Source organism: Lichenostomus cassidix, chromosome 3 (assembly GCF_008360975.1).
Source record: "Lichenostomus cassidix isolate B80296 chromosome 3, HeHo_3.0, whole genome shotgun sequence".
In the NCBI taxonomy this organism is placed as follows: Eukaryota; Metazoa; Chordata; class Aves; order Passeriformes; family Meliphagidae; genus Lichenostomus; species Lichenostomus cassidix.
Genome location: NC_139483.1, coordinates 59,781,912 through 59,926,090, shown reverse-complemented (window position 1 = coordinate 59,926,090; position 144,179 = coordinate 59,781,912). Strand labels below are relative to the sequence as shown.

At 41.5% G+C, this 144,179-nt stretch overlaps 2 protein-coding genes across 7 annotated transcripts; both read left to right on the top strand.

The window, feature by feature from the left end:
• The first annotated feature begins 45,471 nt into the window (after window positions 1-45,471).
• RSPO3 (R-spondin 3) lies at window positions 45,472-107,160 on the top strand. Its single transcript, XM_085056019.1, has 5 exons — window positions 45,472-46,190; window positions 79,534-79,725; window positions 81,221-81,367; window positions 83,689-83,886; window positions 106,116-107,160. The coding sequence occupies exons 1-5, from the start codon at window positions 46,094-46,096 to the stop codon at window positions 106,307-106,309; spliced, it is 828 nt and encodes a 275-aa protein (XP_084912145.1). The 5' UTR covers window positions 45,472-46,093; the 3' UTR covers window positions 106,310-107,160.
• A 21,782-nt stretch (window positions 107,161-128,942) lies between these two features.
• RNF146 (ring finger protein 146) lies at window positions 128,943-140,168 on the top strand. 6 transcript variants are annotated; one of them, XM_085056009.1, is made up of 3 exons: window positions 128,943-129,115; window positions 138,392-138,530; window positions 138,618-140,168. In XM_085056009.1, the coding sequence occupies exons 2-3, from the start codon at window positions 138,393-138,395 to the stop codon at window positions 139,449-139,451; spliced, it is 972 nt and encodes a 323-aa protein (XP_084912135.1). In that variant the 5' UTR covers window positions 128,943-129,115; window position 138,392; the 3' UTR covers window positions 139,452-140,168. The 6 variants fall into 6 exon arrangements, with proteins under 6 accessions (XP_084912135.1, XP_084912134.1, XP_084912136.1 ...); XM_085056010.1 differs by adding an exon at window positions 134,627-134,783 and having other exon boundaries at window positions 128,960-129,115; window positions 138,392-140,168; XM_085056011.1 differs by lacking the exon at window positions 128,943-129,115 and adding exons at window positions 129,160-129,323; window positions 134,627-134,783 and having other exon boundaries at window positions 138,392-140,168.
• The last annotated feature ends 4,011 nt before the right edge of the window (window positions 140,169-144,179 follow it).

The window sequence follows — 144,179 nt, the reverse complement described above, 5'->3', positions numbered from 1 at the left end:
AAGATCCCAGGTGAGGCCAAAGGAGGAAATTACTTCAAAACTTCCAAATGCCAAACATGTTGGGGTGGGGGGAGGAGAAAAGAGAGAAGAAAACCCAGAGGTGAGGGACACCCTATTCACAGCCTGAAAGGTATGGATGGATGCCTAATAGTAACTCTTACTTATCCACACATTTGACGCCTGGAGCACAGCTAATCCTCTCTCTCCTCAACTTCTCTCCCTTAGGTAAAAACATTTGAAAGTATTAATTTATCTGGATGTTTGTGACTCTATTTTGGCTCAGCTCTTCATCTGTGCTATGCTGAGTGAGCTCCAGCAAAGTCAGTGACTTTATGCCAGCTGGGAAACTGGTCTCATTGGAGAGAGAAAGTGCTTTGCCTATTACAGAGGACAAAACTCACAGAGTTTTCTTCTTCTGTCTAGGCATCCTTATCTGAGGGAAACAGATTTAGCAGCAGTGATGGTAGGAAACATCACTACACAGGCTGGCCCTTGCTTTTCAATTCACTGCACAACTTGTCTGCCACAATGTCTGAGTTGAAGGGACAAGGTGAAGAAACAAGGCATATGTCTCACTAGTGCAAGGATCTATCTGTTAGAGTGGTGGACTTTGTCTGCTTGCTTTATATTAGTCCTGTGGTGCAAATGGCTCCATTTTTCCAGGGTAAAAATGTCTTGGAAAAACAGCAGAAAGGGGATTCTACTGTGGTTTTGTGGACTGTTTGCTCCCTTCTTTCTACAATTGTTCTTACACATTTCTAAGGGAATAGAAACCTGGCATGTGCTCTCTGGCAGTTTGACATCCCTGGAGCCAAGGCAGGCAGGTCTGAGTACTAGGAACAGTACTCGGAAACATAGTTTCTTCATTCAGACTCTTCAAGAGATGCCTATACCTTCAAGGCATCATCCCATCCTACACAAAGGAAATTTGCATCAGTGAGAAATGGTGGGGAAGAAACTCTGCAGAGCTACAGCCTTGGTAGCCAGTAAGTATATTTATATATACAAATATAGTTAAAACTTTCAAGTTTTTCAATTGAAATGCAGTCATGTTTATATATCATATTTTATTTCTGCAATTACAGGCTGATGTTACTGATGGATATTTATAATGCTTTTATATGGCAATAAAACCATCTCCTAAACATAGTCAGCTGTTTTCAAGTCCTGTGGTTTATCCTGTCCATAGATACTCTTCTACACCTTTTCTGGTGTCTTGCAAACTATCTAATGGACATGTGCCAGCCATTATGCAAGATATTCAATTGCTGTGTGGTGACAGGTTAGAGTATTCAGACCAGTTATTTAGGTTGCTAATGATGATAATGATCCAAATCAATCTCCAGTGCCTTTTAGTAGGAGATGAGTGACAAAACACTTTTGAAAATCCTGTGATAAATGTCTTAATGTGTTTGATTCAGTTGCTCATACACAGATACTTAGTGCCACTCAAGAGACCTTACAGTATCTGCAAGAGGATATCTGCTACAGAGGGCTGGCAGATCAGAACAGGACCTTCAAGAGAATTGGACATCTGTGGACCACAGCATGAATGTCTTTATAAGGGCAGGAGAAAGGGGAGATGCCCTCATATGTTTAGGAGAATTGAGCCCTGGATGTCTGACAATGCATATACATCTGACCTCTCCTGATTGTAGCAAGTTTAAATCCAAAATTATCAGACCAACAACAATTTCTGATAAATAGGACCTGCAATATGCAGGAAGAAGTTCACTTACTTTGTGGAAAAGAAGCATTGCTGCCACATAGCCAGCCAGTAAAATTCAAAGATCTAATCACTTCAGTGGGAAGATATTAGTGTGCCACTTAAGAAAAGGGCATGGCAAGATTCCTCTTCCTGGGATGTTTGCAACTACATAGAATCGAAGAATGGAATATCACTTAGACTTGCTGTGAGAACAGACAATGAGAAACTCAAATTCCTCTGATGTGGTACTTGTCTCAATTTTGAAAATGCAGTTCAAGCTTTGAAAAACAACCTATTATTACAATGAAGTTTCAGACCTCAGTGACTTTTAGGACCTTGTAAGGTAAACCTGGACCTAAAGAAGGTATTTCTCCCTAAGTTTGTGTCTGTTCCTATCTCCAGGCACTGACATAAGATATTGAAGTTCCTGTTTACAGTGAGGACAATGGAGTCCCATGGAACTGGTGTGTCACTTTGCAAACTGGAATAGAAATGTGGAAGTGATTCCTGAGCAGAATGCGCAGGACAGTCCTTCTCCTTTGCTCCTGCAACTGCTCCTCACTTACAGAGCTGAGACTTAAAACCTTGCCTTTCTTTCAGCATCCCATGCTAGTGTCATGGTTAGTCAAGGAATGATTGTGCTCTGTTAAGCTTTTGGTGGCTTTTCTGCTGATACCTTGGGAGGCCTGGGTTGCAGCAATCTTGTCCAGCTTCATTTTCAGCCCAGTCCATCCTTGTCAGGACAGAAAATGGGAAACTTCAGAGCTGGAAAGAGGAAAAGGAGAGGGAAATCACTTTCAAGTGCATTCATGCAGCATCCTATCTTTGACTTTTTTTCCCAGAGCTATGACAAACTGAGTATATGTTTTAAATAAATCTAGTGATTACAAAAAACCTCATCCCCCCACCTTTTTTTTTTTTTTTTGTGAGACACCACATTTCAATCAGAAATTGTCCAACTCTAACTTACTGCCAGAGTATAAATTACATTTTCTATTTCCTCTTTCTCCTCTTAATTTCTACCAAGTGCCAATACTGTCTTAGGAGGAAAAATGTTATTCTACTAATGTGATATGTCAGTTCCCTTAAGCCCTTGGTAGATTTTATTTGGGGCTTTTATTCCATTCTGATTTGAGTTGCTCACAAAAACCAGGTCCCTTCAAAAAGATGTTTAACTTAAAAATATTTATGAATGGGAAGCTTACTTCAAACACACCTCTTTGTTCTTACACTATCATTTCTGAGCAGAAACCTTCATCTATATTTCTACTGTTTTCAGACTTCATCTTGTTAAAGGGAGTATTTGGTATGCAGCACAACATTCAGCCAACACTTCATTACATTTTGGGATCCAATTACTCATGCAAGGTTTTAGTTTTGTTTTTTTGTAACTTGGTGTAAGTTTCCTTTTCCTGATGAGGTTTTATTTTAATTCCCTTCAGTCTGCAATGTCCTACAAGTATTTAGTGATATTTTTAAAATTGTGGTGGAGATATGGAATAATTATTTCTTTTTAACAAATCTGGAAAAGAACCAAATCCAGATGAAATGCATCTCCAAGATTTTCGAGTGAAAGCAACATTAAAGGATATCTAATTAGACCTACAGTAATAACATCACCATCCTTGTTACGGGACATATATATATAAAAGCTTGTGATCTGCTGAGTTAGGAAGTTAGCAAGCTGGAGGGTCTACCACAATTTCTGAGTACCCAATCAACTACACCACATATTACACACACCATGGAAATTATAACCTACTCTATAGCTTTTGTGTAATCAATTTGGAATGACCAGATTTTGTCTCAAAACAAGACTTCCAGGATGCAAAAACCACAGATCTGAACAAAACCACAACTCCCTATATGCAAACTATCACATTTTTATATAGTACGGTGAATCTAAAGAATTTAAAACAAGATGCAGAAAATCTGAAATGCCAGCAAACTAGTTGTGCTGTTTGCCTATGACCACAGAAACTGACTCTGAATGTCTTATACAGCCTGTAACTTTTTAAAGAACATTTAATGAGTACATAGGAGTTGCCATCTATGAATCCAGGCGTATAGCCTCACCAAATCCTAATATAGCATCTCTTCTGCTTGTAGTTGCTTGGCTCCTGAATTCCAACACAATCTTTAAATTATAAACTTCCTTACTCTTTGAAACATTGATCTGTGCTTGTGAAGCTGAAGTAACATCTGTTCTTAAGAATTTCAATTATTTTGCTCAGCACTGATGTAAATTGTTGGGGTTTGGGTATGGGACTTGTTTTCAGTTTCCCCCCTCTACTGCATCCATTTATCATTTTGTGCAAGTTTTGGTATTTTTATTAATCTTGGCAAAAGCCAGAAAATTGAATAATTTTAATAAGAAAGTCTAGACATTTTGGAATGGCCCATGGCTGCCAAGCTGGCATTATGGACCAGTTCTGTTCAAGCAGAGGGACAAGGCAACATCTTATCTTGTAAACACCCCATCTATTTTGCCACTTTTCTGTTGCTTTATCCCATTTGTCATGAATATGGTGAAGTTAGTGAAGTAAAAAGGAACACTTGAGGATAAATTTTTCCCAGGCATTGCAAAAGCTGCTTTCAAAATATATTCTGGACTGATTCTTTTTCTTTTTGATACTCATGTCATTCCAGTGAGGGAGTAAGTGACAAAAAGGTCTGATGGGCTTGTGATAACAAATTGACAGGGCAGTGAGCTGATAAATTGTTCTAGCTAAAATAGAAGTATGTCTGCCCATATCCTTGGTTCTTCAGGCATAAATAGGTATTTTATCATTTTCCCCTGGAGCACACATTAAGCATAGATGCAATGATGCCTGCCTGTGGTGATTCTATACTGTAAGAATAGGGACAATGCTTGCTTTAGAAGAAGTCTATTTCTTTAGAGCAACTGGCCCCTACATTTTTGAGGCCAGACTTTCAATATTAAAAATTCAACCATTTCACATCACCCTAACAGTACTCTGATTTTCAGGCCAGTATGTGCTGTCATAAATATTCCAAGTTTCTTAAGATCATAAAACTCTAGTCATTTGACACAGCATGTATCAGTCCCTGAGCCACCCATCTTTGCTTCCCTTTACAGCCATTTAGGAGGAAAAAAAATTGTTTACCGTGACATTTTTTTTAATGACACTCTTTAAAATTGCCCGAATCCCTTCTTCAAGGAGGGATAGGAGTATATAGAAACTAGCTGGAAGTTGTCTTCATTTTATTGTTCAATTCTTACCCACAGAGGCAGCTGGGGTGAGGGTGCTGGAGGGGAAATACTTTTAAGACAGAGGTAGCTGAAGCTCTGATCTGAATGGAGAGGCTGCACAACTGTGTGGCCATAGCTGCTTGGTGTGATACTGAAACACATATTGCCCAGGCTGATGGCTCAGAGAGCTAAAGCTCTCTCATCTCACCTCTATGGTAAATCCATGCTTGCAAGCTATGGCTGCTTTGGATCAGAGAAATAAAAGATAGGGAGCTGTAAGTGTCTAGTTAGAGCAATAGCTGAGTAACCTGAATCAGCTTGCAATACAGACATGTCTGTTTTGAGACACAATAGCACAGTATGTGTAGACCTTTTCTAAGCTCCAGGAAAATGTTCTGTTTTCTGTTGAACTCAGTGAAATAGACCTGGATTCCCTGCAACCCTCCTGTTATCACTAAAGTATTTAAACACCTTACTTCTTATCTATATCCTGCTGTGAATCAAAATGACTGAGTGAATCTTCTGAAACTTTAATCCATTCGTCTGGAGTTACTGAAAAATATTTGCAGATAGAGTCAATAAGGAAACAGATTTATTGCTGTATAGGAAAACAAGATGATGGGAAGGGGACAAGATTTCCTTTAGTGTTTGATCCATACTGGGCCAAACAATGCTTAAGCCTAAATCTTCTCTTTCTCTATCCTGCAGCTTTTTTATAGAAATCAACACATTTCCTGAGCACTAACAGGAGTTTCTGATGGTTCACTGTTCTCAGACAAAAACAATTGCCCAAGGTTGGGAGCCCAATGATCCTGTCCTTGGGGCAGAGCTGTCAAGAACTAAGAGAGTTCACAGAACACTTCTTTGTTTTACTGAAAGTGTCTCAAATTCATTGCATTTTCAAGAAAACAAATGCACACATTACACAGAGAGGTTCTGGCATCAGGAAAATGTTGACTGGATGCATTCGTGGTAAAGACCAAAAACACAAATATAAACAAGACCCTGACAAAGAAAAGTATTTAAACTTTTTGAAGTATGTGTTCACAGTAAAACATCTACCTAATCACATGGTCAAAGTGCATCCAAAATATAAAGCTAATCTCTAATTTTTCTAGAAGTGAAAATTAACGATGTGGTTCTGGTTTTCTGATGAGTCCTGTTGTATCAATCACACAGCTCAATACAATACATAACCTCTGACAGATGAAAACAGCTGCATTTAACATGCAGGTTCCACCCACAGAAATTACCAAGTCCATAATACAGGTTTTGCAGTATATATATATATATATGTACAAACTCCTCTACACATATACTGTCTAAATGTGTTTTCTTTACTTTCTAAGCTCTTGCAAGGCATAAGAAGACAGCACAGACAAAAAGCCCACCACAGCACATGCCCCTGTGAAACAGAATGTGACATGTTTAAAAACTGCAGTGTAGCTTCACACAGCTTAAGCAGATGTATTATTTAGTGGTGAATTTCCTGTGTGTGCTGGTGGGGACCTAAGGAGGTCCTAAAGTTCCTCTTGTACCAGAGCCCCAAGTGGTGTTTGACAGAGCAGCAGCTATGCCACTGACCAGCTCATTTGCTCCCATCATATCTGTACCCAGCACAGTCACATCATCTCCATGCCCAGACAATTCCTTTTACCATGCATGAAGAGCACTCTAGGATAATTTTCAGTCTACAAAGGGAAGTGCTTTAAGGAGATAGTCCACATGTAACCCATAAATTTTGAAGTTTTTCTATCATGGGTAACATCAATTCATTGTGGGTGGGGAGGGAGGGGGGAGTCTGAATTGTAGCAGCACCAGCTCAGTTACACCTTATGTAAACTACCCTTCTATGGAAATATATGTGGAAAGATGTGAAGGCAACACATGCCACCTTCCCCATGCCTGGAAACAGTTGTGCTTTCACTCATCCCCACTAACTTTAGACATCTGCCCATGGCAGTGAACTCCTCTCTCTCCACTGACAGAAAAAGAAATTTATTTAGCAAGTCTCTGCCCATAATTTAAGCAGCATTGGCAACAACCTGAAATGGGTGGGATGATTCTAACTTTCTGTGATGACCTGGCATGGTTCATCTCCACTTAAATGTCTAGATGCAGCTTCAGTAATGAGACATTTTAATCATTGAAGCTGCTCTTGCCCAGCCCAAGATTACACACTGTTATGCACCCTTTTGTTCAGCATGGTCAGTGCTGAGAATGAGCCTAGCAGGTAGCCTTGCATGGCACTTCATGATCATATACCTTGGACATGTATCCTAGCTTTCACACTGACACAGTAGCTAATTATAAAAACAAATTGTAAGCCTATCTGTTTGTCCTTGCCTGTTGCCAAGTAATGTTCAGTTTGATGTGGGACAATAGTATCAAAATGCCTGAACCAAGGTTGATATATAATAAGGGAATGATGTTAAGAGAAAACAATTGCAATACTTCACTTTCCTCATAAGGAAATGAATCAGAAAACTAGACACAGTTCTATCATTTTACATGTTTTTTTTATTTTAGCCATAGTTTGTATGTCAGAGGATAAATTCCACTTTGTATTTTAAAGTTATGACTATTGTTTCAGCTCCTTCAATATTTATAACAAATGAAGACATATGTAGTTCTTTTTATTGACTTACAGAAACTCAAAAAATTATTGAGGGCTACACATCCAACCCTGAAAGATCAGGTTAAATTTTTTTGTTTATAAAAATCACAAAGAAGAACTTAATATGGTTATAAACTAACCAAGTGAAGTTTGGGTCCATGACTCCAGAGCTGTCTGCTTACTTTGTGACTTTGATCCAGCCAATGTCTACAGCTATGCATAATTTTACATATTCTGACCTTCATGCAGTCAGTGAAAAAGATGCAGCTAATGCATAACCAATTGCAGATTCACATCCTAATCATTATCATAATACAACAGAAATCATCCTTTTCACCTTCGTACATATTTTCAAGTTGTGAAAACCTGACTAAAATTAACAGACTTCCTAAGGCACTGGGAAGCAAACAAAAATGAAGTTTTGTTTAGAATACATATTTTTTTTTCTCCTTAGGGTTTCTGAGTAAAGCTGAATCCACCAATGCCAAAATTTCTGACACTTTCTCCTATTTTTGCTGTATATTCTTACATGTGCTATGTTCAGGTTTATATCCTATATCCACAAGTTTTTTAATTGAGCCACTTACCATATGGGAGACTTAAGCTGGCATATATATCTATTTATGCTGCTCCAGTACTGACAAGTTCCTAATGTGCAATATTTTGCTTCTTAAATTCTACTTGGTTACCAAAACCCAGGCAAAGATTGGAATAAGTTGCTCATGGGTAAATTTCCTAAATTCCCATTCAGTTGACAACATCATATTCTTTTGGAAGTCCTAAGAATTGAGAATCCTTTTTTATTTCCCTTGCTCAGGAGACAAAGAGAATCTCTGTGGCTGACACTCAAGGCACAGTGAAACACAGAGGGAGAAAAAGAAGTGTCACAGTCCATGTACCATAAATGTTAGACAATACAAGCAGATCTGGTTTGGTGAGAGTGGTACCAATGTCAAGGTGCTGAGTGTCTATTCACTTCTAACAGAGATGTACCATGGCTTCAAAACATACAAACAAACAAACAAACAAAAAGCAGGAAAGCAGTTATTTTCTTCATTCTCTCCAATTCATAATTGCTCCAGCTCTGTGGCTTGGTCTTTCCATCCAACCTTCTGGAGGCATTTTTGTTCCTCATGACACATCAGCAATTTCTGTGGATGTCTCTGCCTGTAAAGAGAGGTAGTATTGGCTTTTGATTTATCAGCTAAGTCCCTGATGAGAATGAAAATACTTTTCCTGTGTTGGTGGAGAAGGAGTGTTTGCAATGGCTTGACTTGTCCTGAAACCTCTCTGTGTTTATTAACTTGCCAGAATAATTTGTTTTGGGATGTCAGCCATTAATCTCAACCTGTGTTGAATTTTTTATAGGCAACCTCTAGAAATCAGTTTTCTGTTAGAACTGCTCTAGTTTTATAGCAAAATACTTAACTTTCACATAAAAAAATTTGAAGCAAAATAATTGATATATTTTAATATTTTGCTAACATTATGTGTTATTGGACTTTGTTTAATCACATATTTAATTTAAATGAAAATCTGGCTCCTCACTGTGACCAGATGAAAAAAACCCTTCCCCTCCACCATGTTGTGTCCAAAGACACAATAGCAGGTTCAGGGGACAGTACAGTCTTATTTCTGGATAGCAGATGCTCTGTAGTGTAATCATTATTCATTGGCTGCAGGGATTTTCAGGCAGGATGCCAAACAGCCCATGTGCCTCTGCTTATTGCCACATTTCTTAAAGGTAGGTTTTTAATCAGGAAAGAGAGAGATCATGGGTGATTTGCTATGCAGTTATTGACAAGCAGTGTTTTAAATTAAGTGCTATGCCATTTTTTCACATGAAGGAAATTTTGGAAAATGTGATTTGCCTCTCCAACAAGCCCATATTAAACTATAAAGCTCCATAGAAAACAACTGTTCATAAGAAGAGGAAAACTGGGAAATTATTGACACTGGGCTGTAGTTTAGTCCCTTAGATAAATGTATACAGAATGCACATACCCACTATAGAGAGCAAGTGGTATGTTCATCAATGCGTTCCTTCTCCAAGGCAAAGTTCTCTTACCAGGCACTTTTCATCTCTACCTAGACTTGTATTTTCTTCTATATTTTGTACAATATGAGCCTCCCATATGGCACTGGATAAAACAGAGACCTACAGATGAGTTTAATTCCAGGATTTGATGGGCAAGACAAACATATGGTTTGCATCTTCTAGACCTTATCTAAGATTTTACAGATTTCCAGATCACCAGATCCTTAGGTCTTGATCTGTAGATATAGGATGTAACCCTATAGGGATAAAAGTATAGGTTTTTGTCTTAGAGAAACTAGAATATGGTGAAAAGATTAATGCATTTCTTCAGTGCAGTCTCAAAAGGTGCAATTTTCACATTTGAATGCCTAAAACAAATAAATTGCTAGCTTTTAGCTCACTTCAGTTTTGTAAGACTTGATTTCAGCACCTCCAGATGAAAATGTCATCTGGGAATATAGATGTCTTAATAGGTATCTAGCTGGTGTTAATCTCATTTCACGTGTGTGTCAGCAGTGTAGATGTGTACATCTGAGCTGGTCATCCAACTCTGCTTTCAGACAGTTAGAGGAAGAGGCTCCTGGAAGATGCTTTTCATGTCTTCCTGAAGTAGAATTTTAAAGTAGATCTATTAACCACACCCAAGAAAGCATCTTTTTTTTTTTATTATTTTTTTTTTTTTTTTTTATTTTTTTTTTTTTTTTATTTACTGTGTTTGGCAGTAAAGCAAAACTAGGGATTTAGCCCTAGTGTAGACATCCATATTGTGGATACCACACACACCTTGCATACTTACCCACAGAGGAATGAAACACAACCAAGTTTAAAAACTGGAAGCAAGGGGAATATGATATGAGGACAGAGTAGAATCAGTAATACAATAGTGCAGCTGTTACACAAGGCCTCCTTCATGTTCTTCAGCATCACAAATAGCAAGCAAGCAAGAAAAACTCATTTTTCTGATGTGCTGCAGTTGTCCAGCTTTGCCTGCATCAGCTGCCTGGCAGTAAGACTGAGCTTGCCTGCAGACTAAATCAGATTCAGCCAATTTCTGAATTTGGGAGGAATGATACCAGAGGGTACCAGCATCCCAGCTGCACTCTAATGCAGCCATGGAGCCCTGGAGGAGCTGCTGCCACCTCCTGTGCTTGCACCCACCCCTGAGGGTGCATCCTTTTCACCATCCATCCTCCATCTATCTTATGCCTCCCCACCTTAGGAAGCTTTTGTGATATATCACCAGGGGTTGAGAAGACTGAGTTGAGATGTATGACTGGAAATAATGAAGTAGAAATGAGAACAAACAGAATAAATATACAGAAAAAAAAGTTTCCTAAATCTTCCTAACAGTGAACTCTCAACAGGCATAAAATGAAAGGAGCTCATTGTTTACAGGCACTTTCTTCAGTGTGGTCTAGCCTGACCTGCAAAGGCATCACAGCAGACAGCCACAATGCACTCATGGATTGCCAGACCTGGTCGTGATCCAAAGGTGTGAGGGCAACTGACATTTCTGAAAATATCTCTGCAGGTAATCTGCTACTTTAATAACTTTATATATATGGCACTTTGCTCCACCTTTAACCTTAACAGAGCATCTGCACAGCTGTCTTCACCAATCTCCTGTGTTTCTCCACGAAGTTGCCAAGATATGAGTAAAAACATCCTCACTTTCATGCTTACTCCCTCTCTAACTTATCCACCCATTTTAGGAAACCTGACTGGCGGTAGATATTGGTTTCAATTATGTAGACCAAATCTGCTAAGCTTTCAAACAGTATTTTATGAGGAGGGAGGCATCATCCTCCCCCCAGCTGGAGAACATTTTGGTTTTCCTTTTACTTATGCACCCTGATTGTTAAGGTTAGGGTATTCTTTAACAGAGAGGATTTTAGACCATGTGAAAACTTAATTGTGTAAAGCCTAAAAAGGATGGAGAAGGTCCATCGTAGGGTATGATGCTGAAGTGGCACAGGACACATTAAAGTCATAGTGACCAAACCTGGGCTACTGGAGGCTGCTGTGCATTGTCAGGGATTTTCTTGTGCACATTATCACTGGAAAGTATCCTAAAGGTGGAGGGGAAGGACAGAAGCTCTTCTCACCCATCTGGGACCATGAGAGTGTATTGGTGCTGGCAAGGGAGGGGAGAAGGGGAATGGATTCATCAGTCAAGAACATCAAGAGTTCCAAGCTGCTTGCCCTAGTCTTCAGTTCCCTGGATAAACCAGGGGTCTGAGATGGCTGGATGGCTGGAAGGAAGGAAGGAAGGAAGGAAGGAAGGAAGGAAGGAAGGAAGGAAGGACCCAGAAAAAAAGTCTGTAAAACATTCTCAGACACCAAATAAGTCTTTGAGGATAAAGTAAATGGAAAAAAAAAACAAAACACATGGGTTTGGGTCTGGTCTGAATGATTAAGCAGCTTTTTCCATCTCTAATTTCTATGACTTCATACTTGTGCATTGAAGTAGTGCACTAAAACTGATGATGAAATTTCCACTGATTTCCAGGAGCTAGGCTTTTATGTATAGTGTCTAAGGAGAACTTTCTACTAATTTTAAAAGTCCTAAGTGCTATTTGAGGAACTTCCAGCTGCCATAAAAGCTATTGTTGTCATCCTAGTACTGCAAGTATATTTCCATTTCAAAAGAGATCTGTATAAATATAAATATTTCCATAAGTCCTCATTTCTGCTTCTCATTGTCTTTAACAACAGATATTTGCACTGAACAGCCTGAGACTTAAAAACTAGTTATCTTACAGATGGGTAACTATACCTTAATGAGATCAAAGATTGGATCTTCAAGTCTATTTGGTCTGTATGGTCCCTATCAGGGTTTTTATGTTGATATTTCCTTCTAGTCACAGCTGACAGCCTGAAGTGAAGCTCCCAAGCTCCACTGTTCTGCTCCACTGGTCTACAGCTGCAATGGGAATAAGGGAGATCTGCAGGGAATTTGGAGAAGCCAGTTTGTTCTATACAGATGTGTCCATTCCAACTACTATGAAATGTGGAAAGCAGGAGAATACTTTAAATGTTCCATCTCCATGCTAAACTCGCTTCTCAGCAAAACTGTGGCATAGGTGTCCTTTGGGGTCTCATTTCTTTCCCTACCTGAAAAAAAGGTGATTCTACTTGTTCTTGCAATTCTTTTTTTTTTTTTTTTGGGGGGAGGGAGGGAGCAGGGGGCAGAAGGTGGCGGGGTGGAACTAATTAGGGGAATGCAACATTTAGCTGGCAACAGTTTTAAGTTTTCAGTTTAGTAATTAAAAATTAATGAACAGGATAAGAAGGAACCCATGTGATTGTGCCTCTGCAGTTTAGAGCCTTTCCCTTGATGATGGAGAATGAGAACCTTCTCAGGGGCAGGAGAATATTCAGTGATGCTCACACCTTGAATGCCATCCCACATGGCACATTCTCTGGAGAGGATGAGGACTGTTAACACTTCCAGTTGTCATGAGAGGGAATGGCTGAAGACACTGGTTTGCACAGACCTGGTTCATATAGGCATTTTCTCACCTTTGGGTGAAGAAGGCAAAGCAATGTCCAGCCTATGAATCCCAGAATCTCTTAGAACATAAGTTACTTGGGCTTTATGGATTTTCTTAGGATACATACATTTCTCATAGTGTCTCCCTTTTCACAGCTGCAGCAGGCACTGGAGTATTTCCAGTCCATCCTCTGGATGGAATGTTTAAGCTTCCACTTCTGGAAGGACCTAGATGTTACATGGACCATCATCAGTCTCAACAGGAAGGAAAGACCTATGTTTCCTCACCTGTGTCCAGATTTCCACTTTCACCCATGCTGCCTGTGTAGTCTTGGGCATAGTCAAACTCAGCTCCCAAGAAGTACCAAATATCTAAAGCAAATCAAAAATGTTAGTTGTGCTGAGTCATCCTAGTTTGCAATTAAAGAGAACCAAAATATATGTGCATCAAGGGTGACAGGTTGTCACAGCACAACACAGCACAGCACAGCACAGCACAGCACAGGACAGCACAGCACAGCACAGCACAGCACAGCACAGCATGATTGTGTTTGCTGCTGGCTTCATCCAGAAAACATCATTTGGCTGGACTCCTTTCCACATCACCTGTATGGCAGTGTCACTTACTGTCCTTTCATCACTATCTGATGTGGGTAATATCTGCACAGTTTCATTCCTACAAAACACTAGTTGCTTTTGCCATTGATTTTTGTGCAAGACACTTTTCCGTGTTCTTTCATTTTTAATTCGCTCTCTTCTTTGCCTGCCTTGAAAGTTCCCATGTGGTTATAATTGCTTTTAGTGAATCTGTGCTCCTTAAGAGAAGCATAAAAGTCAGCATGCTGGCACAGCCCACAGTAGACAGACTGTAAAGTTGTGTTCAAGTCTATTGAGGTTTCTTTCTGTAATAACAGAATTGGAATACAAGATCTGAAAAGAGCAGAGCTAACTTCAGAAAATCCTAGTTCTGTAATGCAAATGTCAATTTATTGTGCCACTTTTGTCATCTTACATGAGAAATAGTGAGAAGACAAATCAGGTTTGATCACAAACCTGCACACAGCAATATGAACCACAGATTATATGAGTATAATTAATAATCTTTCTATCAGAATGTTGGCAGTTATTTCCCTTTAGTTTTCTACTTTATATAAATTATCATTATTGCTTGGGTTTTTTCAGACATTGAGGCCTCCTAAAAAACCTTTAGACAATGATTGAATATACGAACCTTAAAGCAAAGCATAAACCTTTTGATGTGAGGCAGAAGAAACACTATTGTGCAGAAAAGAGTCCTTTATGGTAACCAACCCTCACCTATATTTCCCAAGATAAACAACTGTAAGACTATGGGGTTTTGATGCTTTAAATTTATTCCTGGATCCCTCTTCCTTAGGTATTTATCATGAGATATAGGAACTGATCAAAACCATACATACACACCAACCTTCCATATGTTATAAAATAATTAAACTCAAATGCATTAGATTATCACCATACAAATAATCAATATGTCATTCATTGTTTTGAATGGATTTATATCAATTTGGGTGTACTGCAAGTCTGGCCAAACAAGAAAAAGTTCCCTTCTCTGGGAAAATTCCTTGGCATCAGTTCTTCCCATATTCTAAGAATAAGAAATTATTTGTGTGCATTTAAAAGAGCAAAGAAAAAAATTCATGGAAGCAAATAGCTCTTTCCCACAAATGCTTACAGACTAAATATCCTGAGAGAGAGTTTTTGAGATACTAATAGTAAAATTGCATGTGACAGAAGAAATATTTTTTACCAGAAAACTCAGAAAGAAAGAATCAAAATTATCTCTGGAAGTAACAGGAAGCAGAACTGCCAGGGAAGCTTTTTGCCATATAACAGACTGATCTCTAGCAAGAAAGGAGAGCTAAAGAATTATAGTTTATGCAAATAAGTAGAAACAAACAAATTAAATTACATTAACACAAAATATAAATAAATCCCCTGTTTATATTTGGATGCTGGAAAAAAGTACTGACACTTAGATGAAAAAGTAAGAATTTTTCCACTGCTCTGAATACCTCACTACCTTATAAAATTGCCTAGAAAACCTTTGAAACAAAAAAGTGAACCCTGCCTGTGCTGAATGGACTCATATTTGTTGGAGAGAACTAGGGTCACACTGCTAAAGAGAATTACATTTTCTATGGCTGGGGTAGTAGCCAAACAGCAGAGAATACACTGGAAATGTATAGTGTACTTGTCAGCTAGACTGTGGTTTTCTGAATACTTCCAAACTATAGACATGGAAAAAAGCTTCCAGGAAATAAAATCTCACTATACTTCCCAAAAACCCCAGACAAAATATGGAGAGATATTTATGAAAGGCTTAGATTTCCCTCTTATGTGTATTAGTGTTTGGACTTCATACCTATGAGAAGCCCCAAAGAATGTATATTTTACAAGCTAATGTGCCATCTTTGTTGCAATGAATTATGATACAGATAAATTTTGCCAATCTCTGTACAGGAAAGTATGCTGTGGTGGAATCAAGATTGTCTGGGAGAACACTTGGCTTCCTTTCCTGTGAGATTGTCCCTTCCTTGCAATCCAATTTTTCACTGCAAACTTGTCATATTCTGCAGCAAAGGAACCAGGAATCCCAGTGGATAAAAACTATGTTCTCATCACATGATTGTGTTTCAATCTCAGCATATGTATGACAGCCTGCTTAACTCCGTGATCCAGTCTAACAAAAAGAGGAGGAAAGGAAAGAGCTGAAAATGAAACATGAAATGAAATGATGATGAAATAATGAAATGAAATGAAATGAAATGAAATGAAATGAAATGAAATAATGAAATTAAAGAGAAAAGGTAAATTGGGACATTAGATAGAACTCCCAGCATCTTCCCTAAAAAGAAATTTATGGAAGAAAGACCCTGAGATTATCTCCACTGGTTGGAACATGGTGCTAATAATGACAAGGTTTGTGGGTTCAATCCCCACACTTAGGAGTTGATGTTTTTTTGTGGGCCCTTCCAATTTGGAATATTTTGTGATTCTGTGAAAGCAGCCACATGTCTGTGGAAATTTTGGGGTTTTCTTTCCTTGTTAAGTAATTTTATTTATTTTTTTTAATTGGGATATCAGAGTAACTTGATTTATAGTGTGGACCCAGAAGCAGCTTTCCCTGGACCACCTGAGAGAATCATGAGCTTCAGAGCAGGATGAGAAGGTGCAGTGAGGTAATGAGTGAGGGAAAAGCAAGCAAAGAATGCATGCCTTTGCCATCAAAGTTTCTGCTCATGTAATTGTCCTGAGAAAATATGGTATTTTAGCTACACATTTTCTGGAAAAGCGGGATTTTGTATTTTGTTTTCAGTTTCATTCTACTGGGGATTTCCAGTGCTACAAGTAAATCCATACACAACCTTCAATAAAACTTGGGATAACCTATTCTAAATTAATCCACTCTTGCTCTAATGAATGAAGCTGATTAAAAATGAATACTTATCATTTATAATACATATAGAATTCATGCTACTAGCTTTAATTTAGAATTGCAACAAACTTATTTTTCAATTTTCTATGAATTTCAATGTTATAAAATGTCATGATGCTTATTCTGTCAGCATGTCAAAATGCTGCATGAGAAGTACAAAAATCTTTGAAACGTTTGCTAAAACTTAGGGTTTAGTACGTGACAAATCTCAGTGGCATCTTTAATTTGTGCAAACCTAACAAATCAGTTGTGCCACACACAACAAATTGATATTTCATCAGCTTCAGTGAGACTTCCTGAGCTACTTCCCTGATTATAGGAAAGATAGGTACTAAGTTCTGCTCTCAAATATATTAACACAAATCTGGAATTATTCCAGTTTAAGTCAATTAAATTACTTTAGCTTCCTAAAGACGTTGCAGATGTTGTAGTGTAATTGATATCATCACACAATTTCCACTCAAGGGGAACATATTAATACTGTCCACAATATGCAAGCCTCTCCTAAAGAAATTAATTCATACAAATCTGTACACAAGTGGGAAAGGTTTTTGAGGCTTGCATGTAATCATTTTGCTCTCTGCATTGTGAAGTTTTCCTGCATTGTATCATGGTCATGCTTTGCATACTGAGAGATATTAGTAATGGCTGTTAAAGTATCCTGTCATTAAAAAAAAAAATTACAAAACTGACATGACATTTGACAGGATTATTGTTTGCAACAAGAGAATTACAAAATGCAAGAAGCTGAAAGGATGATCTCTTTCACTATTTCTTCATATTAACTTCATTGGATATTAATCTTTCTATCCTGTTTCCAACACAGGGAATTATGTGGGAGAGACTGTCAAATGTGTTTTCTGTCTGCTCTTAATTGGCTTCTGTTAATGCCCATGAATTTAGACATTCACTTTAATAGCAGATTTTGTTCAACATTAGGCATGTTTGGAAATTGCTTCTGCAAGTTACTAGTGACTGGGAAAAAATGTTTTCCTCAGGCTGAGCCCTTCTTTGGTTAAGTATTGCCTCAAAATAGATCCCACAGTGGGACAAATGCGTTTGTTGCTTAGATATGGTCTGCCAGATTTTCATGTGGAATATTTCAAGCCGAGAAGGGAGGATGACCTGTACCGTGCAAGTTCTTCATGGGCGTTTAACACCCACAGTTTGAAACCCTATCTCTGTTTATTTTCTCAAATGAAAACCGAGAGCATGTCTCTGGGTCCTAGGTTTGGACCAGACCTCCCTGCCAGTGAGGCCTGGCAGGAATGACTGAATAAGCAACCGTTTTGGGTCATGCTAAAGTAACCCCAGTTTACTGGCTGGAAAGAGCAGCCAGAACTTGCAGTTGCTCCTGGGCTGGCTGACAACTGAAGCCTGTTGTTGCTAGCCCTTCCCCTGACCTTCAGCTCGACTTTTGGCTACTGACTTTGTTTTGGTCCCTGAACCCAGATCCTCATACTAAACACTGCTTTGGACTGTGTGTGTCCTATTGCTTAAACAAAGGTCATGTGATGATAGGTTTTTCAAGTGTGGAGAGTAAATCTTAAGAGTCTCATGTCTTCACAAAGTGTATTAGGATGGGCCACCCCTAGTGAATTTAATGCAGGTGTTCCCCTGGTATCTGGGTTAGCTGAGTGTGGATTTGAACAGCTACTGCAGAAAGCTGTCTTCTCATTACTGCAACCAGATGTGCACAGCTCTCCCATGAGGTGCTAGGACTCATAAGGACACATCCTGTGGCTCACAGTGCAGTATAAAGTGGCACTACTCTGAATTGTTTTCATTACATCTTGGGAAAGACCCTGTTCCTTTCCAGATGCCTATGCTGAAGTGCTCACAGCTCACCAATTTAGCAACATTTCCTTCCTATTTGTTATGTTCCATATTTCTGTCTAGGATTTTTTTCCTAACAGATGGTAAGACACAGACTCCACAGACCTGTTCTAGCTGTTGACATTAATCCAGCTTTCATTTTGGAGCCTCAGAGCACATTTTGAGACATGAGGTGTACAGTAGGGCAACTGGCATCTGAAGAAAGCTGCTTGGCTTTTTTAAGGAGATCACACAGATTACAAGTGGATACAGCAGGTTTTAATAACTACAGCATTTCCTTGTGCTGAATGTCAATATTGGAACAGAGTGCCAGGACTTCATTGCCATGCTTTCAGGGGAAGCCTTTAAGCAGTTGCATGAGGGGCATACTCCAACCCAGATAAGGATGCACAAATCAGAAAAATCCCATCAAGCCCAAAATGGATGGTTGTTTTTAAACATCTGCCTATAAACTGACCTTCAGATGGCCAAAGCTTTGGGGGTTGTAACAGTTTAATGCTGTGAACTGCAAGGACTGTAATGACAGGTAAGTTATTGGTGTGGTATTGGTACAGTTGAACACTTCTAAAATTCCTGAAATCCTCAAACAATTCAAATTTCAGGACTTCCATGTGGTTTGTTGAGCTGGATGTTGTAGGAGAAAAGAGACAGTAGACTAATAACCTCTTACTAGCCAATAGTGCTGACATGCTTTGAGGCTGAGGTGGCACTGGAAGACCTGAACTTAGCTCAGAGTAAGCCTTTGGTAGGAGCATATCTGCCTATTTGTGGACCTCTTTTAAGCTTTGGTGACAGAGTACAATGAAGACTGAGGAAATATGTGTGTTACAAAAAAAATAAAATGCTAGGAGCTCATTCTCCAACACAGTGCCTTGAAATTTCTGCTACAAAGGAAATCTCCTGGCACCACTGTGCCAGCAGGCACTGAAATTCGGGCTAATAGGAAAAGAGTGTTAAGTGAGGTTGCAGGAACTCTGTTCATTGCAAGCTGCTGCGAGATCTGTGCACTTCGCCAGTGCTTGGGGCTTAACGTGATGTCAGGTCAGCCAGCAGACTGAAGTTACGCACTGGGCTTCCAACCCAAATTTCCTCTGAAATCTCAAGTTTAAAAAAACCCAAAAACATTTGGATCAATGTACCTATACTAGTGCATCCTGCAATTTCACTTGCAAGAATTGCTGGATTTCTATCACTAATGCCTGCATTGTGCTCCATCTGATACTGCAAACCACTTTTTATGTATTTGATGATGTGATTTCTCTACTGAGAGGATGCCCTGTGTCCCACTTGCTAAGGACCAAAAGTGAAATAAAGAAAATTGAGGTCTCACCCTCAGCTGAAGCTTTATGCAAAAAATCTCACTTTAGCTTTGGGAATATTTTACACTTAAATAAGTGATTTGTCGGTACTAGGAAAAATCTGGAGCTGTTAACAGTCTCACAGTAAGAGTAAGGACAGTAGTCTCTGGATTGTTGTGTGGATGGCTTTTCTGTGTTGGCCCCTCCAGTCTGATCTGCCTTCTTATCCATGCATGGGTCAAAGAATCCCAGTTTGAGGTTGTCTTAACTCAAACCTGTTTAATGCCCTTTGTCCTAAATCTGCTAGTTGCCATTCCAGCTCTACTTTTCTTTCTGTCTCTAGCTGAGTTTCAGTAGCTCCCATTTTTCAGAATGGAGATGGACTTTCTTCCTATGGAAATGGTGAGTAATTTGTCCAGCTCATCAGAGTATAGACAGGTTCTTAGTGAACTAGCAGATCAAAATACTGGTTGGGCTTATGGACACCAAGTGTATCAGGTGCAACAGATTTGCAGGGACATTCTGGGGCAATTCCAAGTGCAAGACAGTGCAGACAGATTATTAAGAACAGTTCTGAGGAAGTCTTGGATGAAGTTCAAATCACTGAAATGACTAATGCATTTCAGATTTGGCCAAGAAGCAACAGTAAGCCTTTGTTTCCAACAGAAGGGCACCAACCATTAAACAGTGAGTTCTGTCTGACAAATCACTTTTTACCAACTTCACTGTTGCAGGGACTTAATCACTGGTTACTTTTACTATCAAGGTAAATGGTTTGTGAGGTTTGGGCACAGATAAGATGATTTGTTTCTTATGTCCAAAATATGTTTGCTGCAGGCTGGGTTTGCTGCTAAGTAGACAAACCACATCTGAAGCACTAATGCTCTCATAAACTGACTTCTGCTTTCTGATAATTTCTTTTAAACACAGCTTCTATTCAGCATCAAAAAATATTAGCACTTTTCAGAGAAACCAGATCCTTCAGCTTTGACACATGATTTAGCACCCTAATCATTACACAACACATGGTTTCAAAGTGTCTGTTGCAATTTTAAACGTGTGATGCCACTTGAACTACACTGTCATTTTCACAAATTGCATTGGGAAGTTTATTGTACATATTTTCATCCAGGTTTCCTGACACTTTGAGTATAGTTTTCTTGAATAGCAGGGACCATTGAAACACTACATGAAACAGCATAATGCAGTGTGGACTAAGCAGGTGCAACTTTCCTGGCCTGTACACAAGGTGTTGTGAAGCCACAAGTGTTTTGAGTTAGATCTGTCTTACCCCATTTTTGACATTTGGAGATAATCTGAAAACAAGCATAACACAAATGCCACGACTTGCTGGGGAGCAAGAAGTTGCTTCCTGCCATTTTAATTTCCTCCTTTGGTATTCCTGAGACATTTATGGGAAGCAAATTCCTCACAGAGACAGATTGAGCACTTCTGAGGTAGCTTTTGCTTGTGTCAGTATGGAGTTTTCTGTGGGCAAAGGAGTGGGTGAGGGAGTTTATTTTGCCATGGGACACCCTCTTTGATCCAGCTCACCACAGGCCCACAGAAGTGCTAGTAACAGCACTAGGGAGGGCTCTGGGAGAGAAAGATTGAGCCCACAGCACAGGATGAGACCACCACTTTCAGCAGCAGATTAGATTCATACCACATTCAAATGATCTTGGAGGTATGACATGAGTAATTCTCATGGCTGACAGCCACTAGAAAAGCCAAATCAGCACAGCCTATGCTTATTGCTGAATCAACTCCTTTCTTACAGCTTCAGAAACACAAAGCTGTGCTGCCTGCCAGCAATGCGAAAAAGTAAATGTGGATCAGAAACTTCAGCCTGTGAAAGGATGAAGGAACTGAAGCTCTCTGGTCTCCCCTGTGTATCACGGGAAGAGGAGGCAGGATATCAGGGCTGGTGGGAACAGAGCCATCTTGTTGATGGGCAAGTGCTGACAAGGATTTCTCCTTGACAGCATGTTTCTGCACTGGCTATCTTGATTGTTTCTCCCTCCCAACGGCAAGTTTTATGGATCCACAGCACTGTGCAACTTCAAGCAGCCTTGAATCCCTGCTTCTGCCAGGGTGGCACTGCCTCATGGGCCATACCTGCCCCTTGACAATGGCCTGACGAGAGCTATCCAAAAGCCACCTGCATACTTCACAACTGTGAACTGGGGTTTTCCAGCAAAATCTGTTTCATGAAGCCACTTGTTCATGTCAGCTTTGCTCACTTTGGCCAGACAAAGGAAATGATGGGACTTCCAGAAAGAAAGCCTTTTTCTGGGAGTGCACTATTCCCACCAACTTCAGTGACAAAGTCTGTGCTAAATAAAAGGTAGAATTTAGTCCTACCTATGCTAATTTGGACAGGTACTATTTCCAAGGCTATTCCAAAGTAAATAGGTCAGGGGTACCTGCCAAAATATCAACCTCTTTCACCTTGTTACTGCTCCCTGGTGTGCCCTTGTTTCAGGAGGAGTAGGTTAATAAGAAAAGAGTACACTGCACTACCTTAACCAGCTGAAGTGAGGATATGGTGCCCTGGGGGCTAGCTCCAGTCATCCAAGTTTTCCTGCAGACATTAACACTAATTGGCCATGAAAATGAAAGACTTACCTATTCGGAAATGCAGCCTGGTAAGATAAGCAAACCACCATGGGCTGCTTCAAACCCACTGTTGCAGATCTGGAGAATATTAGCAAATCTCACCTTGTGGGTGAAAGGATGTAATGGTATCACTGTTAGTGGTATTTTACTAGACCAAGAGTACTGTATTGCAAAGGCTTGGCTGGAAGACATATGCTTGCTTTTTTTGGAGACTAAAAAGATCTGGTTTAAAATCACACAAGAATTGAAAGCTGCACAATGTGTTAAATATGAAATTCTCAAATATAGAACAAAGAGCTGTAAGTTCACAAGTATGCATATAACACGAAGGTCTAATCTCAGATGATTTTACCCTTTTTCAAGCAAGACATGTAGACCATGGATCTATGACTGTGAAACTTTGAAAAAAATTGGGGTTTGAGTCACAACAGTAAATTCTACCTATCAAGATAAGCTCTGGTACTTTTGAAACATGATTGCCTGACCCTTGGAAATAATTTTTGTTGCTCTAGAACTTGTTTTCTACTCATGCTATTTTATCCTCCTCTGCTCTTTGTCAATATCACTATCACCAGTATGCATCCAGGTAGATCTGGCATTTTGTTTCTCAATGGGAGGGCTCTTTCATTGCAGGCAGATGATATAAGACAATTCATGATAATACAAGGTGTTATGGGGTTCATAAGATAGCAGCCAAATCAATGAAATCATCTGGTTAAAGCAGAAAGCGAAACATATGTGAAATAAATTTTAAGCCAACAGAAAGAAAATCCAGTGCTGTCATCACCCCAGTGCTCTATCACCTGCACAGAAACAGTGCACCTTGCTCTGGATATTCTTGCCACCCACCTCATAAAATCATGTGTATGCTGACCAGTGCTATCATAAAGCAGAATTTAAACATGCTACAGCAGCATGATATGCAGAGAAAACAATCAAAGGCTTTGGAAGTTTTTTGACTGGGTTTCCGAGCCATCAAAAAGCCTTTGTTCACGAGGGAAGTGTTCTTTGATATAATTAGCTTTATATCTCTGGAGTTTACTTCCCACCTACATAACTATTTCTCTGCTGTTGTGCACTGTTACTGTTCCATGAGGAATCCAAAATCTGGGTAGTGGGTTTTAACTGTGGGAGAACTGCCATGTAATACAGAAGCAGCTATTTTTACTATGCTTTGGTGTCATTTTTCTTTTCCCAAGGGGTGTCACAGGATGACTGCGAGGCTGGAATTTTCCCAGATAATGTAAAAGCCCTGGCAGAATGAGGCAGAGGATCAGCACAGTGAGAAGCACTGAGACACTGACCACAGTGTCTGCCTGGAATTGGAGCCAGTTCCTGCTCCTCCACTCCCTTCCAAGCTCCTCCTGTGCTTGGCTATGGGTCCACAATAGTAACAGCAGATCTGAGCCCTCACAGGTCATCTAGATATGAACATTTTATCTGGATAAAATGTGTGCAACCCTTCTTCTAACACATGAATGCATTATTTAAAGTTTGTTAATGTCATGCTTTCAAGGTAGCAACCACAGGATGGACAATGCCAGAGCCACTTAAACCTGACTGATGGGAAGATAAGCCACCCAATCAACTCAACAAATTGATACTAGCAAAATGAGGTTTTTCACTAGTAAGGTTAATCAGTATTTTGCATTATGTTTTACTGGTTTTTCTTGATCTGGTAGGAAGAGCCTCTAAGATGGAGCTGATGTATTGGTGAATGCCATCCTTAAGAAAATTACTGCAGTGCTCAAGTCATTAATAAACCCTCTGGACCCCAGTATGCCAGGAGTGCAGAGCAGAGACCTTCATTTTGTCCCTGCAGGGAATCAGAATTAGTTTGTCAAGGTTTATTAGCCTGGATGACATTGAAAAGTAAATGAGTGGTCTTGGAAGCAGCATAGTGACTTACACATCACAAAGCCTGACCTCATAAATACTGCTAGATTGAAAGTAGTGATGCCTGGGTCTGCTCTGGGGTTTCTGCACCCATGTCATGGCTAATTAAGAGTCTAGATAAACCATGTATAGATAAAGGCTGATGAGGTAAGAAGTACCCACTGCAATTATCTGCTGTCTCTACCCTCTTATTCATCAATTTCTTGATAATTCCTCTCCCTTTCCATTTTCATGCATTTGTAGTACAGGATTGTGGAGCATACAGTACAAAGTCTTTGGCATACTGGAGAAAGAGAGGGAAAAGCCAGCCAGGTGGCCCATGCTTCCTGTCCAGGCATGTCTTTGTTTAAAAAAAAGGAGAGAATTATTTTGGTACATGACATGTTGGATTTGCCTACATTTTCCTGGAAGAGGAGATCAAGCCTACAGGCCAGATGCTGCCTGCAGCCTCTAATATTCCTGCTCTATAAGACAGAGCAGTGTGGAAAGGCAAAACTTACTAAGATTTCACAGTTGAAACAAACACCTTTGCATCCCACAGTAAAGATTGTTTAAAGATTGTTGCACTGATTTCATATTGGCAGCAATGAAAGCTGTCTCCTCTACAACTCTGCCCTGGAAATGGCAACTGCAATCCAGCCAGACTTTATATCCTTACATTTCCTCAGAGCACACTCTCGGTGCCACATGGCACCATGCAATGCCATGGAAAGACGTGAGTGACTACACCAGAAATGAGACAGGCAGCAGAGTGCAGCACTGCACTGAGCCACTTCTCCCAGACTCATTTGCTTGGGTCCTGTGCCATACCAATGTGGTGATGCTTTTTCTGTTCCTGGAGAAAATTCATTCAACGCCAGCCCAGATATCTGGCACCGAATCTCAGATCTGTGTTAACTGTGTTATTTATGAATGGTAATTATCAGTCCATATTTCTAATTCCCTTTACTGCTTATATATTGGCTGAAAATTAGGGAGTGTTAACCATAGGTGCCAACAGAAGGGCTGAGGTTGGGCTCACATCTCTGAACCTGGAGTTTGATGCACACAGTGAAGTTTCTTGTCTATTAATTTCTCTAATATTTCTTCCTCACCTCTTCTTCCTTCTTCCAGCACATGCAGGCCAGATATTCTCATACAGAGTGCCACCTGCAAGACACACCAATGTCATTTGTTCATGGAGTTTGGAAGGCTGGCTGTTTCATCTGCTTCTAGACACAGCACCAACCAGTAGTACAATCAGTGAAGACTGGTACCAGCCTGGTGTATCTTAGCAGCTCATATTACTTATCTCCAGGGTTTTCACAGCACACACTCATTTTACCAAGGCAGTTTCTTTTCTCCGCAACCACTGAAAATGTATCTGTGCCCAATGATGCTCAGTGCCATCATACCACTTAACATGCCTCTTAGTGGGGTTTGGCAGCAGTAAAGGCCTCAAAGCTGAAGGAATATACTTAGAATATCGCCTGTGTGAGAGCCTCACTGGTTTACTGCCTCTCTGAGGAAATCAGCGACCACACAACAAGTCCAGATGAAGGAGCAGTCCTGAGGAGGACTGTCACCAAAGCTTTCTTCCCCATGACTCATGTGCCTTTGAACCTGAGAAAAATCAACCTTGTGAAAACCTCTGAGAAATTCGGAAGTGGTGACAGTGTTTTGCTGCATTGAATGCCAGTGCAGCAAACTCATCTCTGTAAAATGTTCCAACTTTGCAATATTTCAGCTACATGCTACTAGAAAGCATTGAATATTAAGCCATACATCACCAGAGACAGGCTTCTCATTCCTCTGCTGCAAAGGCAAAAGTAGGTAACTTGCATGTGATTTATAGGCAAAACTCATCTAGTTGGAGTGCAACACATACCCTGTGCCAGCAGCAGTAAATCCAAGCCCTCTGTGCTCTCAAGGAAATGTTTCATGCAGTAGCCTGAAAAACATGTGCAATGTCTTTGAAAATCCTGTGGCTGAGGGTTGGTAGCAAATTTCTCATCACATCTTGTACGGCTACCTGCCTGTGCTGAGAGACTACTACAATAGCAGCAACTGCAAAAATTCCCTGGAATCAGGCTATATGTCAGACTACCCAAATCACTTCTGCATATAGTCAGAAGGTTAAAAAGCTTATCTCTGTATATAAACTCTGCTTTCACAGAGTGGGGGGGGGAGGGGGGAAATGAGAGGTGGTTATATCTAGCATTGAAAATGACACTTCAATTATAGGAATGAAATATTAAAAGTATCATTCCAGAGCTTTGGAAGTAAAATGAGTCCAATGAGCAGACAAGTGGCTGAAGCAGGCAGTGAAATGTACTCAGGAAAAGGATGAATTCAACTGCCTGTCATCAATTTAAGTTTTATCCACTTTTTTTTATGGAAATTGGTTTAAAAACTGTTCAGTTCTGAACAGGAAAAGGAGTTCATCCCTTGCCATCTAAATAACCCCCACAAAGGGCAGAGGGAAACATGGGAGGTGAATGACTTTCCCAAAGTCAATCTGTGGAATGGTATAAGAGCTAAGGGGAAAGCAGATCCCCATGGTGCAGTGCTGAGCATCCTGACCTCCACCACCTCCAGCAGTCAGGCTGCAGCAGGGAAGGTCATTCTCGGGATGAGCAGGCAGTAGGGCAGCTGCCTCCCATCCTCCACAAACAAAAGGTCTGTCCCTGCTGGGTTCAGAGGCTGCTGCCTTTGCTTCTGGTCCAGCAGTGAGAATTTATTTCTCCCTCTGCACAGAACAGACTCTTCCAGGTACAGTCTCCTGGGAAGATAAAATAGACGTCACTCTATAAAGTAATGGCATTTGCCCCCAGCCAGGGCAGTGTAACCACATCTGCAGAGGGGAAAAATTAAATCTCTCTCAGAAATCTGGGAGATGGCAGGTGTTAGCCTCTTTAATAGGAGTAATAAAAATAATGACTCCTGTTAATATTAGGTATCTGATTTCCAGTGTTGAACAGGAAAAGTGCAATACCTGCCATTTTAAATTACTCTGTCATGTTTTCATTCCTTCCTCACCCCTGGGATTTCAAAAATCTTGATGAAATATGTGTTCACTCTTCAAATATTTCCTGAGGCCAGTGAGGTCCATATGTTCTTAGGAGCAAGTTTTTCAGTCTGTGGGTCGTTCCTCATGACATTTAAATTTTCTGATTTGTATAAATCGGCAGCACAAAGCTAGAAGATGCTGGGTTTTCCCCCCACAAATATTATGCCATATGTAAAATGCAGTTTAAAGGCAGCAAAAAGAAATACATTTTTTTATAAAGACTAGGCACTTCAGTGTTCACATTGTGATTGCAGCCATGGCTCCTAAATTGAAGTGTCATTGTCAAGGTAAGAATGATATTTTATTTAAACTGCTGCTGAACATATGGTGTTATTTATCCCTCAGACATCCACAGAAGAAAGAATTTTCTAAGTCTAATTTAAGCTGTTAGCGAGTAGCCAGCAAAAAGATGAGATCTCACTGTTTTTACTAGCTAACAGTGCTGTTTTAGATTAAAGTAGTTAAGGGATGTATTTTTTTGAAAGAAAAAAATTCAGCATGGATTTGTACAGAAACCATGACTAATGAAAGTGTAGATTTGTATCCTTCCTCTGCTGTTAGATCTTGCCCATGACATCATCTCTGGTTGTCCTCAGCTACCCATTGTACATCATATCCCATGACCTTTCCCTCTATCAGTATTTTTTGATGAAAGTATTATTTGAAGAGGTTGAGGCAGGTTATGTGTGACAAGGAATGAACATGTCTCCATTCATCTCTGCATGTGCTGAGAATCATTTGCTCTTGTGCTTACATGGAAGACAAAATTGAGCTGAAGTCTAATTCCAGGTTAACTTTACTCCTAAGTAGTGGCAAATGGTATAGGAGGTTTTGATTCAGAGCACTCCAGGGATTATTTGAGTTTTTACAAAAAACAGGAACTGGAGAGTACTTTAGAAAAGAGGCTTATTTTTTAAACAATTTTAATATATTGCAGCTCTGTCCTCTCTTCCCTTTTCTCGGCTTCCCAGTACCAAGTTAGGACGAACAGGAGAAGTTGAAAGCCACTGTGCAGCTAGAAAGCTGTGACATGATTGCCATAACTGAAACTTGGTGGGATGAATCCCATGACCGGAGTGCGGCTTTTGATAGCTGCAGGTTGTTCAAGAAGGACAGGAGAGGAAGGAGTTGCTCTCTGCATCCAGAAATGGATAGAGTGTGAAAACCTGCCTTGGAAGAACAGCAGGCTGAAAGCTTATGGGTAAGAAACAGAGACTGAGGCAGCAAAGGAAACCTTGTGTTTACTACAGGGCAAGAGTGCAAGAGCTCTCCATCGCCATGCTCAAGAAGCTGAGCAAGAATAGGAAGAGAGTGGCACAGCTGAGTAGAGACCTGCTGGCCAAAATAAAGGGAAAGGAACAAATGCACAGGCAAGGGAAGCAGGAAGACACACTCTGGGATAAGTGTAGGGATGCTGTTTGGTTGTGTAGGGATGGAGTCAGGAAGGCCTAAGTGCAGCTGGGGCTGAACTTGGAATGGGACGAAAGGAATTACAAGTAGGGCTGCTACAGATACATTAACCAGAAAAGGAAGGACAAAGAAAGCATGCCCCCAAGATGGACAAGACTGACAAACTGGTAAAAATTGTCGAGAAGAAGGTTGAGGTACACAACAACTTTTTCACTCCAATGTCCAGTTGCCAGTGGTGTCCTCAGGGACTCATAATGGGACCAGTACTGTTTAGTATCTTCGTAAATGTCATAGACAATGGGATTGAGTGTACCCTCATCAAGCTGAGTGATGTGATTGACATATCTGAAGGACAGATTGCCATCTAGAGGGACCTGGAGAAGCTCAAGGGTGGCCCCATGGGGAAACCTATTGAGTTTTAACTAAGCCAGGCTCCAGGTGCTGCACCTGGGTTGGAGAAATCCCAAACAGAAACACAGACTGGGCATAGGATTAATTGAGAGCAACCCTGCTAAGAAGGACTTGGGACTACTGGTGAATGAAAAGCTGGACATGACCTGGCAATGTGAGCATGCAGCCCAAAATGTACAAGAGTATTCTGGGCTGCATCCAAAGCAGCATGGCCAGCAGGTCAATGGAGGTGATTCAGCCTCTCTGCTCTGGTGAGAGCAGCCATCGTCCTGCCTATGCACATCCCCATCATGGGCTCAGGGAAGCACCAGGCTTTCAGCAGGACACTGCCATCTCCATCCTGGGAGGGTTCAGCCAAAATGACCAGCAGGACAGGGTAGCTCAACTTTTCTAAAGTACGTTTTGCCAAGTGAGACTGTTCATAAAAACAGGCGTAGTGTTTCCGCCTGTTGTTTAAAAGAAAACTCACATGTTACTGCCACTTATCTCAGCTAGTCTTTGCAAAGTGCTGAAGTTTCATAGTCAAAGACATTAAGCATGTGTTTATACCTTATTCAACACCATTGTTAAGGATTTTCAACAGGATACTAGCAAAGTCAATAAATCTGGAAGGCAGCCGTTTGACAAGTGCTACGACTGGCAGTAAGGACATCCAGGAATCACACGAACAGCGGCTGTGATGTTTTCAAAGCAGTGTATGATAACACCAGACTGCATCAGTAGGTAGTGTTATTACTCCAAAACCATGTGGACCAGCATACTGTCTCTTTCTCACAGCAGCCAGAGAAAAGGTATTTTTTTCTCAAATTACGCTGTTGAATGGACTTTCATTTTCAATATTCTCCAGTCCACTGTTCAGCAGCTCCATCAAAAGTGGTTTTGCTCAGATACCATAACCAAGAAAAGAGGGACCTTACATCCCATCAGCTATGAGAATTAATTCAGACCTCATCATCCTACTGCTGTTTTCCATTTTTTTCCCCTATTTTTCCTCTGCCCTTGCAAATCTTCTTCAAAGCCTTTTAAAAGTGCCTTTTTATTTATTTAGAAATAATTTGTTCAAAATTTTAATGCACAGTATATGCTCTTTGAGTTGTTTGTCCCCAAATTCTGTGTGTATAGAGCAAGTTTGAAACTCAGATATGTGCTTGTGCACGAAGCAGATGTACACCTGCAGACTTAGACAGGGAGTTTCCCAACTGGTATTTCACACAGTGTAGCATGTGTGAAATGGTCACATTTCAGGAGAATCTGCAGTTTTATTTATGCCAAGTCCACTGTCTTTTAAAAGGTTTGATTATTTTAAATACTAGCATGTGATTATATTATCTTTATCTCTTATAGGCCAATGGAAACCCCAAATATCTTCACAAATGAGACATTGATGTCAATCTGGGATAGGCTAGACCTGTCTCTGACAAACCACCTTGGCTCTAGAGGTGAACAATGGTTTAATTCTGTCATGAGATGGCAGTTCCTCTATTTGTTTCCCTTGCTTTGAGGAGTAGGGATGAATCTGAGGCTTTGTTCTGACAGCAAAGGGCCGATAGTGTTAAAGCCATTTGCAAAAAGACTCTTGACTTCCAGCCTAGAAAACCAGAGCTATTCTCATCCTAAACTTCTCCCCAGCAGATTCTGCCAATCATGACAAACTATGTGAAATTTGTGGTGAATTTGTGATGTGTGGTAAAGTCCACTAGGGACTAATTTGACACCATCAGATGCAATTTTCCTTTATTACCCTAAGGCAAGATTTAAACTAGTTTCCAGGGGTGAGAGGTTATTCCATTAATCCAGGGCGCTTGCCCCAGCAGGCTGCCACCTAGACAGTCTGAGGCATCATTAAGTGGATGTCTTCCTCCGGTTTTCTTGGTCTGTTCTGGGGTTTTCATTTTAGGGTGGCATTTTTATTCTTCGTCATTAGATGGACACCTCCTTTCATAGTCAGACCCATCTCTACCAAAGCATTTTAGCTGCCTGTTTTTGCAGGAGAAAATGAAGATTTAGGCTCAGTCACTTCAACAAATACAGTTTAACCCTGTGTTGTCTGGAGTGGAGGACAAGGAGAGCCATGAATCCTCAATGAAGCTCAGATAATACAGGAAGGCAGAGATGAGTGGAGGTATGTGGAGCACAGAGGCACCTCAGGCCCTGTAGGGCAGTGCCAGACAACCCGAATCAGAGCCACTGCTGCACACACCTACCCCACAGGCACCCCATATGCACCTGGGCGTCTGGGAGGAGGTGAAAGCTTTTGCACAGGGGCTTCAGCTAAGCATCTGCCTTCATGTAACCTTGTGCCTGCAGCACTACATCATCTGGCATCCTGGCTCAGCACAGGGCTCTCTGAACAGACTCCCTGCAGGACCAGCCCAGGTCCAGCAGAGCTTCCTAGCTTGGGGGTCATCCTCAAGCAAAGCAGCTACCTGGCTTCTGGACTCCAGCAGGCTCTGGAAGTAGTACAGCCTATTTTCATGAGATTATCCCTGAGTTACAAGCCTTTGTCTTAATGTTTCACCAAAATCCACCACAAAAAGTTAATGCCACAAGTAAAAATGGCATTTGCAAAAGAGCTCAGACTGTTAAGCTTTTTTTTTGTTGTTTTGTTCTGTTTCTTTAGGGTTTTTCCTTCAGCTTGAAGAAAGTTGAGTTTAGTTTAGTTCTGTATCTTTGTGACTCTCCCTTTCACACAGGCACTGGCTGCCAGGAAACATATTGCTTGGGTGAGATTTTGCAAAGGACAGAAGGAGAGATCTTCAGTGGTTTTGGTAATGAGCCAGGAAGGCAAGGACAAAAAACCTGAGAACTTTAATCCTGGGTAGGAGACAGGATCTTCTTAAGGTTCTGTGTATAAGTGGTTTAGTTGAACCAGAGAACTTTTGGTGCAGCAGGGACATAACAACCCTGAATCTGCAAATATTGCAGTGTTTGTCTTTGGCAATAATTTGGAAAAGGCACTGCAGAGGCAGGAACAAGAATCCCCAGGAGGGCAGATGTAACATAATCTGCCCCAGTACAACATTCTCTGTGGTTTTAATAGCTGGCATAAATCCCAACTAGTGAGGTAGTTCCACCTAAAATGCCTTTTTAATTGTCAAGAAGAGCTGTTAAGTGAATTAAAATGAGCTACCTTTAAGAAATGAAATAATATTTATATAGGGCTTGGATGGGTTTGACTTCACCTCTTTATACTGGGTGAAGGCAAAGTGCTGGGAACTGATGATTGCTGAAAAATAATCTGGATGAACAGTGCTTATTAATTTAAAGTTAATTAGCTATCCCTAAAGGGTTTTATATATGGTTTTATATATATGTGGAAATTCTTGTCTTGAGGCAGACAACTCTGCAGGCTGGATCACCTGAGAGTACAAATCTGGGCCACGGTATTTCTGATGACAGCATTGCATTTCTATCATTATTTAGCATCTCATGGAGCTAATGCTACTCACTGTCCTTCAAAAACTGTTCAATAGCCCCCATTTTTTGCCACACACCCTCTGCCTTTTCAGCCCTCTAAGGCACTGTGGGAAGCAGACCCCATTGCCATGTAACAGTGTTTGCAACACACTCCTCCACAGGAGGGAGAAGACAGGCATCTGCTTTCAAGACCAGCAATTGCTTTGAGGGAAAAAAAAAGCAAAACAACCAGGAAAAGCCATTTAAACTGAATTACTGGCACTATTATTTTCACCTCTCCACAACCTAGCCATGACTTCCAGAGCATCCTGAGTTAAGAGTTCATAATTCCAGCAGAACTTAATCAGAGTATTTACAGAAGAATTGTGTTGCAATACCTAATAGGCTTGGTTGTAGGCAAATCTCTTTTGCTGTATCTGTGCTGATTTTACTCCAAAGAACACTCCCACTGCTGCAGTTCCACCAATAGGTAGGAATAATTGTAACACTGCTATGACTGATCACTGTTTATTCAAAAGCCATTTCTTGTATTTATGGCCCAGGGCAGATTACAGTGTTTGCGTGTTGGTGGCTGCTGCTGCCTTGTCCACACCAGATCTCCCACCATCAGTATCACAACAAAAGTTCTCATGGGGAGCAACTCATAAGGAAAATGAGATTTTCATCAGGTCCTCTCTGTCTCCACTTTCTTCATGGACATGATAAAAAATGTGATGTTTCTTGAGGTTACTGTGAAGACTAATGAGTAAACACTTATAAGGGGCTTTGAAGATGAAAAGTGTGAAATATTCCATTTATTTATAAAAGCATAGATGAGGCCAAAGAAGCAGCCAGTCATCTAATTTGAATAAAATGTCCTTTTATGATGTTCTAGTGATGCTGCTTTTTGAATTTGATGGGCAGCAGTCAATCTCTGCACATAAACAATGACACCAGAATCTGCACTTCCTCTTCATGAACTTTGGAAAACCTGATCCACCTCATTTAATAACAAAAAGAAATATAAGGGAGAGAGAGAAAAAGAAAAAGAATGAGGCAGAGAAAGGAAATATGTTCTCGAGCCAATGTGAGGTGTAGGGCAATGTTTCATATTAACCCTGGTTTCCTCTTCATACAGCTGATTTCTTTGAAAAACACAGCCATAGTTCATCCCCTGGTCCTGTGGCCTACTTTTTTCCTAAGGGATGCTCAATATTATGGTTAGAAATAACTAAAGGAAAAATATTGCTGAGGAATTTAACCAGATTTTTCAATCTGGCAGCTTTATAAGAAAGGAGGATGCACTGAAGCTAAAGTTTCTCATTAAAATCATGGTGGGTTCATGGATGCTATCAGGAAGGTTTGGAGTATTTCCAGCCAGAGCCAGACATAAACCAATGAATGGCATTGAATTGTATTTTATTGGATAGAGTTAGGTGGGGTAAGGCACCTTCTGAGGATATGGAGAGCTGGAAATCAAACTCTTGTTCCTCCTCTCTCCAAACACAGGTATCAAAGTGGCTCTCCCCTGATGTAACCAGTGATTTTTAATAAATTATTTCCTTTTTCCAAAATGAGTCAGGACTTTTCCAGCAGGAAGACTGCCACAGAGGAAGGGACATCATTCAGCCTGCAGTGACAGGGCTGCTCGGCTGCTCAGCAGAGAACTTCTCAGTGAGAGCGACCTGGCAATGTGCTACCCTGGATCTGGTAAGCTGGAAAGAGCAGGACAGTAAGCTGCAGATGATGGGCTGGAAAAGCCTGTGCCCATGTGATGAACACCCTTAGGCAAGATGTCCCTTTCAATTTCTTGCTGCAGGTTCCACAGCCAATGTAACAGCAAAGAGGGACATGAGAATGGTTTTCCCACAGGACAAACGAGCTCCCTCATCACCCTGGGAGGCACGGGCACGAGGTGGGGGGAGTGGTGCTTTCCAGGGATTTATGCAAAACTCCTCCAGCCTGGGTGAAACAGAGCCAACAGGAATGATTTTGGAAATCAAAAATATAAAGGAGCCTGGGTTTATTTTCTCATATTCTATCAGTTGCCTGACCTTTTTTCTACGCATTCCTTTGTCTGTACACAACAGTGCAGAAGGGAAGTTATTTCACCTAATTTCAGGCATTTTCATATTTTAGGACACTCTTCAGGTCAGCTCTTTAGACATGTATCACAAGACAAATAAATCAGTTATAAAATACCTGTATCTTTCCACTGACTACAAAAGCACTTGAGAAAACAAGTTCATATGCAGATATGTGGTCAGATCAATTCTAACCCCACTACTATACCTCCCACCTCCTTCTCATTTCCCCCATGAAAAAATACAGATCCCGTCACAGCACAGAGCTCACCACAAGCAGGGCTCTGCTTGCAGATTTACACCAGGTTGTGTTCATTGATGAGTGAAACCAGGTTGAAATTCAACTGCTAGCTCTAGCCTCCCACTCATTATCTCTGCAGGGTGTTTAGATCTCAGGGAATTTGTGGAGTTTCTGGGTTTCCAGATACCAGATAGTCTTTTTTCTGTGAGGCAGTGGGCGTAATTCCTTCAATGATTGTGGAGGAATCTCTAGAGGGGAACCTCATGAGCATTGCTCACTCTCTCCTCTAAGAGAAGAAATTTAATTCATGGTTTTCTGACAAATGCTTGTTTTCTGCTGTTGTCAGAAAGCCAGGAGACATTTAGCAGCTGTAACAGTGGAAGCTAAATAAAAGCAGAAAATTTCCTGTCTGCTGCTACACTGGATAAATATGCAAAGTGAGGTTAAAGAGAGGTAGCTCTGCTCCAGGAGACGCTGCCACCCAAAATTACTTTTGAAGGGGCACAGTCGTCCTTCCCCTCCCCCTTTGATTTCGGTTTAATTCCATAAAACACAGTCCAGTGGTCACTGTAAACTAAGGATAGTTGCATATTCAAACTACATATCAATGTTCAAAGTGGACTTGTTTTCTAAACAGAATATGGCCATATCCTTCCTCCAAGATACTAGTGTGCAATTGATGGAATATCTGGTTCAGAGTCATGTTCTTAATGTGGAGTTACCATGTTAGAGACTTGGTGTCACCAGACACTGAAATCATACTAAGTACTGTAAAAAATTGACTTTAATACAATCAATGCCTCAATTTCTTTGGAATATTAAACCCTTCCACCTTGTTGTCTACTTTTGTCTCCTAGGGCTCTGCTTCCGTCAAAGATAAAACTAATTGCAGGTTTCAAGGGCTATTTATTGCTGTGACAGTGACACATCACTCTCAGTAGTGCCTCTTAAATACCATTAGCACCTACCTGATCTGAAAATGTACAAACATTCAACCAAAATTGCTGTATTAATAAACAAGCCTAAAACAAATAAACAGGAAACAAACAGAACTTTTTAAAAGAAGGCAATGCAATTGCAATACTTTAAAGATAAATAAACTTTTAGATTTGACTCCCTCTAGAGTATATTTAAGGAAAAGCTTGAATCAGGAGATTCCTTTTTTGTTGCAGAAACTCATGGTAAACCCACCGAACTTCTCTCCAAGTACAAGAATCCCTCTTGTGCTGCTCTGTGCCCAGCAGCCTCTCTTCGGCAGAGCTCTCTGCCAGTCACAGCCAAGCCCCTGCAGGGCTCAGACCAGAGCACCTCAGTGCCTCCCTGACACCAGAAAACACAGGTATGTCCTCTTTTTCAATAAGAGGTAGTAGAGCTGTAGTAGTGCATGCCTACGTTTTCCAACAAGGAGACCAAAGCATTCCTGTCTTCAACAGCTGAAGGCAGTAAGAGGGTTTTCTTTTGGTCCGTAGTGATGAGTCAGAACAGAGTAGAACAGAGAGCCCAGTCTCTGGGGACCTACTGTAGAGCAGGACCTTCATTCTGTTTGGCCCCTGGGGATTCAAACAAACTCAACACTGTGTTTCAACATCTGCAGATCCCAAATGTCTTTTTTTTTTTCTAAAATGAGAATCAGTTACCCATTTCCAAGTGAGCAGTGCCAATATAGTCACTGAGGTCATTACAAGCCTTTCAGTGAAACTCCCTCAGTCCCGTTGTGCAGGACACAAGAAACACCAATGTATTCTCTCTCTGTATTTGTTAATGCTCCCACTACCACTCTGGGGAACTGCACAGGTTTTTTTAGAGGTAGTAGTCAGATATTGAACTGAAGAAAAGGTAGCACAGAATAACTGAATTTTCATGAAAGAGTGCAGTGGAAACAAGACACAGAGTCTCTCAAAGCATTTATATCTATGTTTATAATGAAAAACAAGCAGAGCATCAAATACATTCCATAAGTTTCATATGTAATAATGAAGAGGGAATACAGGACAGGCACAATTTTCCTTCTCTCTTTGCCAGAAAGTAAGAGGAAAAAATACCTGGGTAAGAAAAAAAAGAAGTGTAAATTTACTGAGCTGCCTGGATCTGAAAATAGAGAGACTGGATTTCTTACTAACTAGGTCCATCACTTTCTAGCATGTGATGGATTCTCAGTTGCTAGGTTTTCAAAAGCCACACAAGAAAGGGAAGAAGAAAGCCAACTTTACCATCTCTTTAGCTGCATAAATGTATAGATAAATTCAGTCTGACTACAACACATGTTCTGCACAACAGTTCCTCCAGGAATAAATTTGGATCACTATGCCATAGACTCCAAAGGGTCAACATGACATATTGCATCACATCCCCCTACACAAAAAAGAATTCACTAAGAAACATCACTTCCAAAAGTGCTCCTTTATTCCACTTTGACATTATAGTTTCTTATGAAATATCTCAGTGGATGACTTTGGTGCTTTGCCACATTTCTCTCGATCTATTTATAAATGTTTGGTTGGAAGGAAAGTAAACACTACAGGACAAACCTTTTTAAACCTTTGCTATTTTCATATAATACTTGAACTGGAATTGGTTTAGCTTAAAATAAATAATAATCCTGGAGTGCTCTGCAGAATGACACAAAATCTCCCAAGTTTGTTAAAATAAAAATAAAAAAGAAAAGAAAACAGAAAACAAGAAAGCATAAACCAAGTGGTTTATATCTCATCTGAGAACATAGAAATTATGTCTTTTATGAGGGGAAAAAACCCAGCCTGCCAGGTAGGCTTCATCCTGCTCAGTATGTCGCTTGTAACAGCCTTCAGGGCAATTACTGCTCTTTGATTATGAATCGAACTGACTAACATGCCACCAGAATAGCGGCAGCACCGATGAGTGTGTGATTCCCCGGCGCCCCAATAATGGATTAAACAAATGTTTCACACCTGAAGACTCTGGCTGCATTTGGAAAAGCACAACTGGTTTCTCACAGGCAGAAAAGTGCTGGCTGACAGAGCATGCTGCTGCTGCCTGCTGCTCCCTTCCCACCTCACACACCAAGGGACTTGCTGCTTGTTTATTTAAATGACACTGTTGTTTGAAATGATGGGGTCTTCTTATCCTCTTGAGTCATGCATTCTCTGTCTGCGATCCTCTGTTTAAGCACTTTTAGCACCTCATTAATTACTAACTGCAACAAAGTCATGCTGTTTTGCAACTCTATTGCCTTTGTTAAGAAATCTCAATCCTGTGTTAGAATGTGAAAGGGGACTGTTATCGACCATATGCCCTGCTTGACTCCATATTACAAAATTAGCTTTCTAGTTCCTGAAAGACAAATACATGTGCTCCTTATATCCATACCCCATGGTTAAACAGCCTGGCTTCCGCTGAATACTCTGCTAGTAACAACTGTAGAAGCTACTGTTGCAGATTTAAAAAAAAACTCTCTTAACTCCACAAAGTTATTTATAAATATTTTTTCCAGGAATATACAATTTCTTAACAATGTCCTTAAAAAGTCTTAATAATGTCCTTATATGTCCTAATCATGTTTTAATAAGTCGTGCTGCAAAGGGCTACCCTAGATGCATTTCTATGTGTCTCTGGATACTAAAACCCTCTCAAACAGCTAACTGTTAAAGATCAGTAGCTAACAGATTAGGCAGTTGGAGATTTTATTTCACTTGCAGATGGAAGGTTGGTAGGACAACATCATGCAAGGATAATGCAAGCCTTCCTTGCGATGCTCTGAATGCTATCCGTGTTTGTAAACTCTGCAAAGAACATAACAGCAGATTGGTACCAGCGGTTTGATCCTAAAGGGATTTTGATAGCTGTGCAGAAAGCTGTGATTTAAGAATCATCTTCGGCAGCAGCTTCGGCTGGAAGCACCTAATTAAATTCACAATGTCCTTCCTTGTTTGGGGTGAATGCTCCTCAGAGTACAGCTCCTGCAGAGACCCAGAGCCAGCCCAGGCAGGACTCTTGCGTGAGCAGACTGAGGGCCAAACAGAGCTAAATTCACAGAGGATCTAGACCCAGCCACCAGTGGAACCAGGCCCCTCTCAGCAAGCAGTGTGTAAAAGCTTGTTTACGAAACAGGGACAGAGAAATAGAAATGGTAACAATAGCAACTTTTCTTAGTGGTTAGGTTATATGCGGCCAGAAAATACCAGTTTGTGCTCATAAATTTCTATGTAATGTGAAATGCGCAAGCATTCTTTCAAAAAAGAGACAGAAAATAAATTTTCCCCTCATGTGCTTTAAAATCAATTCCTTCTTATCATCTGACACCAAGAATGTTTATGGTGGCACAGATGCAGCAAAGCAGCCTGGAAGCAACCTCAGCCTAAGAATCACAGAAGTGGGAGCTCAGGGTGTGGGGTGCAATTGCACCCTGAATCACACTTCCATGGAAGGTACACATGTGTGGGTCCACATCCTGTCCAAGTTGCACTGCCATTTGGAGCTCTAGAATAAGACACAACCAACTACATTGTTGAAAGAAAGGATCTTAATTTCTCCCCTGATGGAGGAGGCTGGCTGACTTAGGCATGGATGGATATTTAGCTGGGCAGAAAATCCCTGCTGGGCTGAGTATTTCCTTATTGTTAGCCCCTGCTTGCTCTCAATTCAGGATGAATGTTAGTTCTGGTAGCAGTTTGGAAGGTACACTTATTGCCACAGTTTATTTGAAGAGTTGAGACATCTAAATATTGAATGTTGGATGTCACTTGCAGAGTCATATGCCTTCAAGGTTGGATCTGCTACTCCTGAATTGAAGATGCTTCCATATTTCATGAAATCTTGGCTTTCAAGTTGTAGCTGTCTGTTGCTTGATTTGTAATTTGTTCAATGTAGTAGATGTAGATATTAGCTTAGCAGAAGCTCCACATCACTAAATGCTTGTTGTTCAACCACCAGTCATCAGCCTCATGAGAAAGGAGAACTAAGTTCAGAAGTGAAACACAGTGTGATTCTTTCCATTCATGAACAGTGGTCACAAATATGCTGGAAGGTACACAGAAAGGGTAAGGCTCTGCCTAGGGAATGTCTGTCTCTTCAGAAGAGTACAAGGGCTTTTTTCAGCTCCAATGAACTGAATGCAAAATATGAACTGATGCAACATATCCAATTGCTTCAAGCTCTCCAGGCATAGTGACTGACATCAGCTTGTGCTTAAAAGTCTTTCTCAAGAGTACCGTGTCACCAGCACACCAGAGTCAAACAGAGAATAGTATTCTTCAGGACCACCATTTTGCAGTTTTCCAGAAATTTGCTTTACCTTGAAATAAGCACCAAGAGCATTTGAGTACAGAAGTGTTCCAGACTGCTCAGCACTATCTGCCTGATACTGAAATGTCTCACAGAATAAGGATCACATTGACCAATGCTTAGTGAAGGACAGGGCAGGGTAACCCATGGTTGCATGCTCTGTGCCTCATGTTGTGACAGTGGCTGCCCAGTCCCTCAGCTACACCTCCTACTAATGCTGTAATACCTCGTGTGGCTTCAGGCCACTGGAGCTGAACTGCTTCAGTATATCCAGGCAATGGGATGGCATTGTTGAGGAGAGCTGGAACATCAGCACATGAGCTCCATCTACACTGCGCACCATCATCCTTCTTCATGCACACCTGCTCCTCTGCATGCCCAGTAGACAACCTGCCCATCTCCCACGCCATGTGTAATGTGAGCACACATGCAAAGAAATGTGTTTGTTCCCTCGTCCCTGCCTTTCCAAGGAACCCTACAGCTGTAATTTCACCTTTGGTAGTGAGATTGCTTCACTGACCTATTTGATAGAGTCCCTGCCCTTGCTGTTTTACATGTTAGGTTTTTCATTTCCTCATGGTGTTCCAGATCAGGAAACTGAATACGCTGAAAAAAACTCTTTTTGTGTTTCATTTTTCAGCTTGATATTTCCCAAACCCTTGGAGCAACAGAGCCCAGGAAGTGGGAATGAGCAAGTCACTTGAGCAAGTGTAGAATCTACTTAGATGGACATTAACACCAAAGAAATTCACAGGAAACACTGCCAAAGTGAGAAAACAGCTCCTCCCAAATACTGAAATCATAGAGAAATCAATGCCTAGACAAATGGATGTGTCAGACGTCTGTGAACCTTTGTTGCTGGTTACTCACATCCTCCAGCTTTACCCAGTTACAGTTCCACCCTATGGGCTGTCACCACAGGAGAAGCATACTTGGGCAAACTGATGTGTGAATTTAAGCCAGTATAGTTATCCTGGTATTGCCTTCTGGGTGGTTCAAGTTAGCCTACACCAAAAGCTTTTTATTCTTTTTTCAGTTTAGCATACATTAGAAAAACATTTATGTTAATTACTTCTGTTCTAGAATGAGTATTTACACCCAAAATACACAGATACTTCCATGGCAATGCTGAGATTTTTTCTTGTAGACACAGTTGCTCTAGGCACAGATTCTGCAAACACAGAACAAAAACTTGGTCTGCATCCCAAAAGTTTTACAATCGGATCACAAGTCCAAGAGACGACCAACTGATAGATGAATACAAGGAAACAATGACTTAGCACGGTTTGATCATCCTTGTATTAACTGCTAAAACTTCCTCTGTGCCAAAAACTTCTCATTTTGAGGCCTTCCTGTTGGGCTTACTTAACTGAACTGCATCTAGAAGGTCTGGCCTGCAAAATATGTTTGTATGTTTTTCCCACAAATACGTCTTTTTTTTCCCCTGTCATACAATTAAACAACAATTCAGCCCTCCTCCAGTGTGATCCAGAAGATCAGATCCAAACCTCTCTTGGACTGATAAAAGGTCAAGCTGACAGCAGCAGGCTTTGGATCTGACCCAAACTGAGGGGTAGTCCAGATCGACATGCTAATTTAGGACCTGATCCTGTAAACTTTGATTACAGTGGGATTTTATTACAATGACAGAATTGCACAAGTCGGAGATGGGAAAAATCAATTAGGTCATCTAGTCTATTTGTTGCCAGTGTAGGATTGTTCTCTGCTGCACATGTTGTTAATGCTCTGCCATTAGATATTTTTAATATCTGAAACATAAAGACATTATTAAGGATATTGGGACTGGATCTTTAGGAATCAGTTTATTTTTTAAGAAGTATACTTAGGTTCAGCTTGTGGTGAGTAAAGCATTTTTCATCACTCGCTTTTTTCAGTATACTTAGGCTATTCAAATATAATCTTCTGTTTGTGATATTAACAGCTTTAGAGAATGCTCATGATGTTACAGGAGATTAACCTCCTAAATTGAACACAGCTAAAGAACAAATGGGTTGTGTTAGGAAACACAGAGAAATGTAACAACTGTCAGATTGGGAAATATGGAAAAGAATAGTAACACAGACACACAAATACTTACGGATATATATACAAGGGGGTGTGTGTGTGCATGTGTGTGTGTGTGTGCATGTGGGTGTGTGTGTGTGTGTGTTCTGGGTAATTTCTTATATATTGGTGTCTTCCTGTGTGCCTTGCCAGCTGTGCTTGCCCTTAGTTTGCAGAGGAAAAGAGAAGCTGGAACAAAGACTGTCATGACTTGGGGTGCTGTGTAGTGCCAAGAATATTGTGGGTGTTTAAGAAATAGTAGATGTGTTGGTTTGTGCAACATTTCGGACGCCTGCTCCACTCCTCCAGCCCTTCTCCCTTCTCAGACATTGCTGACCCAAATCTGTGGGCAAGCTACCAGGGGTGACTCCTTGGTGGTGAAGTCTGACCTATGCCATCTACACCCTAATCAGTACCTGAAAAATAAGAATATGTATTGGACTCAGTATGCTTCGTTTTCAAGTTATACATCAGAAGTAATCCAAGGTCTTTATTCCTTTACTGTGTTTCCCAAGTTGAAAAGACAAATTAGTGACTCTTTGTTCACTTACACAAACTATTTCCAGTCTAGAGAAGAATGACAAAGGGTGAGCATTCAGCTGTCCTGTTCACATGGCTAGTTTTTACAACTAGAGTGCCATTTTAAGCAAGCACAATATCAGCTATTAATTGAATATTAATATTTTATTTGGGATACAATCTGAGGATCCTGATGCCACCTTCTTTTCTAATACAATGCATTAGCTATTTGGGAAACTGAAATCAACATTTTTTAGCTGTGGCAGTTTGCACAGAGAAACTGCTGGGCAGGAATTGCAATGGTAAAAACACCACACACTATTACTCTTTGACTAAAATATTACTCTCCTTAAAAAAAAAAAAAAACAAAAAAAAAAACAAAAAACCAGCAAAACAATACCTAGCTGATTTTACAGACTTCTGTTGCTGGCTCCATTGCAGTTCAGTAAAACAGACATACCTGACTTTCCAGCAACACACACACAGTCAGCCATTCTCTCCCTCCCCACCCTCTTTAATAAACCCCAAAACAGAGAGGCGCATAAAACCACCCCGGGAACTGTTTCCGATTCATCTGTTTCGCTTGCAAGGAAAAGCTACATCCAATTCCCTCCACAGTGTGTGCTGCTGCTGGCTCCTCATATCTCCCAGCCTGGTGAGGGGAGGATTTTTCGTGCTGGATCCCCCAAAACTGATCGTCCACAGACGGCAGGCCCAGGCACAGCTGTGCAGCCCTGCGCAGCCCAGCCTGGTCGCTGGCTCTGCCTCCCCAGGGCTGATGTCAGCCTGAACTTTGCCACTGATATCTCATCCATCGGGATGGGCGACATAAACGGAGAATTGCACGCCAGAGTTTTGCTCTGGAACAAGCTCCTTCCACACATTTCAACAATATAAATCTTCCCCTTTTATCGCAGAACAGCAGTGACTGTTTATGGGTTCAGTTTGTTAGTGTTGTTGGGTGGTTTTTCCCCCCTAATGGGACTGGTTTGTAGCGGCAACCAGGCTCCTGGCATCCTCTCGCCTGCCACTTTCTGGATCCCATCTTGAGTCAAGGCACAGCTTTTGTTTTTTCCTCGGTCTATGTTTCTGCCCCTCTTCCACAGCAAATAAACCACCTCTCCCCCCCTCTGCTGGTCACTCATGCATACCCTGCCCTACTGCCTGGCCCTCGGTTGGCGCACACTCCACAAGTTGGTTTTGCTGAGGCTCTTGGGTGACCCATGCAGACCCCGGGACTGTCTCCCAACACATTTGTCCCACGCATCTCTGCTGTAGCAGGAACACAGGGAATGAGAGAGGTTGTAGAGACAGTGAGCAGAGTTTCTCAGTCGTGCTTTGTCAGGGCAAGGAGAGGGAGTGCACTCCCATTTGTTTAATGTTTTCCTTATGTTTCTCACGGAGCGTTTATTTTTTGACATGCTTTCTCTGCCCACTGGTGCTAATGCTGCTCGAGTGAGTTGGCTGGCTAGCTGCAGGTTGGCTCACATACACGTCCCATCCTTTCTCCTCAGCCTTGTTTATTTATGCCACTCGCCTGGCTTGCTCAGATATTTATACACACACACTAGCACACAAGAAGTCTCAATCTCCAACAAAACAAAACATCGAGACAAATGCACTTTCTACATGTCAGGGTAGCCCCTAGTTTTGTCTGCCGAATGATTTTTATTTTATGCCTCTCTGGCAATCCCACCCCATCCGGCTCAAGTATCCTGGATTAGAAAGACTTTCCCCAGAGTCCTTTTCAAAGGGAGCCTCCCACAGACCTTTAAATCCCCCACATTTTATGGTACAGATATTTAACAGCTCTGAGAGGGACAGCAGGGGGGAGAGAGTGGGGAAAACAGTTACAAATAAGAGTGGCCGCTCCTCACACATTGAGGTTCTTGATGCGATCAGCGCCGGTTTACACAACTCACTCTCATCCCAGTGATAGGCACTGAGATAAGAAGGCAAGCAAGAAAGGGCTCAGTGAAGTCACCGGTTTTCCCTTGAATCAACCTTACCACCCCCTTTACAGCCTTCCCCTTCACCCCAAAAGGAAACCCTCGCCGCAGAAAAGAAACGCGATACCCTTCTGTCAAACAGGCGGCCTCGCTTCGCCGAGGTGCAGCCGAGCTGAGCCCTTGCTGCCGCGCTCTGCTGAGGGTCCCGGCGGCACGGGCGGAGAGGCTGCCGGGCTCACCCCGGGCTCACGGCTCCGCTCGACCCCAGCCCGGGGCCAGCCCCGTGTCTCGCCTGCCGCCAGCCGGCCGTGGGGATGAGGACGGCCCCCGGCCCTGGCAGCACACGCGGGTTTGCTCTGTCCCGTCCCGCCGGAGAAGCCACCCCTGAAAACCCCTGTCCGGTGGGCGAAAGCCACAAAGGAGAAAATTCCGAGAGGCGGGAGACCTCTCACCGCCCCATTCCCATTTCCCCGTCTCCACTGCGAGCCGGGATGTAAGGGGCAAATTCGGGAAAGAGAGGGCGCCGCGCCGTGTCCCCCTCCGCAGGGAAGGGGCTGAGCACCCCGCCCCGTCCCCCCGGCGAGTTGGGGCGCCCCTCCCCACGGAGGGGCCGGGGCGCGGGGGGCAGCGGCATCTCCGCGGTGACCCCGGGCAGGCCGGCGGCGGCGGAGGGGAGGCCGGCGAAGACCTTCTGGCGGGGGCTGCCAGCGAGGCTGCAGAGCCCGGCCGCCCGCCGGCCCCGCCGCCGGAGGATGCTCGGGCGCCGATGCCCCGAGGGGCTCGGCCGGGCGCGGGGAGCCTCCCCCCGCCGTGCCGGGGCGCTGGGGCTCGCCTCCTCCCGGCCCGCCCCGCCCCGGGGCCTCTCCCCCGGGGCTCCGCTCGGCAGCAGCTCCCGCATGAAGCCCGGGGGCTCCCGGTCGGCGGGCGGGAGAGCCGGGGGGGCCCGGCCCACCTGCGCCCGGCGGCTGGCGGTGCCCGCGGCGCAGAGCGCGGCTGCTCCGGAGCGGCGGCGGCGGGGCTGGGTCCTCCCTCTGCCCCCCCGCCGCTCCCGCCCTCGCACACTCCTCTCCCACCGCCATCCATCCATCCGTCCTGTCGGCACCTCGCCCGCCCGGCGCACACACGGGCGCGCATAGCCGCACGCACCCCGGCACCCTCACAACATGCTGCCGGCCACCGGCCCGGCATGGACCCCGGCGGCGGCTGCTCGGCTCCTCTCCGCTGCTGACTGCCCTCTGAGGTTTGCGGCAGGTAGCGGGGCAGACTGCTGGAAAGTGCAATAGGAAAAGCGAAGGGGAAGGCAAAAAAAAAAAAAAAAAAAAAGGAAGAAAAAAAAAGGAAAAAAAAAAAAAGGCAAAAGCCATCAAGCCGGCCAAGCCCAGCTTTGGATCTCAGTGCAGGTATTTCTGCTGCTGTGTTCATCCCTTGCCGCCTACCACCCCGGTTTATTATTTCTTTTTTTAAGGAAAGAAAAAAAGGACGAAAAGGAGAAGTCGAACTCTCAAAGGGTTACTATGCAATTGCGACTGATTTCTTGGTTTTTTATCACTTTGAACTTTATGGAATACATTGGCAGCCAGCACGCCTCCAGGGTACGGCGACAGGGAAGAAGTAAGTGCGAAGAGATTTATACTTTGATAACTTCTGCTTCCTCTCGTTGTGCTGTTCACCTGTCCGGGGGGTTCTGTGCCCCCGGTGCCCGGGAGAGTGCGCTGGGAACTAAATCCCGCGTCAGCGGCGCGGCCGAGCGGATTTGCAGGCAGTTTCATTCAATTGGAGGCATGAAGGCGATTTTTGACCTCTTTCTGCTTTTGTTTGTCACCTAGCCGGGATGAGCAGAGCGGGATCTGGGAAGACCCGCGTCTAGTGCTTTACATTTTAATGTCGGTAAAAGGGAACGCGCTTTCTTAGGTCTTTCCTCTTTCTGAAGGGAAAGGGCGATGACACGACAGGTAACTTTTTGCCTGTATGCCCTAAGCGCCTTTCTCCATCCCGGTCAAGAAGACCCCTTCCCAAGAAGGGGCAGCACAGATTATCGCTATAGGTTGAGCCTGGCGCCCGGCGATGCGGAGGGGGGCTGGGATGTCTCGACTCTTCCCGTCCCGTTGGCTTTCAGCCTCCACTCGCCACTAGTCACCCATCGCCACTGTCCTGGGACTGTGGCCCCTGAATTTTTTAATTTTTAAAATTTTTATCCCATGGGATAAGGCGAGTTCTTCCCTTCTGATTTAACTGACCCCCGTCCATCTCTGCCTGGGCCCGGGGCAGAGGCAAGAGGCAGACGGGGGCCGGGGGGCGAGGGGCAGTACCCAGGGCGCTAGCAGAAGCTCCCTGGGAGCTGTCGCCCGGAGGAAGAGAGGAGATCCCTCCGTCACCGGGGAGGAAAGAACAGGGAGGCAGCAGCAAGTCTCCCCCTTGGGAAGTCGCTGTCCAGGTCGCGGGGCGCTGCTACGGCCAGGCGGGCTGTGACTGCGGCGTGGGGGTGCGGGGTGGGCTCGAGTCCGCGGTGACACTCCCGGCAGTGCCGCCGGTCGGAGCTCTGCCGTGACCCTGCCGCAAGGAGCCGTCGATGAGGCGGGATGCGGCAGCAGGGGCCGCCGGGACGGGATGTGCCCCCGACTCGGCCTCGCCACCCCGCCTGCATCGGACCCGCCGCTCTTTCTGGGGAGGAGGCATTTTCTGCGCACCTACCGCCGAGGGGCTGCTCATGCTTGTCCGCTCTCCCTGACAGCTGCAGACACCGAGGAAATGTCATAAAACACAGCAGCCTGCATTTAATCAGCACGAAGTAACTGAGTTACTTCCTCAGGGAGGGGAGGTACTATTATTTTAATTTTCTCTTGCTCAGCCTTCGCTCCCTTGCCCTGCTTGGCACGGCTGGCCCTTGAAAGCCTCCTTTGTATGGTTTGCCTCCTGCAAACAAGGTTTGATTCACCTAAAGTGCCCTTAAAGCGGAGCTGAGGACGAGAGAGACCGGGGCTCCAGCCCTCCGATCCCCACGGCCTCGCAGCGAGGGAGCACTAAGGGCTAAGTAAAACATGTCAGGGCATCCGATTTATTATCCTTGGCAAGGGAGGGCTCCGCAGCTCCATCACTTCCCACCCACTCCTTTAACCCCTGGCAACCGCGGGCCCGCAAGCTGCGGCTGCCCCCCACCCCTAGCCGTCGGGGAACCCCGACAGGCGCGGCAGAGGTTCAGCCCCGGGTTGGGGGCACGGCAGGGCTCGGGGGGCAGGAACCCCGCGGGGTGAGGGTCGCGGAGCGGGGCTCCCTGCGCCCGGACTTGCTCCGGCACCTGGTGCGCGGCGCGCAGGGCCAGCGCCGGGCCGGCGGCGACCTCTGCTGTCCCGTGCCGCGGCGGGCAGCCCGCTCCTGCAGGTGCTCGGCTCCTGTCGCACGGCACGGCTCGGCTCGGCTCGGCACGGGCCGGGAGCTGCCCCGCTCTCGGCGGGAGAAGGCAGTTCTGCCTCCTGCCCCTCACCGGCCGCTCTCGGTGCTGCCGTAGGGCAGCCGCCGCTTCCGTGCATCGGGGCAGACGCGGCGTAGTCTCCAGGCGAGCGCCGTCCCACCTCGCTCGTCCTCAGACAACCTGTGTAGCAGGGTAACTGTCGGGAAATAGGGGCGGCAGTGTTGGCCGCGAGTATTTAGCTGGTTGGTACACCGTGGAGAAGGTACGGAGCACTTGCTCCAAGTTCTGTTGTTAAAATGCAAGAGTTAAGATAAATTCACAGCAGAACAAGTGGCTGAAAGATCACAGCTAAAGGGTCAGAATGGAAATCTGGCTTGTTTTGACACTGAAGGCAAAAAAAAGCCTTTCAGAACACCACAGCTGGACATGCTATACTTGGTCTACTGGCCGAGGTCTTCAAATCCAGCTGGTTGTAAAACATGATTTGGTATAAATAGTAGTTACTTGGCTTGAAGAAAAAAATTAGAGAATGAGTGCTTGTGAAAGTTATTATAAGAGTGGTTACAATCACTTGCAGTAATCACTTTGGCTTTGAAAACCTATGAATCGCTGTTAGTGAATAGTGCAAATTGAAATAAATTACAGCAGGCAGATAAAGAAGACACCTGTCAAATTCATATTCTGTGTGGAAGACTTTCCCTGTATTTCTGTTTCTTTTCCTCAGATAGTCTCCTTTAATCATAAATCATAAGCACATTTTTAGGGAAGTGTTTTTAAATTTCTCTTTAACCTGCGTATTTTTAAATGTATATTTAAATTTCTCTTTAACCTGCGTATTTTTAAACAACTTCCCATCAAGCAGTCAGTGAGCCCATGTTATTTCATTTTTTTACCAACAAGAGTTCTCTATGCCATGTAATATATTGTAGACTTATATATTTTAACATAAAGAAACTATAAAATCTGATTTGACTAATTCAGAATACTCCATGCCAGACTCTCAGCTGGTATAAATTGACATTCCTTTGTTAAATTAGCCCATCAGAAGGATCTGGTCCTGAAGCATTACTTATTTTGTACCTATTTCCAAAGTAATCTTTACTATGAGAAGTTTGCAATCCTTTTGTTCTCCAAACTCCTGCTGAAGTTTCTAGTTGATGAACCCTAAATTTCCGTCCCATGATCAGTAGTAAAGATATAGTTGTCCGTGGAGAGATAACACTCCTCTGAAGTCAACAACAGAGTGCAGACAGAAGATCGGGTCCAGAATTAGACGTAGAACATGATCAATAAAAGTTTAAAAGCAAACATACCATTAGCAGAGAAATTTGTGGTTTTATTCTGATAAGAGCAATTAAGATTAACAAAGTTGCTTGTTTGAGTCTCACAAGACAGAGTAATATGTGGCTGAGTAGAGACTAGCATGCCAAGAAATTAGAATTTCTGTGTATCAGACAGTGATTGCAGTTTGCTTAGAAAGAAAGAGGATTAAGTCAATAGTTCCAAAATATTTTGGCTCTGCAGGCCACTGCCAACCCCCAAAACTTAGTACTCACAGTTACGTACCTCTCTCACTGACCTAAAGGACAGAAATGAAGTATTATTTGCTATGGGTCTGTGAGTGACCAGCAGATCATTTGCCATGACCCTGTGGACTAGCAGTGAGCCATGGACTAAATTTAGAAATCTAGAATAAGCAAAGTGATAGAAAATTCTGTATTTCTACCACACTCCTACATTTGAGAGTAAAACAATCTGTGTGACTTTGTGGAAGTGCAGTTTGGATGTAGAACTTCCATGGTTATTGATGGCCCATTAAATTGCCTCCTGCCTTCCACTGTAACAGCATGTTCAGGATACCCAGGCTTGCTTGCTTGCTTGCTTGCTTCCTTCCTACCTTCCTTCCTTCCCTCTTCTGTCCATTCCTCTCCTCTGTTGATGCAGAACTGCAGGTCTTCCAGCATCTGCTTCTGGTCACAGTTATGAGCAGAGGGCACCACTCTGCACCTCTGGCTTGGTTTGCATTCAACTACTTACAAACTCAAAATTAAGGAGTGTGTAACAGCCCATTTGCAAACACAGATATATAAATTAAAACAAACCAGGAAAATACTGGCAAAACACAAACTGGTAAAATTATATCTTCAGTCTTTTTATACTCTTGTGGAGGGTGTAATTTACATGGAGGTAAAATGTCAGCAAGAAAGGGTAATTATATTAATAGTTAAAATAGCACTTCATTTTAGAAGCAATTCTTTTAATAGTTTACTACCTACATATATAATTGATACCTACATGTATGTTTAGGGTTGGCACGTCACAGATGGCAGTGCTACAGAGACCATATGTAACATAGATGTTGTTACCAATTTTTAAAAAAAGAAACAATTAGGATCTCAGTTCAACAGTTTGAAGCAGAAGTTAGCCAAGCAAGCAGCCGTCAAGAAGCCCCTCTTGGGCAGGATTGAATTACTCAGTGTTAGTTTTCTTTCAAAGTGTTTGTATGCTGCTGATAATTTTTTCCTGTGATGTCTTCATATTAGCATTGTCAGGGTAAATACTTTGCTGGTGACAAGTGCATCTTTTTTTTTTTTTTTTTTTTGTAATGAAACTATATTTCTCATGTTTTAGATGAGAACCTGTTTGTTTAAAAATAGATGGTAAAATTCCTAGTGCAGTCATTAGAAACAGAAGTAGAGAGAGAGTTATTCCATTGTGTTGTCTTAAACTGTGAACATATCTCATTGTAGCAATATCTTAAAAAATTAAATATCAGAAAATCACTACCCATCGCTGAAAGCTTTAGAAACATGATAGAGAGAGATTGCTTTTGTTTGTTTTTTCTTAACAACTCCATGTATAGGTAAATTTGTGCCTGATCACACCACTGTATGTGGAATGATATGTGTTATTATCCCAGGAGACTAAAGGACATTACAGAGCAGTTCCCATTTCATACCTAACATCTGAAAGGCTGATAATTTCAAATTTTGTTTCAGCCACCTGCTGAAGACATTTCTTATACTACATAAAATTCGTGTTAGACTTTAAATACACATATTGTCACAACTTCTCAAAGACACTGATGTAGGATGGTATACCTGAAAACACATGAACCCATTTCTCTTTGCAGACAGAATAAAATATTGCTATCATTAATGAGATGATTTCAGAGCTTGAGCCTGCCTCCTTTGCTTTCAGTTGAGAAAGTCCTATGGACTTTGCTGGAGCTGGTGTGAGCTTTTTTTTGCAGGACCTCAGGATATGTTTTGAGTTTGGAAGAAATCCTATACTAAATTATTTGCAAAATTGCATGATTCAAATATGTACAGCCCCTAAAGAGGATAAAACGATGCCTTTTACCTTTCAAAAGTATGATACATAGCCTGCCTGGGAGGCAGTCACTTTCTTAATCATATGAAAAGTACAACTATTTTACTACTTCCACCTATTGAGCCAACTGAAGCCAATCAAGTTAACCGAGACTAATTTCTTCTTTTGAGCTTTGCCCTTGGTGTTCAAACCTTTGCCAATCCCCATTCTACTGTTTCTTCTTGCTATAAATTTTTCACTGAAGACGATGGAAATTATACCTGATAAAATCTGAGCTAGGACTCAAAAATCAGACTTACTCATTTTCTCTGGCTTAGCACGCTCCTTTTCCTTTCTGGTTTTAAAAGCAAGTGTGCTGGCTTGACCACTGCACTTTATCGCTAACATGAACAAGCTCTCCGTCATTTCGTATTCCATCATTTATTAGACAGTGACTACTAGCAACACTCCTCCATTAAAACTATGGAGGTTCTTAAGAACTATTTTTCCCTTACAGTGAATTGTCCCTTTTGCTTGAAATTAAATTAAAAGTTGCGAAAGCTTGGTGGAGGAGATATAAAAGCTAATAAAAAAATAATATTTTTGTCTCACTTCTAATTTTGGAGTCTGAACTCCTCAAAATCACTTTGCCAGTTTTTTTACCAAAATAATTCTGAACAAAACAATCTTATCAGATGACAAAAGGCAGCTGAAACTATGTAGGTTTTTATACAAAAGTCTGTCTGTCTACTATTACCACAAACAATGCCTCAGAAAAAAGTACTCAGAGAACATTTATTCATGCAAAATGTGCTATGGCTCTCAAAAAAAAAAAAAAAAGACAAGAGCTACCATTTTTTTATAAATAATTGAATAACTGAGTTTCTGGCGATGGCAGAATGATTACAATTAGATGCTTTGTCATAATAAAATCCAACAGATTTTATTAATGAGTACTTTAACCTTATTTTTGTTGCTAGTACAGAGCAGTGCGATGAGCAATGCTACTTAAGGAGGAATGATTGTACTACGGTCATATGACAGCTGACAAATAAACTTTCTTGTGTGTTTCAATTTCTAGATTATGAGCTATAGACCTTGCATTTTAAAATATTAGTGTTATTTGCTCCTGTGATCAAAAATAGGAGCCACTGAAGCAAAGGACCCACAAAACATATCTTGCTCCAGTGCTTCTAGGCAAGAACTCAGCTATGGGGACCAGAACTGAGCTGGGAGAGCCTTTGGCTGTGGCAGTGGCACTGAGCTCCTGCCAGCTCCAAGCATCATCCCAGCCTTGCACTGATATTTTGGCTACACGCAACAGAATAACTAGGGAGAGGAACATAAAGGAATGCTTATAGTAATACTTTTAAATGAAAGTAAAACCCCAAACCACAGGTTTAAACCCAGTTCTGGAAGTGCTGTTTATTATAAACTTTATCCTTTCAAGCTTCTTAATGTGTGTCACTTTTACATCCTGACAGGTTTTGTGTTTAAAATTGCAAGGTCTTAGATGGGATTTCGGACATTTGATATTTTCTGCAGGGTAAAGAAGATTTTGGGGCACTGTAAAATGAAACAGGAGGTCATTGATAGATTTTGGGACAGTAATGATGTGTGATTCCTGTGGCTTCCTGTAAAGTGCAAGGGCAAACACAGAAAGGCTCATATCCAAGAATAGGACATGAGGTGCCTAAGGTGTGTCTGGGACAGGATTTAAATATGAGTCCCTCACCTTCAATGATGCTTAATTTCCACCTCACCCTTGACACATGGACATTTCTCAGATGCTTTGTCATTTCTTACAGAATGTTTCAGCTTACTGGCATTGAGCATCTTTCTGAGCTCAAGTCCCTTCATGCAGAGACTTTGAGATTTTCTCTTAAAGAGACCCTGTGTAAAAAAAAATGCAATAAATAAATAATGACAAATAATAGATACACAAATGCAAATTTCCTCCACAGGGAGCACGCAATATTGCAGATGATTGCTTGCTGATATTGGAATATAATCGCATGCATTCCTGATCTATAGCCAGCCCTCATGCCCTTGCCCCTCCTGTGCAAACTAAAATTGGTGCAAGCAAACAACCTGAGATTACACGCAAATCCAGATGAAAAAATATCTTTTTATTAGACCAGATCAACACAGATAGGCTCGTGTCATGCTATATGGAAGAATTAATTTAGGCTAGAGTTTCAGTTCCTGGCCAAATATTTTAGCAGCTACATTTTTGGATACATCGAGGGGCAGCAAAAGTGTGTTTCAAAAGAAAAGAGCGAATTCTTTCTTTTGTTAAGAAACATAGGGCTTTGCAGTGCTGTGTAGTAGTGCCAGGGCACCTAAATGCCCTGGACATCCAGGATTTGATAGTTTCTGACCTCATATTTTCAGACTAGGTTGAGACCCCCTTGTTCAGCGTGCTGGATTTTGTTTCTTTTGTAATACCCAGCTCTTCCCACCTACTAAAAGGCAACTGAAATATCTTGCTCAGAGCTGCCAGCTGTACTTTGATAGAGGTGTCAATGGAGGACATCACGACACAGAGCAGGGATGTTCAGAACAGCATAAATCCTTTACCAAACACCAACTCATCCACCCCACTTCTCCCCAGATAACTCCCTGGGTATATAGCTTCACTGGTGATAGTGTTTTCATGGGAAGTTACAGCAGAGGTAGGGCTTGAGATATTTTAACTCAGCTTCCCTGCAGAATGAGGCTCTGTTTCAAGGGGAAGGAAGACAAGGTTCTCACGTAAACAAGAAATGTAGGAGCAACCAGCTGGTGGAACAAGATTTCTGTTGCACTTCTTGAAAAACTTTTACAAACATCCACATGAACCAGAGCTACTAAAACCGACACTTTAATATGTTTACAAAGTTTATGTATGTTATCAGCACATGCAATACTCCCATCAGGATTTATTACAGGTTTCTTTAGCAACAACATTTTTTATCATAACAGCTCAACTGGTCAGAAAGAGGAAAACAGCCAGTTTCTCCAGAGTGAGCCTCCCACACACACTTACCCAGCATTATTGCGTTGCTTATTCATGAAGATTACACAAACCAGTGTCGGCAAGTGTTTCATAACCTTGTTTCCTTTTCCTAGAATGTTCATAATTAATTTCACTTTTTTCTATGCCACTGAATAATGAGTTGCTGGTGTTATTTTACTTGATGTTACTGCTGAGTGAAGAACTAGCCCTTCAAAATAGAAAAGTGGGAGCAAAGGCTGTTTATTCAACATGGGAGTCAGAAGATGTTAAGTGCATGTATTTCGCAAACACAGAGGGATGGATGAAGATTCCAGAAAGTTTTACACAGACCTAAAAATAATCAGCTGAGACCTCCTTGTGCTGGGCACACTGGCTGCAGATGTCTAATAGACAAGATCCTGAAGGCAGGGAAGCCAAATAAATGACACGATTTTGTGCTCTGCAAAAAAAAACCCAACAGTTTCTGTTTTGCAGTCCAAAATGAAATCACACATTTGTCTCCTGTGTTTATGTTTTATGAAGAGTTGGGCAATTGACAAGTTTCAGAGTTGAGGGCGTATTAAAAGGGAAAGTAGAATTCTGTATGAGAGTGTAGAATTTATAACTTGTGCTATGTCCTAGACAAGTATTTTTAAGACCAAGGGCCCGACTTTGGGAATGAAACTATTTAAATGTGCTTTTTAAGCTACCAACTGGGGGAAGTTTCAGAGGTGTAAAAATCTGTCAATAGGATTCAATTTCAAATGAATGTCAGCAAAAGGACATCCTTGTGTCTGATCAGGTCATATATTATTTCAGAATAATAGATCAAAGTAAATTTGAGGAACAGTTAAACATAAAAACAAGTGCCCCTGGACAAATTGTGGACAAAATTACTGCTTTTTTTTTCTCCATTGGCATAATTTATTTCTGCTAAAAACCTACAAAACCAATATGATTTGAAAGTGCTTATTCTCTTCTATGACTGGATACCATGTTCTTTCGTCTGAGTAATTAACCAAAATACTAATCCTGCTTTAAAGCCCCAGCTTCTTTCAAAAATATGTCTTAGAACAAGTAAGCTGTCATATTACTAACTCCAAGTTTAGTATATCTGAGCAAATAATCTGACAAGCAGTGACAAATACTATGGTTTCTAGATGTCAAACTAGGCTCAATCACTCTATGAACATGAAAATTATGGAGGAGGATTCAAAGATGCTTTCATTTATAAGATATTTATGTATTGTACCTGGATACTGTGATAAACACGAGTCTTCCCAAGCTTTATGGAAGTTAGAAGCACTGGGAGGGGAGCGATCAGAGTGGAGGGATCTTACTACTCTTTGCCAGGATCTGGCTGGCCACAAAGGAAACTGTGAACAGTGTGCTTTCAAGATGAAGACAGGCTGCTATTCACCTCTCTCTGAAATCACATCATTTCCAGCTACCCAGTGAGCAGAGAAGTTCATTTCTCCCTCAGGATAAATCACACCTGAGTCCAGATAAAATAGATTATTCAAAAGTGTAGCCTTCTCTCACATTTCTGTGCTTCCTTGATTATGTGAGAGAGGAGGATTCTAATCATAACCATTCCAACCATTCTACCACTGAAAGACCACCAAGCATTACGAAAGTCAATCCATAATCCTTTCTGAAGCCTTGCATAATTTCTTGAAAAGTAAGTTATTCATCTATGGAACTTGCTGGTTGAGTCTTCTAGTCTGGTTTCATGACTGGCTGTGGTTACTTCTGGGAACACAAAAAAAGGGACTGTTTTTCATCTGGAAGTATGCAGAGACCTTGGACACATCTTGTTCAAAATAGATCAGTCACAGAATTTGCAGTACTGCATATAAGAGAGTTTATTCAGAAGTAGAATCTTCCATCTCATATTCCTTGACTCCTACCTAAACCTTCTCTGGCTTATGTAGTTAATTCCCTGGAACTCCCTGATGCTACAGCTGTTGTCCTAGAATTTGAAAAAGTCATATTTGTTAAATGCCATCTCTCCCCTCTTCCCTACACATTAATATTTGTCTGTATATACATGCTCATATACATACACAGAAGTTCACATCATCACAAGCAAGAATTAAAGTATTTTCGCTTTGAAATTTTCTTAAAATATAGGTGAAATTCATGCTGATAACCTCAGCTACAAGTTTTTGACTCCACATGAGGTCCCTTGATTTGTCTGAAAACTCCATCTCTTCTCCCACTGCTCTTATCGTCTGTTTGGTCATGGAGAACAAAATAATTAGTTTTATGTGGACTAAACCAAATGCTAAATTAAAGAATAACAAAAAAATTGCCTGGGAAGCTGGTAGGAGATCCTCTTTTCTTTCTCATGACCTCTGCATTTTTAAAACTATACCAGAAAGTTATATGGACCCTTCCATTTTTCGTTATGAAACCTTTCTTGCTTTTTGTATGACTTGCATCGCTAGTATGGAAATTTATTTAGCCATTTGGAAGGAAAGCGATGCTCCATAAATTGTGTTCTGGGCAGGGAAAATTGGTGGTACTAGTGAAAAAGAGTCTTTCCTTGTCCCTATGACAGTCCAGCACCACTGCTGATGATGTTCCTGGGGTTTGCCCATGTGTATGGGTGCATTTCTGTAACTGCACCTGTGCATGTGTAAGGAAAAACAATATTCCTGTCTTTTATCAGCAAACAGAAATGTCACGATCATAAGGCACATGACATACTAACCCAAGGTTTTCCATTAGAGCCTCTGCCTTGTTTAAATGGGAGCTGGTTTAGGCAGAATAAACGTCATAAAGGTGAAGGGGCTGATTCTGCTTCTAGTTACAGCTCATGTCAGGAACCAAATATCTCACAGAGCCCTGCCAGAATAAAATTTGTATGTGTTCAGAATCCAGCCTAAATGTTTATATAGGCTACCAAAAACCACAGTAGGTGGGAGATTTTTGTTGCCAGTCGCCAAGGAAAGGAGCAGAAATGCAGTCTGCAATTCTCTTTGTGAAGTGCTGGTACAGGACATGAGGGTATTCCACTGTCTTTTGTCAGAGAACAGCTGCAATTTGCCACTTAAAAGTGTAGGAGGGATACTTTTACTGCTTTCCCCATGCTGTACTTATTCACCTTGTCCAGCACTGTGTATTACTGAACATTTTCCTTCTCTGCCTTCTCTGCCTTCTCTGCCTTCTCTGCCTTCTCTGCCTTCTCTGCCTTCTCTGCCTTCCCTCTCCTCCTACAGGTATTGAACTTGAGCACTATTACTCAAAGTAGTGCCTGTAATTCACAGAATGAGAACAGGCACCAGACCAGGCTAGCTAAGTAAATGAGCACAGAAATAGACCCAAAATGTTGCATTTTCTGAAGCAGCAAGTGGTAAAGGAAGTAGTGAGTCTAGATCAGCTCCATTAACTTGACAGATTTAATACATGCCATTTCCATGTCCTCCTCACTATCCATACAACACCTGAATCCAACCCAAGCCTAGTGGAAATAAGAACTAGCAGGTGAATGCATTGAACCAGAACAGACACACCAGAATTCACATGTGATAATGTGCCCAACATATAGGATATATGATAATGTACCTTTTATCAAATTATTTTTTAAATATTTTTTCTCATATTCTTAGCAATTTCTGTTCTTAGTGTCACCACAAAGAAATAAGTCTTCAGTGTTCCTTCACCCTCATGCCCCTGTTTGTACCTACAAGCAAGTTTCTTCATCAGCATACTTTTCCCTTTTGATGCCAAGCCACAAATTATTGCAACTTATGGTGCTAAGACCAGGGTTTTGGGGACAAAAGGAGGAAAGAGAAAGAACGCCCTTGAGCTGTGGTGTGAGGACTTGATGATAGCAGTGGGTTTCTTGGGGGGAGAAAAGAAGCAGTGAACAACTTCTTTGATTTACAAAGACAGATTGTAAAAACAAGCCATGAATCTCTTCATATACAGAAAAATGTGAATCCTTGGAGTCTGTGTCAGACATAAGGAAAGATGGGAAGGTTTTCTTAGTGTAATAGTGTATGCAGCCCTGAGGTCTATCAAATACAAGAATATGAAGTGTGGAGTTTGTAAAGTGATGAACTATTCCGAATGCGCCAGCTGACATCAAACATGTCTATGGCTGTTTGACCAAGCACAAATACCAAATCATTCACCCAGTTGTCTACTGCTCCTCCCTTCAGGGACCAGCAGAAAAAACATAGTGTTTGCAAAAACATAGTGTTTGCAAAAACATTGAGTGGGGAGGAAAGCCCTCTCCAAAATGTTGTGCTTTTGCCCACCACTTTATCAGGGACTGTCAAGATGGGTGGCAGGGCAACTGGCTTCGACTCAGTACAACTTACAAAATCATCCTCCTCAGCTGCACTGCTGCATACAGAATGGACAGCAGAGATCCTCAGCTGAACTGCTGTATGCAGCTCGGCTCACTCCACTCTGTAAGCAATTCTCAGCTTTTGTAGTGCCTGATGGTCCTAACTTTCCCCACGCCAAGCCCTTTCTCCAACACATTGAATTTCTCAAAGCTCTGCACATCTCTATTCTCTCTTGTGACAGCAGTTGAATAATGACCACAAATGGAAATATCTACTCCTCCTCTTGGCTTGCTGTGGAGCCATAACACCCCTCCCCCAATATATTCAGTCTAAGTGGATATACAGAGTTAGTCTGACAGTTTCTGAAATAGAAATCCTCTGGTTCACAGCAGAGTGCAAGCACTGCTGTCTCTACAGGCAGGCCAGTGCTTCTTGCTTCTCTTTAAGATGGACTCCCTTAGATGACACGGGGGCAGAGGAGGTACCACACCCCGTCCAGCCGTCGGCCTCGTGCTGAGACAGCTCTCACAACTGCCAGTTCTTCTTGAAGGTTTTACAATGAAAAGGTTTCAAACAAACATCAGATGAAAGCAATTTTGAGTCTAAACCAAGCATGGCCAGGTTTGCGTTGGTGATTTATTGGTGAAAGTCATCAGCTCCTATTACCTTTTTCTTGAGCCATGCAGTTCTCTGGCTTCCAGACATTTCTAGGGCCTGATTCTTTTCCTATTGAAGTTAATGGGAGGTTTTGCCACTGATTTCAATAGGAGGCCTCTAACTTTCCAGCCTTCTGCCTATAGAGGCTTGAAGTGCTTCCAGGTTTCCATCATAGTCTGCGGTTCCCCTCTTTAAGTCAATTGGACATTAACAGATTGCCTGGGTCCACACCTTTGGATAGAGAAAAGCTCCAGATCTGATTCAGCGCTCACTCACACACCAGCTTTATACCCCAGTGGAGTTCCTCCTGATTTATATTGGCAGGAGAGTGAGGTCCAATGTTACTTATGCCTGGGTCATTGCCAGCAGAACACGGAGAGAATTCAAGTCACTTGTTATCCCCTTCCCCGCACCTCTCAATCACAGTATAAATGTATGTACATATATGTGGATATATTAGAATCATCTGGACTCTTTTAAGTTATTTGCCATCAAAACTGACTTCAAATTCAAGTTTTAAAGTTGAAATAACAAAGAAGGAAAAAGAGTCAGAAGGGAGCCAGCTGCAAGGGTACTCACAATTTTCATCAGTCTACGGGACACTCCTAACAACATATTTTACTACTTTGTAGTGAACTTTCTTTGCTTCTGCCATAAATATATTCCCTATGCTGTAAATGAATAGCTTGCAAGCTCAGTAAAGTTAATATAGAGGAATAAATCTTAACTACCTAATGTCAGGTCAGAAATATAAATCTTATCTAATATGCCAGGTCAGAAGGAGAGAATACTTTTCGCTGAAAATAGCAAATACTTTCCAGTGCAGAGTAGAAACTTATTTTTCTCTTTAAAAAAATGTGCTGCCCCTAATAAGATGGGTTGAACAGTCTCTTTTTAGAATCTCCAAAAGAATAATAAACACATAGAGCAGAGTTAATTTATAAAATGCTCCAAAGTTTATCTTGGCAAAACAGTTGTAGGCAGTGAGAGTTCTCTCCCTCTCACACATGCATTTATACACACACACACAGAGACACACACACGTCTCAAAATTAGGACAGGCCCTTACAATAGCAAATGCTACAGAAAACTTCTATATCTGGATAAATTCATAGATACTTATTCATGCAAGGCTCTCATTTTCAAGTCAGTGAAAATTTTTCCAAAGAAAGACAACAATCCTTGGAGCCTTTCTGTGTAAGTACAGACCTTCTGTGTCACAGTGGGGGATAGCAAGGCACATAAGTGCCTCATGTCTCAGGTCTCCCTCCCATCTACCAGCACTTCTGCCAGCTGTAAAGCAGTGATGCGGCCACCATCCCTTCCTCCTGCCTGCCCAAGGCCCCATTTGTTGGATGCAGTTGTGCAGCCTGGCGGGCGATCTGCTAGCCAGCTGCTGCTGGCACATGGGTCTCTCTCAGTAGCCACAGGCTCCTACTGCTGCCCATCCTCCTGTTCCTCCTCCAACAACTCCGCACACCCTGTTCTCATCAGAGCCAAGGTAACTTCAGAGGCTGAAGAGATGAACCCCACCAAGGGCTTTCTTTCAGCCTCACAGGATTAGCTTTATTTATTTTAAAGTCCATATCTGCCTGTACTGGGAAACCACAACAACAGGGAAATATTGCAGGTTCTTGATCTACCAGCCAAGAGGTTGTCCAAGAGCACAGCGGGTGCTATGCTGACACCCCTAAACAATTTGGAGCTCCTTCACCTCTTGCAGCAGCCACTGGCCTTTCATACAGTTTATTTACTTCAGTGTCTGCAAAGCAAACAGTGAAACAGTCGTTTCCCCCAAGATAAACAAGAATAGAGGCAGTTTTACATGACAGAAGTGCAACTTCATGCTGGGGTGTGCACAATCCTCTGGATCATTCTCGCTCAGTGCCACCAAGCTACAGAATGCAGAACCTGAGTCACTGAAACCCCACAGAAGAATGCAACAAGTAGGTTCTCCTCTCCTCTCCTCTCCTCTCCTCTCCTCTCCTCTCCTCTCCTCTCCTCTCCTCTCCTCTCCTCTCCTCTCCTCTCCTCTCCTCTCCTCTCCTCTCCTCTCCTCTCCCCCTCTTCTCCTCCTCTCTTTCCTATTTAGCTGCTGGGAAGTCGCCAGTAATGTCCAGCATTTGGTCTGACAACTGTTCTACTGTAAATATTTAGAAGAATCCATTAGAGATTAAACAAAGTGTAAGTAACTGCTCCTAAGTGATAGCTCTTGTTAATGTTTGCAGCTATAGACGCTTTATAAATGCATATGAAAGTCCTACCTCTAGGCTGCTTGTAAGAAAGGGCAAGACAGAAGGCAGCAACCAGAACACAGTGTAATTTGAGCGTCAGTGTGTTATCATTACAAATATCAGCACAGAGACAGCATTCTGTAGTGTGTGTACCATGCTTGCAAATCTTCCAGACAGCAGCGGGCAGAGCGCGTTACCCTGACCAATGTATTCTAAATGATCCGTGTAAAGCCGCAAAAGTACGCACAGTCCCAGTTAAGACATCTTTGCTTTTCTCTGGTCTGCCCCAAAAATATAACCCCCCACAAAAAAAGCCCCAAACCACTAAGTCCCCTTCTACCTCCAAATGTATCAAGAATTTTCATGTGTTACAGGGGCAAAGAAAAGCATTGGTTTGGCGGATTTTTTAACTCTTATTGTATTCCAAAATTATCCTGTTTATATGGTATCTTAAATGTTCCCTGTGCAGTGGGATGTTAGTAGCAGAGAAAGGATGAACACTAACACTGTTCTGGAGCTTATTATGAAGTGCTTAAGAAGTAATCTAGCAGAAGTCTCTTTCCAGTGGACATAATTTTGAGAATAAAAAATGCTGCTTTTACAACAAACTAAGATGAATGAAGATGTATAAACACATCTACATGTTAGCCAATTTCTTTGCTTAAAAAATAAATTATGTTCTAGGAACACAGTGAACAGCAGGTATATGTCTATGCATGTGCATACCATAGCAGACTTTTCTATCACAACGGAGGTTGGTGATAGAGATTTTTAAAATTTTAATTATTTATTGTCAGTTATCAGTGAGTAGAGTGTGCTGGTTCCAATACAGAAGGGGTAAAAATTAGATCACAACATTTGACTCTCGTGTCCACCTTGAACAGTCTAGGTTCTTCAAGAAAAAGGCCTAGAACTTATCCAGACCACTTACGATGCTTTCCCAGGGTCATAACATCTAGTACTCAAAAATAATGCATGCAAGTCAGACCTCTTAGCAACACATCTAATTTTTGAAGCTAGCAGTCTCCTCCTTTCTTGTCCCCTTACTTTAAATAAAATATCTGGGTAGTCCCCAGGTTATCCTAGACATCAATCTGTGCTCATCCTTTTAACTCAGTTTCATTGTCATATCCAACCTTTCAAAAATAGTTGCCATCTTCTGCAAGTGAGATGTTAAATGGAGAAATAAATAAAAGCAACCAGGACAACAGCAGGGGTGTGCTGACTTAGTGGGTATTCCCATCTCTGACCATGGTGACTTATGGAATTGATGCCTTCCGTGTTACAGCAGGGAAGAAGGTGGGATGTAAGGCAATTTATCTTCTTCTGTACCTCCATGTATGTGTGCATACATGGGAGCTTTAGAAGGCAAAGCAGAAGAGATACTAATGCTCTAGAAAACCTGTAGAAGGGCTTCAAGGCAGTCTCTTCAAGGAAGAGGAACATTAGTAAGCTAGTGGGCTTGGATGGCTGAGACCAACTGAAGTTTTTTGGCACAAAACTCCCCTAAATGACGGTATTCACCTTAAAATAACAACAGCATGAAGCAGCAGCAAGAGTGCACCAGACTTTTCAAAACCTGTACAAATATCAGTAAATTTTTCATATTAATCCTCTTTTTGCAAGAGAGCATTGCCGTAATTTTTCAAAAATTGTAGAGGAGTTATCTAAGTTCTCTTCTATGACTAGCCAACAGCAGTGATCTCATTTTAAGACACAAATACGACTTGCTTGCAAATCTTGCTAAAATCTGGGTGATCAGACCTCTTTATTTCAATGAATCTCAGGGAACTTTCACTAGATAATTTGGCAGGGATCTGTTGATATTTAGAGGACAGAGCCATTTGGCTCAAATAAATAATTTGACCACATCCCTTGACTGCAAATATTGCAGGTATGAACATCAACAGCTGAGGTAGTCACTGGAAATAAAATGGCAACTCCTGGGCTACCTCATCCCAAAACAGAGGTTTAAAACAGTTCAGATGGACTGAGCCCTACTAGAGTTTATTTGCCTCCATTGACTACAAAGTCTACTGTCCCCAAGCCTAGAGGGTCTCCCCCTTTCCACCCATAGAAGAATTAAACCTGACAAGACAGATGTTGCCTCTTTAGGAGCCTGGAGAGCTGGCTCAGCCATGGATGTCCAAATCTTCAGTACCTGCAAGGGGAAACAAATCCCAGCACAGGTCCTTAAGTTTGGGCACGTTAATTTAAAAAAAATTTTCAGAGGTCCTAAATTGTAGTTAAAAGGCAACCAAACCTCCAGAGCTCTTAATTCCTACTCTGGAGCCATGCTTGAATGTTCAAGGGCAGCAGACATTTTAACTATGCATCATTTTAGGGGGATTGCTGGGGTATCATTTTGCCTCAAGTTTGTGAGGCTGTGGGTCATTCCCACCAATTTTGCAACTTAATGGCCACAATGAAAACGATTGTTTCTCAAACTTTGCTGTTCCATGTTAAGTTAAAGCTTAAGCACATGTTAAGTTAAAGCAATTTGAGTGTGAAACTGCTGATTTAAAATAGAAATACTTTACAGCCATGTAGTCCAAATATGCATGCATGCCCTGGCAACAGTGGAAGTGGGGATCCCTTTCAGAGAAGGAGGGGTTACACCTTCAGAGCAGGAGTCACAGTGTAATGGGGAGGAAAGAAAAGTATAAAAAGGGAGGCTTTAATTTTTCTTCTTTGGTTCAAATCTATACTGGCTAAGGGAATATGCTCTTTAGGGTAATGGTATCTCTAAGTTCTGTATAGGACAGCACCATTAACACTCCTGCAAAATGCTTATTTGAAGAAAGAAAGTGGAATATATGCCATAGTTCATAAAAGATAGTAGCAGTGAACAACTTGGCTGGTTTTTCCTTCAACCTTTTGAAAGAGGAGGAGGAGTATTGCATCATTTCAAGCCATTTTTTATGTGAAACAACATTCCATCTTTACATCCTCTTTAAAATACTTGCTTATTAGTGCTCTTTACAATTTGCTTTGATATTAATCATAAACAAACTGAGGAAGAGATGATACATTTGAAGAAATTTAGATATATGTTTCGGCTTCAAAAAAAGAAAAGGTACTGTTTATTTCCTTTTGTTTTGTCAGTAATTTCGTATGTATGTTAAACTGGATTAGACAAGTGGCTAAGACACAAGAGGAAATTATGTGAAATCAAAAGGATACTTTCTTGATATTCCCCCATTCTCCATCCTGCACAAATATGTAATGGTAAAATCAACAAGTCTACCATCTGTTTGCTTACATTGATGCTACATTAGTAGATATGCTACTTTGAAACCTTACTAGAAATAAAAATCCAACTTTCTTCATAAGGCAACAACATGGAATTTGTTTCAAGGAAATTAAAGTTTATTTTATTTCTGAAATTGCCTGTGAAACAAGTGGTTCTCAAATCACAAAGACAATATTGAGTCATCACCTTACATTAGAAATATGGCACTTTTATTTGCTTTTAGCCACAATTATTTAATTCTTTTTTTTTAATATCATTAAGATTAGATTGATAAGCATAACACCGTGAGTAAGAAAACAGTGATACTGCTGCTACTATCATAAGGCAAAATGCTAACAAAAGGCTAGCTTGCCAGCATGTGCCCCTAGAAGGGTTACAGCAGCAAGGGATGTCTGAAGGTGCCCAGCATAAACTGTTGGATCCACTCAATGGTTCCTTTCCCAGGCACAATAATTTATGGCTAAACTACAGTGTGCTTTTAAAAAGATGTCTGACCTCTGATTTGAAATATATATGTGACTGAGACTATACTGCCTCCCTGAGACTGCTGAAATGATTTTATATACCAAGGCTGTCTGAATTTTATCTTAATTAATGCAACTGGATCTCACTGATACATATTCCCAACCATTGATCTGTTATATTTTTCCTCCCAGCAGCAGATGTCTTTATAGCACAGATATTTTAGGGGCAACGCCTGATTACAGACTCCCTTTTTTTTTTCCGCCTAGAGAAAGAGGTGCTGTTGTGAAGTGTGCTTCAGACAAGGCTGGTTTTGGAGAAAACAGTCCCCTAAGCTAGTTGTAGATTTTACTGTGCTTTTTTATCTCTAAGAACAGGCATGACTGAGGCCTCAGCATATTTGAGCTCAGCCCTGTTCTATGCCAGTAAAAGGCTTTTGGTGATAAATGTTTATGTACCTGTTCTTTGCTTACTAAGTTGTTAGGGGGGATTTGGGGCAGGGTCTAACACAGTGCTCCCTAGGTGGCAAGCAAGAAACTGTGTTCCAGCTGGAAGCGAAGACATGAAGATATCCCAATTTCCCTCTTTGCTGTGCACTACCTCCCACCAGCATCTCTCATGCATTATGAAGCCACAAGGCACTTCAAAACTTAGAGATCTTAATAGGAAGAAAACAACAGTGAGTTGATGCATTGTACCTTCTTAACCCTGGTACTGAACTATTGGAATGGGTGTTGGGATGGCTGTGCCTCCTCCTTGCAATATAAAGCAGAATAAGGCCAATAGCAACCAATCTGGATCTGCTGGTAGGAGTCACATCTCCAGCCCGAGAGTTTCCCCAAATGTCTGAGTTCAGACTGGTTATAGTAGCCATTAGACAGGCAGTGCATTTTCCATTCTTTTCCAAAGATGTGTTGTTAAAGGTAATATGGCCCCTAAAGCTTTTACTTACATCATGGAGCTGCATCTCAGCTGATTGCTATAAAGCATTTTGGGGACCACAGGGTGAAAGGTCCTATAGAACTACACGTGTATTTGGAGTCTTACTACTGCTGTTGCTATGTGATTATACAGTTTTCTCAGGGTTTTTAAGGATGATTGGAATTACAATAGTTTGCAAAAATTATACTTACTCTCTTTTTCCCATGTACATGATAAACTTCGTAAATGTTTTCCCTGATCATTTGGCCTCCTTTTTACTTAACTTGCCTTTAAACACCTCTTTCTAATTTTCTGTGAGAACACCTTCGTGGTACTGGCTTTTTTCCACATGGAGTGTTACATATGATGTTGGTATGGAAAGTATTACACAGCAAACAGCAGATTTAAGCTGAAAAAGATACTTTAGAGATTAATGAACAGGCTTTGAGTCTTTCCTTTTATAGGACACTGGGTTCATTCTTACTGAAATCAAAGCAATCTGTTTGCCTTCCTCTGAGGATATAGTTTAGTAGCCCCTTATAAAACTATTTAATAATCTAAAAGTTGAACACCTTTATATTAAAAAAAACACTGAAATTATCATCCTTATTGAGTCTCTCACTGAGACACAAAGGAACAGGGTGGCTGAGTCCAAGCACTGTAGGAATCCTACTCCCAAATATAATGACAGTGATTTAAAATGCATGAACATTAATTTTAAAAAGTTAATAAAGTAGTGCTAGAAGGCTTTCATAAGTCTTTTGAATTCACAAAGCTATGCTTTTCTCTGCAGTAATAGGAAAGAGAATTTTTTTTCCGATCTTCTAAAAATAAGGAGAAAAGAAAAATGGTTTTGCTCTCTGGAACACCATGAAAAGGTGGTCATTATGTTGAAAATATTTGATGTTTTATTTTCTCCAATACAAAATTATCTAAAACTATTGAGGAAGCTAAAAAATAGAAATTATTTAAACTTTGAATTACTTAATGACTGAGAAGTTCAAGGCATTATTTTCAAAGTTAGATCTTAGGAGTTAGGCTTTTGCCTGCTCAGGAAGATAAGTGTCTGCTCCAAGCACAAGAGCCTCCATTCATGAATGAGTCCTTAATTTTAATCAGGTATTTAAGTCTAATTGAAGTCGAGGGGTCTGTAACATTGTAGGAAACCATATGCTGATGTGCTTTTTCAAATGTGCAGGAATTTAATCATGGGCTTACATGGTAATTGTATGAGGTTTTTTCCAATTTGGTCTGAGTAGGCAGAAAGTAGCATAAAAGGGATCAAGAAACATTAAAGCTTGTTAACTTAGTGCTCAATGTAGAGGAGAAAAAGGGCCTTTTATTTCCCTGAAATTTCTGACCTTTTTTGTTATTTTTCTTCTCCCTGTTGCTCTTTCCTCACCAACCACAGCTCTCTTTTGCTGTGGACAATTCCCAAAGGGAACATTCCTCACTGGAGTAACTTACCCAGCTCTTTTCCTTAATTTACAGTGAGTACAGCACCCCTCACAGAATCCATAGCAGACCCTTTGGCTGCAAGCCAGTGCTAATAGCATGTTTTCCAATAATCTAATCTCTTCAGTCACAGAGCAGAAATCAGAAAGTTAAAAGAACTGGCTTCTCAACTTGTCTCAGTCTGCCTTTGAAATCTGTGCATGGAAATGTTGTGTGAATAACTACAATAAATTGTTACCACACTTGCACCCATGACTCAATAGTTGTGCCCATAACAATCTGATGTGTATGAGAGAACCCTCTATAAAGCAAGGTTTAATGTGGTGCCAGGAACAGACTCTCTCATGAAGGCTTGCATGTGCAATGAAGCCAGAAATTTCAGCCAAAGCTGAGGACATATTGTAAATATCCATGGATTAAACGCCTCACCTCACCTAACAGATAGGTATCATTTCTCCTTTGCAGATGAAAACAATTGAAGCTCAAAGATGACAAAGCCAAAACTTCCAAGTTTGGCTCTAGAAGTGAAGTAGCAATTCTTTGATTTGGGTCCTGAATAAATAGCTGTATTTTCAGACCTCTGACCACCTGTCTTTTCCACAGCCATTCTGAAAATGGGGGTGTATATATACAGGAATGAAGCAGGAGATCAGTTGTCTCACCAGAGGCCCTAGGTTTGAAAATGTAGAACCTAATACTTTAAACTTTACAATGCTAGGAAGGGACCATAATCAGCCAACTTTATCAACCTTCAAACCCAAGAAGCCCTAACTTTCTTCAAAGGCACATAACTCAGTGGTACTGTTAGGGAAAGACAAAGTAACTAGGTATTGAAAGTTAACTTATACCTTTTATTTTCTTCCACATGTTTTCTTTTTCATGTGTACTGGACTAGGTATGTTTTTGCTTTGGGGGTAGGGAACAGACACCATCACAATAATTTTTCCTGATTTCTAGCATTATGCAGAGCTCTGGTGGTCTGCAGATTACAAGTTTATAACTGAGTCCATCCTTCTACCCCAGGATTGGATCCCTTAATGTATGATTTTGATTGCTGTCACCAGGAGCAAATGTTTGTTGGGTATTTGGGGTAGCAGTTTGTGGTTGCAAGCCAAGACAAATGGCTTGACTTACTTCATGCAAGTCCAGGAGGTCAAGGAGCCAGTTAAGGAGGATGTTTTCATCTTAGGGCACAGTTAAGTCTTCCACTTATTCCCTTTTGTCATCTGCTTGTGACATTTTTAAGCACAATTTTTCTGCAGCAGCCGGGCATTTTGAGTGGTGTTGTTGCGGTCATCTCACATCCGAGCCCTGTCTCATGGCAGCCCAACGTGGTGGCAAGCCACTAGCCACCAGCTGAGCTGCCAAATATTCATCATATTGGATGCTTTAAAAATAACTGCTGTGATTTCATGTTTTTCTAATATCATGGGGATGTTTGGTTTTCACTGAAGCTTAACTAATTTGTTGGTATAACTTATATTAGACAGTTCTATTTGCAGTAATGTTCTATTTCTATAATTCGTTCTGCATCAGCTTAACTTAACTAAGTTACAGTGTGACAAAAACAGAACTGAACAGTCCTCCCTTCCTCATTATTGGAGTTAGAGGAATGTTCTTCAGTAGAGCACATTGCAAAGTGCCAAGCATATTTTGCAAGCTGGCTAAGGCCTCCGCCACCTGAAAAAGCAGATCTCTTAGAACACAAAACAGCAAATGGATCATTCTCTTGTGCAACAGCTTGGATAGGAAGATGTGCCTTGCAAATTTGTACTTGCACATGTAGAGTAAGGTTAAGCACACACCCTCAGGATGCTGCTCTGATCCTACCTAAATTTTGGGAGGGTAATCCCTACCATTGTTACCCGTGAAATACTTCAACAAAAGGATATTTTTACCACCACTTCTTCAATTGTGCATAAAAAATGTCAGATGTCACTTTGGATGTGCATCAGTGATACTAAATAATGTGTTACACAAAAAAAAGGTTGTCCTTAAAATTTATAATTCATAGTTTGCCCATTAATCTTTCCAAATGTGCGGGGTTTCTTCAGTTTAGGCTAAAGACAAATTTTAGAGACAAATTATGCTTTTTTTTCCTAATTTTTTATGTTGTAGAGAAACATTAAAATGGCTGCAAAACCATTGAATTTGCCACTCTTACTATAAAATATTTAATAAGACTCATAACAATAATGCTAAATTTCCAAGATATTTCAGTTTTTATTTTATATATAATTATTGAGCGATGAGGTTTTGATTTTCTTTACCTAATATTGTCAATAGGTGGCCTCAGTTTATTTTTTTACTGTAGCATTTCTTTTTTCTTTTAAATTGAAATTCTTTATCTTATAACTCCTTATGGCCTTTACAATGTTACTATTGTTATTGAAAATTAAAGCCACTCAGACAACCATTAATGGAATAAAATTCCATTAGAACATGCCACTCTTTAAAAACAGAATTTTCTTTTTCAAATATTTTGATGAAATTTTGTCAAAATTTATTTTCAAATAACTGAAAGTAAGTATTCTAAACAAAGTGAGCCAGATTATTTTTTTATTCCTGTGGAATGTCCAATTTTTTTGCATTGTATGGCAATTTTGAATTAATCACACTTTCCAAAATCCTTGTAGAATTGCATTCCTCTCATCCTCCATGGATGTGATCCTTATGGACAGACATTGGACCAAAGCAAAAGATCCATAGAGGCCTTTAACCAGCTTAATCAAACTGATTTCCCAGTTGCTGCACATCCTCTCCAGGGCATCCTCAGGAGGCTGGAGCATCCTGGCAGCTTTTAGCCTTAGGTTGCAGGGGAGGTGGGGGCCATGGGGCTCCTCTTGAAGGGAAGAATGCAGATAAAGGTGTGTCCCAGGGACCTGGCTCCATCCTGCACTGACCCAGCAGCTGCAGGGGGTGTTTTCTGCTCTGGAGATGGCAGCACAGGGACAACAGAGCATTTGGTCTCTGCAGCCACTGGCTGCAAGTCACCTACAGCCTTGTGCAGTCAGCAGCTTCTCTTTTCAAGTACAGCCTGTACATAAGCTTTTAATTAATTTAACTACCTGGAAAGTTTGATGTGTCAGCACTACTCTGTGAATTGGTTTGGGATAACAAATATACTATTACAGACGTTACATTAATTTAAAAATAAAACACCAAAGACCAAACAGAAATTTTAATTCATTTAAATTCATTTTCTCTTCCAATCAACTGAGCTGACTGGCATGCAAATCCTCAGTGAAGTGGTGGTGTACCACTGCATAGAAAATGAACTGTTTCTCTGCTTTAGCACAAAATGCATGACAGCCTTGATTTCATCACCAGCACCCCAATGATTCAGCTCAGATACTTTGTAGCACGGCCGTAGCTCAACTGCCTGCTGTGTGTCACTGCTGTGATGTCAGATGTATTACGGTTTTGGGGAAGTGAATGATGCTCAGTGTGAGCGCTAAACTTCTTTCATGTGGGTCAGTGTGTGCGGCAGTGAAGCCGGTGGGGAGGGAAAGGCTCAGACTTCAAAGGGAGGGCAGCACGCAGAAGGGGTGATGAAGCAAGCCCTAACTACGTGCCATTCATAGCTACTTCACTAGAAAATCCAGACACTCAGAGCTGTTGAACTGAGTCATTTTCTCAGGAATCGGATGCCTACTGAAATCTCACCCATCCTATTACCTAATCCCAATCTAAACAGGCCATCCAATCACACTGCCCTCCAAATATCAGATAAATGTGCTCCAAACCATGGACTATCCTAATGCCAATTAACAAATCAGTGAAATCCTCACCCCTTTTTCTTCACAGGAGTTTTACCATTGACTTTAGTGGGCCAGGACTTTCATCAGTGAGTCCAAGCTGACTGGTGATGATGTCTCTTGTCTGTTTTTCACTAGAGATGAATTTGATTTCACATCATACTGTTCATGTTTTGCACTCAGAAATTTTTGACTTCTTTTTCTTTTAGACTAGCATGAGTCCCAGTGACATGAGGGAAAGGTGAAAACAGTTGGATCATCGTTTTCTGAGTGTTGATGGCACATGCATTGCTATATAGCAGTGCAGCAGAGGAGCAGTCACTAGACTTAATATTTTAATCATTAATTTCTACTTGGAATTTTGGACACTATTTTGTGTCTCTGGCAGATGGATGGTCCAGTTAGCCTGGAGAAGTTAGCCTTTTTCCTTCATGAAAATCTGAGATGAGAATTTTTCCTTGTTACGAATCATAGACCACAATTTTTAGAGACTCCCTAGCATTGTGATACTCCTTAGTACCTATACTACGACTTGAAATCTTGATGTGAGTCTTGAATTTCAATGTTTGCAGGCATCAGTCCAGAACAGTTCCACTGCAAGCAACATACTGAGGCTTCCAGTTAGCTTCAGTATGGTATGAATTTAATCATTACACAGAAAGAAATCATTTCATTCAGTACAAACTTTTGATCAGTTCCACTTAGGAAAATACACTAAATTGAGAGGATATTAAGTAATTGACCAAAGGCACATCTGAGCACCGCCAAGGCAATGGGCTGGCTTGCTCTCTGGCTTATTAATTTTTTAACGCTGTAAACATGGTAGTAGAAAATCATAGTTTCGACATGGGATTACAGGCTTTTGCTGTCTAAACCCTTCTCCCTAGTCCCCTGCATGGAAAGTAAAATCTGTTACATCCTGCTGTTCTTTCTGTGGTTTCTGAAACAAAACTTTGAGAGAAAAACTCTGGTCTCCAAAGACCCTGTGGGAAATGAGAAACTTGCAAATGCTACTGTAGTTGTGTAATGTTGACAGTATGAGCTGAGTGATCCTTATACAGATTGGAAATACACAAGCATCTGTGTAATACTCAACAATAAAAGTCTCCAGTATGTTAGGAGAACAGAACTGGAAAAGCAAACGGGGTGTGGGGGGTACAGGCTCTACTGCCACCAGGATAGCCTAAGCATTCACTACTTTTGTTAGAAACGTATAAATGGTAGATGGAACACTACCATCAAGAAGAAAATCAAGCATATTTCAAAGAATGAGCATGCACAATATTGCTTCTTTACTCAGTAGAAGCATGCATCTCTTGTAGGGAAGAGGTTGGAGAATCAAGGTAGTCACAGTGATGTTGACAACTTTGTTTTTAGATATCTGTGTGCATACGAACAGTATAAAATCAGCAGGGGATCTTCATGACAGCAACTTGCAGGATTAGAATATTAAAATACTTTATATGTGCATCAAGTATAATCTCTTTCCAAAACTCACACCTCCTTTTTTATCTCAGCACACAGATGCTTTATTTGAAAGTAGCTGAATCTGACACCTGTCATTACACGCTGGCTATACAATTATTGGGTTACTACTTTTAATAGATCACATACTTACCCTTCTGTAACAGCTCTCTTTATCTAGACAATAGATAAAAAGAGATTATGTAATTGAGTTTTACATTTTAGAAAAGAATCCTAATGTATAGACTTGAATGCAGGGTATTTGGAAACAACTACAGCTGACTCTAAAAGTAATATCTGTAGTTGCTTATAGGATTTAGAACTTGATGTGAGAAGGTATTGCGTGATCTGATCCTACCTTCACCGTCACTATCAGGGTGTTTAAGGCAATTTTCTCAGGGATCCTCTTTGGTTCCTATACAGGTTAAACTTCCTGGATCCTTTAATGTTGGTGGTGCTCCATAGTATGTGAGGGGCAAAAAAAAGTCAATTTCCCTTCTGTCTCCATGAAAAGAATTTTTCAGTTTATTTACAAAACTCTCTGGAATGACAAGGAGCCATTTGTGGTTGCTGTGGCTGCTTTCTGTTGTGCTGAAGATGCTAGGAGACTGCATAAAACTGCACCCCTGGTGAGATTTTTCAGCCTGTTGATGCTCTTTCTAACTGAATTCAGGGGAAATGTGTTCTGGCTGCCAGTACATTTAATATTCAGGATCACTCTGCCAGACATGTGTTTAATAATGATGAGGCAATCCCCAGTGAGGTCTTGGCCATTTGGGCCAAGGGCCTCCTCACTCATAGACACCACTGTAGAACAGTTACAGATACTCCCTGAGACTGTGGAACAGTCCCATACTCATGTTTCTGTTGCATTTTAGAACTGTTTATATTTGGTGAATAAAACAGGTTGGTTTCTTTCCCCTCAGATGTCAAGTGGCTCTCGAAGAGAAAAATATTTTCAAGCCAGACATATGTTTGGGGAAAATTTTTTTTGTTCGTACAGGAACTTTTACCTTCAAAACATAGGAAGACACTTTGGAATCCTCTTTGCTACATGTTTTGTGTCAGAAGGCAGCAATACTCTGAAGTAAAACAGAAGTCAGGCAAATCTCTGGAAGAGTTACCACCTTCTCAGAAAGAAATCCTAAAGTATTTGTGAAGAACAAATGACTAAGAGAAGCAGAAGGCATTAAGCCTTTAACAGCTGCCTTTTAGAGTTGATTTTTCCTCTTTGCCTCTTCTGTGGGTGCTTCAGATTCCTGCAGATCCAGAAGAGGCTGAGCAGAGAGTCCGCATTCCTTAGCTATCACCATTGATTCAGTTGCATCCCAGAAAACTTACAGCCAATCCAAAGCAGCAATTGCCATGTAGGGGCCTATCTTCCCCAGCTGCTCCCCCACCACAACACATCCAGCCCCTTGCCTCCCTGCAGGTGATTTAAGGCCTAGTGATCAAGCAGAGCTTAGCCTTCAAGACTGAACTCAGGTTTCACCTTGGCCCAAGCTGGCAATCTATTTAGCACTGATAACACAAATTTATCACACCCATGCATACTGGCTCTCCCGGTGCTGTCCCAGCACTCCTGGGCTTTGTCCTTGCTCTGCACAGCCTGCTGCCTACACCACACTTCAGCATTTTTGCCCCACCATCGCGTGTCCGACCTCTAATGCATTTCTATACAAAGAAACACTGTCCAAGAAAGAGTCTGAAGAAATACGCTGTGGTTTGCAAACTGAATTCCTTAATGACTTTCTCATTAGAAGAGCTGACTGCCAAATGCTGTTTGCATTTGCCTAAAGGACGGTCTGCATGATTGAGAGTAGCTCTGCTTTACATGAAGTATTGTTTTCAGGCCACCACTACAGGCAGCTGCTTCTCACTAGGCAAGGGAAAGAGAAAGGAACGCAAGTGAGCACAGAGCAATCGAATGGCACAAGAACCCATGGGATTTCCCATCCCAAATCCCCACTGCCACAAGGGCTAATGTCCGCTCGGGCGCTGTGTGGTGGGTAAAGCTGAGGTGGGCTCTGGCTCTTGCGGCAAGGGGCAGCCCAGCTGGGGAGGCTGAATTCCAGAGCAGCTCTGCTATGAAAATATTTCCTGTGAGAATGCGCAAGCTTGAGAAACCAGAAGCAGCAGCAGGGATGGATTTCATTTGCCTGGCACATCCATTTCAAGGGCAAACCTCTAAATGGACATCTTGTTGTTGGGGAGAGGTGAGGAGACAGTGTGCCTCAGCTGTGACAAACAGGCAAAGAACATTCTTCTACCCGAAGCTTTGCCCCCGGTTGTCAGAACATATGCCCAGCTGGATTCCTCCCACATTTCCTTATTTCCATTGGGGTTTTTTTGATCCCATACATTTAAATTTATATATGAAGTAAAACTGATTGAAAATTGTCATTGCAAAGGTTTAGAATTTATTTGCTGCATACAGTCAAAATCTAGCATCTCGTCCTTAAAATTCAGATTCAAGCTCAGCTCCTTATCCTTAACTTTCTATTTTTAACAGAGACCACAACTCATTGTTTCCAGAGTAGGGCTTTGGAAAATACTATGAGATTTCACTTGCTAATGAGACTTAAAACTAATATCTGGACAAACAGCTTGCACAAAAAGAGGCCACTGGGAAAAAAAGGGCTTAAAGCCAGACAGGAGAAGGGAATAGTTCAATATTAATTTAGGGTCTTCTCTAATCTTCAGTATTTAGGTTTTCCAAAAAGACAAGTGGAGGGATAGCTTTCGGACCTATAGCCAGTCATGAGTCTGAACATGCATAGCTTGTACTGCTTCTGGCTGATGTTTGTGTAAGAGCTGAGAAATAAGTTGTCCCTGGGTGTCTGTGCTCCCATCACTTGTTTTGCCCATTGCTATGGTGCATTTTCCATCCCTGAGAGTCTTATGATTTCCCTGTGCTCAAAAAGTGTTTGGATACAAGAGGGTGGAGCATTCAATGGCTAGTAGGGTCATGCATAGACTATTTCATCCTCCTTGAGTCAGTTCTGAACATTGTTGAGAATTTTTTATATATTCTTTATTTTGTCTTTGTAATGGAGCAGGTTTCACCAAAGACCAAGTGATTTCAAGCAAGACTATTTAGCATTTCTGGGACCTATTTGCAATGCTGTAGTCCATGCCTCCTGGTTCTGCAGTCAGTGTCTAACCCACAAGGCCACAGTGCCCAACCCTCTGCCAAGACACTGAACCTCTCTTCGTCCCTGTTACCACATCTATAATTTGAGGCTAACAGGAGTGGTCTGTGCTCTCCTAGTGCTTTTTCACCTGCTTTTTCACTTCAAAGCATTTCTTAAAGTGGATATACATTACTTACCCATTTCTACTGTTGACCTAAGTATAGAAATTTGAAGCAATGCATACACCTGGTATACTGTGACTGGATTTCACCAGATGGGGTTTATGTTTCCAGCTTCTTGTGGCACGTCATTCTGAGCTCAATGTCTGACATGGGGAAAAAAGAGGTAAAACTTCTGGTTGCTTCCTTGGAGTTATGGTGTGCAGTTGCTGAAGCTCTTGAGATCTGCAGGTACTAACAATTTGCTACAATGAGAGAGGAATAGTAAGGGCCAGTTCTGTACACAGAAGTAATAAGTTCCTGCCCTGTGGCAGAAATATGTTTTAGAGCCTGAACTTGCTGTGTTACCTTCTGGAAACCCTTCAATCTCACTCGGCCTTTGCAGCAGGGGAGGGACTGGCCCATACCTTGCAAGGATCTGGCAAGCATCTGGGTCTGAACTAGAGAGGAGGAGGCTGAGAGGTAACAAGAATGAGATCTTCAGCTGGAGCTTGGAGATGCCTAATTTCAAACATGTTATCTCATTGTCTAGGCACAAATATTTTTCCTTCACAATTTGTTTTCTCCCAGCTTCAATGACAAAGCCCAGAGCTTTCAAAGAATGCCAATTCCTGGAGCATGCAGCTTGTCCCTGCTTTGATTCTTGCCTGAGCCAGAATAAGGGTCTACCTAGAATTCAAAGAAAGTGCAACTAGAAACTGTTTTATTACACAGATACAAGACTCAAAAAAACCACCACACATAGTAGGAGACAATTTTAAAAATCATTCCTTTAATATTTTCTATGAAAAAAAAATGCACTTCATTTAAAATGTTAGTTCTGACTTTTTAGTTATGCTTTTTCTTTAAGAATTTCCAAGAACTGGAACTTATTTTGCTTCACATGTTTAGTTGTAACGTGACATGAAATCAATGGAGCTTGACTTGCATATTTTATGCTATTACTTGCTCTATAACACTAGCAATAACATTTGCCATTTGGAATTACAGGCTTTCCATTTTTGCTGTATAATTTGTATGAGATGTATCTGGAATGCATGAAAAGAGGCAGAAATTTTGAAAATGGCTAGGAGTGCATTTTATTTTGTACTTAGTACTTCTGAAGTTATAGGAGAGATGGAAATTGGCCATGAAATGGATCTTAGCTATAGAGAATTATCATATTTCAATAGTAAAGTATTGCCTGTCTCAGCTCACACACACAGCTTGACCTCAGAGTGGTTGCACATAATGTTTTCTCTGTCAAGAGAATCTATTCATAATGATGTGTCACAGGTGCTCACACATAATATGTTTCCCGTCAAAAGTGATCATCCATATTTTATATAGCAGCTTTGATGACAAATATTTTGTACTTCAGCTGCTTTTTCATCCAACTGTCAGACTTAATGAAGGAAAGTCACAGATAGTTTTTAAATAATGTCAGCTTCTTAGATCACATTACTGTGCCTGCCTTTGAAAGTAGTTTCATACAAGAGCCACAAGACAGAGGAGAGAGAGAGAGACAAGGATGTTTTCATTTACTTAACTTTAAAAAGAACAAAATTTCCAGGCCCTTAATTTCAAAATCAATAAGCTCTGTACCTCTGGAATATTTTCAGAAAAAAAAAAATTTAGTTATTAAGTAGTCAGTACTTTGAAAGTCTAGTGAAAGCAAGTCAGATAATTGCATTGCAGATGTAACTTCTCACTATGCAGAATATAATTTGTACTCATAGTGGTGTTGCGCCCTCATGGTAAACACACTTTAGGTTGTGCTATGAGTGTCTCAGTGTGCACAGATTTCTTGTATTCTCACAGAAATTGTTTGTACACAACAGGGCCAAAGTTGGTACATCTCATACATGTCCAGCCCTACTGAGAGAAATAACCCTCATTCCTCATTTTATTAATAGAAGAGGAAGAGTGAACTTGAATTCCCTTTGAGGTTCTTCAGATTACAGGACTTATGATTGAAACCTCAGAGCACAGAGAAGTGCTTTCCCCATTCATGGGACATCTCTTTTCTGCTGAGAGTGGAAGTGAACAAAGTACGGAGGTGTTCCTGAACTCCCCTGCAGGCAATCCTTCCCTGAGCAGCAGGCAGTGGTGGCTCTCAGTATCTAAGCCATGGATTCATATGGACTTCTGGTCTGCCTCCAAGGGCTCCACAGAAGGGAGTTGAAAAAAGCAAATTCATTGTATGTGCAAGTTATTTAGCAGTGTCTGCAGATCAAAATAAAATCAAAGCACTAAAATAGGCAATCACACCATGGCATGTGCATATTTATAAAATTATCACTGGCCTGAGGAGAAGGCAGAACAGGAAGCCATTAGTATTTACAAACACAAGTTAAAAATGTAAATGAGGACTATATTTCTCATATATAAGAAATATAACCAGATGTCTCAGGCTGAGAGATGAAAGCTTGCACTTAGAAAAATGCCTGGTTTTTTTCATACAAGACAAGGCCTAAAACAGAGGGGACACAGGGTCTGGAGCTACTCGATGCTTCATTATTTTTTTACTTCCAATTTATTTAAGAAATCAAGCAGGAAGGAGTTAAAAGGATGTAACAACTTCTAAAGTACAGGAGGATGCAAAACTTTATTCTCTATCACTGAGAAGTAATACCATTCAGTGTATCACACAGCAGATTAATCTCTGCTACAGAAAAGATAGTCTGCAATAGCATCCTCCCTCCTGCTATCCCCAAGTCCCTAAAGAAGTTAGGCAGTGAACATAATAAATTTCCCTTTCCTTGTCTGAAGAATTAGAACAATTCAATTGAAAGGCAAATATAATTCTACCTATGCTGCATGCTGAGACTGGAGCAGGGTAAATGCCACAGTTAAGTCTAAACATCAGGTTGTAATTGTTAGAGATTAAAAACATGCCAGAGAGAACATTCCAGGGAAAAAAAGAAGGGTGAGAAGGATGGCTCTCCTGTGTCTTTTTTTAAGGCAAATTATCATCAGATCTCACAAGGGCATATTCCCACACAACAGAACCCAAATCAAACGGCATTTAGTCAATGAATGAAATGATACTAGATCGATTTTTAATCATCCAGCTAGGGAAAGCAGGCATAAGAGAACATGAATTTATCTGCTGAGCCAGGTGTATACAAGGCAGAAAAGCCCCTGAAAATAGCGAAAAGAAAAAAATTCTCTAGGATGCTGATCTTCCATACAATCTATTTCAAATATCTTTTGCTGTTGGCTATTTCTGCAAGATGTGAAGATGTCAGCTGAGCTTCTCATTTTTATGCAGATGAAATAATTTCTGAAATGACAAGTCAGGTCATAAGAGACACAAGAAAAAATGAAGCAATCTTTAAGAGCTGTCAGAGAGATGGATGGTCCACCCTTCCAAGTGCGGAGGAACCATTATTTCATGGTCTTGTTTAATGTATTGTTCTCTCACTGTCTGTTTTTTTGTAATTCTTTTCTTCTCAGTGCATCCTAACGTGAGCCAGGGTTGCCAAGGAGGGTGTGCTACATGCTCTGACTACAATGGATGCCTGTCATGTAAGCCCAGGCTCTTTTTTGTTCTGGAGAGGATTGGCATGAAACAGATTGGAGTATGTCTTTCCTCGTGTCCAAGCGGATACTATGGGACACGGTACCCCGACATTAATAAGTGTGCAAGTAAGTGCTGGGGAAAGGGGAAGTGCATGGATTTGTTTGTTTCTCTTGAATGCTGTGTCTCCTTAGGAGTCAAATGAACAGAGAAGGAGACGGACAGGCCGTGTCCTTATTTGTTCAGCTCTTTGTAGTAGTGCAGTAAATATTAACATGAGCAAGAAGTTAAAAGACCACAAAATGACCTAAAGCTCAGGGATCCTGGCTCTGCATGAATGACCTGCCTAGAACCCAGGTGATGGCCTCCTCCTCTACATGCCCATGTGAAGAGGAAGTGCCCGTAGGTGCCAGGCACTGCCCTCCAGCAGCAGGAGAACATCAGCAGCTCTGAAGAGAGAGTGGGGACCGAGGAATGCTGAACCTTGGTGGCTGGAGCTGTTTAATCCACTGCCCTTACCTGCCTGACCCCTGCAACAAGGACAGACAATGCCAGGTGGCATTCTTTGGAGATGTGGTTTGCCCTGGTATCTTTATAGCTTGTCTCACACTCATTGTACTCCTCTGAATGCCTGTAGAAGCTGGCCAGTTTCAGCTGGCCGGGTTTCAGCCTGATTTGGGGGAATTTACCAATTCATATTGTCTCTGGGCTGGGGGACAGAGAAGCCAACTCCATTCTTTGCTGCTCAGGAAACATTTTGACCCCACTATGGATTTTGAACCATAAATGAACTGGGAAAGATCGCAATGTCCTCCCCACTCCTCTTTTTGTTGTTGAATTCACTGTTTTTAATCCCACAGGTGATATAAAAACATAAGAGCGACGGCCAAGAAACTCTCCCAGTTTTTACCTGGTAATAAAAGTTATTTAATGAATGGACCCCAGAGTAAAGTCTTACAGAGTAACTTGACACTGCAAAGTATTTGCTCACTTTTTAGCAGTGTGTGGCCTTGCATATCAGACATGAGCCGTGCCATACATAAGGTTTTATGCATTTCTCTTAAAAATTTCTGAGAACTGGGAAATATACCAGCAATGCCAACTTGTGTAGTCATATAAAGAAAACAAGAAACACTACAGAACATCTGATTGAACATCAGGGAACCATTTATAGAAAAAGAAAGATCTGTTGATCCAAAACAGTCCTAAGCAGATTCTAAATTCTGGCATATTTTTATTTCTCCTGGATGAATGGAGATAGGCGGTGTGGAGCCAATCCAGGACTTGTGCCCCACAGGGTTAATTAGTTCCTGTGTGGTGTCAGTGTAGGGCAGAAGCAGCACAAAGTTATTCTCATGTGCTGCCACTTGCAGAGGTCTCCAGAAGATTAGCAGTGTGAGGCTGTTCAACATCAGGCCATCCTTTCTAAATTCTCACCCCTACCAGGGTCGCTTGTGGCTGGCCTCACCATGTGTACAGGCCAGGAAGAAGACCTAATATAATTTGCTTCCTTTGAGGATTGTCTGACATTGCTAGAATTGTGTGATTCTGGTATATGTGAGTGATCCCATGGCAGTTCATGGCAAAGAGCAACAACACTGTTGTTTACTGTTTCCATTTCAGAATGCAAAGCTGACTGTGATACCTGCTTCACCAGAAACTTCTGCACAAAGTGTAAAAGTGGGTTTTACTTGTACAGTGGAAAGTGCCTTGAAAAGTGCCCTGATGGGCTGGAAGCCAACAACCACACGATGGAGTGCACTAGCATTGGTAAGTCTGGTCCCCATGTCTGCCTGGTTTTCTCATAGGGAAGTGGGATCTGATGAACTTACAATCAGTTACAAAACCAGAGAAGTGCAAATTAAAATATTCTTCATAACAAGATGTATTCTCCAGCACAAAAAATCAAGGTATTTCCCAAGTCTGCCACTTCACAAGAGGCAGAAACTTGGTTGTGTCCCACAAACACAGCCTTGATGCTAAAGGCAATTCTGCCATTGGAAGCACAGCCTGTTTGGTCTGCCCTGAGGTCGAATGACATACATCTCTTACTTGCTCTGTTACAGTGTTATGCGGCACCACTTACATCAAAGGTTCAAAAACCCTGAGTCAGACCCCACATGTAGTTTAAGAAAGATTAAAATACTAATGGCTTTGCTTTAGCTGCCTTGTACTACCTGAGCCTTCAAAGCAAACATGCAACAACATTTTGAAGCTTACCTTTCCAAAGCTAAAGGATAGAAATTAAAATATTAAGGAAGCAGCCCTCCCCTAAAAAAACCCAATCTCCAAAATGGTATATGTGCATGATCACCTGACTTCAGAAAATGAGGATTAAAAAAAAACACTAAATAGGGTGTCACTGACACTGAAGGAGTCAGATTGATGTCATTGTGACTCACTGGCTGTGAAGAAGAGACCTGCTTTTGTATCTTCAGCCTCTGACTCAAAAGCTCCGATTATTCACACAAGGGCAATTTTGGAGGCCACCACACCTAACTCTGCCACCCCTCCAAATGAAATAAGAACATTTTATTTGCCTGTGAACTGCAGTTAGCATTCTCCACCACAGGCACACTGAAGCTGTGGCAGGGTTCAGCTCATTTCAGTACGTTGGCTGTGAATTGTGGTGGCTGAGGGCTGTGAGCTGCAGTGCAAGTGGCAACCTCTTCAGTCAACAGGAACCAGGGAGCACTTAGGCACACTCTGGCCATGATGGAAATCTCCTCCCCCACAGTATCATGCACATAGCTCTCTCTGGCATCGAGTGTTTTGGAGGGCAAGTAATGCAGGAATAAAAATAATGTGCAGTAGTTTGGCATTTTCCTGCTCAAATATGTATTCATTCAGGTGGTAGTGTAGGCTTTTACAGTTTTATTTTCAAGCAAAGACTTTCATTTTTGAAGGAATTTCAAGGGATCATTTTTGTTTCTTGATGGCTGTTTCTAACTGCTGTAGACTCAGCTGCTTTAACAATGAGTCAATCTCAACTAGGAAAAGCCATTTAAAGCTATGGAGTAAAAGCAGAGCCTTTTTGTGCACGTGAAAGCCAATTATTTTAACAGAAATGCTCCAGTGTAACTTGAAAAAATGACCCACATGACAATCCACTGGAGGAAGGTTCAGAGATTGCCTGAAGTCTGTTATATTTCTAGGTTTCAGAAAATTTGGAAGTAAATTCTGGATCTGGAAAAATGTTGACTTACTAATTCCTCCTTATAGTGGGGCTGGAAGTCTTTCATTCTTCAGTGGTGATTTATAATCTCAAGCATACAGTTGGACTTAAATATAAATATTTACTATCTGTTTTCAAGAGAATGATGCTGAGGAGATGGGACGAGCAGGATAGCTATTAAGAGCATATTGTTGTTTCCAAGGTTATTCCCATTTTTTGTTTATGCTGTTTGGACAAGTGTGAAATGACACACCTTCTGACTTCCAAATAGTACAGGATGCACATTCACATCACTGTGGTTTAGAAAGGGTAACCTGCACTGTTCTGAAGAGCTTGAAACCTCACACTGACCCAAATTCTCCTCTGCTTTGCCTGTTTCCAGTTTGTGTATGCTACAGGTGATGGCTCTTTAGATGACCAAAGATACTTGACTTCTAATGTAACATCTTTTGATATCAGTTGGTCCTTTATAACTATTGATTTCCAAATTCAATACCTTTGAGATGAGCTGCGGCATCTTGACCCAATGACTTCACTCACCTTTCACACAGGCATGACCAAAGTTTATTCCACTGAAGCTAAAAGGATTTACACCTCCATCAAACCAAAGCAAACTCAGAACAAACCCCAGTAACTGATTTCATTGAGACCAATTGTGTTGTTGTTGCCTTGTTTCAGGAATGGAATTACAAAACAGCAAATAGAAAATAGTAACTGGCATAATTATTTGACATTATTTTGTGCTGTATATCCTTAACAGTCCCATTTCTGTCAATTCATTGCTGCAATTCACTGCTGATTAGTTCCATTAATTTTTGCCGCCTTTTGGCTGATGCAGAATAAAAATAATGTACCATATGTATTGTGTATACAAAAATATATTGGTCAGGCTCAGTTTGTTTTATGTTTATTTCAGTGCACTGTGAAACTAGTGAGTGGAGTCCGTGGAGCCCCTGCATGAAGAAAGGAAAAACCTGTGGTTTCAAAAGAGGAAATGAAGTAAGGGTCAGAGAGATCGTACAGCATCCGTCAGCAAGGGGCAATCCTTGCCCAGCTACAAGCGAGAGCAGAAAATGTATTGTACAGAGAAAGAGATGTCAGAAGGAAGGAAAAGGTACCAAGTTATCCTCATCATAATATGAGATTGGTATTGTGTTTTTTTTAATAACTCACACCTGAATTCTTAGGGCTCAATTTCAGGCTTCACCAAAGCTGCTATTGACGTGGTATTTTTCGGGCTGGAGAGAACTGTGCCGTTGCCTGCAGTAAATAAAGTCCTAACACTGCTTAAAAATCGTGCTTTGTGTGATCTAGAGAGGACAGGGTGGGCTGGATGGGAAGGCACTTTTTCTCTCAATTCTGTCTGCTGAAAGAGCTGCCAAGATGAAAAGTTGCATGTAGTGCTCAGAACAAAAAGATCCATCATAAAACATGTCCTGGTGGGTGTTGTTTGCTGGGTATCAGGCAGCCAAGTTTCATGCTTCAACAGTGGGATTCCTCCAAACCAATTCCTATTTCATGCTTTCCTCCAAGTAAGACTTTAACTCTTGCAAATGCACTGCTGTGGCTTCTTTCCCACTATGAACTCTTTCTGCTAGCTCTGGCTGAACAACACAGCCTGATGCTTCCATTTGCATCTGCATCATGGAGTCTCAGCATGGGAGAAAGACCACAGTGCTGCATGGCAGACATGGGAAACTCCATTTGGTTTCACCCAAAAAGCAAGACTGTCAGCAGAACTGTCCCTCCATGCAAGGCAACTTGTTGGACTTATGCCCCTCCATAGCAGAGAGAGAATGGCGTCACACGTGTTAAGACGGGGAGATGCTTAAGAAGTCTATGAAATAATAATTTACACAAATTCTACCCAGCAGATACTGTTGTTTGATTATACTCCCCTTCTTGCAGATGGGAAGTTACTTCATCTGTCCTCAGTGAAGCTCCTTTGGTTGACACAGGAATAACTATAGAATATTTCCTCTGCTCCATTTTCTCTGTCCCTTCCATTTCCCCATCTCATGTATTTCTCCCTTTCCTCCCAGCCCTTTTGAGGGTGAGTGGAACAGGTGGAGCAGCTGCCCCTCCATGTGAACATCTGTGAGGCAGCAGTAGCTGCTGGCACCAATAGCTGACTGTTCCACTGTTAAGTGATGGCCAGGGTTGCTGCAGATTACTTATGGAAATGCTCAAGGGGTTTGGAGCTTGTAACCCTTTTGAAGGTTGGCTCATTCCCTGGGATGTACCTGTAATAATGTTATTAGAGAGAGTCCAAAGGAGGACCACAAGGATGGTGAAGGGCCTGGAGGGGAAATCGTATGAGGAGCAGCTGAGGACATTTGGTCTGTTCAGCTGAGAGGAGACCTCACTGCAGTTTGAACTTGCTTGTGAGAAGAGGAGGGGCAGACACTGATCTCTTCTCTATGGTGACCAGACACAGGACCTTAGGGAATGGCCTGAAGTTGTGTCAGGGGAACTTTAGGTTGGATATCAGGAAAAGGTTTCTCATCCAGAGGGTGTTTGAGCACTGGAACAGGCTCCCCAGGGAAGTGGTCACAGCACCAAGCCTGGCAGAGCTCAAGAAATGTTTGGCCAATGCTGTCAGGCACATGGTGTGGCTCATGCTCAAGTCCAGGAGTTAGACTCCATGATCCTTTAGGGTCCCTTTCAACTCATCACATTCTCTGAATCTGTGATTCTGTGGTTATAAGGAGGATCTTATGGACCAGATAGCGACAGGTGACTCCTCCTCACCAAAGAACTGGGTAGATGTACTGATGTGTGGGTGTAGATGTCCCATCCTGCTCCTCCTTGTGTCAGGCAGTGTCCTGCAGAGGTAGAGAGGTGTATCTGCATCAAGGTAGCAGCCAAGACTACTATTTACAGATTCCCTTAAGAAATCCTATAGATTCCTATGTTCAAAACGTCCATGCTTCTGTTCCGACACAGTGGCACAACTTGAAACAGCCTCTCATTAGTCCACTGTAACTGGAGAAAGAGTCCATTTTTTTTTTTCCCTACCAAAGCTTAATCTTGACAGAGATGAAAATGTAGGACTGAACTGTAATTTTGGACTATGAAACTGGGACTTTTTGAGGCGATGATATTGTGTATTTGCTTATAGCAATTTGGCAAACACTTCAGATTGGACAAGACATTTCTCTTTGAGAAATGCCTGCTGTTCCTGTGTAATAAGAACTTTAGAAGAAACTACTCACGTATTTTGCTGTCCATTCTTATTTTATGGGATTTAAGCCAAACCATACTTGAAAAATACTGTGCACCGCAAGAATTCGTTCACAATCATGAATCTTTTTCTTTCCTTCTTTTCTGCAATATGCATAAAGGTGGGGGTTTTTCTTTCTTTTGAGCAAGTCAGTCTATATTCCAGCCTGTTTTATACTCAGTCCCTTCAAAAGTGGAACCTATGCTCCAACTCTATCTGTGTCCTTGGGATTTGTGTGCCTATGTCTGAGAGCCTCTTTTTTTTGTTCTGAAATTCACTTTCTCAGTATTCAAAAAAGTCTTTCTCATTCACATTCGTCTTTTCAGGGAGATGAACTCATTTTATTATTTTTTAAAAATAAAATAATTATTAATAAAACTGAGCAAATTCACATGTAATACATCAGGTTAAAAGGGCTTCAAGGGATGAATTATGGTGACAAGCCAGGAAGGTGAGAATTAAACTAAATTTTCCTTCTGTTCTTACTGGATTCGGGAAACAAAGCTTTCTATCTTAATCTCCAGGCAACATATCTTCCCTACTGCTACTCTCCCTTCTCACACAGAAAGAAACTTCTATTCCCCTTTGAACAATGGAATAATTGCCCAAGAAAGCAAGCCAGGCTCTGTTCTTATGGCTAGCTGTGCTCTGTCAGTGAGTGCAGAAGGAGGTGACAACAGAAACACTTGAAAGGAAAGGGAAAGTAAATAAGTTTGTATTTACTGTTGAGAAATATTGAAAATTATCTTTTGTCTTGTACAACTCCCCATGGGCACTCAGTCATTGCTTTAGAGTTTAGCTCCCATGGCATTGGCCTTTAAAATGTAGCAGCAGACCCAGCAGAGACCAGCAGTGCTGCTAGTCTTTTCTCCATGGCCATGAAGAGAGGGTCAGCTCGGTCACTCTCGGCCATTTCCATGTTGGATGGATGTCTGTGGCTGAGGGAGTTAGAGCAAAGACCACATGATGACGGGGTGTGCTCGTCACAGGGGCCTCAGTGACTTTGCTGGAGACGTTGAGGTCAGCGACAGGATGTTACTCAGTGAAGGCACTGCTATCGCACAGCAGCGAGGACATGTCTCTGGAACAACTACGCAAAACGAGATAAAGCAGATGAAGAAGGGTTTTTTCTTTGTTTGTTTCCATCTGCTGGTGTGTCATTGAAGCTGATGAGACATCTTGCAACCCTTTTTTCCACTCACTGGCTATACAATGATGTTCTACTGTGAGAAGATGGTGATATTTTCAGAATGGATGGAAACAAATGGGAATAACGAGGATACAAATAGCTCAAAGAGCCTAAAAGGTCCTTTTCACTTATTTTAGCACTAAATTAGTTGATCCTAGTGTTATCTGATGATAATTCCCTCCCAACATAGAGGCTCCTTTTGTAGCTCAGTCTCATCCAAACCTCACTGTAATTTATTTCATTATTCTCCTCTTTTAATCCCATGACGGTGAATTCTCTTTAGTCTGCATGACTATATGATATTAAGTTCCAGTTTTCTATTCATCCTTTCTTTTCCTCACACTTTTTGGTTTTTTCCACCAGTGCACTGCACTGTTAGTTTTACCTTCCCACACTTAACACCTTCTTGACTTCTACCCTTTACTGACAGATAAAAATTGAGTCTCATTTCCTGTAGCCATGTCCATTAATGGCAAATGGCAAATAGATGTGCTGGAAAAGCATAACTTTCAGAGCTCTTCAAACACTGCAAATTATCCATCAATATTATTTCTTTGCTTTAATAAATGTGCTCTGGCCTAACACAAGTCCCTTTGCACTGCTGTCTGCAAATGTGTGAGATTGACTTTTACTGGACGAAAGACAAATATTCTGAAATTCCAATATTCTGCATACAAAAGTATTTGTGGGGAAAGAATTGCATGTTTTCATGAGTAATTCTGCCAAGAAGAAGATATTCACCATATGACTTTCTGTTGAGTCCCAAGTAAAGCCCCCCAGAGATCAGACAATTTCACAGGCTTTCGGAGAGCACGTTTTGAAGAGAACAAAAGCACTCACCAAAACTAGTTTTAGTTATGAACAAGGAAGACACCTTAGAAATCTGGGTATCATGTAAGCCAATAGATAGATTACATTGGTTATACAGCTGTAAGCAAATAAATAAATTTCAAGTAGTTCTCGTTCTTATATTGAATTTTTGCACACTGGTGGTGTTTAGATATCCAGAGGACAGAAATAATGTTAACTGTGTCCCATTCTGTACAGATACAGACAAAAGAGAGTTCCTGTCCCTGACAGTAAAAAATTCAAGCATTAGACATGGAGACCCAGGGCGGATAAATGTAGAATAGCATGTTTCTTTTTCACTGTGGAGTGTAGGAATTGTCACCTTGTACAGTCTGAAAGCAGAATACTTTAATGAGAGGAAGAGGGGTAATTTTAGCCAAAATTCAAAAGACCTACAACCCCCTGGAGGCAAGGTAGCTTGTCAGTTAATGGTTTGTGCTGTAAAGAGAATAGAGGCATTATGCTGTGATTTTTTTTTTTTTTAAGTTTACAGCAGGAATAAGAGAGATAGCAATGCCTTTGAGGTGAGAAGTTGACTTCTAGATGCAGACTGGTGAACAGAAGGGAAACAAGGGAACAGGATTTGTTGCTAAGCAGTTTTAATGAGGAAGTGTATAAATTTGGGGTAAATAAAGTAAAATATATGCTATACTGTATGGAATACATGTGAATATAAAACTGCAGGTTTCAGTCAATAGCTTAGAGAACTGAAATTCAGCTAATTTCTGCTGTTTCTTTGTACTAGTTCCTCCATCTCTTATTGCTGTATGTCCACATAATGCTCCCAAACATATTAATCATGTCTGTGGTGTGAGGAGGGACTTTGTAAACAGGATGAGTGTATTTCAAGGGATCCATAGGTCAGCCACAACAAAACAAAAATTGGAGTTGAAAAATACTCATGTCCAATATTAATTTCACCTAATCTTGGCAAAATCAGGGTTAGAGCAGCATTTTGTTGTGTTGATAAACATCTAGTAATGGCTGTACACCAGCTTACTCAAATGAATAGTCTGTCCCTATACACTCCACACTCCAAAGATAAAAGTCACTTCCCAAGGCAATGGAAGCCCACAACACTTCAGTAATTCCTCTGAATGCTATTTTTAAACAAATATTCTTCTAATTAAAAAAAAAAAAAAAGGATGACAATTCTAGATATTTCTGGTATTGACTACTTTTACTTAATCATATTTAAGTCCTAAGCATGGCTATGTGGGAAAGTAAGATACTCCTATCACAGCCCATTCCAAAAGTCACATCCTCTTCCCTCTTGTACAGCTCAGTGGCATTTAAAACAAGAGGGCTGGAGCATGTGAGCTGGGGAGACATCCCAGTACACAGTTCTCTCGTGTAACTGTGAGAGATGGGGTGTCCTGTGTGAAGGTCACTAGTGTGGTTATGGTTAATGACCTTACTCCATGGCAGGTCACAGGACTTCTGAAACCTCAAAATGAGCACGAAGCTAATTACTGCATCTCTGTGTTTACATATTGCATACGCCAATGGGTCCTAACTGTGGCCTTTGCGAGCCTGAGTTACTATAATTGAGGAATCTGTCTTGTGAAGAGTTTGGTTGTTTATTTTCCGTTTGTTGCTGCCAAGAGGGCTTCTCATTTCCTTTCCTTGCAAGGGTTTTGACTCTTTAACTTTAACACATTTCCAGCCTCCAATAGTAGGGTTGCTGAGACCGGGAATCCACTAGTTGCAACACAAAGGGAAATGGCATTGTGGGGATACCCTGAGAAAGGCAGAGCACAGTCAGCACCTGGCTGCCACTGCTGCTGGCCAGCAGACATGGGTACAACCTAGATCAATAGGCTTCACAGAGAAAAATAAGGCTGAAATGAGTCGAAATGATTTGTGAATCTAAAATGTCTAATAGTAGAGGATGTACTGACTCTGGAAATCAAGGGCTGAAAAGGCTGGAAAAAGCTACGTTTAACCTTATAGCATTCTCAAGATTTAATCATAATCAGTTTTGGAAGTTCTACTAAGTTACTACCTGCAAACAGAGACATTAAAATGTGAACCAATTACTAGTAATGCTTCATTTCACTACAAGTATATTTATTTTGTCTGTGCTACTGTGAACACTAAATTCTCATCAAACCTCCTAGTTCTGACAGGCACATGTGAACCACACCAGCAGGTAGCACATCCGTGCTGTGCCTCTGCTGTATGGTACTACACAATGCACACACCCTGTACGTGTGCACCATGCCAAGGTTGTGCTCTCTGAATAATATGCATCCTGATGATGGGACAGGTGAAAATGGTTGTGCCCTCAGATATCAAAATTAGTTTAGGCCCACAGGGTGCTAGGCTGACTTCGTCTCTGTGCTCCTTGGAAGATGTTCACCTTTCCTGCTGCTAGCACCTCTCTTGCCACCTTCTGCCTCCTTCCTGTCCTGGGGCACTTGGGAGCAGTGGGGAGGTGACTCAGATGTCCTGAGGTCCTCTGGAGCATGCTATAAAAAATGTGCTGGGCACTCTGATGATAAAAAGCATCAGCCTCATATTAACAGGAATAGTGTCAAAGCTGAGACAGAAGTGCGTGGTCAATTGTTCCTGTAAGGGAAGTGAATCAGAAAAAAGCTGATTGCATTCTTTTAGTAAAATGTGAACAATGTGAGTGCTGTCCTCCTCAGATCACTAAACCAAATAAGGGATAGAAATCAGCTCTTTTTCTCTTCTGATCTTCCCTTTTGTGCCTCCTTGTGCTCCAGAATTGGCTAGCTGACTATGTTTTAGATGCCAGAGCTTTGAAGGAAAAGCCGAAGGAAATACAAACCTCTCAAGAACCCTTCTTCCTCCTCTTTCCAAAGTATCCGTCAGGCATTCATTCAGCACTAAATTTCCAGCACCTGCCTAAACTCTTCCCTCTTGAAAAAAATGTTTGGGATTGAAAGCTCCAGCTTTAGAAGGTAAAATCCGCATCTATGTCTATTCTGTGAAAGGAAAGCAGACAGAGGTTTGCTTCTTGCCCACAAGGTTCAGATTCACCTTCTGGCTTGTCACCAAACCAGCTGGGGCTATTTCCTCCATAGCAGATTTGGCTGGAGGAGAGGGCAGCTCAACCAGCGTCCTTAAACAAACCCTCCAGTTATGTTGTGCAGACATGCAGGGGCCTTGTCTCTGATCTTCCTCCCTGGCACAGCTGGGAACAACTGTGGCACAACTTATTCATGGCACCTTCACCTGAAGTGACTTCATTTCAGGGAGAGGCACACAGGAAACGGTGGCTTCTCTGTCCCTCTCAGTGCCACAGAGCAGAGACCACATGCAAAACAGCAGTGTTGCATTCTCTCTTACACTTCACCCCTTCCTTCCTCTGCCAGAACATCCTCACATCCCTTTCTTTCTCCCCACACTATCTTCTATCACATCTCACAGTTAATGCTTCTAAAGTCCTCCTCCTAACTCCTAGTGATGTAAGGAGCTTTTCCTGAGGACGTGACATGTTTGTCACTGCTGGAAGAGGAAATGAGGATTTTTCAGGATGTGTGCCACCGTGGGATTGACCCTTTGGAAGACCTCACAGCAATCTCTTTTCTCACATTTGGACAATATTGCTACAATGTAAATGTGAAGGGAGGTGGCTGCTGGGAGCCAGGCCCACCTGGCTCTCACCACCTGGAGATCTAAATCCCTCTCTATTTTGACCTGAGTGTCCTGGAAAGAGGAGCAAATGCAAGAGAGAAGTTTGATAGAACATCTATCAAATTTAGGCCAAGAATGCAAAACATTTGGGGTATGTGAGCAACAGAGTAAATCAGGCAGTGGATGTTTCAAGTCTAATGGCGACACATCCAGCACTGTTTAATCAGCTAAATCCTGGGCTGTGGAACACTTCCATGTATAGCAATGCTGTTATAACACTGCAGTCATGGGCAGCATGGCACTCATTCATTATTGTGTTACAGCTGCCCTTATTTTAAAGGGCCTGATCCAAGACCCACTGAAATCCCATTGACTTCAGAGCACTGTGGATCTAACCGTAAAGCAGGGATTTTCAGCATTCCTCCGTAACAAAGCGAAAACAAAGGAGCACTTTTTGGCCGCTGTTTCTCCTCATCTCTCTGGATATTTGCCTGTTCTTCCCCACCCAGGCAGCTCTGTTTGTTTTTCCCCACCCAGGTCTCTGCATCTCCAGTCTCATTGTCTCTGCTCAGCTCACTCTGCCTGCCAGCTCTGACACCTGATGTAGCTTTTGGTCTGCTTCAGCTGCCACCTCCCAGCTCTCTTTCACTTTCATAAATTTCAAAATGCTATGAAGTTATATTTGCTGCCATGACTTTGTGTTATAAAGGTCCAAGGGAGCTTCAGAACATTCCCAATGAGATGATAACATCCAGTGTTATTCTCAGAGATCGTAAAGATCGGGAGAGAGGTTGTGGGAACTTCTATGGAAGATTTTTAAGGAGGTTAGACAAACAATCATCAGAGACAGCCTAAGTATAGTAGTTCAGCTTCATAGACTAGTAAGCGACTAGATAATGCTCTGATAAGCATGTATAAAATGGCTACAAAATTTCCACAAAACTTTTTCTTGCCTGTTGCCTTCTGCAAGACTCGCACAAAGAGACAGCACAAATCCAAGTATCTCTGTCCCCTGACATCTGTATAAGGGCCTCCTGCGTCGTTTACCAAGCTCAGACTTTCCTTTGGGCCTGAGTCAAAGAATTGAAATCAACTTTTCTTTCATTTTGTCCAGTTTAGTCATTTGCATTGCTGAGATATCTGTTCATGTTTCTCTTTGCATTCATCAGCCTTGCATAATTGTTACAGGAAGAGTACAGGGCTGGATTTTCTTGCTAATTTACCAGAGATATAAGCTCTACCAATGAAGGTATGTCTATTTTAAGAGCAGATGAAGATATGGTCCATGAGGGGCATATTGCTGTATGATTAGGCCTGAAAAAAATCAGGACAGATGCAAACAAATATTATTTTTCAGTAGTTTTTTTTGAAGTAATTTTGCAGTGGCAAAAAATTAATTGAAGTAATTTTGCAGTGGCAAAAAATTAATTATTACATTAATAATTTTAAAATGTGGTGGCCATGTAAGATTCAGAAAAAGCATTTTCTAAATTTTCTAATTTTAGTCCCTTGAAATTCAAAATGATAGCAAAAGAATTAACTGGTGTTCCACGAGTGAAACATATACAGCTGACATTAAGGTCAGAATTTGACAATTAACTGTGAGGATTTCCTATTGTTGTTTTGGTTTACAAGCAAAATGACCCAGTAATTAAATTTCTCAGTTCTAATGTAATCCTCCCCAATATCTATGGCAAACAGTAGCCCCAGTATAAAGATTTACAGCTACAGTTATGTCCCTGCTTTGTTCTTGAGCATGTATTTACTTCTGCCCATTTGCTTTCTGAAATTCTCTCTCATTTGTCATCTGAAGAACTCCGTTTAAAAGGAAAACAGGCTTCAGACATGAAACACAGCTACATTCCTGAAACATGAGATGAACAACCTTTAATTCACGCAACCTTTCATTTACAGTAATGTTTAATGGATGGGCTGGTTTCATTATGGACAATGCCTCTCCCTGTCATTAGCCTGCAGAGAGGTCTAAAACTCTTAAGCATTTAAAGGAGCTCTGTTTCAGGCTCTGTGTTCCCTCCTCCCCTCCTTCCTCCGCTCCCCACCACCCCTTCTGACTGCCCTTGTTCTAAGTGCATAATCTAAATGCTGTACTCTGCAAATTGCACTTATTGCTGGCTTCATGCTTAGAAGAACCCTTCTGAACATATTTTATACAAACCCTAACAAGGTCAAAGTTGGAAAAATCTCAGCTGGTGGACTTGGATCCCATGAGCTAGTGACCATTTATAATTAATATTAATGAATGGCAGATGACAGATGTTTATTGCTTAAGTAGAAATGTGCATTGCTAAACCAGAAGGATTTAGTTTAAATCCAGAGGAACTGACTTTATTTCTTGTACGGATGTGGGTGGTGGTGGGGAATGCCAGTGGGTGATCCAGCCCCTACTACCTTTAAGTATGAGCATGGAAACAATACTTCTGTAAAGAAGGGTCCTGAGCTCTCTATTTGAAGTACAACATTTGGTCCTTCAAAACATTAATTGAAGTAAGGAGGACTCTCTGTGCACTTTGGCAGCTCTGATTTGCAGAAGTAGTGGGTTTTATCCATAGATTCTAAAGCACCACAATTAAGGAACTCTTATCTCTGATTTACACTTGTGAAACCTGAGGATGTCATATCAAGATCGTATTATAAAGAAAAAAATTTTTGTCAGTGAGACAAAGGATCACATTCCCAGGCACAGTATATTTTTTGTTGCTGAATTTTTCCCATAGTGGTCTTAAATTAAACTAAGCTATGATGGATAAATCTCTCAAGTTTAAATGTTACATAATGGAAGATGTAATATAGAGATGGAAGAGTCTCTGTAAATACCTCTGAATACTTAAGGCTGATGGAACCTCTGGTTTTTATCTGAAAGCAACTCACTCTTTCACAGCACATAAATTAACTTCCTGGACATAGAGACATCTTGGGTAACATTTTCAAAAGTACAAGTACAATTTTAAGTAACATCTTAGAGTTTCTGGTTGAGGTTGAAGTAAGAGTCTATTTGTTCTGAATTCCTTGGACAAAGCATCCTTCTCCTTATAGGATCTTGCTACAGTATGTGTGCACCAACTATTTGCCATTTTCTTGCCCCTGAGATTTCTACACTTCTGTATTACACGGTCTGTAAAGTGTTTCTGAGTATGCCATTCCAGACCCTGGCAAAATATTATTGGGTTTATTGGCTACAGGGTTGGTCTCAGATGTTCTAAAAAAGTGCCAAAGGAGCCTCTAACAAAACCAGGTGGTGCACAAATCTGTAGAAATAGTGAGTGGTTTCTCCTTTTGGCTAAAGCAAAAGTTCTCAGAGCAGGCAGGAAAGTGATTAGTTACTCAGTTTGAAAGAGAATCACGCATATCTGGTGATTAGTGTATGGTGGGCTTCTTCATATGGAGGCAGGAGGCAGCTGGAGAGAGAGAGGCTGTTGGTGCCCACAGTCCCAGTTTTTCCCAGAGAGGCTAGAGGAAGTCCTGACTTGTAGCAATACATTGTTGTACTGAAAATATCACTTACTGAACTTTTGCTTCAGGTTCCTTAGAAGCTTTCTGGCATTCCAGCAGTTTAGCTCCAGTAGCCAGCCCTGATGTATGGGCTGCCTACACACCACTGGAACACCTAGGACTGTTACCAATTTATCAGCACTGCTGTAACACTGTTAAGGCACCAGCCAAGCCCCAAGTAGAAAAATAAGACATGCAAGTTCTGCTGAACAGCTACTGTGCACTGCTGTCAGGATCTGTGTGAGACAGGACACAGGGCAAATCTCTCAATGGAGGTGGATCAGGTATTATAGACCTTCCTTAGCACTTGGGGGTGCTCTGTCATGAGAAGCTGCTTTCTTATTTCACTGGGGGCTGAGTCTCCTCCAATCTTTGGGCCACGTGGCCTCATCTGCATCCAATCTAACCAGCATGGCAGTCAGTTTGTAAAGTATCCTAAGTGAAGTGCACATCAGTGATGCACTGTCACATGGCACAATCATTCTTCACATTCCACTTCCAGCTACTCATAAAGCTGGCTGCTCACTCCAGTGTGCAAAGCTGTGTTACTACAAAAAGCTCTAAATGCACAGTTCATCCTCAGAGGGATTTAAAAAGAATAAACTTATCACATTCTTGAGGAAAAAAAAAAGAAGGCAAGACAGCCTGGATAAAATTCACATGGACAATTCCTATCTGTGATTCATGTTAAATTGAAGACTTACGGGCAATATTAAAGCATTTGCATTCAAGTTATTTTCATGCATATCCACTTGGAAATATTTTTAAAATATTTTATAGGCCTTAATTTCCCAACGAAATGGAAAATACCAGATTACCAAAGTCATTATATTTCCCAGAAACTTTTTGATTTCAATGAAGTCCCAGTGGAAAGTAGGCAGGTTTTTGAAGCAACTTTGCCTTTGTGTTAGGTTTCTGACTAGTATCCTTCCAGCTCGTCCATCGGGTTGTCCTCTGGCAACCCACCCAGCAGGCTGACAAAGACTCAACAGCCTAAAAACCTGAGATCCCTTTGGCAATTTGGTTATCCAAGATTCCTGAGCTTCCTTGGGCTAACTTCTGAATCCTTTTGGCATATAAATTCCCTATGCCTTTTTCAGAGGCAGCCCAAGAGTCTTCGTGATCCCAGTATCCTTTTCCACAAGCTTCTCTCCACCCAGTAAACTGCCAGGTATTCTCTCAATAGGTGAGAAAAATTCTTCAGAAACATGGGGAGATGGCCAAAGTGAAATCTCATGTCACCCTTCTTGAGAGGGAACCTGTGAAGTCTCTGATCCACATGACACTTAGAAGCCTGACCTGTCATTTTAATCAACGTGAAAATGTATTTGGAAATACTGGCACTACTTAGAGAGGAGAAGATCAATGTTTTGGCCAGCTGAAATAGTACACACACACTGGAGACACAAAACAGAAAGAGACAGTCAATTTTCAACACCTTGATTTGAAAAGTATCCTTGAAAGCAAATTCTCCCTCCATTTACACCAAACACCAACCTTGGTGACCTCCGTGTGTTTGAGCAAATATAACACAGAGGGCAGAACTGGACCTTTGGTGAATTTTAAGAAATAACACCCTGCCTCTGTGCTGATGGTTTTGCTGAATGGATCCATCAGGAGCTGCTATCCCCCTGCATGTTACCTGCTGCTGACAGGCTGATCCATCTGTTCAGCTGGCCTGGGGTGCACAGGGACTCCTGCCTACCTGTCAGCACAGGTGTCACCCCAGGCAGAAATGCAAACAAACGATGCTCAGAGTGGAGGGGACAAGTGAACCGTGCCGAGAGGGGCCAGAGGTTCATCCTGTTGACTCCTAGTCTTCCTTTACCTTCCTGGCATATCAGAAAAGTTAAGGAAATGTAAGGAGGGGAGCTCCAGGGGGAGCGTATAGCTGCACTGATGCCAGCAAATGAAACAGTGGAAGATGCCCAGGCTCCCTGATCCTGGTTGGAGCAGGAGCTGCTGGCCTGATCCAAGTGTTGGAGTCAGCACTTGCAAATGCCTCCAGATCTGTACTCAACCACCAGTATAGCCCAGTTTTGAGCCATGGTCACTAATGGAAATAGGCATTCACCCAGACATTGGGATCATATAAGTATCATCTGAATTAACAGGTTCCATTGAGGCAACCAGTTTAGGTAAAGCCAAGGAAAACATCTTTTCTCACTTATCCCTCCCTTCAGAGACCACCAAGCACAAATTTGAGTACTAAAGAAACAAGTTTCTTTGTGTGTTTTCTCCATTTTACTATTGTACTAGAAAGAGTTTAAATGTCTGCTGAGGCACTAGCATCTGTCTCTTATCACATATAACTTTTCTTGATTATTTCTAGAGCAGCAGACTAAACATGCAACTCTGACATAATGCAGCATCACATTTTTATTCTGGTTTGTTCAAAAGCCTGCACCAGCTGAACTAAGTCTCTAAAAAGGACTATATTTAAGACCTCAGTCCAAGCTAACGCGAGGACTTGGATTATTGGTGACTAAAAGGAAAACAAGCTATTAGAGATTTTTCCCAATATTCTGATGCTTCAACAACAGGGTAAGGGCTTTTGGTACCAATCATTATTCCCAGTTTTTTTACTGGTTCCTGATTCCCTTAGTCTTAAAAGAGACCTATCAAGTGGATTTGGACACTCATAACCTTTTTACCTCTTTTAGGAGAGCTGCAAAAACCCAATCCCATTCAGAAGTCATCGTTAAAAGTCTCAAAGGAAAAAAATGCCAGTTTCCTAAATACCAGCATGGTCTATGTCACTTCCTGTCCTAAGGAATGGGGAGTGATTTTCTGCTCTGCTAAACAGCCATTACTTTTCTGTCTTTGTAAGCTGTGCTCAGACTTTATAAGCTGCGGGTTCTTATAAGATGAAAACTGTTATGTAATTACAAAATTGGTGTTGTTAGCACATTAGTCCTGATTAAAACAAGGCTGCTAACAAATTCCCTTAGTCCCAACAGACAAGCATGAAGGAAATAAATCCCCACAAGCTCTGGTTTGAAGAGACAGCAGTAAATGTCTCCACAAACAGCAAACAGAGCTCATTATAGGAATCCTCCTGCTCTGGCTGCTTCTTTCACTGAAGGACATTCTATTTTCCGGCACTGGCAATGTCTTTTCTATGGCACAAGAAAAGCACATCCAAACTGCTTCTATTGCAAGAGATCATCACAAGCTAGGGACTTTCCCTAAGCCTTGCTTCTGAGCTCATGGGTGTAGCGGTGTAATTTCCCAACCAGCTGCAGAAGAAATGATGTCTTCTGACTTCCCATACACCTAACAGGACTCAATTTTCTCCTTATCTCCTATAGCAACAAAACCTGGCATCTCCTGTCTTGGCGTAGCTAATCTGGTCAGCCTCCTCCCATTCCTCTCTGCCTGCTTTATGCAAACGACTGTGGAGCAGGCCTGAGCTATTTCTGTATTTGGAAACAACATTCTCATTCCTGCTAATGTGCCTCTTTCAGCGCTGTTCTTGCAAGGATGTTACACACACAATGTAAATAAGAACATTTTTCAAGTGAATGCAATCTAGTAGTCCAGATCCTATTTTTGGAGGCAAATGAACCTCAAGAATCCTCATACAAAGACATCCAAAGTCTATATCTAGAGAAGTATTTCCATTTTTAAGAGGAGACAGGACATGTAAGTAAAAGTTGATCACCAAATCCCATAATACAGTTGCTCGACCATAACTATCAATAGTGTTTGAGGTATAGAATCATTGTAGAATAGCAGGATGGTTTGGATTAGAATGGACCTAAAAGATAATCTAATTCCAACCCCCTGGCATGGGCAGGGACACCTCCCACTAGACCAAGTTTTTGAAGCTACATCCAACATGGTCTTAAACACTTCCAGGGACGAGGCAGCCACAGCTTCTCTAAGCAACCAGTTCTAGAATTTCTTCCTAAGATCTAATCCAAACCTACTGTCTTTCATTTTAAAGACATTTGCCCTTGTCCTATCACTACTTGCCTTTGTCAAAAGCCACTTTCCATTTTTCTTGTAGGCTCTCTTCAGGTGCTGGAAGGCTGCAATTAGGTCACACCAGAGCCATCTCTTTTCCAGGCTGAACAATCACAATTCTCTCAGTCTTTCCTCATATGAGAGGTGCTCCATCCCTCTAATCATCCTGGTGCCCCTCCCCTGGATTTGCTCCAATATGTCCATGTCCTTCCTGTGCCTGGGACTCCAGAGCTGGATGCTCTGCAGTATCCCAGGTGGGGTCTAACGAGAGGGGAAGGGCAGAATCCCCTCCCTTATCCTACTGCCCACTTTGCTTTCGATGCAGCCCAGGACACATTAGACTTTCTGGGCTGCAAGCTCACATTGCTGGGTCATGTCCAGCCTCTCATTCACCAGCACCCCCAAGTCCTTCCCAGCATGGCTGGTCTTGATCTGTTCATGCCCCAGCCTGTACAGATACTGCGAGTTGCCCCAACCCAGGTGTAGCACCTTGTACTTGGTCTTGTTAAATCTCATGAGATTCCCATGGACCCACTTTTTGAGCTTGTGCAGGTGTCTTAGATTATCTAAGATCACCACATAGAACTGTGGATATGACACATGCCTTAAGATCTATATCCATCTGGACTGGTCTGGGAAACCATGTAGGCTGTTGTCATGCATCTCAACAGCAGGAGAAGAGAGGTTTGCCCAAGTTACTTGCTCCTTGAATGTCTTTGCACCTTAGCTCCATTAAAATTTTTACCTATATTCTCTTCAGCAGCTGGGGCATCTTCAGCAGTAAGGCAGGCCAGGAAATGCACTAAGTCATGTAGCATCCAGATTGTTCTGAAGTTGTTGACTCTCACACTCCAGTTACCCAGAAATCTAGTGATTATAAAATAGCTAGGGAAAAAGTTATGCTGTTTAAACTTCAAAAAGACATACCAGATGATTCAGCCACTTGTGGCTTGGGAATGAAAGGAGAAAGTCCATTGCATCACTGGGCAGCCAGGGGTTTGGAGGATTGTTATCTTGGCAAGTAGTGAGAGTACATGCTACAGGCTATGTTCCAGAAAAAAAATGTGTCACTTTTCTTGAAAATGAGAATGATCTACTCATTTGCATAATATGGCATGACAGTATTGTTGACAGAGCTATAGTAAGAGAGTTCAGAGCCTGGGGCATGCTCCTCTTCTCGGCTTCTTTGCTCAGCATGGGTTTTGCATCATGCTGTTGCTGTCCAGGTCACATCATGAGGAACATATTACAGACTTTAGCTTAAGAGGACTAAAAATGCCTCTGAGAAGGGTGTGGACAGGTGGGAAGGAGAGCAACATGGTGTGGTGGCACTTAACCCTCAAGTTTTGTCCTGTATCTCGTGGGGTACAGAGGGATTGGGACACTGACACTCAGTGCTCCAGTAGCCAGGAAAGCTCCAAGACGTCAGATAAGGTTGTGAGGGGTGTGAAAGAGCACTGTGGCACATTACAGCATTGGCTTGCGGTCTTTTATTACAGCTCTTCAGCTTATTACAGTGTAGTGGGGAGGATTTGTGGTCCGTGGTGACAAGCACAGTAGAAGCAGAGGGACCCTTCCAGAGAGGGCCCTATTACATCAGTGCCTGCAATCCCAACAGGAGCAGTTCCATGACTCCTCTTGCCCCTTCTCCTCTCCCACGGTAAATTTCTTCACGGGAGTGATGAAGGAAATACAACTATCACAATGTCTGATGCCAGATTCTCACCCTTCTGAGGTTTCCATGTGGCCTACCCTGTAACACCTCCCTCCCTGCCCAGCAAAGTGAAGCAGTTTGCACAATCAGGTTTTATGTCTACCTATGGTGTTTCGGGACTTTAGCACCCAAGTTCCCTGTAATAATTACAGCTGAATATAATAGGTGGGACTCAGTGACAATGCTTAAAGCAGATGAAATCTGTCACCTGTGATAGTTAATTCATGTCAGTCATGATTTTCTAAGTGTCTGTCACACAGAGCTCTTGAATACCAAGGCCTCCCAATGCTTCATGGCCAATGCTTCCTCTCTGTAATCCATAAAATAAAGTCATAGATCTAGTGGAAATACCACATCTGATGAGACAATGCAAAAGCTCCTCTGAAATACCCTGGCTTGTGTATGTATAGATGTATTCAGACATGAATTGCATAATACAAACACAGGAATTTCTTTGACCTGGGGCTATAAAATATATTAACAAGAACTCAGCATCTTGAATCTGATTAGACATGTAATTATATTGTTATCCAAACTAATTTCATGTCTGCATTTAATTTGAACTACTGCACTTCTCAAAATTATAGCAAGTCTCTAGATTTTCTTCAGTACAGAAATTTGCAATTATTAGACTCAGCAAAGTATCTCCTGTGTACCAGAAAACTCATTGGACAGTGCCTGCAGACCAATTCTTCCAGTACAGCTGTTTGTACAAAGTTTTCATTCCAACATAAAAGCTATCTTTGACACCAAATAATTATTTTATTGCAATATATATTGCAAGTATGATACATTTGTAACACAATAGTTGTTATATATAACATCAGAGAAGTATTACAATCTCACGAATGCTTCTCTGATATGACATATTTTGTCTTCATAAGCAAAACAATCTATTGGAAAATGTTTCATTATCTCCTGTCTAGAAATACTTATCTTGTGGGGGTTTTGGGAGGTTTTTTGGGGTTTTTTTGGGGGGGTGGTTTTTGTCTGTTTGGGGTGTTTTGTTTTGGGCTTTTGGGGGGGTTGTTTGTGGCGTTTTTGTTTTTTTTTTTTTAAATTTTGAACAGTTTTATTGAACCTATAATAGAAATAAATGTTCGTAACGTTAGCGCATCCCAGTAAGAATTGCGTGACCCAGCGGGAGAGTTCACCCGCAGCCAGCCGGCAGAACACTAGGAAGGGCACGGGAATGTCTCCTGCAGGCTCCCGAGGATGGGGCTGCAGGGAAGGGCACGGGAATGTCTCCTGCAGGCTCCCGAGGATGGGGCTGCAGGGAAGCAGAAGGGAATGGCTCCTGCAGGCTCCCGAGGATGGGGCTGCAGGGAAGGGCACGGGAATGGCTCCTGCAGGCTCCCGAGGATGGGGCTGCAGGGAAGCCGAAAGGAATGTCTCCTGCAGGCTCCCGAGGATGGGGCTGCAGGGAAGCCGAAGGGAATGGCTCCTGCAGGCTCCCGAGGATGGGGCTGCAGGGAAGGGCACGGGAATGTCTCCTGCAGGCTCCCGAGGATGGGGCTGCAGGGAAGCAGAAGGGAATGGCTCCTGCAGGCTCCCGAGGATGGGGCTGCAGGGAAGGGCACGGGAATGGCTCCTGCAGGCTCCCGAGGATGGGGCTGCAGGGAAGCCGAAAGGAATGTCTCCTGCAGGCTCCCGAGGATGGGGCTGCAGGGAAGCCGAAGGGAATGGCTCCTGCAGGCTCCCGAGGATGGGGCTGCAGGGAAGGGCACGGGAATGTCTCCTGCAGGCTCCCGAGGATGGGGCTGCAGGGAAGCAGAAGGGAATGGCTCCTGCAGGCTCCCGAGGATGGGGCTGCAGGGAAGCAGAAGGGAATGGCTCCTGCAGGCTCCCGAGGATGGGGCTGCAGGGCAGGGCACGGGAATGGCTCCTGCAGGCTCCCGAGGATGGGGCTGCAGGGCAGGGCACGGGAATGGCTCCTGCAGGCTCCCGAGGATGGGGCTGCAGGGAAGCAGAAGGGAATGGCTCCTGCAGGCTCCCGAGGATGGGGCTGCAGGGAAGCAGAAGGGAATGGCTCCTGCAGGCTCCCGAGGATGGGGCTGCAGGGAAGCAGAAGGGAACCTGCAGCACCCGGAGCAGCCCGCCTGCCGCGGAACGGCGGCGCCCCCTCGCGGGCAGCGCCGGCACTGCAGCACAGCCCGGGGAAAAGGCACCGAAGCGCGCACAGAAAGAGAGGTCCATAGGCATAAAATGTTGCATGCTTTAACCCGGGAGAATTTTCTAGCGAGAAGATTCTTCGTAAATGAAATTGGAATTTTGGGAGAGTATTTTCCTCCAGGTTATGTTATTGCATCGTTTACTTATTTGCTGAGTTCCAGTTTTAATAATGGCCTTGCATTGTCATCTTTTTCAAAGGTGAAGTAGTTTCATAGAAACATAGAATGGTTTGGGTTGGAAGAAGCCTTAAAGGTCATCTAGTTCCAACCCCCCCTCCCCAAGGGCAGGAACACCTTCCACCGGACCAGGTTGCTCAAAGCCCTATCCAAACTGGCCATAAACACTTCCAGGGATGGGACAACCACAGCTTCGCTGAACAACTTGTTTCAGTGTCTCACTACCCTCACAATAAAGAATTTCCTGCTAACATCTAATCTAAATCTCTTCTCTTTTAGTTTAAAACCACTCCTATCACTATCTGTCCATAAAAAGAATAGTTCTTCATCTTTTTTATGAGCTCTCTTTAAGTACTTAAAGGTAATCTCTTATTCAGAGATGAACTTGTAAATGTAATGGTCCACGTAATTTTTGCACTTTTCATTTCACAGATAGCCAAAAGCACACATTTCCAATGAATTTCCACAATATCTGGTGCCCAGTTCAATATGATGCTATGAACTAGGTTTCAGCAAGTAGAAGAAAGAAGAAAAAATATTCAGGAACAAGCCTCTGGGAAGAAGAGAGAAGGGATATGAACAGGGAGGGCAAAGTACACAACAATGAGGCTCCACCTATATCCCAACATTAGCAGAGAACTGCTGGTAGAATCTTCTCTTGGGTAGAATCTTCTCTTCAACTGAAACAAGGACTGTCTGGGAGCAACATTATACTGTAATGTAAAAATTCCCATTTTTAAAGATAGTAGTGAAAGGAACTAAAGACCAGCAAAGATTACCCTTCTATGCTATATTGCTTTACCATAACAGCACAGGTCTAGAGAGCAGATCTTTTCACAAATGGCAACAGAATGGAGGTGGTAGCATTAAACCATGTACAAAACTGCACAGAGGACTCCCAAATAGCTATCCTCAGAGTAGAAGAGAATTAGGACTCAGTTTTAAGTCTTTTCCAGAGGTCAGTTTTCCTTGTTACTTGTAAAGACACCAGTCTGATTAAAACAGAAATAGTAAAGCCATGCCTAGATAAGTCTCTAGTTAGACAAAGATATCTTATTCTTAGTATATTCACACACATATAAATACATACATCCTGGTCCACAACTGAATGGTAAACCATGACATGTCATTCCAACATAGTTAAAGAACTGTGGCTGGGAAGTCACAGCTGAATGATTTTGGCTAATCACCAAGTGAGTAATGTCAAACACTGAATGTCTGGACAGTTTCCATTCAAGTAACATTTCATCTTGGGCCAACTGTATTTACAAACCACTGGAATGAAATCCCATACTGTCATTTATCCATTAGTAAGAGACAGCATTACAGCTGGGTAAGACACAGCCTTACTTCTGCATGGAGCTCTCCCAGTTCTCCCAGTGGTGGTAGCTCTTGCTGAGCCTCCCATGCCTGTTCTGCAGGTCTCCCCTGCTCACCTCTGCACATCTTAGATGGCATTGACAAATTCAGAGAGGGATTCTGCAGTTCCATTGGTGTATATTCAGGTAATCTTTGGTTCCCTGAAATATAAGGTGTCATTTTACATTTAAAGTTTTATTGCATGTCTCAGAAACTACAAATGACAAAGGCAGATATTTGTCCCTACTTGATTTAATGTGCATATCTAAATCTTCCTGTGCTTTCTGATCCCAGCCAGTGATAAAGAATGGAGAAGCTGTAAAATAATCTCATAGGGCTACATAACAAGTAGATGATACAGCATATTCTCATATCTTGGTCTTACTTCTTGCTTTCTGCATTCTCTCCACCTCCTCTGAATCTGTCTCCCTTTATCTGACCTGCATCTCCTTGGAGTGTTATCTGTTCTTGTAATGAAGCCAATTCCCCTGCACCTACTCCCTCACTGTGGCATAATCCTATAGAGCCCAGTGAGACATCAAAAAACCCCCATCTTTGGTTTTGAGGCAGGAATGGGCAAAATTCCCTGCATTCAGCACCCTCAACAGCAAAAGCTATTGCCAGATTTGTGAAACTCCCCCTACACCAGTGTAGGAAAACCAGGATTATGCCTATTGGTATTTAAAAACAAAAAGTGTTCTTTCTCTAACAAAGAAGGATAATTCCAGTGAGGTTGCCTTTGAAGATATCATTGGGATTCATCTAACCAGAGGTGAATTTCAGCTGCATAGTTTAGTAGTTCCTCACAGATAAGAAAATCTAATCTGTTTTAGGCTTGTACGTACTTACAAGTTGAAGCCAATGCCATTCCTGCACGGGTTTGTAAACCAAATAGAAGAAATAGAATCATAGAATCACAGAAATTTATTGTTTGGAAGGGATCTTTGAAGATCATCCCTGCCGTGGGTAGCAACATCTTTCACTAGATCAGGTTGCTCAGAGCCCCATCAAGCCTGGCCTTGAACAATTCCAGTGATGATGTATCCACAACTTCTGTGGGCAACCTGTTCCAGTGCCACACCACACACAGCATAAAGAATTTCTTCCTTATATGCAAGCATAAATGCACTCTATAATAGCATAAATGCACTCTATAATATCATCTCCATAGCCAATACACAAAGTTTTAATGCTCCTAAGGGGACAAGGTACTTTATTGGAGAGATCTGTAGCAGCAACAAAATCCTGATCATCTTACCTTATTTAAAGCAAAAAAGCTCTTGAATACCTAATTTTGTTATAATTGTCTAAAAGTTTGACTTGAGACACCACATTTTAGTCTGAAGACCATCACATACTGTGCCAGAGCAGACACTTTGCCATGGGATTCATGTTGCAATACCAAGAATCCCCTGGGACGCAGGCGTGGTGATTGGACATTTCCAAATACTAATACTAGTGTCCAGCTCCTGATGGGAGGTGCTAATCCAGGGCTGTTTTCGCAGTTTACAGCAAAGTGAGGGACTAAGATGTTGCAATAGTCTGAGCAAATCTTCTAATGTGCCATCATTTTTTTCAGGGAAAAAAAATAGGGAGGAGAAAAGAAAAAAATCCAACAAAGATGAAAGCAAGGAGACAAGACAGGAAAGCAAAGGGCGAGCAGCCCGAAGACAAAACCGAGAACAGAGGGAAAACAACAACAAAACGCAGCCGAAGAAAAGGAAAGCCCCAAACAAAGAACAGGACCTGGCACCAGCTGACACTGCACATTAATGGCCCTCCATGATTGTTTAAGTCTTATGATGCTGCTATCTCTACCAGATCGCCCTGACAGGTGTTCCAACCATTCAGGCCGCAAATGGACAATGCTACCAGTTATAATTAAACTTTAAACAACATTCCAAATACTTCCTATATTCTCCAAGCAACCATAGTTTATTAAAGAGATTGACATGAGCCAAGGAAAAAAAACCTAAAGATGGGATACTTTAAAACTGTTATATTATATGCTTCCATGCATCTGTAAAAGGCAATTAAGAAATTTTGTATATATTAATAATAGGGTATAAAATATAGCAATATAATAATGAATGACATTCAGATGAACAATGTTCTTTTTCTTTGTAAAATATTTTTCAAGTTATTGTTTAAGTATGAGGCAAGAGATATGTCTAAATCAAAGACAAAAATAGTATCCCTTCATATATTGTACATAATTAAGAGAAGGAGGAAAACATTTCTGAAGAGCCAGTAGGAGCCCAAGGTTTTACAACCTCTGGTGGAGCAGGATGGGATTGCCCAGTGTTTTCCTGGTCCATGCCCCAGACATGGGTGAGAAACACCAGAAGAAAGCCAGCAGGGCTCCAGCTGCTGAGGGATAAGAAGCAGAAGCATCTGCAGCTTTGAAGACAGAATCCCTGAGGCAGAAGGCAACTGAGCTGAGCTTGAATAACACTCTTATCTGTGGACAACACGATGTTTTCTGGTCTCAACAGTGGTACCGTGTGTGCTGTTTTATGCTTTTTATACCTATGTGTAACTTAAGTCTACATTTCAAATCTTCTGGTGAATGACAAATCGTATTTGTAGGAGACAATGTTGAGTTAATAAAAACCAGAAAAATAGATCATGTAAGTATGTGTTTTTCACAGTGATGGTGTCACTTTTTCTACTGGGGAAGGGAATAATTTCATAGCTTCACAGACGGAAGAGGACACAACTTACATCCATGCTGTGCATCTAGCAAAAGAGTATCTACAACAATAAATTTATAGAACTATAGAAATTACAAACTTCTGTCCAATTTTATTTAAATTCCTATTTTGGTTCTTCTCTCTGACACAGCAGAGGTGAATACCTCCACTGCTCAGAGGGCAAACTAAATCCTGCAGTACCATTCTGGGTATGTTAGAGGCTTGAATGGCCCAACAGTGAAACACAGGTTATGCTATACACTGACTTGTAGCTCAGAAATTGACTTTTCCTTTAGAGAAACATATTGAGGAACCAACATTCCTGACAGTATGTGCTCTGTTGCCATATTTTGCTCAATGACAGCTTGTCACAGGAGTAGCAGTCCACACTGTGGAGTGTGGACTAGAACAGGTGGCAGGTGCACCTTCCCAGTGAGTTCCCCTCCCTGTTCACTATTTCTGTTTCTCAGAGTGAGTTTGATCTTAAAAAAGACACTGCCCAACACTGAAGCTATCTCTCAGGCTGAGGACACCTGAGTGACAAGCTTCAGTGACTTTCAGAGGAATATTCTAATCATCCATACATCCAGATGATGTAGGATGGTTTCCTACAGTTTGCCTTGTAAGAGCTTTGTTTCTAATGATACACATAGATGGAGTAATCTAACCACATGGTGTTTAAGGCTCCCACAGTTTGCCTCCAACATTCATGAGAATTAATCAAAACTTTCTGTAACCAGGTCCTGATTTTATGCATTTATTATATTTTTGCTGCTAAGGAGACTGAAAGGCTGAATGTTACAGGGATGGACATCATACACGTGTTAACACTCCTCACACACAGTGGAGTCTGAATGGGTGAGACAGCAAAGCAGGGTGTGCTGAGTGCTGTGAGGGGAACCTTGTAGTGAGAGACTGGAGCAGGGGTGATTATTTGTGAGCTCCCAGCTCCACCACACAGTTTTTCTACACCCTCCTCCAGAGTGAGCTGGTCTCAGCCTCCCACTGCTGCTACTAGCAGCAGCAGTCAAATTCCTCCACCAACATCTTCCCCAGTTGTTGGCATTAGCAGCTGAGGAGAAGCTGGGCTCAGAGTAGTGGAGGGTGCAGAACCTGTGTGCAGCACCGAGGCTCTGGGTGTTGCTGAAAGGATGCAGGGAGAGGAAAGGATAAATCTTCATGCTGCCAGACTGAGAAGTTGCCACCAAAAGACTGCGGTGCAAGTAGTAGTTCTGGGCTGAGAGCTATTGGTATCACAACAGAGAGTGGAACCCAGTGCTTCAAGTCCTCTCTTGCAGCTGCAGTCACTCATCAGTCTGCAGTGCTGGTGGGCAGACAGGGATGTTCAGCTGCTCAGGAAGAATTTACTATTCAATTTACTTCCTCCAAGGAAAGGTTTTTGGCCAGATGAAGCATCCCTACTTGGATTCAGCAAACTAGGTCAGCAGCTGGACATGAATAGCTGAATTCAGGGAAGCTTTTTCTGCAACTCTTAAAACTAACCAGTAGGATTATGTCTTTTCTCTGCCTTAATTAAATACAGGAGCTAAATGGCAAGGGGTTTTGGTATGGAAGAAAGGTTTTGATAGAAGCACAAACAAAATCCATAAAAATGAACAAGAATGTTCAGAGAGGAATTTTGAAAAAAAAAAAAAAAGCAAAAGCAAAACTAGATGCTATACTCAGAATGTTCCTGATCTCAGTTATTCTCTACTACAATACTTGGAGGAGTGAAAGGAATGCCATTTATCTGGCAAAGATAAACAGAAGACTAGAAAAGCAGTATCAAGTAGTTCAAGAGCTACAGACTGAGGAGGGGAAAAAAAGGGAGAAAGGAAAAGAAGATAAATTATTTAGGATACAATTGTGAGCTCTGTTACATACCATCACAAAACCCTTAATTATAAATTCCCTGCCTATTCAAGAGGCAGTGTCAAGTCTGTCTTACCAAGAGCAGGACTTGGAATACTGTCACCTTTCAGTAAAGAACGAAAATGCAAACAGAATTTGGCCCATGGTAGTAATAATTTATAGCATTAGCGCCTGACAAACCATGTTACCTCTTTCCTGGAAATGAACAAGGAAGTTGCTGCCATGTTGCTTCCTCCCACAGAGAATAATGTTTGATAATATTGCCTATAGCCATGGTGAAGCACTAAAAAGTACGTCCAACCCACTTGGGCAACTAAAATTTTCTCAGTTTCTGGCACGGAATGTAGACTTCCCTGCTGGTAGGGGAAGTATTCAGTTGGGACTCGTGAGAAACTGAAGGAGCATATGGACCTTTGTAGGCCAAGTATTGCAATGACACCTTCTGCCCACTGAGTAATAAATGTGTAAAATCAGGAGTCAATGATCTTGCTTGCTAGTGAGAGTTAGTGAGAACTCATAGGACCTTACTGGAGAAGATCTGATTAAGTAGTAGGAGTAGCTGCGACTAAATCTGTGTGAAACTTCTTCCCTGATAATTGTTTCCCAGTTTAAAAATATCTCAGAATCTCAAGAGTCAATTTTAAGTGATTCCCAGAGAATTATGGGCAGCTTTTCTTAAAATGGGATCTAAATTGAATAGACATTAATTATAAGCCAAATTCATAGTGTGCTAATTATTAAGGAATATATCTGAAATAAAATACTAAATATCAATTAAGGCCAGTAAATAAACACAAATCAGGTGCTATATCTGACATTTAAGCTGTTCAAGGAATTCCCATCAGTAACAAAGAGACAGAAAAATGGAGATTACTATTATGTCCCAGGCTTCAGACCTGTCTGACCAAGCTACAGCTTGGTCTCTCACCTGAAGACCTGAATAAGGGAATCCAGTGGTAAGGAGTTTAAGCACTGAACTGTTGAACCCTTCACTGAATTTGCCCCAGCAGCTTTATTCTGAGCCACCACAGCAGAGCTGTCAGGCTGACCAATGCACTAAATAAATGACATGCTTTGCTGTACCCTGTAGCAAAGTGGAAGCAGAAGGACCCATCAGCAGAATGGAACCATCATCATCACCACCAGTCATCCCCCACAATGAAGGTCTTGTGTCTCTACCAACAGCCTCTGGGTACTTGTGGTTGATGTGCTGACGGGAAAGCAGCACATGCATATTGTTATTAATTCAGAAGAATTCTTCTATAGCCCTCATGAATCACTATAATTATTTTTTGTTTCTGTGGTTTTCGGCTCTGAAACTTATTGAAGGCTTAACTTTCTGATGCAGCATGAATTTACCATGACACTTGTACTTAATTGCTATGCATTGTTATTTGCAGAGACAGCACTGGGTTTAGTTTGCATGGTTCACATGAAGTTGCACAAATTCAAACGCAAAACCTCTGCACAGTATGACATAACAGCTGATCATGGGAGCTACTCTTCAAAGTGACATTTATGCAAGCATCAGCTGCAGCTTCAGTCTTTCCTAAGTCCATCAGCAAGGGCTTGGTCACATTTTCAGGTTCAGATTTGTTGCTTCACTTATTTAAATTTGTTATTTAGCACAAAGCTTATTCAATAAAGACCTTGCACTCTTACAAGCAAACGCACTCCGTAGTAACACATCCTCAAATAATTTTCCCATGTGGCCTCTTCTTAATGGGGGGTTAGATTTTCCCTAGTATTTTGCAATAATTTTGCATAGCTTAAAGAGAATTTAGGTCAGTATGTTTGTTCACCGTTTTAATAACCCATCTGTCCCCTACATTTTCCTCTCCTAACTTGCCTGTGAAACTCCTAGTAGGTTTAGGACTGCCCTTTCAGATCTGGAATGCTAATTGCATTTTAGAAGCAAGAATACCCATTGATTGGTTTGACACAGAAAGGTCTGTGTTTTCATGTGCAGATTAAATTCCTGTTGATAGTGTTCTATACAGCGTTTCAGAGTACTAACAATGTCCATACAAAATAAAGTGAAACTAGTCTTACTAGCAGACTCACCTGTACTCATGGAACCTCAGCTTGGGGAACCTCAGTAGGGTAAGCAGCATCTCTTGCATAAAATTGCCAGCACAGCTTTTTCTGTAGTCACTACTGTGGAGGCAGAACAAATTCTGCAAGTACCACAAAAATATGAGGCAATATAGCAAGAACAAAAGAGAAAAAATTGTCAGTTGGCCTGTCACCTTTAAAAGGATGATGTGAAAAAAATTAAACTAGTAACAGCAACCACATTTTCTTGTATAAAGAGAATAAAGCACTAGGAAAAATAATCCCAGAATGAAAACAATGGGATTCAATTAATTTAGTTCTTGATGTGCATAGAGAAGGAAACCAGAGATGAGACAAATTAATGCAGAGAAGGGAACAGAGTGCTGGCTGGCTGCAGATAAGCAAGAAGCTGAAAACCATGCTGTCACTACTATTTAATATATGCATGAAGTAATCTCTGCTCATTTATAGTCTAGTCCAGTACAACCTGTGTCTAAACAGGTTCTTAAAGTTCTACAGATGTTCACACAGACATTATCCAGCAGGAGTCAGCACAGCAACCAATACCTTGCTCTACTCAAACAGGTGTTCTCCCAGAGCATGATATTAAGGAACTGCTTTTGTGATTTTGAAGTAAGTGACTGAAAAACAGGAGGGCAGTTCCCTTTCCTACTTTTTGCTATAGCACAAAATACCTGGTTTTACAAATGATTCAATCCTTACTATATCATCCATGTCCTGTTTAAATATATAGCAGTTCATAAAGCAAGCTGCCACGAGAAAGGAAAATGTGAATAATATTTCTTACGGAAATCAGCATAATATGCTCAGGGCTGTGTTACTTTTTTATGAGAAATGATGTATTGGTTTAGTCTGCTGTCAAAGTTGAACAATGGTAGAAACTAAAAAACATCTTACAGCAAAAGCACAATTCCAAAAGGTTATTTTTCACAGCCATGCTTTGTTCATAAAGGAAACCTCCAGTGAGTAAATGACAATAGAGTCCATCCTATAGCTATTCTTATAATTCTGTTCTCTGGAAACAGGATTTACAGTTTCAGACAGCAGGAGGGGACTAAAAGTGGGTAAACTATGTTCACAAGACACTGATTGATAATAGCGTATCCCTGCTAGTTATTGGAAAATTAATGTCCAAAATAATAAACTCATGGTCATCTTTTTACCAACCCTTCCCCCCCACTGTTATTCCTAAACTAGTTAATAAAAAAGCCTCTGGCTTTGCAAGCCAGAGAACAAATAATAAGCAAGGCGGTATCAGTCTGTTTTTAAACCAGGAGATTTCTTGAGCAGTGGCTGAATAGTACAGCTCTGCCACATTTGGTGATGATGTCTCCCATGTCAGATGCTTATGTCCTGCTGTCACTCTATTCACTAAAAATATCAGAGATATTACAGTTCTTCTAGTATGTCCCTTCCACTGAAGAGAGACTGACCACTTACAGAGTGTGATGAGTTTCTATTTTTTCCATATTCTAGTCACTTGTTTCTAAAACACTTTCCTACCCACCAGTCCCTGCCTTCTGTTCTGTAGACGTGCCACATGTAGGATAACTAACTCAGTTCTGCTAAGAACAAGATTGCGTGATTTGGATGTCTCATGTGCTTGTGTGTGTGACTGGAATCAGGGATGGAAGGACTGGTGGAGACTGCATTTTGGATCAAACCCCTCTAAAAGAGGGAGGATATTAGATGAGCCACAATTTTATAGTTTAAAACACCTTGAAAGCCTGTGGGAGATCATTCACTCATTTTGGTCTCTTGTAGTCATCTTTGAAATGAATCCCAAGAGTAAAGCCTGACCTTGTGGGCTACAGTTTTGGCCCATTTCTATACCTTTGGAATATTGTGCTATTCCTGTATTATTCTCTTCACTATGGATGCTCAGCTCACTTCCTAATGGGATTACAATAAATGAACAGTTTTCTTGAATGTTAATTAAGTTGTTTACATTACAGTTAATGAACAATGAGGGCTGAACCACCTGCTACTCTCCATCCTGACAAATCCCCTTTGGAGTATCTTTTGGTGATACCTTCCCAGATAATCTTGAGCAAGAGCACATATTCTACTCTTTAAGAATCCTTTTACCTTGCTGGCATTATCTGAGCTCCAGTAGTGCATCAAATGATGTAATTAGCATCCCTCATCTGAGGTTTCTTTTCACAGCCTGTTTCCTACAACCTTAAATTTTCCGTGCCAAATGCATTACTGAAGTCTAGACATATTGTGCTTGCTGCTTAGAGGGAAAGAAAAAGAACACCAAGTGTTCTCATGGCAGTGGAAATCTTGCTTGAGATATCAAATTCTTGTTTTGGTTTGTTTTCCTTCTTTATACAAGAGAGAAATGTCAACACAAGAAAATTTCTTAAGCCCATGCACCCAGAGACTTACATTTTCAAAATTAATCCCAGGGGAAAGAAAAGCATGATAATTAAAAGTAAGCATTTGAAAGTCAGCTGGGCACCTTAAGCTGAAATTCTGGTGCACCATTAGGGGGCCATCTCAATATAGGATCTTAAGAATGAAGCTTTCAGAAAGACTTAGTTTTATTCAGCCGAGACAGACTTGCTCAGGGATAAGTAAGAATTCTTTGCAATTTTCTCATGGGTCCTGCAGAATCCTAGGAGCAATTTCATACATTAGGAAATGCAGGTCCACTGCACTTTAGTGTCTGTCAGTGGGTGGTTAAAAAGCACAATGTGCACATTGTACCTAGGCTGTAATTAAAGAGGTATCAGCTATTTTTCAATATAGAAAGCTTTGTCTTCTGACTACAAGAATAAATAATCCATCACTCAGGAATGCTGGATAGTCATAATTTCAGACCTATAAATCATACTTAGCATGTTTTGTAACCAGTTTTACTGAAACATTACTTCATAAAAAATCACAGTTGCAGCACCATGCATTGTATTATTTATTGCTACAAGGGGGAGCTGCAGAAGCATCCTCCTCATCATTCAGCCAGCTCCCCCTGTGGGAGAGCAATAACTGCCATGTTTTGAAGAACAGTTGACAGTATCATAAGGAATTTCAATATTTATTTGAAAAGTGGACATTCTGTACCTGCAATAATCCAAAGGTGATGCAAAGTGTTCAGAGGATTACTTAGAGGATGCATTGACACTGCTGTGTATTGTCTTGAAAAGCTTTTAACTTGATTTTTTAATACGGTGACATAGATCTGTAGTCAAGGTGTCTTTGCACAATTTTTTGTGCAAACAGTAACAGTGACTTACAGTTCTGTATAAAGCACAAACATGTGTTCCCTTGCACAAGACCTGCTGAAGCTGTGCTGAAGCTCCCACAATATCTTTCCTCAGCTAAAGAACAAGCTAAGCACAAGAACAAATCCCTCAGAAGGCTGTGGCCAAAGGCTGAGAAGGTTCCTGTGGGCTTTTTTAAAGCAGCAAGAAGAAAATTAAAGGGGAAAAGGCAGAGCACTGCATGAAGACAGGAGCATACAAATTCAGAGAGTAAGAAGAAAAGGCCCCTTAGGCAGCAGTGGTAATTCACAGCTGAATGTAAACAGTGTCATATCACAAAGAAAGCAAACATCATACTGGGACACACATGCAGAAATAAAGCCTGTAATATATATGAAACAATTCGTCTGCTCTACCCAGTGCTGCCAGAAGTCTCAGCTGAAGTACAATGTCCCCTTAAGGTACCACAGTTCAAGAAAGAAGTGGTATAACTAGAAATAGTTCAGGCAGAAGCACTGAGAATGATCAAAGCTCAAGAAAATAAGCTTGAGAAAAATGTTCCCACACCTACCTACCCATGAAGCAGATAATAGCCATACAGCACCACTGTCAAGGATGAGAGGGATATGGTCACAAATGGGAATCAGCTGAAGGAAGCAGAAAGAAATAATTCTTTAGCTGTATTAATTTCTACCTTTTTGGATATACTAAACAATATAACTCACTGAGGGCATTTAGCAAAAAAAAATTTTAAAAAACCCCAAACCCCAAAACTCCCAGCAGTAAAACAAACATATTCCTTCCATCCCATTTGTAGCCAGTTTCTGATTTTGCCCTTTCTCAGGATGTGTGTGTTTGCATTCCTAGCTCCTTCATTCATTCATTTAGACAAAAATAACACCTTTCTTACTCTTTTCCAAACAAAATTTACTCTCCTTGTTTCCCAGTGATTCAAAGAAGCACTGGAGCCTCCTAATTTGGAAGAAAAATGCAAAACATAAATGTTATCATCTTTCTTTGAGAAACAAAATTTGTGATATCATGGTGGAAAACTGGTAGTGAGCTGTCCTAGCAAATTTGTACCTTGATGTCCCATTTCACCCTAATTTGGAGGGGGAGGGTTGGAAATTAAATGTGTACAAGGCAGGCATTCAACAGACAGATTCTGAGCTGCCAGTCAGCATGTGCAGACTTCTAGACTTGTCTGCAAAGGTGCTGGGGGATACAAGCAGCAGAGGTAGAGTCATTGAGGCAAAAGAGAAGGGTTGGGGCCCAAAGACACAAATTCAAAGAGAAATTGGCTTCCTTATTTTTACTGCTCATTGACTGACTTGTTTTACTTTCTAATCTTAAATTTTTAATTCATCTTCATGTTTTTGGAGGGAGGAATGGTGCAGAAAACAAATTATGGTTTCTTAAATCCTTGCTAGGACACACTTTTTCCATACAGAAAATGTACCACTGCATCAGTGGCACCAGTTAGCAGACAAGATTGTGGCTTTACATCACACCTGACAGATGCTGCTTTGAAGAAACCCCTGCTTACATGATGCATGAGCCTACCCAGGCAGTCTCTAGAGGGCCCTGCTGATGACCAAAGCATCTGAACTGTACACCCTGTGTGCCACAGGTGCTGCAGCCCTGTCCAGCTCAGGGAAAGCTTCTCCAGCATGGACCTCAGTGCAGAAGGCAGCTGAGCACTGGAGGTTGCCCCAGCCAGAGTGGGTGGGAAGGAAGATACAAGCAAGGGAGTACATTCACATAATTGGTCCACCAGTGCCCCTGGCACCCATCTCTGTGTGCAATCTCCCAGTGACACTGGGCATAGAAACACATGGCATATGGCCCCTGGTGTATGACACCCCAGGAGTCCCTGGTTAGGAAGACAGATGAGATTTTGAGAAATGTTGATTCTGATATTAGAAGATATACACATTATACCCAAATGAATAAAAATTAGGATCTGTCTTGGATTTCCAGTAAGTCCTAGGTAGAAATCCAACTCCTTCCTTTCCTGTCACACATTGAGATTTTTTTCCTGATATCAAAATAGTCCTTCCACTCCAAGTGTATCCTGAAAACAAGGATCTCATATAGGGTCCTCAGAAAGCAGAGCAAAGAGTTATCTAATGCAGTCAGAATTAAAAAGTGAATCCTTGGACGGAATCTCCAGGTGTGTGCATCAATGTCTATGTCTACCCAAGAAAGGGATTTATTTCATGCATATGCTTTAACCTGGATGTCAAACAAACCCGTGCAAAGGGATAGGGAGAGACCCCTACACCAAATACCAGGATCCAGGACAGTGACATTTCCATGGACTAGTAGATAGCTGGGCTCAGAGCTGAGTGTCCCAATTTGGAGCAGCACCAACCTCAGAGCAGAGCAGAGCAGCGATCCTATTGTGTGACTGTTCCAGTTTAGACCACACACGTTAAGGCAACTAGGATCACACAGCCAGGAAGCAAAGGAACATCTACTAAAAGAAAACCTGGTTTGAGATCTCTTTGACACTGTCCTCAGCACCTGAGCAGCGCTACATCTGCTCACCAGCAAAAGATGGGTATGCAGGGCAGAAAGTGATGTGGCTGCTGAACTGATGTGAGCCCAAAGATGGAGCCATTTGAGGAAGGCAGTGGCTAAGGGAGCCCTTTCAAAGGCACTACAGAAGGCAGAAAAACAGAAGTGTAGAGGAAGAGTGAAGCTACACGAACAACTGATGGGATAGGAAATTTGGTCACAACAATATGTCAGTAAAACATATTTCACCTTCAACTTCTTTATTTCTTGCTCTGGAGCACATTTTTTTCTCAAAGTTTCCATTGCAAAAAGAAAAAACCTAGTCATCTGTCTTTTGTTTTGACCCTACCCATCCATGCAGGGTATTTCAGACTGCACAGTTGGCTTCAGCCTGAAACCTGGAGATAGACTGTGAGTGAGTCATATTAAAATTGTTCTCTGTATTTTCTGAGTCACTGCAGTTTTGTATTTCAAAATTTGAAGTTGCTTTTGCACTGTCAGCCAGCTTAAATAACATAGCAAATTCTTTAGCTGCACTTATTTTCTACAGAAGCCTAGGCAATACTGAGGATCTAACCAGAGAATTTTTACTGACTTTTACTATTTGTCGCTGTCTCCAGATGATCTGAACAATGTCCTAATTTTAAATTCAATTATGCATTAATAACACATATGAAACATAAGACTTATGAGGACCTTGGCTTCAACATCTGACAGTAATATGGATGTGAACAAATACTTACATACACATACATCAGTATATTCTCAGTTGTAATTTAGAGAGCTTGCTTTGTGGTAGAAATCTTGAAATGCCACCTTTGTCTTTTTTTACTCTATTTTCCACAATTCTGTTAAAACAGAATGATCAAGACCAAGACTCCCAGCAATACACAAAGGAAAGTGAAATGCAACCCTGAAGGGTGTGAGCAGTGATTTCAGCCTATTTTTATTAGCTAAAAATAAAAAAAATTCTGTGACCACTGTTTACCAGCAAGAGGACTCCTGTATAATTTTCTGGTTTCCAGTAACTAAGAGAGCCTAAGTTGCTTCCCAAGGTGTTTGAAGTACATCCCAATGAGACTTTGCCTTTCTTAGCAATGTCTTGCATAGCAGGCAGGTAACAAGAGAAGCATTTCAGTGACTCAGACGATGGGGTGATGCCTCCATAACCGACAGAGAGTCAAGCATGAAGCAATCTTCATGTGGGAAAAATTTGAACCACTGATTCAGGGGTTGCTAATTGGGGATCTGAGACTCAGAGGGGCCTAACACTATCATTTTCTTCATTCTTGTGTTGTGGACTCATAATACTAGGTTAATTATGGTTTTAATTCTGGAAATAGAGATCATTGTTCTTCAACACACAGGCCAGACATATAATGATTTCTTTGTTGCAAGTCTGGCAGAACACAATGCTTCTTGTTTATAACAGCAACTGGACAATTTATTTGCATGTAGGAGGTAGTTTGTTCCACTGGATACCCTTTAGCCTTTACTTTTCCATTGTTCAGAAATAATTGTATGCTACAATTACACTACAATAAGCCTTCAATTATTGGGTAAACAAATATAATCAAACAAGAGCATGGCTCATATGCAGCTGCAATTACCTGTAAAGTTACAGATACTGGCAGACAACAGTGCTGTCTTTCATTGCATCACGAGAAATAACATACCCTAATTTAAATATGCTCAGCTATCAGTGAGACTCTCATTGTTGAAGAATATTATGGTAATTATTCTATTATGGCATTACTCCACCTTATTACTCATAGATGAATAGTAGAAAGATAAAAACCTTGGTGCTCCTTGTATATGTTGCCTCTTTGCTACCATCACACAATGGGAATTTCTACGTATATCTCATATATTGAAAAGAACACAAGTGCAAGCTCATGGGATCCAATTCTTCAGCATCTGTTGTCAGGACACAAAAGCCTTTGCAGCCCTGACAAGCACAACAGCCTCTCTTTTGCTCACAGCTGCTCTTACAACCTTTGGCTTCTACCAACACACAGATGCCTGGGCAGAGGCAAGAACAATCCACAGCAAGAAAGAGAAGCTTCAGGTGCAGGAGTCAGTGACCTGCTGGAGCACAACTCATTGACCAAACCAGACTGTCTGCATGACTCCTCAGTCATGCAGTTTCAGTTTCAGTGCTGAGGCAAAGGATAAGGTTAAACTGAGATAACCATGCCCAACTTTCACTGTTTCTGTGGAGGTGTCTGCACAGATTAGGTGTCTAAAATCCTCTTTTTATCAACAGAAAATTGGTGAATACAGCAGTGGAGGCTGGAGGGAAATGCAGTTGTCCAAAGGTAGGTGCCCAGGGCCATTTTACATTCCATATCAAGCTTATGCTGACTCCCAAACAGAAAGTTGAAAAGGGTACATGTGTCCTGTAAGGCTTGTGTCATATCTGAAATGATGCATGGTTGTCACCTGCCTTCTGAATCACTTTGGGGCAAAACGAATTGATCCAGCAGCTCTTCTGACTGTACTCTCCAGGAGCTCAGTGCAGCTTCCTGGACATCTCATGGATTGCCATCTGATATGCCCTGGGACAGTGTGCCTGGAGTTCAGTTACCACTGCAGGGAGACATGGGCATCCCAAAGGCTCTGTGTTAGATGTACCAGCCCCACGTAGTGTCTCAGAAACCACCTCAAAAACCACCTCAGAAACCACCTCCAGCACCTCAAGAGGCCCAAGACACATATACACAGACACCAGAATCCTACCTACATTTCCACAAATTTAAATGGGTGGCATATCTCTAGACACTTAGATAGAGAGGCTGAAGAGTATTTAATATTCATATGGAATCTCCCACTGTGACCTGGCTTTGACCCGTTCCTTTTGGTTTAAAAGTTTATGCAAAGACAGTTACGGGCACCCAACAAAGAGCATCAGTTCTTAAGCTGTTGTAACTGGATGGTTTGTCTACTCTAAACAAAGTTAACAATTTTAAATGAGTTTAAAATATGAGTTCGCCCTTGCCCTTTTCAGTCAACTATCATCCCAGGCTCCTCTCCAATATGGGCTTTCATTTTTTCCAGAGAGATCTTGACTGCTACTGCATTTTAGCTGAGTGATCAAAGAATATTCCTTTGTAAGTTCTTGCTCTGTGTAAAGCCACAGTTTTTCTCCCAGCCTTACTTTAGTTACAAGAGCTTTCTATCCCATTGTTGGAGATAATGAAAAAACAATGCCATAGAATCTGGGTTCCCAAAGAAGATTCAGCAGCTCTTCAGCTAATCGAAGAGGAATGATGATAGATATTATGCGCCTCACTGAAGAATGAAGCCTGATAATATCAGAGACTAGAACTATAGAATGAGGACTCATACCACTGCTAACCTTTCCAGCAGAAATATCCAGCTTCTGCACTTACCCAGCAATCCCTAACTGTCCACCACACCTGTCCAGATACCCTGAGTCCCGAATATTCCTCTGCAAAGCTTGCAAAGCTTTCTGCTTCTCCTGCAGAGTTCTGTAATTTATCCCTCCTGCTGCCATTTTACAGCAAAGTAGAAACTGAGGTGGGGGTAATGAGGTGTAGTAAGCTAAATGGTGCAAATAATTGCTCCACCAACATAATTAGTTGATATTACGTCAAGCTGAAACAAAACCACCAGCACTAATTTACCTGAACCTACACAGAATATCCACTTTGCTGGGCCTGAGCACCACAGAAATTTGCCTCACAACACAAAGCACGACATATCCTCGACTGTATATGTGAGGATGTATACAACTCCACATAATTATTAAAAACCCATAGATAACTTTCACACCGTGGAAATGCAAATGGAAGTACAAATTCATTCATCATTTTTTCTCAAAGCAAGTGCACTATGCCTCCTACAAAATGTGCTGCCTTGTCTTTGAAATCTGTAGCCTTGCAGAGTCTTTAATACAAATCAGAAATTATTTCCTTTATTTATTTATTCATACATATCTGGTCACCTTTTCTGGCCTTACTGCTCACCCTTTAAGCCATTACCTTCTGCTTCAACTTTGTTTCACTATCCATTTGTGTTGGAGTCTTGAAGGAAATCATACAAATGAGTGTGTGCATGGTGTAACCCAGTGTCACTTCACTGGAACTCAAGGGGTTATATGCTCTTAGAACAGCAGTGAATTTAATCCAGGATCAGTGGAACAACATAGTTCCAGCATCTTGCTCGAAGTGATTAATGGGGGCAGCCTTGAGGCCCCAGGTAAATAGGTGCCATAAATTCAGCCCTCATATAAGTCCAGGAATTTATACACTTGACAGATACAACCTACTCATCTTGCTGAACACATACTCATGTACTTTAAGGGCTACACATTACTCATTGGTGATGTGAGTAGCTGAAAGTCTGCTAAACTCCACGGAATGGCACTGAGCTCTGCTGGCTGTGTGTGTCTCTGTGGCATTAGGCAATACACAGCTAAAGTCAGGGGTGCTCAGTGATGACACAAAATGGAGACATGCAAAAGTAAGATTTTTCAGAGCTTGTTTCAAAGCTACTGGCAGTAGTATAGCCATTTCCTTTACCTGGATTTGAAAAAGCCTAACACAGATTCCCTGGGGAGAGGACAACAGTGAAAGAAGTGATCATCATACAACTGAAAGAATTAACTGAAATCAGTGAAACTAATTTTAGAGTTAAGTGCTGCCCAGCAAGAAAAAGGACGAGAATTGAGTGCAAAGTGACATCCTACTCAAAACTAGGAAGGGTGGTGAACTGAGACTCCTCATCTGTTTCTAATATGAACTCCTCATGGGCTTTTATCAGCACTGCTGGAAGCCAAGAAGCAAGAACATCTTACTCAATTGCTTTTTTCAACAGCTTTCAATGCTCTACATAATTAGAACACTTCTAGAAATGCAGCTCATGAGAAGACTTCAAATGAAATAACAAAATGCCTGATCTATTTACCTTAGCCCTTTAACAGAATACACACTCTTGAAAATTAATGATGCATTAATACATCAAAAGCTTTTCAGGATTATAAAACAGACCTCGACCACAAACAAATTCCAATCTAACATTATAGATATACCAAGAGACCTAATTCACACAACAAGAAGCCCTGGAATAGCACTTTTAAATTCCAGTGAGACCAGTAACTATGAACTGGTGCACACAAAGGCTCAGGTGAGTCATCCCCAGGGTAGCCTCACCACAAACTGAAGAAATTAATTTTATCTTGAGATCCTACCAATCAAACTACAGAGAAAAAAAAAATGCAGTAAAGAAAATCCAAGCAGATATAAACTCAAGCATATATAATAGATGTAATAATTTATTGTATGCACAAAAATGGTAAGTAACTGCAGTTTGAAAACCCCAGAGAGTCCTCTGCTGACTTTCAGGAACTGGAGAGGATTATGGTGTTGGCAGAATAATACAACCTTGTACTTTCCATCTTCAAAGGACTGTAACTAATGAATCCTCATAAGGTCCCTGTGAAACAGGTCAGTATTACAGTCCATCTCACAGGACATTAAAATGACCACTGATCTGGCAAATTTGGGATCCCAGACGTACTGTGATCCTTTTGTGAACTTTCCTTTCCTGCCTTCCATTTTCCTTTGCCTGCTGTCTTCATTTGGGTCCAGAGAGGGAATATAGTATTGTTGCAGCTAATTTTTGTCATCCTATGAAATCCATAGAACTGATGTGAACTCAATCAGAACAACTAGGACTATTAGAATGCACAGGAAATGGCTGAAGTTAAGGGATTAAGCATACAGAAGGAAATGGCATTGCACTGTAGGCTGCAGAAAATGCACCCCTTCTCTTTTGAGATTACATGTCATTTATCTTCTCTTGGAGCACCTCTTCCTGATAAATGGTGCTAGCAGGGCCATTTCTAAACCAGTCTGGCAGCAAATTAAACCAGGATGCAGATTTGTCACTCTCTTCCCCCCAGAGAAGATCTACAGAGGGGTTAATTGCACTGTCATGTGTTTAAACCATTCTCTTCTATAGGAGAAGGCATAAAACTTTCTACATAGGCACCCTGAGCCAACCCAAGCAGGTTGCAGGTAGCAGGCAGTTAAACACACAGATATTCACTTGGGCAGTCTATCCTGATGGATCTAATGAAACTACTTGCAAAATGTAAGGTTGTATGTAAGCACTGGCCTGAGGCCTATGTGGGTAATCAGAATTATTAAATTTTGACTGTATTATTTATTTGGCAAGCTGTGCTGAATGTGCTTCTATCAGCTTATGGATGCTATTTCCCCTTACTGAAGTTGTTAATTAAACTCTAAGATATAACAGGCAGTACAGCATTACTGACTAAGGCATGCATCAAATCCTCAATGAACTCGTCAGCTCAGAGTTTCACACCACTAAGAAATTTCTGTGTTATGCTGTCATACTCTATAAGAACACTTTATTAGACAGATGCAAAAGCAAGTGATAATATTTCTTCCATCTGCAGCATCACCTTGCATTAACTGTCTCACTCTGTGTGGCTCTTAAGAGGTGACAGTCATCAAAACTGCAATTATAATAATTATTTAAACATTGATTGAAATTAATTTCCTTCCACGATTTTTGCTTAACAACTTCATCTTATTTTCCTTCTTCATAGAGCAAAGTCTGGTGAAGCCATAGGAAGAGACAGTCTCCTCATTTGCTGCCTTGGTGCAGTGCTGGGGGATAACACACCACAAAGTATGGCTCTGTTCCTCACTCCCTTCCCTCCCTAGGAACCTGACCCACAGTGGGGAGAAGACCAAGGGGAGCAAAGGCCCAGCAGAGTCAAGCTGTGCAGAACAGAGCCCTGTGCTCCAAGTTCTCCTCCACAACATTTCCTGCTGCTGTGGAAAGTGGTGATACCGTGAGAAACTGTTATGAAAGCTTCAGATGACACCACCCATCACACTGGGTCTCTCACCCAGAAAGCCACAGAGTCTAAGCATATGAGAGACCAAGGGAATGCAAAAAACATAAACCACCAAACAGCACAGTAGCTTCTGAAATCTGGACACCTTTTCCTTAAAAAGCAGTAAGAAATTTTTGGGTCCTATGGAACTGGAGAAATAAGACTCAACTGTGGAATTGTGTCTATAAATTTTGCTCTACGACAGCCTTTTCACACCAGTAAAGCCTAGAGGACAGAGTCATCCAGGGAAGTTTTAATTTTGAACTGCTGATTTTCAAACTACAGTGTCATGGACTGCTACAGCGACTACATGGAAATAGCTTGATTTAAGTTGCTGAACTGTTCATCCAAATGAAACAGCATAAAATATTCTTGGTTCTTTTATAAAATACTAGCAAACATTTTATAGTATAATATTTTTAAATGTATATAGAACTGCTACAGCATGTTATAATTGTGATAATGTAGCATTCAAACATTACGTGAGAAAACAAAAATATGCCCTCTAGTGTAAAAGTAGGTCCTTGCATGGAAACTATATGGTAGTTCATATAGTTATAACTAAAATTACAAACCTAAACTGCTACTGGGTCTGTCTCCATAAGGACTTTTACACCTACTGACCACTCACCAGCAGGTAGCTCTGAGGGTCTGATCCATGCTGTTTGAAGACTTTGCTAACTTCCCAATAAAGTATGGGGGTTTTCAAGCATTTTAATAGAGTTCCCCTTTTCAAAAATGTAATCCTGAGTTCGAGGCCTAAGTACTGTGCAGTTTCCCAGAAAACATGAACACAGAACCCCTCAGTATGTTTTGCCACTGCCTGCAATAGGACCAGGCTTTTGGTACACCAGGCAGCAGTTTCAGGTGTCAGGAACAGCATTGCAGGCATTCCCTCTGTAAGCCAGGAGCCTGGTCAACACAACAGCTGGAGAAACAGCAGTACCTATACTCTATCAAAAAAATTTTTCAAGAGCCCAGCTTCCCCACAGCTACCATATACCATCTAGTGATACAAAAGGAAATTGCAATTTCTTGTTCAATATTTTTTTAAATGAAGATGACAACTTTTTTTTTCATAGTTTGTTTTCCTTTCCCTAAAACAAAATACAGTATGATTTCACTACTTCCTCCTTGTAATTAACAGTTTTTCCATATAGCAAGAATCTTGTGACTCTAGCTAGTTTTCAAGATTTCATTTCTGAAGATGTATGATTATGCAAGAATTTCAGCTTTAATAAAGCTAAAATAAAGCCTGCCTCATAGATACAGACTGACATTTTATGTGTAGTTGTAAGTTACTGTAAAGTCCTACAGATGTAAAACTTGGGGCCAAATTTAAAAGAAACACAATATCTAACCTTGTAATTTTTGTAAACATCATGATTTTGAAGACCCCAAAATATTTTTTTATGAGGTTAGTTGCTCCCCTGGTTGATGGGATAGATGTCAAAGAGAAAGAGATTCTAGTGATGATGAAACTAAGGCAAAAGATTTGCTGCTGGGAAAAGAAGGCTTTAATCCTGCAAACTCAACCTGCAAAACAAAAAGATTTAATCACAGAGTATTGTAATGCAATAACTGTTTTCTGGTGGGATTTTTCTACTTGTCTGCATCACCATATGGATGACTTCAATCCCACAGCAACATATACTGTGATATGATTTTGACAGCTGGGATAATGGAAAAAGTTAATGTTTACTTATTGGCAGAAGAAAAAGTTACCTTGCCTGCCAACTAGGGCAATAAAATAAATTTGTTTTGTATGCTGTGTGGAATTTTTTAATGCCACTAAATGAAAGCAAATGCATCAGGATCTGTCCTTGGGAGTTCACAGACAGAATGGGTACAGATACAGCAAAAGTAACAGATTGAGAGAACTGAGAAAAAGAACTCGCCCTGAGCTCCTCTTCTCCCACTCCTCCTCCTCAGCACCATTCAGCTTCCTGTTTTTAAAGCAAAATGGGATTGTTCTCATGACTAACCAGCACAATCCTTCCAAAGCTGTTAAATAACAGCATTTTTGGCAGAAGTTACTACATATCTAGATTATGTAAGCAAAATAAAGATATTACATGAGGTACAGTAGTTGCATTTCTATACGCCAACTCGGCCTTTAACTGACACTTTGCTCTGAATCTACAAATAGTGACTAGGAATCAGTTTAGCTACAGTGCATCAGGACTGTAAATGCAGATTGCTGAAACAGGCATAAACCTCAGCAGTTTCTAGATAGCCAAACTGAAAAAACACTTGCAAACCCAAAAGGGCTGTGGACTCCCATCTATCAACTCACGTTTTGTACACCATCGGCACAACTGCAATCACATTTCATAAGAGTTCAAAAGAATGACATTTTGTCTCACTGACACCATCTTAAAACACTTGTAGCACAAGGGATAAGCTTGTTTCTTGGACTGTAAAAGACTAAAAATGTCATTTGCAAAAAGAAATAATCCTGGAAAATCTGAGTATCTTAGTCTTCGATGATTGTAAGAAATTTATTACTTCAGTGAAAATGGCACTGAAACATGGGAATCTCTTGCTTTAGGACAGCTTAGACAAAAAAGGAATGCAGTGAGTGGTAAGCAACAGGGGGTTCATGAAAGGAATGTGCCACTCAAGCAAAATCAAGGTTTGTCTTCAGTATATTTACACATTGGAACTCGATTCTCAGCCCCTCTCTGGCTCCCTGCATGGAAGCAACAGGTGCAATGCACTGCCAACCTTACACCTTCTCTGCTCTTTACAGAGGGTTTGCTGAAGGTGCAGGAGTGTGGAATAGGCATGATAACCACACATTATCCACTCCTGCGCTGATAGTATAACTTGCAGCGGTTCTGAGGTTCTCCACACCAACTTCCCAAGTTGCTTTGATATAAACTGGCTCTACACCACAGGAGAAAGAAACTGCTTTTCTCCCTTCTCACCCCAGCTGTACCAAGTGCAGCAAGGATTGAGCTCTTGATGAATATAAGATATTGGCACATCTGCAAAGTTTTATACAGTATCACATAGATTTGAAGAAGCACAAAAAGTGCTTTATAAACAGAAACACTGACATATGGATTAATAATGCTCCACTAGCAAAGCATCAGCAAAATATTAATGGTGGGACTGCAGACACTTAGCAGAGGAAGTGGTGTCTTTTAAGAATTAGTCCGGTGAATCTTTACTTTTCAAACCACTGTATTAATTAATAATTTAGTGGTGAGCAAAAGACATAAATTTCACAGTGATGACATTGTAGACAACAACAAAAGTACACAAGGAGAAACATAGCAGACAACAGAAATGTGAAGCAAGTAGATGTAGAAAAGATATAACTGAGGTGGCTTCAATTATAAGAGAGAGGTAAAAAGTAATAGGCCTAAAAAAAGCCATCAGTGGAATGGATAGGTGTGTCCATGCCAAAAACAGAAACATAAAAAAAGATGTTTAAACAATACCCATTCTGACTGAAATAAGAGCTGGTAATAAGGATTGATAACCATGTAGGGAACATTTTAAAAGGTATAGTATTACTAGAACTGATCCCCTTACTGCAATCTATTCAACAGGATACTTTTATGATCCTTATGCCCTTAGTCTAGTAAGGTCCAATGCATTTAATTCTTTGGTTACTATCTTTGGCATTGCCTGATTTTCCTTTGATTGCCACATTTGCTCCGTAACTCATGGAGTGTAAAATAAAATCTTTCATTCACCAGCACATTTTCTCAGTCCATCTACAGCTGCAGTGAAACTCACAACCCTATCCATACACAGCCACAGACTTCTTTTTTACTAAGTACAGTCTTCCAAGGTGTTGCTTTTCTTACGAAGCTGTGTGCAGTGAGAGTAGCTTTGCGTGAACTCTTTAGATCCCTTAAGAGCACAAGCCTGCTTTCCTTTTTTAGGTCAGATTCTAACAGAAACTGACAGGAATTTGGCCTCAATAGCTTCCACAGGATCAAGGTCTGGTTCAGTAAAGGATTAAGGCTATTGTTGCTGAGCACACATTGCCAGTAAGAGACCTTTCCTTTTCCCGAACCTCTGTTCTTTGATGCAGCCTCACACAGAACTCTCTAAATAGAACATAGGTTACCATGTAAATGCTTGTCCTTGGTGGATGCAAACATGTCACATTTATTAAAACCAGTGCTAATTTTGGGTAAGCTTTTCCAGACTTTTAGAAAACAGTAGGTGATTTAACCAAATGCATTTCATTTAGTATTCCTGATTACACTTAGAATTTAGTATTTTTAGAGTTTTAATCTCTTATGTTTTCTGATGCTAGTGCTTTCTGGTGTTAAAAATCAAAAAGAGCAGCCAAACAGCAGTTTTAGGTCTAACAAGCCCTTGGCTACACAATTTGCACCTCCAGTCATGTTGAAACATTTAGTTTTCCATTTATGCGCAGTGAGTACCTGGACACACAGTCCCTCTCCTCCCATCTAAACGAACACCATTCCAGCCTCAATATGTGTGGATTATATTTTCCCATCCTGGTTTACTAAAAAATAATGTCAGCAGGCTTCTCAATTGACCTCAGCAGGCAGCAAAGCCTCCTTCCTGCTCCTCATCTACAGGAGCAGCTCCGCTTTGGGACAGTACACTCCTGATTTTGGGAAGTCAAAAACCAGCCTGGAAAAAAGGGGAAGCAAGGGTGGTGTTTTAAGATTAGGGTTTATTTGCCATGATCCTGATTTGACTGGTACTAAATTAATTTCCCCACGTCAAGGTTCTGCCGTCCATGACGGCAGTTGGTGAGGGATCTCGTCCTGTCCTGATCCCGACCCACGAGCCTTTCGCTCTGTCGCCTCCCCTGCCAAGCTGCGGAGGGCAGTGCCAGGGCGGCTTCAGAGGCGTCCAGCCACGGTCAGCCCGCCACAGGGCGGCACGACCTGGGCACGGAGTCCGGGCAGGGCGGGCGGGGGACCCCTGCCCTGAGTCGGGGCCCTCCCGAGCGCCTGGCACGTTTCGCTGCAGGGAACCCGCCGGGGCGGCGGCCGCCGGGCACTGCCCGTTCCCCTCAGGCTGGGGTCCGGCACGGCCGCCATGGCGCCGCCATGACAGCGCCGCGAGGCCGGGGCGGGGCCACCCCGCGGCACACGCGCGCAGCCCCGCCCCCTAGGCGAGCTGGCCCCGCCCCCGCCGCGGCGGCGTCACAGTGGCGCGTTCGGCCGCCCCGGCCCGCGCGTGACGTCGGCGCGTCCCGCGGTCCCGGCGGCGGGGCCGGAGGGAGCGGCAGGTGGCGGCGGGCGGAGCGGAGCCGAGCGGAGCCGAGCGGAGCTGAGCCGAGCGCAGCGGAGCGGAGCGGCGCCGGCCGGCCCGGCGGGTGAGTCCCTGCGCCGCCGCGGGCGGGCGCGAGGTGGAGCGGCCGGGGAGGCGGTGGCGGCGGCGGCCTCGGCCACCAAAGGCCGCTCCGACAGCGCCCCCTGCGCGGCCGCCCGGGGCCGGGGCGGCGCTGCCTCCCCTCGCCCCTCCGCCGCCGCGGGGTGCGGACCGAGCTGTAGCGGGCGCCGCGGCCTCCCCGAGCTTAGCGGGTGAGTGCCCTGAACAAAAGGCCGGCCGAGCTGGGCTGAGCCGAGCGAGCGACGGCCGCCGGCGGGCAGAGCCCTGCCCGGTATTGTTTTGGCGGCGGGGAGGGTGCGGGTGTCGCCCGTCGCCCCGCCCGCGGGGTCACGTGCCGGGTGTCGGGGCCGCGGCGGCGGAGCGCTGCCCGGGAGCTCGGAGAGGCGGCGAGGGAGAGACGGGACCGCCGGTGAGCCTCCCGGAGCCTCCAGCCGGGCCGGGCGCCCTGCCGCGGGCCGTGTCCCTGCAGGAGGCGGTGCCCCGGCGCCGGTGCGGAGCGAGGTGCGCGCAGAGTACCGGACCGGGCCCGGGCTTACGCCGGACTCGATGATCCCGGAGGTCTTTTCCAAGCTAATTGATTCTGTGGTTCTGTGACTCGGGGGTTTCGGTGTGCTGGGCAGTAAAATAGGTCAGGAGCATTATCCGTGGCGGTGTCACGCGTGGCGGAATCCCCTGGCCGAGCCGGCGCAGCGCTCTGATTCCCAGGGCGATGTGCAGCGCTTCAGTGTGTGGCTTCGTCCTGCCGATGTCACCGCTGTGCCCGGCTGGCCTCGGTCACTGCCGCCGGCGGCTGAGCGGAGTCGCACGGGCGGTCACGGGAGCGCCCAGACACAAGTAACTAAGTGTTCCTGATGGAAGTGCTTTTGTCTCTTTGTGCTTGACGGCCTCCGCTCAAGTGTTTGCATTTCATCCCTTCGGAATGTTGAAAGGGGACGATAAATGTGACAACGGGTGCCGCTCCTGGCACGATACATGTTGCTGCCACTGAAAAATTGTTATAAAATATTAAGTAAATGCGAGGTTTTTGTACGAACAAGACGATCGGAATGGTGAAATAGTTAAACTAAAATTGTGGGGGTTTTAATCTTAGTGCAGCGTTTCAGTGATGTGCCTGAGAAGTGCTGTAGGTTTTGTTACTGGTGTGTGTAATATGCAGCTATATATTAATGATTGCGAGGAGGAGTAGGGAACAGAGCTTCAGAACGCTTTGCTTCTGCCGGGTTTGTAATAGTAAAATTCCAGACCTTCTCGCTTTGTTAGTTGCTGCCTCTGGACTACTTAAAAATAGATTCTGAAGCATCTCGAAAAACGCAGTACCAAAAATTACAGCGTGTAATAGTATTGAAGACGTAGCGAAGTCTGAATCTTCATTTGGTAATTTTGAGTACATCTTAAACAGTGAATGTTTTTGCAAGAAGTTGCTTTACAGTCTCTTGTGATTAATACTGTGGTTTCTATACAAGTGTATTGAAGTGCCAGTTGTTTAAATTGCTATAATGTAAAATCTGTAGTGAGTGAAACAAAAACTTTGTTCTTGTTTCCTTCAAAATATATTGCATCAATTTAGATGTAGTTGAATTGTCATTTATTTAGAGAGCTGGAACTACAGTATATTTCTCGCCTATTGAATAGTGGGGCCCTGGAAAAACCGTCATACTGAAATTGATTTTTTTTTTCTCTCTTCTATGCATGTTAATCAAGTCTATATATATACACAGAGAGGTGTCCCTGTACTTATTTAGCTTCTGAAGTATTGATAACTTAAGATGAACCAGTGTCTGCTTCATTTTTTGCACACTCTTGATTGTGAGTGAGAAATTAATGTTTTTCTTTGTTAAATACATTGAAATAGGATATATGCTCAAAATTCAAAATCAATGCTCCTACTGTAGCATAGGGAACAACCTCATTTTCAATACATGCAGCATTTTAATACTGAAATGGCTGACTCTTTGGCACTTGACTATTCTTCTATGATTCAGTTCCAAATGTACGTGTAAATGTTGGGGGCTAATTAATATGAAATAGCCAAAGATAAGGAATGACAGGCAACTTGAAGCCTCATCACAATTATTAATTCCTGAGAATATTTTAAGTTTAAGAAATGGATACAAAAAAGTAGGCAAGCACAGGAAACAGTGAGGTTATTTATCTGTTGTGCTATCCAGTGCCAGGGACAGTTTTAAACATACCTGATAAGACTCAGTAGCTGGAGCTGGTACTGCATTGACAGTAACAGACTTTCAGACAGGAGAGTGATTTTTTTTTTTTTTCTATTAAATAAAACAGCCACCTTCTTTCTTCCCATGCTGTCTAGCTCAGGGTGACTTGTGGAGAAGGGCAGAATTCTGGGGATCTTTTTCCCCTCCTGCCCCCCCAGTTGAATTAAAAAATCCAACTATTTAATTACAGAAGAGCACTTACTCTTGTGAATTTATACTGTAACTGCTGAGTTTTCAAGGGGGAAATGAATTTGTGATAGCTATTTTAGAGTAATGTGTATGGAGTTGCAGGGTTTGTGAGATTTCTGTCCTTTGAAGTGGAACTCGATTAATAGTCTTCGGCTGGTGTTAGTTAAACTTACCAATGTTTTGCACTTGTTTGTTTTAGAAAAGCTAAGATTATACTTATGGAGGAAGCTTAAGATTGTAGGAGACTCTTCATCACTATATAGGAGCTGGCTTCCCAAATATGTATGTTTCTGGTTTTGATTTGAGTGGGGTTTTGTCCATTTGTGTGTTAGGGCTTTTTTATAATTGTTGCTGTTTTTTTCCGAAAGACATAAGGGTGGAAAAATTGTGCTGGGCCTGATAATTTACTGGGTCTCATAATTTAATGACCACAGTTGATTGTACTGACAATAAATGGTTTCATTCTGTCTTGATTTAGTAAAATCTTAACATCGTTCTTAAGGAGAACCTGAAGTCGTTGTGGGAGATAGGTGCAGTAGGAAGTCCACCACTTCATAAATTGTGGAAAAAGTGGATGTGACTTCTCCCAGCAAGCATTCTGAGAGACTTTCAAGGAGACAAAGAACAGTTCCATCCCAGCTGAGGCTCAGTTTGGACAGGGATGTTGCCCAGTTTGAATTCTTGCTCCTGATCAGTGGCATTGTCCTTCCGTGCGTTGCATCTTTGAAGTTACAAAATCAATGTGTGATAGGATGCAGGGTTTTAGGAAGGGATACCTGCAGGTTGCTGCAGATAGCATAGCTCCTTCTGCTACAGGAAAAAGAGAAAATTAATTGTTAAGTATAGAACACAACTCTTACCCAGTTGACTTCAAAGGAGGAGTCATCATCCAAGAAGGGGCATGTGTGTAACCACAAGTGTTTGTCAGTCCGTTCAGTAGAATTTTCAAGACTGGCTTATTAAATAAATAAAAATGTCATGAAGCGAATAGGTTACCTCATGTCAGTGTGTGAACTAGTTCTTTTCAAGACCTTTGAAGCAATTGGAAAGTTGCCTTACCACAATCCTGTAATTATGCCTTCCTTGGATTCTTCTAGGTATAATTACATACCTTGAATATATGCATGCATTTTTATTTCCTAGGAAAAATCCCAGAACTGACCCAACCTTTTTCTGCTATCTCCACATAGCATTTGTTTTTATAATGTGCTACCTCTAGTAGTGGATTGTGAGAGGTAGTAGATAAAAGGCTTCAGGTGATACCTATTGAAGTAACAGAAAGCCAGCTCCCAAGATGAAGGACTGAACACCACACCCAGAGCATCAGGCTTGTTGCAGCTGTCTCTTTGATCATAGAAAACATAGTGTCTTGTCTCAGTGGATTAGTAGAGCCACAATGCTAACGCTATTGCAGTTCTTGGTTTCAGATTGATGTGTGAAGAAAGGAAAGCTGCTAGAAGAACTAGGAGGGGAGAAAAGGTGTGGATAGGCTTGTTAATTTTTGCATTTTTCCTCTGGAGCTCATTCTAAAAATAGCTGCATGGAATGTTACATGGAGCTCAGCTATAAAGAAAATAATGTATTTGAGTAAGGCTTCATACACTGAAGTAATTTGAACACTGATATTATTAATGATAAATGATTGTTCATTTGATGAAGGACTATAGCACAGAACACTATAATGCTCCTTGTTCTTTCACGGACTTATCACACTTTGACATCACTCAACTCATACATATCTGCTCTGCGCTGTATTTTTGTCAAAATGATTCTTCCCTGAATAAATTGAAATCAAAGAGGTGGCGTTCTCAGGTCTGCTTCAAATCATTCCTATATATAGAGTTTTGCAGCAACTGGAAACTATAGTTCAAAATGTTTAACAATCATCCAGAAAACTACAAACCAGAAGGAAGATGCAACTGGGGCTCAGTAATCTTTTCACAGAGGATTCCCTGAAGGTGGTTGTTTTAGATCAAGACCTTCCTGTTTAGGGTGTGAGAATGCAAGAGTGATGGTCTGTCTCTCTTCCCTCTCTGAGTTTGCATATTCCTACTTCCCAGCTGTAGGAACTTCTTAGGTATTTGTTAGGCATTTAGTGATTATTACATGTTTGTGAAATTATTTGACTCAGATTCTCGTTGGTGACATTCACCAAATGTATTTTGACTGACATGATCTGCTAGCCTGAAGAGGGGTGTATTACCTCTGAGCTGTGGAGGCTGAGTTGCGTCTTCGTTCTCTTTTTTAGAGATCGTATGCATTCTTTCAATTGTTGAACCTTGGAGCCCATCAGGACATGTTAGAGAAATAAAGGAAGGTCCTAATTAATTTTTATTGTTATTTGTTCACCAAATTTAGGTCCTAGAGTTTGTTTATAAGCTTGTATGAGGACATATGTGGATTTATAAAGAAAAAATGCTGAATGCTTCTGAGGTTCATTCATTAAATGAATGCAATGATCTCTGTAAAAGAGGACAATGATTCAAGGCTCTGAGGCTCAAAGTATGAAGAGGCAGGTTTCTGCATGAAATATGGAGAGGACCTGGGGAAAATCAGCTGTTCACATGCACTGTTTTTTCCTCAAGCATCTGATACGAGCTCCTGTCAAGGCAAGACACATGGCTAGATGGTCCTTTGGAATGGTATGATACAGATAGTTTTATAAACAGCTTTAGGAAGCCATTGTAACTTCTTAAGTTTTCTGAATATATGGGATCATTTATTAGAGGTTAAATTTGCATAAACAGAACAAGCTCCTGACTTTGGTCTTGTTTCTCCTTTTGTGTACATGGTCACTGTATAGGAATGAGCAGTTAACTTACTATAGCCAAAAATAACTGCCTTTTATAATGCTTAAAAAAAGATGAGTTGTTTAAGCCAGATATAAAAATAGAAACTGTGGATCAAAATTGATGATTGAAAAAAATAAAACAGAAGTCTGATGATTGTTTATTGAAAATAGCCTGCATCAAGTAAATAAAAGCATAGTAATTTCTTTTCTGTAACAGAACCATGGCATTGTACTTTGCTTGCTCATACCTCTGGACAGCACTGTAATGGTGGTGTTATTTGCTTTCTTTTAGTTTGCAGAGAAGCTGAAAGGCTGTAGTGCACCACTGGGCAGGACGAGTCAGGAATGAGCCAGCCTTGCGAAGGAGGACTTGCCATCCTAGCTGGAGATATCTGAAGGGAGAACGTTTCAGTCTTGTGGCATGCTTCAGTAGAAATTATTCAGAAAAAGTAAGCTGGGTTTTTTGGTTTTTTTTGTGGACTTAAGCATGTCAGCTCCTTGAAGGACTGCTTAGTTGCAGCTAGAATTTGACCTGGAATTTGAAGTGGTTTTGTGTGAATTTACTTTTTCTTCCATTAGAGTGCCAAGAAGGCCTTGGGGACTTTTCATGTAATTGTTACATATCGCTTCTTCTGTACTTCATGTATTGATGAAGACCCCATAGCTTAGAAATTAAATGTATTAGTATTAAAAATAAAAACCACAAGAGGTGGAATCTGGCAAGATTTTTGACTAACTCCTTCTCAGTCAGTTTAGGCTGTATTTATGTTAAAATGCAGAGTTCAGGTTCTTACTGTTCCCTGATTTATACCTGAATTAAGGCTCTAAATACTTTAAATTATTTTTAGAATTTTTCTTCGAGTTTAATTCATTTTTAGCCTTAGTAGTCAAGAATACGATTTTCCCTGATACCAGGAGTGTCTTAAAGGGAACCCAGTCTTCCAAAAAGTAGAGCTTTCCTGTTTGATAACAGTTCTGATTAAAGCCTGTTTTTATTGATTATAAAATATTACTCTTAATTTCAGGAAAAATATGGTGTGGTCAGTTTTGTTTAATTCCTAATACCATGAAGTTGCAGTGGAAGTGCTTTTACAGCCATAACATAGCAGAATAGCAGTCCAAGATGTTTGTCCTTGGTTCTGAAGGATTACTTCTTCAATAAAAACCTAAATACATGTACATCCTCCTACCAGCTTATAAAGAAACTCCGTGACCTAGATTTGATATTTAAAAGGTAAACAAAAAAATGTAATTAGCATCATGCTTTAAAAACAAGAAGTGAGACAGCATCAGGGTAGTTGATAGAAATCATCATGTGCATAATTGTCCTGCATTCTGAGCACATGCAACTGCAGTTGTGCTTGTCTTATAAGAGTTTTACGTTCCTGGGTAGCACTTTTAGAGATAAAGGTTTGCTCCTTCAGCTGTATTCATTTTATACATAACATTTTCCTTAGAGTCGTTAAAAATCAAATAGGAATTTCCAGAAAAGGCATTTACTCCTTTTCATATCTTGCATTATTATTTTGATCCAGTAAGGAATCAAAGATCCCTCAAATGAATGGGTGACATATTGAGCACAGTTCAAATGTTAGCATTTTTTGCTTTCAGTGAACATATGAGAACTTTTAATTCTTTTAGTTTACCTCAGGGTAAATTCTCTTCAGCTTAGCTCACGTTATCAGAATTTGGTTTGTCAAAGCCTTTTTAATCCCTGCATTGCATTTTAATCACGTCCTAAATCTTAAGTATCATACGTGACTTGTATAGAAGTTACTTACCTACATGTTGTTTTAATCTTTTTTTTTACTATGAAAAGAATAACTTTATAAAGGATACTCAGGGAGAAGCATCCTTTTGTAAAGCTGTAGCATGGAGGTAAAAATCTCTGCTGCTGTGCCTTTCTGCACTGTAGTATCTAATTGTGGGGGCACTTGAAAATTAATATCTTTTACCTCAGCCATGATTTGCACAAATTAATCAATAAATTAATTTCTCTTTCAGCTCTTCTGCTGTGAAATGATGGTTGGTTTTCATTTGTGGGTATTCTGAAATCTCTATAGACTTTCTTCTCCCCTTTTTCTAATAAGATTTTTGGTATAAAGCCCTACATTTGCTGTAAAAATATGTTGCAAAACAGAGCCTCAAGTGTGAGGCTTCCAAAAAGCAACTTGTTCACAACATTGTTAGAATGGATCTCACCATCTCACCTGTGCTGTGCAGTAAAAACACAGTTTCCAGCTGGTAGGTAATGCTGTGTCTGTATCTGGCATGTGATTTAAGAACTGTTATGCAGATTTGTCATTAATCTCAGAAAAAGAAATTCAGATATGGAACTGAAATATAAGTGGATACAATTATATGCTACTTCAGGAAAAAGTATTTGAGCTGTAGAGCTTTTAAAAGAATTATTTTATAACAAAAAGGATTAAAGAGGCTTTGGTCTTTCAAGAGGAAATTACAGTGATAGAAGGGAACAGACTGTGTAGAAAAAATATTTTAAGTAAACAGCACATGATATACTATTGCAAAGATAAATATAGGTACTGAAGCTTTTTTTTTTTTTAATCCCAGCATATATTTATAAGATTTTTAAAGCAGTGGAGACTTTTAGAATAATACTTGACATTTTCTCTTCAGGTAACACAATTTTTAGAAATGTGTATAGCATAAGAACAGGCTGTCCAGGGAGCCTGTGGTATCTCCATCCTTGCAGGTTTCATAAAAACTCAGCTAGACAAAGCCATGGTTGATCTAATCTAGTCTTGGTCTTGGTGCCATGTGGAGCAGGAGACTGCACTACATGACCTCTAAAGGTCCCTTTTGACCCACATGCTTGTGGTAGTCTTTGCATGAACTGTTCCTAGCTGCCTGTATAGCAAAGAGTACTTTCACTGAGAGGCTGTTTTGTTGAATATCAATCTTGAAGTTCCTTGGGGATTTTAAATTAAAAAAAAAGGCACCTTTTTAGCCCCATTTCCCAAAGCCCAGTCTTCTCCCATATGTGGTATCTGGTGTTTGTTTTTGATTGTTAATAGATAAAAGGAAAATTACCATGAAACAGACGGTGAAAGATTGCCATGGCAAAAACGTAGTTGAGAAGGTATTTGCATATTTAGGCTAGAATTTTTCAACTACTTAAATCCTACACAATGCCAAAGTGACATAGTTTTGCGTTTCCCATTCTCTTACAGTTACAAAATCATCTTGAATGACAGCAGTAAGATATGGCTAGAGAAAGTAAAGGCAATGACTTCACAAGCCAGTCAAGTCAGAATTGTGTGTCTTTTGCAATACACTGCTGCTTCTGCTGCTCTGCAGTGATTTCTTTTGTGAGGCACTCACATATATTGTCAGGAAGTTCACTTGATGTTTAAGAAAAAGGAATCCAAGGTATCTTTTGAAAAGGCCACCTCAGTTTTCAAATCTGGTTCTTTCTGCAGCCCTGTGGTTGGTTGAGCTCAGTTACAGCGGTAGTGTAACATGATGCATGGGAACTAAGAAACAGAGTAGGGGAATACTTCAGCTGGGTGCTGCTGCCAGGTGTATTTTCTACTGTGGAAACCTAGTCCAAGGTACTGTTCAGGCAGTCCCTTAATCAAACAGATGATCACCTGTAGTCTGAAGAGAGACTGTTTAAGTTCAGTTTGCAGCCAGGTCACCTCTTGAGGAAAGAACCATAATTTCTTTCAATTGCCTGAGGAGGCACCAAAGCAACTGGTTGGCTGAAGGTTCATTAATCAACACTACTTCAGAGAATGAACAGAGGAAACTCCAAAATTTGTTTTCTAACTTGGTATGTTAACATGCTGAAAACTGAACAGATAACAGATTGGTGATTAGTAGAACAAATTTTTGCAGTACTCATTTTAGTCTATTATCTCAGGAAATAGAATGTTAACCTATCAATTTCTGAGTTGAGCCTCATAAATGGTAACTTACCTTAATTTGAGATAGATAAAGATCTCATTCTGTGGATTTTGAGGTCAAATGTGATGTGAGGTGCTAGTTTGAGGTAGACACAATAAAATGATTTAAATCTTTTTGATCTCTGCAGGATGGCTGGCTGTGGCGAAATAGATCATTCGATCAACATGCTTCCCACAAATAGGAAGACAAACGAGTCATGTACCAATACAGCACCTTCTTTGCCAGTCCCTGAATGTGCTATCTGTCTGCAAACATGTGTCCATCCAGTAAGTCTGCCTTGTAAACATGTTTTCTGCTATCTATGTGTGAAGGGAGCTTCTTGGCTTGGGAAACGATGCGCACTCTGCCGGCAGGAGATTCCCGAGGATTTTCTTGACAAGCCAACCTTACTGTCACCTGAAGAACTCAAAGCTGCAAGCAGAGGCAATGGAGAATATGCTTGGTACTATGAAGGTAGAAATGGCTGGTGGCAGTATGATGAACGTACCAGCAGAGAGCTGGAAGATGCTTTTTCCAAGGGTAAAAAGAGCACTGAAATGCTAATTGCTGGCTTTTTATACGTAGCAGACCTTGAAAATATGGTTCAGTATAGGAGAAATGAGCATGGACGTCGCAGAAAAATAAAACGGGACATAATAGATATACCAAAGAAGGGAGTGGCTGGGCTGAGGCTGGACTGTGACACCAACACTGTCAACCTGGCACGAGAGAGCTCCGCTGACGGTGCAGACAGCACACTGACTCCAGGGGCTGCAGCTGTGCAGCCTCTAGCATCCATTTCTGTGAGGGCCCTGCCAGCACTAGATGGTCAGCTCATGAGCCCTTCAACGCCGTCACCCGATGCAAGCAATTCTCTAGAGAACTCTTTTGCCCACTTGCAATTAAATGGAGACAGTATGGCTGAAAGGAGTCACAGGGGAGAGGGAGAAGAAGACCATGAATCATCATCTTCTGGTAGGGTGCCAGCCCCCGATACTTCTGTTGAGGAGACCGAATCGGATGCCAGCAGCGACAGTGAGGATGTGTCTGCCCACCTTCAGCAACGCCCATCCTCTGGTCAGCAGAGACACTTGAATGCCAGTGCAAGCCAGCCAGGAGCAGATAGACCAGGGGAAGGGGGTGGGGTGGCAAACACAAGTGTAAGATCTAGAAGGCCAGATGGACAGTGCACAGTCACTGAAGTTTAAATCTAGAGCCATGTGAAAAAAAAACTCAGTTGTAATTTTCTGTAAATTTTCTGTCCTCATTGGCATTGCACCCAAACCTAGCAGCGTGTTTGGTGGGAGGGTGGGGTGAAGGGGAGAAACAGATTTGGCCTGTTTTAACTTAAGTCTCTTAACATGTCTCAGCTGGAAGACTCTTTAACTCTAGGAAACTGGGTTGTCCTGCTAATGGTTTGAAAGCTGTTTAGCAATGCCCAGTTTTCTTGAAAATGTCTTGTGTTTATTTTGTAGCATTTTCCCCTTGAAGATACTCTATCCCTTTTTGGCCAATGTATATCTACTGTACAACTTGAATTGTCTTCATTATCTGACTGTTGCATTAAGTGTCTTACTACTTTCTGCATGGATTGATGTATGAAAAGAACACTAAAGCTATGTGGAATCAGGCAAGGTGTTGGGTGTGAGCAGGATGCTTAATTTAATGTGAGAAAATAGATGTGAGTTTGGAGTTAAAATGTGTTTTTACTAGACAAGAGCAATCATTTACCTTCTTTCAATGGAAATGTAAAAATGGTGTTAACTTGTGTTGCAAATCCTTACCTTTACACTCTTCATGGCTTTTTCACTGGCTTTGCCATCTAGTCCTTGTAGTTTTGTTTTTTGAGGTCTTTCTTGATCTGTCTCGTTTTTGTTACAGAATTTATAATTTAATAAAACTACATTTTATCAGTAACAATCTCAGATATGTTTCCAGTTTAATTGAACTTCACTGAAGGAATTTCAAAGAAAATTCATATAAAACAGCTTCTTGTGTTTACCAAAAGGGAAGACTAACTCCAAGTGGCATCCTGAAGTTCTTACATCCCTGACTGGCTGTCTCTCAAACACAATCCTGTAGGAGTATGGTCTTCTACGGAAAAATGAGTCGCAAGCTTAATACTCACACAGACATCTGAAGAGCTGATTAACTCCACTGTTGCTGGCAGGCAGAAGTATCACAGCCTTATTTTAACAGTAGACATGTTGAAATCAAAGTGTAAGTTATCAAAGTTGACCCTATAACAGGACACAGATATGAAGGATTATAGTGCTGTTTATCTGTTCATGGCAAAACTAGTGGCAGCACAGGAAGGGTAGTTTTGTGCTTGTATTAGCAAACTAGGAGCTGCACTTCTACAGACTTCTGAATGTTAGAAGCCAGATCTTGAGAAGCACAGTTTGTCTTTTCTGTCTCAGGCAGTTGTTTTACATTTTTTCAGATTGAGAAACACCATTAAGTTGATTCTGGACTCAGTCTTTAAAATAAAGCTAATTAAACTCTAATTCTTAGTGTATGTATCTCAGAATAGAAAGGGACAGAAGCTGATAGTAGCTTCTGTAGTAGCTGAAGATCAGCTACTACTGATCTTAAGACAAAAGTTGCTTTAGACAACGAGCCATTTGAAGGGAACTAAAAGGGCTGATTTTCAAAATGGCAGATTTAAACTTCTGTAATGTTCTTCTTACTGTAATGATAGATGACATGTCAGATCTTGGACAAAGCTGTGCCTTCCCTCCTCTGCCTACAGGTGTTATCAGTGGGTCAGGAAAGTGCAGACAAGGCTAGGATGGAATAAGGAAGATTTCCTTCATTCTCACCTAGGAATAGATAGGAAATAGGAGTATATTTCCTATAGAATAGGAAAATATCTAAAATCTTCCATCACAGATTTTACTATCATCTTCCAGTCCCATATGGAAATAAGCCAGTAATGTGGACTTCAGAAGGAAACTGGATGGAATGCTTTTTTCTCTGTTAGTTGCTAGTTGTCTTATTTCTCTGATTTGAGTTAGTGTACAGTGGCTCTACCCAAAGTGTGACTTTTTGTTAGAAAAGCCTTCACTTTGGCTGAAGAACACTTAGCTATGTGAACACACTTTACTTCATGTAAGAGTAAGGGTTCAAAAAAGCAAGAAGCAATATACAGGAACATGACTCAATACATACTTAATTTCAGGATTTTTAGCCCAAACAGTCTAAAATTATTTTATCAGTGATTATCCTTAGGGTTTTTGACCCAAGTAGAGAGTTCAGTCCCACACCCGTGATGCTGCTTTTGCCTCCTGCTGGCTGACTGCAGGTGTGAAACACTAAAATTAGTTTAAGTAAGGCTGGTGAGAGTTTAATAGTCATCAGAGTGGCAAATGCACTCCCCAGATCAAGCCAGGAAAAAGTAACTGGTAATTCCCATTTATATTTAAACTATTACTTTCAGTAGGAAATGTGTTCTCTGTCTATTTTAGCAAAGCCACATCTACACTGCATTATGCGGTTGACTGTAATTCCATGCACTAAGTGATTTTCAGCTTGTACAGCATAGCCAGAGAAATGCACAGTGGAGCAGAAGGGAAAATGAAAAAGGAAATTTAAATACCGTAATACCTACAGCGTCTCATCATTTCCAGAACAAGTAACAGGAATCCTATGTCATGGCTAAAAAAAATAAAAATCTGTGAACCAAGCATTCTGCAAGAACACCTTGCTTATCTAGATTGGCCATTTCATAAATATATTTCTATCTGCAGGAATTAAGATAGAAGTATCTGTATTGCTAAAAGTGATCTCCAGTATCCAACTTTTACAAGCCTGGTACAGAATCCACACCCCCATTAAATCCTCGGGTTGTCACAGTACACAGAGGGAAAACAAGACAGACCATTTCACAATGTAATAGGAAACTTAGTTTGCTGAGGAGGGAGCTGGCAAACTAGCCCCTAGGAAGTACAAAAGCTGGCATGCTATTTAATTAGGAGACTGGGACTATCAATTTTCATGTTTCTAATTTATTTTGCGCATTTAGTGCTTGTTTGTTTTGAAGCCATTTCAGAAGCAAAAAAAAAACCCCTGAGATGAAGCTTGAGAAACACAGCTTTGTGTTTTATCGTGTATTATCTTTAATAATTGAAAATAAAAACACCAACTGCTGGTTAAAAGGTATTTGTTGCTTTAAAAGTGTAAGAAAGTATTCTGTGAAATAAAGCATTTAGCTTTCAAATGGCTAAAATGGGATTCCATTTCAGTCTGGAACTCTCATTCTAGCACTCATGGTAATTTAGCTGGGTTGGTTTTTGTATGAAGGACTCTACTTTCTTTTAAAAGAAAATAAACCTGAGAATATGGTACTAGACTAGTCAAAAAATCCTAAATCAAAATCTTCAGAATGTCCTGTACCTATGTTTGCTATATTTATGATACCAACAAAATGGGTTTCCATAACCCTTTCTGAAACTGTTCTGAACATGTCTTGCTCTGTACTCGTTAATTATTTGTCCTGTTTTCTTATAAGAAAACATTGGCCTTTCATACCAATCAAAGAGGGTGGCTGGGGAAACATTTGCTGAAATGAGAAGTAAGCTCATTGTCTATAAATCAAAATGGAAACAGAGCCCCACAGGTATACACACCATTCACTTGCTGCCAGCACAGATCTAGTTCAAAATGGTAAAGAAACCAGATTCTGCCTTTGTCCTTCAATTTCCTCCTTTTCAAATTTCTATCACCCAGTACACAGAATACACTTATGAGCCTAATACACTAAAGTAAAAAAGATTCATGGGTCTTGCTCAGCTTCTAAGCCATTTTCACACCAATTTTAAAAACATAATTACAGTATTAGTAATGGCACATTCATTCTTGCTAAAAACAAAGACATAACCAGTTGCCCTTTAAAACATATTCTTTTTCTGAGTCACAACAATGTGATGTGCTATTGCAAAAAGCTGGATAGGTATGGACTGGAGTGTGCCTTAAAGGTTCAGTGATGCTGCAGTCTGGAATCCCTCATGAGTCTTGAGAAACTTCACTGAAAGCAGAACAGCTTCACTACTAAACAATCAACTGCTGTTTGACTATAGTAAAACATTCATAGTTGTGAAGTAACAGGTTTGAAGTTCTTTAGGGCATGGGAAAGAATCCAGCTACACACAAGAGTAACAACTGGGCTACTTGATAAAAAAGGGCAGAGGGGGAAAAGGCAAAAAGCAAAACACACTACTCTCTCCCCATGTTCTCTTTCCTGTCTAACCTGAAAGTAAAAACTGAACTTTATTTCTGGGGAGAGAAATTTGAAATTTTCCTCCATTGGTGCTTCAGATATTAAGGCAAAGGAGCAGCATCAACAGGGTGGAGGTAAGTTCCTTATCTTCTTTGAGGTGCCAACTCAAAACACATCCCTTTCTTCAGTATTTCTCTTGGTTGCTTCAGGCTGTATTAATTGCTGTGAAAACCACACAGTGAAACATCCCCAGATGATCACAGAATCTACTCAAAACCTGCAGAATTTTAACATGCAATCCAAGCCTAACTCCCAACATGGATTTGTCCCCAAATTCTCAAACATATGTAGTTATCTTGCTGTCTAAAACTTGGGAATCCTGCCACACTAGAAATCATAATGTGGATTTCCATCCAAGATACTGCCTTCTTAAGGAAGCTGGTTCCACAATCTAGAACTAGTTATGCCTGGCCAGAGCAAGAATGCACGTCAGTGGCACACAGCCCAGAGCTTCCTTCTTAACATGCCCCCACAGAGTATTTAGGTCCTTGGCTCAGATCTCAGTCCCTGCTGGATTCAGAGACAAGTGCATCCTAACCAACAGTACAGGAAACTCTCAGTCACAGATATGTCTGTATGGTTTTGCTCTCACAGATGTTTTCTTTCAAAGCAGGCACTCTGTGTCAGTTTCTAATTTCTAAAGGGAAAACTTTTCCCA

Bases quoted from the DNA above. Each gene is read 5' to 3' on its own strand.
- RSPO3 (XM_085056019.1), top strand. From the start codon at position 46,094: ATGCAATTGCGACTGATTTCTTGGTTTTTTATCACTTTGAACTTTATG. The intron at 46,191-79,533 runs GTAAGTGCGAAG...TTTTCTTCTCAG, and splicing joins GGTACGGCGACAGGGAAGAA to TGCATCCTAACGTGAGCCAG. The intron at 81,368-83,688 runs GTAAGTCTGGTC...TGTTTATTTCAG, and splicing joins GATGGAGTGCACTAGCATTG to TGCACTGTGAAACTAGTGAG.
- RNF146 (XM_085056008.1), top strand. From the start codon at position 138,393: ATGGCTGGCTGTGGCGAAATAGATCATTCGATCAACATGCTTCCCACA.